Source organism: Oryctolagus cuniculus, chromosome 1, assembly GCF_964237555.1.
Source record: "Oryctolagus cuniculus chromosome 1, mOryCun1.1, whole genome shotgun sequence".
In the NCBI taxonomy this organism is placed as follows: Eukaryota; Metazoa; Chordata; class Mammalia; order Lagomorpha; family Leporidae; genus Oryctolagus; species Oryctolagus cuniculus.
In genome coordinates, this window is record NC_091432.1 from 50,431,855 (window position 1) to 50,576,033 (window position 144,179).

Here is a 144,179-nt window from a genome sequence, read left to right on the forward strand (position 1 = left end):
ATGTCCAATGTTTGTGCTTTGGAATGGAATTTCTTTGGCTGTGCCTGGCGATCCTCGTTACTTCATGTGGATCAGAAGTTCTGATTGTCTGCTGCCTGCCTTTGTAGGAGTTTCTGAGGTCCTTGGGAGAAACATGAAGAGCCGTCCTTAGTAATGAAAACCAAGCACCACTGTGTTACATCCAGCCATCCAGACCCTTACCGTGGCTACGTTGTGGGTGTGTTTTCCTTGGCACCATCCAGGAGCAGTTACTTTACAAATGCATGCAGGCGAGTGATACAGATCCTTGTAGAAGTGAGCCAGGGCTCTCAGGGGATATTGCAGAGCTGAAAGGTGCTATTTAACATGTGGGGCTGAGGAGTGCAGGTCAAACACTGATGCACAGAACTGGCTTTGGGAAACAGGTGTGAACTCGACAAAGATTGTCCCCAGTTCTCAATGACTGTCTCTTAGTTTTTTCCCTGCTCTCATCTTCTGGGTTTCTTACTGTCACATTTCAACCTGAATTGGCCCTTTCTAACTCTGCCTTGTCCCTCCTTGCTTTCCTCCATGAAAATTTATCTGACCCTTAGATTGTTGCTGTTTTCTTGGGCTAATCTGATAAGCATACCTGTGTGATTCGTATAGAAATGGGCCTTTGACTATTACACTAAGTCCTCTAAGAGGGATCTCCTTAGAGGTGATTCTTGAAACTTCAGGCATCCTGACAGTTAAAAAAGGTGAAGTGAAAGGTGCCAAAACAATGCTCACAAGACTGGGGTTTTGTACCAGCTCAGTCATTGATTATGTGACTTAGAGCAAACCATTGCACTTTCCAGATATCAGGTTCCTAATCTATAATATGGGGCTAGGAATCCTAAATGGACAGAGCTGTTATGAGTAACAGGTTATTATACATGAGAAAGTATCCTAAAAACTGCAAAAGTCTGCATAAGTATGAGACACCATGTCATTATCAACAATTACTTTGTGAATTTCATGCCATTGTAGCAGTTGATATAAGACCATTGTGACAAAGTGACAGACAATATGATGATGTTTCAAGTGCATCTCTGAAGGGCAACCTATTACTTTGTGTTTTGGCAGACTGTGGGCAATGCTACCGTAGACAGTGTAGAGATGGCTTTATATAAGGCTTTTAGCCAAGTGTGGGAGAGAGTAATGGTATGGTTGCATTGGTTCTTGGTTATTTGAACAATTCTACCAAAGTAGGAAGTACAACTACTGTATAACACTTTTTCTGGATGTTACCTTAAAATTATTTAATCCTCACAACCATCCTGGGAAAAGGAAATGAAAAGTCACTATGTGAGGACACAGGAACTTGGATAGGCTAATTCACATCAGCTCTGCAGTGCTCTTCCCAGCATGTTAGGAATCACCAGTGTTAGCTTGGAGGCTGGGCCCTCCAGGTGCTGAGTCTCCTGGGCCACCCTGGGCTTCTTCAGTTCATGACCATCTCACAGATGCAACAAAGGTCAGACAAGCAAGCACTGACATTTAGAAGGTAGGGTCAACAGTCAGCATAGAATCAGAGGGCCAGAACAGTGGGCCCGAAGGGCAAGATGCAATGGAACAAGAATGCAAAAATCTGTTATTTAGCCTTGAGAAATTAATTGTCCAATTGTAAGATGGAAAATGCTTGCTCATGTGTATGTGTGTTGATGGGGTGGGGGGAGGGGACAAAGAGGAAGTGCCCTAAACATTTTAGAGAAACAAAAGGTCAAAAGGAGCCAAAAGTGTGCTGTGATTACTAAAAAGGCAAAAAGGCTATCTTTTTCCATTGCTTATTGACAGGATCAAAGGGATTGATGCTGCACTGTTAGCTATACTACGCAAGCTCATATTAGCTGTACTGTATTCAGATCTAGACCATTGTTAAATGCTGCTGGCAGGCTGGAGATCATGCAGTGTTTGAGCAGACTGGAAAAGGGATCAGAAACCAAATAAAATGAAAAGATCAAGTGGTTACATTTATAAACAGCAGAAGCAAGGATATAGTTGATACCTTAAGGCAGACAAACACTTGTCACATGGAAGAAGGATTAGGGTCATTGTTCAGATGCCAGGACGGAGGCCTGCAAAGGAAAATATTAGGGTTGCAGAACTTGGCTCATATAGAAATGGATTTTCTATTTTTAAAATAATAAAGCTTACTTTGAAATGAAATAATATTTGCTTACTAGAGAATTGTTTATAACATACAAAAACAAAACTGTAAAGAATTTTAAAATTGTCCATGGCCCTAGAATCTGGAAATTACCCTTAACAATAGAATTGACTTCATAAGAAGCCACACTGTGCAAAACTGCATGAACTTTCCTTGGGGGTTATGGAATTTTGAAAAGATAGAACAGAAAATTTGAGGGAAATGCTGGTATTCTATTCTTTGTGATTCTATATAGAAAAAATGCAGGCTTTGCATACTCCCCAGAAAGCTTATATACATCTTTTACACAGAGACCTTCCATAGGTTGACCTGGGTCCAAGACAAGTAGTGAGCATTCCAGACCCTGGAATATGATGGAGGTGGTGAGAGAAGGAAAGGGTTACTTTGTGTCTTTCACAACATAGATGATGGTAGCTATCATCCCTGTTGACCTGACTAGATTATAAATATCCAAGTTCAGAATCCTATAGCATCCTTACTTAAGACCATCCCCCTCTTAGCATGAAAATACTGAGAATTCCAGAAGTCCTACCCTGACTAGACATGAGCACAGCACAATAGGGAATGGGTCCTGACACTCTAGGATGTAAATGTCATGGCCATACAGGAATGGCTGGAAGGTGTTAAGAGAGCTATGTCCAATGGCCACTTATGGGTCTGAAAAATGAATACCAGAGTTAGCATTTGAGTAGGGGCCACGATCAAAAACTAGCAGGAGCTAACACCATAACATAAAACAAGGACTTGAAGATGACATCAAAGAAAATCAGCTGGATTCCTGCTGAATGTTTGGCTAACATGCGACTGTTTGTTCCCTTCTTCTCGCAATAATTCCCTGTCTCGCAATGATACAACTTTCTACCAGGATCCCAAATTCTAGTACTAATCTATAAATAATAGATAAGAAATGGAAAACTGTGATTTAGAGCAAGGGTTGAAGAAAGGAGCCCTTGTAAGTAGAATTGGTTTCATATGGCATTCTAATGGCACAGGAAAGTATGTTCTCACCCTACTGGCTTGCTTAGTAGCAAGCAGGAGTCTGGCCTTTGATCAACCGAAGCTAGTCTGGGAGCTGGGAGGTGGTGGCTGCTAAACAGGCACCCCTTCCCTGCCCCCAACACAAGCCAGTGTCCACAGGGGAACTGCAGTAGTCTTGTGCTTTTCCCAATTAAAAATTTTCAAATAGTAGTTTATCTTACTAGTTCAAACTCAAAGGAAAACGAAGGGAAAGAAATTGAGAGGAGGTAAAGATTACCAAGGATCTTTTAAGTGTGCATCCGTATTTTCTTCTCTCAAGCCTTCTGTAAACGTGCTAACTCAGAAACTGCTCTAGAAGACACACCGTCACATGGTGTATTTGTGGTTGCATTGTTGTTCTACGTGTCTACTCATAGTCAGGTTGTGGTCCAAAGTCCTCATAAGTACATCACATTTTGCCTGTGATTTTCCAGCTGTTGACAGGAAAAGGTTCAGTAACTGGATGCCTACTGGAAGAGAAAATGATATTTACTGTGGTTTTCTAGTTCACAATGACCGTGGTTCCTATTGAAGGCTAAGAGAACACCCTCTGCCTTTGATGGTATCTGAGATGCACCCAGGCAGAGAATCAGGATTCTTAGAATCACTGACTTGGCTTTGCTCCTCGTTTCAAAAAGCAAAAGCCCTGAAATCTCAGATTGGGATGGGGCATTGAAGGTCATCCAGTATCCAGCCCCAGCCTCAGCCCCTGGCATGAAGAGGATTGCAGTAGAAAACAGAGGGACAAGGAGTCTGGCCAAATTGCAGTAGCTCCACAGAGAGGGATTTAATCCACTTCACTTAAATTTAATTTACGACTGCTTGGGATTGGTAACATTGTTGGTAATGGAAGCCTAAAATACGACTTAGTTTTTGATTCCAAATAATATCACTTTTCTTCATCCCACAGAACGGTGGGTTTATTTTTTGTTGTTGTTGACTTTGTTTTGATGGCTAAATGAAAACATGGATTTTTTTTTTTTTTTACATCAGCTGAGGTTTCAAAACACTACAGTTTTTACTAATGAAAAGATACCCTCAGTAAGGTAGAATACTTAGCAAGGCATTGTAAGCGGCCTGCCATTATAAAGGAGCACGTCTGGTTTGGCCCAAATCCTGCCTTTGTCTCCAGAGTTATTTTGCTGTAAATTTAGAACAGAAATGCCCTTTCTGGAATAAAAATGTAGCTTTGTTGGCTACAAGAGCATGTTTGCTGCTTCACAATTTTAGAATTAGACGATGGACTTATTTAGTAGACATCGGAGGCTAAAAAGCAAGAGCCCATAATTTAAAACATTCCACTCTACCACAGTCCAAGAAAAACATGGACCGGTGAACAAAACCAGCAGTATTGTAATAAGAAAACAACTAGGTGCATTTTTTCCAAAACCTAAAAACCAGGAATCTAAATGTATGAGTTACTGGCTAAAAATTCCGTTTTCATGTCTCAGTTTTGAGCTGGAAAAACAACCTAGCCCCGATAAACATCGTTTTAAAAAATGCACAAGTTCTCCGGCAGCCCGAGGTGTGGACAGCAGAATTGCATCCATCTTCATAGACTCAAGCGTGCTTTCCGTTGCCTGGAGGGATCCTGTGCTAAAAGGATTTTGCTTTGCAAAGATTCATAGACTTCCCAGTCAGGCCTGTGGGGATTTCTGAGGTTCCCTCCCCACAAGTTATTTGGCAATGCTGTTAAGGTATTTTATTTTTCTCCTAAACACTTTGAATATCTGTTCGAGGTCGGTGGAGTTTTCCAGGCCAAATGATGTGGTAACTCTTAGTAACGCAGGTGGGCTTAGCCGGGCTGAAAGGCAGGCAGGAAGGCTTGGCCTTGCTTTGGGAAGGGAGCTAGGATGACATACAGGCCCTTGTCCTGAGATGATTATTAGAAGGTGTACGTCAACCAACCAGGGGCACTAATGATGTTTTTATTTCAGTGTGTGTGTGTGTGTGCGCACACACGCACTTGTTGTGGCAGAGAAAGCCAGCATGAATTCCTGAAGACAGTCAAAATTGACCTGGAAACGACCAATGACAAACACAAATGTCTCCTTGTGCAAGGCAGGCTCCCTGAGATTTCACTCTTTGATGACCTAACTGGCCTTGGAGTTTTAGATGAGACCATACTCAGTGAAGGCCGAGGAGTTCTGCTTCTATCATAACGTAAGACTTGGGAATGCAAAAGCTTGAGTGAGATCAACTTGTGTGCGGAAGGTGTCAGACGACAAGAACCTTATGAGAAGATGATATTTCCAGAAGTAGAACTTTGGCTAGTTGATTCATGCGGTTGGCAGCGCAGGTGATAGGTGGGATGCCCGAGTGGGCGTGTCTATCTTCTAAGTCCAGGAATGTAGGAAAATGTCTGCCTATTGAGTCTGAACCTATCAGTGTCGAAGTTAGGATATTAAGGCAAACATAATATACATGGCACTCCCCGAATCCCAGAAAAACATCTCCAGATTAACAAAGGTTTTGACCTAAAAAGGGAAGGAAGTCTTACGTGTGTGGTGGCGATGAAGGGAAGGTATCCAGGTGGGCACGCACTGATGGGCTCTATTTAAACATAGGCCGTCTCTCCCAATTCTTGCCTCACTTCTCAGGGCATAAATTGGGCTTAGTTTTCTCCCCTCTTCATCTTTTTCTCTTATTCTTCTGTTGAAAGCAAAAAGGACCAGTCCTAATCATTTACTATTTAAATAAGGGAGGGTTTATTACTTTTCACTCGTTGTTATGACAAGAATGTTGTCCATGTTGGTGGTGGCTAAGTTCCCAGGTGCCCAGTTGGCTTTTCTGGCCTCCAGAGAATTCCGTTCCTGTCTCCACTGCCTACATGTCTGGAGGCTGGCCCCTGGAGCGCGGCCAGCAGTGAACCACAGACCAGGCCGGGAGGCACGCCGAGTCCTGTTCTTCCTGCCTTGGTGAGCCCCACCCCTTTCTTCATCACCCAGAAGTGAGTCCTGCATGCAGAGCAGCTCCTGTTCCTCCATCTGCCTGCTTCTCCAGCTGCCCCAAAGGGAGAGAAGGGGAGGAAGAACATCACAAGCCCGTCCAGCTTTGGGCTACAGCCTGCTGGTTCTACGCAGAATATGAGTCACGTAGGGTTGTGGAGGTACCGTGTTCCATCAGGACCTCACCTTTACTTCTTTTGTCTAGAGAAAAACCACAGGTGTCTTTCTGATCATTAACCAACCCAGCAGCGTCTAATGTGGGGTGGGGGTATGTTACCCTGGGAGCTTGAGTATTGTATGTCAACTATCTGGTGGTGTACGTGTGTGTAGCAAGGACTTGGAGCTGACTTGCTGGACCACGGCACAGAGCACCTTAGTAATCCTTGGCAAAGCTGTAGCAAGTTGCCCATGTCTGCAACCATTTATTAAACCCAGAAGTGAGGAAGCAGAAAGTCTTCCAGACAACAAATTGGAAAATAACCTTGTCTGACTGACATGACATCGCCCACCTCTCGACCTGCCCTCTCTCATAGGATCCATGTCACTCCTCCTGTGGGGAAATACCTGCTCTTCAGATCTGCATCTCCTAAGGGAACTGGAGTCTCTTTCCCACCTGCAGTGGGGCTCCTGTTTCCTTTTGTGAGGGCCCAGCTGTTTGTGAGATACCTGGAAACTCCTAGGTCATACTCCTTGCCTGCTTTTTTGAGACTTCTGTGTAACAACAGCTTCTCAAACATTCTTAGCAGATAAAGGCACACCCAGTAGTGAAGGCAGAACAGTTTTTTTATCTGAGGGAAGTCACTTCTCTCTGAGCCTGAAGGAGTTGGTCTGAGAGCATGGAAGCTCTTACAGACCAAGGAGCTCATAACCTGTTCTGCAAAGATGATTTATCTGGATGCCTAAATCAACTGACTTTATTTTTGCATTTCACTTTCCTACTTTTGCTATAAAGAATCAAGCTGTAGGACTGTCTCAGTAAAAGCTTTGTACACACAACCTCATTTACCCTAGTATGAACAGAGAGCATTAATTATTGCCAAGTGGCAGATAGGTAAACTGAGACTCAAAAGACTGAAGTGACTCAATCTGACTTATACATCTGGTAAGTAGCTAAACCTAGGTGCTGATATATTAATAGATACAGAAGATCTCAGAGATGGTTGAAAGTATGGCAAATGGACGGTTCACCGTGACTTACAATTACGCTATTAGCTATTGAGCTAATGTAAAGGCACTGACTTCCAGACCGTAAGCTTCATGAGGGCAAAGATCACAACTGACTCATCACTATAGCCTGGAGCCCAGCATAGTGCCCCAAACAAAACAGGTGTATAAATATGTGCTGAACTGATGAATGAGCAAGCGTGTTGTCCACTATAGCAATAAGTAAATTATTCTTTTGGAATGTAGTTAATCATTATTCTCATTTATAGTTCTTAGGCACTTTAGCTTTTCAAAGAGCTTTCTTTTTCTTAGTAAATTTTGCATGAGAAGGACAAAGTGAAAGTTAAGCACCCGGTGCTGGGAATACACATTGATTCCCTCACCCTGGTGTGAGACGATTAATTGTAAAGGAGACAAGCCTTACAAAACTGCCTCTGTAGCCTGTTTTCCTGGACCATATGTTCCAGGTTCTCTGGAACAGACCTGATTGCTGTACCTATTCCATTGTCCCCGTAAGGATATTCTCACTTGTCAACATTGTGTCCTGATTTTTCATTTAAAAAATATGGTCACCATATGCATGTTATAAAACTTGAGTCCCTGGACTAACCTCACCACAGTGCAGGTATTGCCAAATCTCACATCCTGCTCAATTTTCTACACGGGCTTCAAACAATGCCGATCTCATCCCTTTGTGTTGATCAGGAGCACCTATGTTGACAAGTCTATTTAAAGGAATAGCTTGATTTTCCAAAGAAAGGTGATTTTAGTGACTTATGAGAAAAATGTATTTTTCAAGCTACATTTTAAATATTTGTCTAATGTAGTCAAGTTAGTCTTTTTGTCCAATCTGAGTATTTTGTGGTTTTCCTAAAATAAAAGCTTTTTGTAGATTCTAATAGAAATCAACAGAATTTATAAAATAGGGCTTGAAGTTATATTGAATACATCATTTTACATATTTCTTGCATATGATGGACCACATCAAGTGTATATGTTTGTAAACTTGGTTATCTGATTCCAGAGACATCCTGTATCCATTTTTGAGACAGAATATGATATCAGAAGAGATGTGGTTTCTTGTGTAGGCACTGATAGCAATTTATTCTGTGACTCTGAGAAAACTCCTTCCAAACTCTGAACTCCCATTTACTATTTTTCTTTTGGTAAATTAAGTGACTTGTTCCAAGTCAGTGGTTCTCTTATTTTCCCCCTTGGAAACCTATGAGTCCCTTAGAGACCTACAGATGAGCTCTGACAAACTCTCTCCACTGTCCTAGCTTCAGCAGCTGGACATATGTCTGTTCCTTCTACCTTATGGACCACTGTGTAAAATATTGTTTGGAGAAAGATCGTTCCACAGTTAAAATGGTTTTATGTTATCTTTTTGTCTGTGCTTATGCTTCTACCCCATTTCTTCATTATAAAATCTCTCAAGGTGTATCAGGTTTACCTGGGCAGAGGAGAGGAGGCATGTATGCAAGAGGGATTAAGCATAAGAAATCTTGTCGCATAACCTGATGGAGAATTGAAGGCAATGTGTTATAAATGTTGTCAGACAGGGATACGGTGATGAACTATCATTGACAACCTTTTAGGTTTTGAAGGGGTGGGTATTTGTGGTTAAAGTTTCAGCTTGGGGGAGGATCTTTAGTTCTGAGCATTCATAGGAGAAGAGAGATGTTGAGTCATTAGTCATAGCACTAAAAGACCTGAAAATGCATCAGTTATGGAGACAAATATTCAGATCTGGTCTCCCAGGACATGAGCCAGGCTTTGATATGGTTATGTGCATGTAGGGAAAGCTCCAGAGAACTGGAGGAAACAGAACGCTCTGCACCTGAGATGATCAATTCTTGACTTTTCAAGTTGTAAGCAGTGGTGTCTTCAATCAAACCCAACCCCAGGGGTAAATTCTGACCAAGACTTGTAGAATATTTGTTAGACTCAGCCCTCTAGAGGACCTGGAATTTGCCTGGCTGCATCCAGCCTGTTAGTCAGTGGGTCTGGAGGTCTTTTGTGGCCCCATGTGCCCTGGGTCTTGCTGATTTCCCATTATTCCTGATATATGAATCTGTTCCCGTTGGATTTCTTATTGTTACAATGCCCACCCTGAATGGACTTCCTTTGACAGAAACTCTACCCTGATTCGTATTTGGTCTCACCACATTCATTTGAACATCTATAAACATCTATAAAGATCCTTTGGCTTTTCCCTTAGAGCAAGGTCAGCTCATTTTTCTTCCATCCCATCAGTATGTACTGCTGAGGTCCCAGCATGATTCGAGATAAGTCTTTCCAAGTTTATAACCATAGACTCCTCATGCTGAGATGCTCAGAAAGCACCAAGGTTTGGCTGGAATCTTAAAACCTTGTTCATTCTAGAACTTTGTAGGCCTAGAGAAGGGCTCTTTCACAAAGCAAAGCAGTCATGTGAAGGGGCACTGCAATGCAGCTCTGTTTCTGCCATGGAGGCTTGTCCAGAACACCCTGTTTGGTGGTTCCAGCAGCCTGTGAAGCTGCCCTGCACCCCGAGGGCCACTGTGGCCACCGGAGCTAGGAGTGAATTTAACTTTCCTTCATTTATTTTCTTTTGAGTTCTTGGCACCACACACTGTGAATCCATGGCGCGCTCTCTCTATTAGTATATCTCAGTCTTGCCCCTGTCGTGGCTCTTTTCCAGGAACTTTTGATCTTTCTCCAAGAACTAGAGGCATTTCCAGGAACTGAAGGCTATTTCAGAGGATAATTCGCCTGAAACAGTTCCCTGTGTCCTCTGCAGGAGGACTGGCCAGGATTCTGGCACCTTGAGGATAGTGCAACATCACCTTGCTCTCTCCCCTCTAAGACTCTGCCCCTTTGGAGTGGAAATCTCACCAGCAGAGCCCATGACAAGTTGGTTTATTTCCCCAGAATGCACCATAACAAATCGGCCTCCCCTAGGAGAGGTGGTGTGACCGCCTCATTATGTGCTCTGACCTTCAAGGCATACACCATCCCAGCCATGTCCCTCACCCCTGATCTCCCATCCACATGGTCCTGACAAGAGTGAAGTAGGAAAGTGTCTGAACACACAGTGTCACCACTGCACACAGGTTTGTGCTGTTCTCCAATTGGAGTCCCTGGGAATAGAGTTGACATCTCCTTCCCTATTCTATCCATCACAGCCTGACTGAGCTCAATGCTTAACACAAATTTAGGATTGATTGAATATGTGATAGCAGCTTAGACAGCTCATCTCAACCATTATTTCATGTGACCTTTCACAATATCCATGGGAGCCAGGAAAGGTTGACGGAGATTCTGAGACAGCTGTGTCTGTCTTTGTGCAACCCAGAACTGCTCCCTCTCCATGTAGCCTTTCCACTTGTTTTCTCCTGGTGTTCTCCCAACAGGTAACAAGATTGTCTACGTGCAGTTCAGGGCTCTTAAAAATACAAAAGTCACCAGATTTTCTTAAAGCTTAAGTTCAGATTTGGAAAAGTAAACTTAATGTTACATTCTATTGACTGAAATGAATCAATGACCAGTCCAGTTCTGTGAGGAAGGAGGGTATATCAGGACATGAACACTGGGAGGTATGATTGAAGACTACAATATGTGATCAACTTCTTGTATACAAGGTTATTAGCACTGTGCTACTTTCATAAATTCCTGACTGATGAGAAGAATGGCCAAGTAATTAAATTGGCAGCACAAGTCTCTCTCTCTCTCGGGTAATCCTAGAATTTAGCGGAAGAGACTAATGCTGCCCAAGAAAAGTCTCTTCAATTGTGGCGATGCTCTGGAGTCCTTCCAAGGGAGATGAAGTTGTCCCAGGTTAGCCTTACCACGTAGGAAGGCTGTTTTCCCTTTTGGCAGTATATTTGAATACATAGCAAGGGATGGCTTAGCAGCAAAATAGGATATGTCTAGGCCTCCAGTTAGCCCCAAAGCAATGTCTGATAAAGCTATATGGTTTATAAAAGGAGCAGTGGCATACAGTGAAGCAGACCTATTTGGTTTCTTGTATTATCATTTGGCAGCCGTGGGAGCTATAGTACCCACTTCAGAGTGGGAATTTAATAAACATTAAATTTTCTTTTGATCAGATGTTTGCATTATCATAAAAACAACAAACATTTATAGAGACTACACAATGAGTCAGGTTGTGTTTTAGTTGGCAGGAATGTTTTTACTTTATGGTTGGAGGATGTAGAGGGTGAAGGGGAGGGAGAATAGAGAATTACTCATCTATCTATTTGTAGCTTCTGGAAGCCAGATAGAAGGTGAAGTCACTCACTGTATTAAGGGAAACAGTAGGAGAAGGAGTCAGTTTCTCCTGTCTTGTAGGGTTTTCTGGTTCTTGTAACACCATCCATGAGGCACTGGGACATTTCCTTAAAACTCACATTCCACTCGTGTAAGTGTATGTCAACTCCTACTAGGAAAGGCTGACAGTATACATGAGCAGAAATAAGCCGTTGCTTTTGGAAATCACTGAGACTTTAGGTAGTTACCACGATCTTACTGGGTGAAAGCTGACTAATACAGAAATTGGTACCAGGAGTGGGGTGTTACCATAACAAAGCAAAACAAACAACCTAATTATGTGGCATTGACTTCAGAGTCAAGCAGCCAGTAGTGAGGAAACTATTATTGAAGCTGTCAACATAGTGACTCATGTTAGACAGTAACTAAACATTTGGTAAAATTATTTGCTGAGATATCTGGCCAAACAGCCTAATGAGGCTGTAGCTTTAGGTGAAGATGTTCAATGGAATGAGACCTATGACTTAGTTGTTCTAAGTAGTAGTGACCAGGTACTACATGAAATAGATAGGTTCAGAAGGACATTGCCAGTTTTGAAGCAGAAATTAAAAGGGAAACGAGATAATCTCGAACTCTTAGGAAATGTAGGGTGTAACTGACCTCCTTTATAACCTATAAGAATTAAGCTGAGAAATATGTTAAACATCAAAAACCAATTACGTTATATTCTAAAGGCAAAGTTCTATGTCCTTTATTAAAAATTTTAATTTACTAAGGTGATGACCAATAAATTATTTAAATTTGACAAAATATATCAGGGGAAGAAAGCTAATGGTTTTATTTCTCATTAAAATACGGTAACTTTGAAGCATCTTTGATTAATTCTAGAAAGAAAGACATGTCTTGAAAAGAATTGTGAAAACATTATGCTGAGTGATATAAGCCAATCCCAAAGGGACAAATACCACTTGTTCTCCCTGATAGATGACAACTAACTGAGCACCAAAAAGGAAACCTTTTAAAGTGAAATGAACACTATGAGAAACGGTGACTTGATCAGCCCTCACCCTGACTGTTGATGAGCAGCTTAATATGTTATCCCTCTTAGTATTTTTTTTTTGTTTGTTCTACTTAATACTTTTGGTTGAATACTGTAATCGATACACAATTCTTCTTAAGTGCTGAAACTTAACTGAAAAGTGATCGCTGTTAAATATAAGAGTGGGAATAAGAGAGGGAAGAGATGTGCAATTCGGGACATGCTCAAGCTGACTTACCTCAAACGGTAGAGTTAGAAACATACCAGGGGATTCCAATTCAATCCCATCAAGGTGGCATGTACCAATGCCATCTCACTAGTCCCAGTGATCAATTTCTGTTCACAATTGATCATAATGATAGGACTAAGAACCAAAGGGATCACATAAACAAGAATAGTGTCTGCAAATACTAGCTGATAGAATCAAAAAGGGAGAGAATGATCCAACATGGGAAGTGAGATACACAGCAGACCCATAGAATGGCAAATGTCCTAAACAGCACTCTGGCCTCAGAATCAGCCCTTAAGGCATGCGGATCCGGCTGAAAAGCCCATGAGAGTATTTCAGGCATGGAAAGCCAAGACACTCTGGCAAAAACAAAAACAAAAACAAAAACAAAAACGAAAACCTAAATGAAAGATCTCTGCAAGTGAGATCCTAGTGGAAAGAATGGGTCATCAAAGAAGGAAGTACCTTTCTCTGAAGGGAGGAGAGAACTTCCACTTTGACCATGGCCTTGTCTAAATATGATCAGAGTCGGTGAACTCAGGGGGCTTCCATAGCCTTGTCAGCTCATGACAAGAGCCTAGGATGATTACTGATGCCATAAACAAGAGTGTCAATTTGTTAAGTCAACAACAGGAGTCACTGTGCACTTACTCCTCATGTAGGATCTCTATCCTTAGTGTGCTCTACATTGAGATTTAATGCTATAACTAGTACTCAAACAGTATTTTTCACTTTATGTTTCTGTGTGGGAGCAAACTGTTGAAATCTTTACTCATTGTATGCTAAACCAATCTGCTGTATACAAAGAGAATCGAAAATGAATCTTGATGTGAATGGAAGGGGAGAGGGAGTGGGAAAGGGGAGGGTTGCGGGTGGGAGGGACGTTATGGGGGGGAAGCCATTGTAATCCATAAGCTGTACTTTGGAAATGTATATTCATTAAATAAAAGTTAAAAAAAAAAGAATTGCGAGTATGGCTATTGACATTTAAGGTTGGTTGGTGAAAAAGCAAATAAATATTTCAATAAAGTTTTGTTTCTGAAAGAGCCACCAGCTTGAATTAGACTGTGACTATTAAAGGCACCAAATAGCATTAGGGATCCTATTTTTCCACCACTCATTTTCCAGAGAGAGTATATTCTTTAATATTCTCTACAGGTGTGTTTAAAGAGGATAACAGAAAAAGACATCAAAATATAAGACCAAAAGCCATGGAAAGCAATGCCTTCATTCAGGGAGATGCCCTGGTATCCAATCAGAATATTCCCCTTCCCAGGGAAAGTAAAATTCATCCAGCCAGACTCACCATGGCCCAGTGACTACTGGATACTTTCTACCCTCCCACTCTTCTTTACAAATAGGAAATTTCATTGCAGGGATTTTGGCCCAAAACCAGTGTATGTTGAGATTGGGTGAAAAAGATACCTAGTTTTTGTTCGATTGTTTTTGTTGTGGTTCGTAGACCCCTGTATTGAGAGGTGCCACAATTTGATCATATTTGATACAGAGACTATTATAAGAACTTAGGCATTTGACTGAATGCAATATCCTATCAAACTATCAAACTTTTGGCCTTCTATCTTGGAGAACAGTTATATTTGTGGGTAGAGGGAAGAAAGCAAATATTCATGAATAAGACAATGGAACATTATATCATTGTTACCTACATTTGCTTTCTCTTTTCCACGAAGATCATATACCCTTGCCTCTTATGATGTGACATCTGGAGAACCTCTCGGGGAGGAATATGCTTCCTTGGCCCATTTTGGTTTAGTCATGTAATTTTTTTATTGATAAAATAGGAGTGAAATTTTCATGTTCCATGGATGAACAAAAGCCCATTTGACTATTGTATTAGTAGCCCTTTGGGGCCCAGGGTGATCTTATCCCAGGCTTCCTTGGATGTATCCCCTAGAGTTTCACCAAGGAGTGAGGGGTTCCATATATAGTTCAATGACAGTGGTACTATTGGAGTGGTATAAAACTGGATTTCAAGTATGTATTTATGTGTGTACTTGTATATATCTATCTAATATCAGCAAGTTTAACATAGAAAAGGATAATATAAAGAAGAAAAAAGATCTCATCATCCAATACTACTATATTTTTAAAAATTTTGTTTTTAAGTAATTTAAACTTACAGAAAATTTCAATAACAGGACAAATTATTTTATATACTCTTTTCTAAGATTCCCTGAATACTTTTATTTTATCTAGTATATTTTATTATTCTGGATATATCTACATACTAATCTAATCTTTTAATTTTTCTATACTTATTAATAATGAGTTGGAGACAAGATACCTTTTCATTCCCAAATCCTTAAAAAGCATTTTTAAAAAAGGATAATCTCTTATATCACTAAAGTTTATCGATATTAGGACATTTGTACAATGCTAGTATCTCATCTGAAGACCTTAATGAAATTCTCAAATTGTTCTAATGTCTTTTTATCCTTTTTAAAAGTTTTTAATAATATAAAGAGAACAGATTTCATAGGTATAGTTCTAAGATGATAAGCATACTTCCCTTACTCTTCCCTCCCTCCCTCAATCCCTCTCCTTCCTTTTCTTCTTTTTTTTCCCTTTGATTTTTGCAGGCCATAATTTCAATCCCTTCTGTAATCACAGGTTTAATGCACCACTAACCATATTAGTCAACAATTAAAATGTAGAAAGACCACAGTTCCACAGGAGTATAAACAAGGGCTCAAACAGCAATACTATCAAAAGATGTACATTTCATTCCTATGCAGTTTTATTTATATTTTATATTAACTGCCACACATCAGAGAAAACAATTAATATTTGTCCCTTTGGGACTGGCTTATTTTACTAAGCTTAATGGTTTCCAGTTGTATCACTTTTATTGCTAATGACAGGATTACATTCCTTTTTATGGTTCAGTAATATTCCATATTATATAAATATATTCCACAGTATTCCATATATATGTGTAGAGATATATATGTGTGTGTATATATATATATATATTACATTTTCTTTATCCAGCTATCAGTTGATGGACATATCGTAGCTATTGTGAATTGAGCTGTAATGAACATGGGGGTTACAGATAACTCTTTCATATGCTGATTTCATATCGATTGGGTAAATTCCCAGGGATGGAATGGATGGGTCATATGGTAGATCTATTTTTCAGATTTCTGAAAAATCTCCATGCTGTCTTTCATAATCATTGTAGTAGTTTACATTCCCACTAACAGTTTATTAGGGTACCTTTTTCTGAGCATCCTCGACAACATTTATTTTTTTTAACTTTTGGGTGAGAGCCATTCTAACTGGGGTGAGGTGAAATTTCATTTTGATTTTGATGGCTAATGGTCCTGAGTATTTTTTCATGTGTCTGTTGGCCATTTTAATTTCATCCTTTGAAAAATGCCTTTTCGCATCCTTTGCCCATCTCCTAACTGGATTTTGTTGTTGTTGTTGTTGTTGAATTTCTTGACTTTCTTGGGCTCTTTATAGATCCTGGATATTGATCCCTTATCAGTTGCCTAGTTTGCCAATATTTTTCCATTCTGTTGGTTACCTCTTCACTTTGCTGAGCATTTCCTTTGAGGTGTAGCAGTTTCTTAGCTTAATGTAATCCCATAATCTATTTTTGTTTTTATCATCTGTGCTTCTGGGGTATTTCCCAAGAAATATTTGCCTATGACAATGTCTAATAGCATATCCTTTAGTAATTTGATGGTATCAGGTCATAGATTTAGATCCTTGATCCATTTTGGGTTGATTTCTGTATATGGTGTAAGGTAGGGATCTTGTTTCATACTTCTACGTGGGTAGATCCAATTTTCCCAGCAGCATTTGTTGAAGAGACTGTACTTTCTAATAATAGCTTTTATGAAATCTCTTCAGGTGTTTTTAAAAAAATATTTATTTATTTGAAAGTCATATTTACAGAGAGAGAGAGAGAGACAGAGGGAGTGAGAAAGAGAGAATGATTTTAATCTGCTGGTTCAATTCCCAAATGGTTGTAATGGCTAAGGCTAGGCTGGACCAAAGCCAGGAGCCAGGAGTTGCTTTCAGGTCTCCCAGGTGGGTGACAGGGGCCTAAGTACTCAGGCCATCTTCCCAGGCCATTAGCAGGGAGTTGGATTGGAGCAGAGCAGCCAGAAATGAACCCATGCACATATGGGATGATGGCCTTGCAATGCCTCAATTCTGGTCCCATATCTTCAGCTTTATTTCATGATTTTGACACTCTTGAAAAGTACTGGATAGTTTCTGCATATTGCCCCTAAATTTGGGCATGATTTCATTTTTCATAATAGGATTCAATTTATCTATTTTTATAAACATCACAGAAGTAAAAATGTGTCTTCTCACAGTGTTGTATCAGCCTCAGGATATCAATTCATCCCATTACTAAGAATGTTAACTTTACTCATTCGGTTGAAGAGGTATTTTCGAATTTCTTTGTGTAAAGTTACTATCTTTTCCTTTGAAATTAATAAGTATTTTTAAAGAAAATACTTTGAGACTTAGTACACATTAAAAACTCACCTGCTAGTTTTACCAAAAATCGATAATCCTTGCTTGAATCATTTATCTAAATTTATCTCTGTTTATACATTTATTTGTTGACATTCTAAGATAAAGAACTTTTCTTTATCTCTAATTTTTTTACATTTTATTTTATTTTTTGACAGGCAGAGTGGACAGTGAGAGAGAGAGAGAGAGAGAGAAAGGTCTTCCTTTGCCGTTGGTTCACCCTCCAATGGCCGCCGCGGCCGGCGCACTGCGGCCGGCGCACCGCGCTGATCCGATGGCAGGAGCCAGGAGCCAGGTGCTTTTCCTGGTCTCCCATGGGGTGCAGGGCCCAAGCACCTGGGCCATCCTCCACTGCACTCCCTGGCCACAGCAGAGAGCTGGCCTGGAAGAGGGGCAACCGGGACAGAATCCGGTGCCCCGACCGGCACTAGAACCCGGTGTGCCGGCGCCGCTAGGCGGAGGATTAGCCTAGTGAGCCACGGCGCCGGCCTCTTTATCTCTAATTTTTATCTATCCATCTATCTGTCTGTCTGTCTATCTATCTATCTATCCATAGCTATCATCTATTTAGCTAATCTGAAATCTAGTTTTAAGCATGAGCTCATAGATTTTTACTTTTCTATGTGTTACAATTTATTGTTATTATTTATTCAGATTCTCACACTGTCCTAAATTTGGCCAGTGGGAGTTTCTTCATGTGAGTTTCATATCCTCTGACGTCTCCCTGTTGCCCTTCGAGTTCTACCCTACTGTTTGGGAGATTGCAAACTTCTGAGCACATCTTAGGCTTTCCCAGTTCCAACTCTGGCATCAGCCATTTCTTCAAGGATTCCTGATTCTTTTCAGTGGACCAAAGTATTTAAAAACTAGGTGTTTGTGATTGACGTTAAGGAGGTCATCATTTGGACATTTAATATTTAATTTAACATTGTGGTGTTTCTCTGCATTTTCACCTATGCAGTGTTTTCACCGACTTGAAATTGAGCCATGCTAAAATTTTCGTTCACAATCTTCCATTTAACGGCATGGCATGAATACTTTCCAGGTTATCCTAAGCCACTTTTTCATGTGATTAGATCATTTTTAACCAGTATATCACTGAAATATGAAGTTATTTGTAGCATACTATTGTGATTCACAATAAATGATAATGAATACTTTGATTTTTAAAGTATGTCCACAAGCAGTTTTTATTTTAATTCTCACAACAATCATGTTTGCTAGGCATTTTGGTGCCCTTTCGCATAGGAAGACCTCAGGACTGTGTGGCTTTAAGAGGCTCATGGGATGATGCCCAGGTCTTATGGTTGATGGATGCTGTTGTTGATCATTTGCTTATCAGTATGCATTTGTCTGCTTAACTTAATTCTAACTTCTTGATGGCAGAAACCATTTTTTTGATTAAAGATTTATTTTACTTATTTTAAAGACAGAGTTACAAAGAGAAGTAGAGCCAGAGAAAGAGAGAAAGAAAGATCTTCCATCCACTGGTTCACTCCCCAGATGACTGCAATGGCCAAAACTGAGCTGATCCAAAGCCAGGAGCCAGGAGCTTCTTCAGGGTCTCCCATGTGGGTGCAGGGGCCCAAGCACTTGGGCCATCTTCTACCGTTTTCCCAGGCCATAGCAGAGAGCTGGATTGGAAGTGGAGCAGGCAGGACATGAACCAGTGCCCATCTGTAATGCTGGCACTGCAGGCTGGGGCTTTAACCCACTGTGCCACAGCACTGGCCCCCAGAGACCATGTTTTAATGTGTGTTGTAGCCCCACGATTCCAGGACACCACTGGTGCTCAATAAAAGTTGATTACTAGGTTTAGGAAAGTGTTTTAGAAGTCTTCACTCCCCCAAAATTATTGGGAAGTTTTCCCACTAGAAGTTAGCATATCTCTCCCCTCTCTTTTGAGGACATTGGTGACCAGACTTCTTAATTGATGCTATTCTTTGTAGGGGATGTCATCAGCAAAGGAGGAAGAGAAGAGCAATCTGTTTGTATATGGAGGGGCAAATGCAATAAATTTTCCAGCTGCTCTCTATATCTCAGCAGCAAAACAAACCATCCCACACTGCCTTGTAGCTACAACGCAAGACAGAGGATACAGTTATAAACTACTCCAGGGTAGGAATCCTTATCTGCAGCAGATTATAGGCCCAGAGACCACATGGGGATAAATGTGTAATAAATGATATTGTTCCAATTAGGCCTGGTTCAGCTGAAAATTAAAAGCACAAAATAAAAATCCCTCCATCTTTAGCCACTTCCTTGCAGACATCCGGACCAAGAGGCTTTTGATGTGGATGTCTCCTTGAAGCTCCACTCGCTCTAATCACCCCTCTCCTGAGATTGCAAAGTTGCTTCCTTGTTCATCAGGGAGTCAGTCCCAACCACTTACTGAGTGTCCAAGGTGGCAGCTCTGTGCTGGGGACTTGGGCCAGGATGGACCTCAGTTGCAAAGAGGCTACCAACACGACTTGTGCACTGTGTCCATTTGGCAAGAAAGTGAATGACCAAGGGGCTTTGAAGAAAAAGTGGAAATAATAGGTTCTTATGCAGAAAAAGAGAATCCCTCTCCTCCTTGAGATCCCCTAACTTGGTCAATGGTTTCACCACCTTCCTGACTTCTTCCGCCTTGCTCTTCAATGTCTCAGCACCCACTCCTCCATAGTCCAGGCTCCTGTCAAGACGTGGTGCTGTCGTGCTTAGTGTTGCTCCACCTGCCTCCACTATCAGGGAATTTAGTTCATTCACTCCCCAGCAGTCATTCAGATGAGAAGTAGAACTGGCGTTTGAACACAGAACATACATACTGAGGCACATACCTTTGGAAGTTTGATGTGTGTTTTAATCTTACTTGGTTATCTAATTGAATGGCAACAAAGTCCTAGTAGAATTGAAGGTTGTAAGGAACATACTGAATGAAAAAGTGTATCATAAGCCACATTCCAGGCTTAAAGAAGAGGCCCCGTCCTCCAGTTCAGAGGCTGGGGTCATTTGCTGTTGGTAAATTTTCAATGTGAGTGAGGTGTGCCGGATCTTCACCAAGGGCCCCTCCAGGCCTTCCACTCATGTCTGTCCAGATCTGTTTCAGGAGGCTGGCCTATCTGGACTGCTTTGCTCAGGCTCTCTGGCCCTTTGCTGTGGCTGAACCTTGGCTGATGGGAAGCACGCGCAGGACGATGGAACGTGGGAGCACGCCCCTTCTTGGCTACAGCACTGCGGACAGCTGGATCCCTTTCTGAAGGCTGCAGCTCCTATTAGGTAAGCTTTTTTCTACAGCTCCAGGTCTGTCTCTATTCTCCCACAGCCACTCCTTTCACTTGCTCCTGAGGCCAAAGAGTGGTTGTGGCCCCCGCCCTTGCTAGCCCTGGGGTGCTGAGCCACCCCCTGTTGCTTTCCTTTAATCCTTCCCACACCTCTATAAATAGTCCTATTAAAGTCTCCTTTATTACCTGTTTGAATGTGTCATCTCTTTCCTGCCAGGACTGTAATTGATTTAGGGGGTGGATAAGTAACTTAGATCTGGTCACATGGAGTACAGATGCGTGGACAAAGATCACTTGTGGAGAGCTTGATTCTAATCAAATGCAAAGATTGAAAGCTTCAGTTATATAAAATAACAATATAACTGATGGTAATAGTTGCAAGCTTTGACTGTACTTGTACCATGTGCCAGCCACCATTCTAACCATTTACCATTTATCAAATCATTTAGCTTCACTACAACCTTGTAAGTTAAGTACTGCATTTACCGCTATTATATAGAAGAGCTGACCAAAGTTCAGAGAGGTTAAGAATCTTCAAGTTCCTGCATCTTCATGTGTGAATCAAAACCAGGCAGTCTTGTCCTGAGCCTGAGTTTTTAATTTCTGTACTGGAATTCTCCATGTGGACAGGAAGTTGGAGCCAATGGACTTATAATGAGAGTGCATTAACTTGCCAAAATTATAGAATCATCTGAACATAACTTCTGAAGAAAATATCCATACTGTTTGAAAGCTATTTTTAACTTTGGGATTTCTAACATAAACGCTAACACCCAGTAGTGTCATTTTTAGCAACCTGTAATTTATTTAGGCAGATGGAAATGGATATTGTTCCCAAGTTTGAATGTGAAAGACTATTTAGGCAGCACAGTGCTGTGAAATGGACTCAGAGTACTTGGGCCCCGCCATTCATTAGCTGGATGACCTTGAACGAGTCACTTGTTCTCCTGGGAGCTCAGTTTGCTCCGTTGTCTGCTGCATCTCTAGTCCTCCCCTCCTCTGATGGAATTGTGCATGCTCGCATGTCATCACCCTGAACATGACTGCCCCCAATATCAACAAGTATTTATTTACTGCATTTGGTTTAGAATACCCAAGCATACCTGTTTTTATAATATCTCAAACAACGAGATTGCTTTGCTTGTGTACTTACAGTGATTGGGATCTTGCTGCCTCCTCAGGGAGCCAGACTTCCAGGGCAGTTCAAACACCTGTAGGTAGTCCAGGCGGCATTCTAGCTGAGAAGGTGAATGAAGAAGAAGTGGTCGTTGGCAGTGATGGTTTAGGAGGGTAGGAAGTGACAGGCTGAAGGATGGAAACAAGGCGTTAGCATAAAGTTTCCAGGAGAACCCGCCCCCCTCCACCTTGAAATGAGCATTTGCTGCTGCAAGGGTTTTCAACTGCTGGGCTCCTTCTCCTCTGAACCTGCCTCTCCACCGTCCCTCCCTGTGTTGATGCTGTGCTCTCTGTCTACAAGGACCTCATGTGCCCAGTAAAATCTTCCGGGGCAGCTGAAGCCCTTGCTGGCCCAGGAATTCAACCAGCAGTAATACTCCTGGCTTGCGTGGTGTTCTGCTTGCACTTTGTTCATAGTGGTTGTGTTATCTGCTGTCATTATTGGTATACGTATGGGGTCTCCCTCACTATGTGGGGGCTCCTTGTGTTTGCTATACATGTGCATATCTAAGTGCATGGAACTGAGCCTTAGAAACTTTGCTATACTGATAAAGAGTCTAAAAACCCCATTTCTAAAATTTGGTACACACACACACACAAATTTTCCTCATATGTGCACATCTATGTGCTCATACACACTAGTGTGGCATTCTAAATAAATATATGGGCTGGCATGTGTATCAGTGGACCTCTGCAGTGAGGAAATCAGTTCTCAGTTTTAAAAAATATTGGGCGATGCCTTGGCAAACAGTGAAGACTAGGGATACACTTCCATCCATAACCCTGTGCACTTTGTATGGTGTTTTAAACCTATACCCATATTAACTACCAGACCCACTGCGGAGGCCATGCAGTATCAAAGGCAGCAGTCAAAATTGCCTGCTGCCTCAAATTCTGGTAATTGCTGGCTTCATATCCTGCCCCTGGCCCTAACTTGCTGCTCACCAGCCACTGCCCACGTGCCCACCTCCATGGTTGGAATGACAGCTATGTAAAAATGACCGTGCTTTAAATGGCAACTCTTAGTACTCTACAGAAATTGAAATTCATGCAAGTGAAGAAAACTTTGGAGCTTGTTGGGGGTCTCTAACCGGGAAGTAATATTTCACCTCATCAGCAGATATGAACCTCTGATTTATCTTTCTTGGCTGCACTCTGGGGAACGGGAGCCAGCGCCTGACAGCCTTATGACTGTGAGAGGCAGAAAAAAAGGGTGGAATGTTTGTGCAAATCTTGGTGGTACACCCAGCCCACACCTGGAAATTTATCTTTGCTTGATAAGCAAAGGATTTCTGTTGGAACAATATCCTTCTGGTTAACAGCGATCAATCTCGCTTTAAGGAATTGCAGAAAACCCACAAAGAAGAAATTTGCAAAGCCTGGAAAGAGAGAATAGCTCAGGGATCAAGGTGGGGACTGCTGACTCCCTGTCAGCAGCACCCGAGTTAGGAGGGGACGCCCCTCCGTGGACCAAGCACAGGCACCCCAGGTGGCGTCATGTATCTGGTGGGCAGAGATCAGGGTCAGACTTTGAGGTCTGAATGCAGAGTCTAGAGTGGTCTGGACTGTGGCACAGAGTCCCAGGGGAGAAGGCTTGGGTTAGAGATGGAATTATTGGTTTGGGTGATGATTCCCATTAGATGGTGAACACGCATGAGAAGGTAAGGACCGTGTGACTCAACCCACGTTGACATCCTTACAGCCTAGCCCTTGCCTGGCACGTGGCAGGCCCATCGTCTCCACACACCCGTTGGATGATGCTGGTCCCTAAGCCAGTCCTCACCTCCACCTCTGTCTGGTCCTCCACCTGTCCCAGTGACCCCCTCAGCCCCAGCCTGGCACCTTCTCCGCACTGTGCCCTCGCACCCTGCAGGAAGGACCTTGACCTTTCCCCGGCTCGTGGAGAGTGCAGTGAGCTGCTGATTGCAGGCTGGGCTTCCACACCGGGCCTCTCTGGGAGGCGCCTTAGAGAGGGCACGGGCTCTTGCTCTTGGCGCCACTTCATCTGCATCAGGACGTCATTTTCTCTAGCCCTCCAGTGCACGAAGAGGGATGGGTGCAGTGCAGGACTGTGCTTGCCGAGCCAGCCTGCAGCTCCTGGGAAGAGAGACAATGCAGTGGGCCTCTCCCTTCCCGCAGGCCCTCAGGTGTGGAATAAGAGGAGCTGACAGTCATCTGTTTATCAGGAGATTTTGTGCCTTTAAAGGAAGAGCTGAGTGGCACGTACACGGATCTCTGAAAGGCAGGAATCTGCAAGCCGTGCACAGCGCCAGCCCCAGCTGTGCTGTCCTCCAACAAGCTGGGTGCTCCGTTCCCGCCCCCAGGGAGGCCACTGACTGAAAAGGGGAAGCCCTTACCTAGGGATTCATTTTTCAAACAACCTCAGCCTTCCCACTTACGTCTTTGTGATCTGGCTGTTGGTGACTTCAAATTTAATAATAATAATAATAATAGTAATAGTGATTACAGCCAACATTTATTGTGGACTCACTGTGCCAAATGCTGTTCTTAGCCCTTTGTTGATTAACTCATTTCTTTCAACTTAGGAGGAGCACGATGATTAAACTGATTTTTAGGTGAGGAGGAGAGACACAGATCACAACTTGTCCAGTCACACAGCTACTATTTAATAGAATTGCTTGTGAACCCTGGGAGTCAGGGCCACATGATTAAATTATTCTATTCTTCCCTTTGCATGCATTTTTTACCAAAGATTTATTTATTTATTTTGAAAGTCAGAGTTAAAGAGAAGAAGAGACAGAGAGGGAGAGAGGTCATCCATCTGCTGGCTCTCTCCCTAGATGGCTGCCACAGCCAGTGCTGGGCCAGGCTGAAGCCACGGACTTCATCTGGGTTGCCCATCTGGCTGGGTGGCAGGAGCCCAAACACTTGGACCATCTTCTGCTGCTTTTCCCTGGCACATTATCAGGTAGCTTGATTGTAAGAGGAGCAGTTTGGGGCTCCAATTGGCATCCATATGGGATGCTGGTGATCCCTTTTGACAGAAGGGACTTCATTGGTCTTATTTAGAGAAGTCAGATTTTGGGGGACTTTGGTGTTTTGCTGGATGGCTGGTGCCTCAGAGAAGTCAGGCCTCAACATAAATGTGATGTGTCATATCTGAGAGCTTGGTTGGGTTCCTCTGATTGCTTCCTGCTGAAATGCCTGGAAGGCAGTGGATGATGGCCCAAGTGCGTGCGCACCTGCCACTCATGTGGGAGACCGGGATGAGGCTCCTGGCTCCTGGCTCCTGGCTTCTCCTAGCCTGGCCCTGGTTGTTGCACAGACATTTGGGGAGTGAACCAGCAGACAGAAGTTTCTCTCTCTCTCTCTCTCTCTCTCTCTCTCTCTCTCTCTCTGCCTTTCAAACAAATAAATCATAAAAGAAGAAGAAGAAGAGGGAGAAGGAGAAGGAGAAAGAGCAGGGGCAGCCTTCTTGGGCTGCTTGCTTATGTTGGCTGTAACAAACTTCTCTCATATTTCTTGAGGCCAAGTCCAAAACCAAGGTACTGACAGAGCCATGCACTCCCCAGAGGCTCTGCAGGCTGACTATGCTCGCTGCCTGTCTCCTAGCGTCTGTTGGCTGCAGGCCATCCTTGTTTGTGAATGCATCACTGCCCTCCCTGCCTTCGTCAGCTCATCCCTGTTTGCTCTGCACGTCTTCTCCTCTCAAATCTCTCTCTATCTCATCTTGTCTTGGATGTAAGGCCTAATGGTTCATCGAGGATGAGCTCCTCATTCAAGATCCTCAACTTATTCCATCTACAAAATTGCTTTTCCTGGATAAGGTAATATTTACCGGTTCTGGGGTTAGGACAAGGGTGTCACCATTCAACCTGCCGCATCACTCAAGCCAGAATAGACCCCACCACCCCTCCACCTCACTATCTTGTCTTCTTTCCTACCAGGCATCCACCACTATTTACAACTTTCTTATTTCTTTACGTATTTTCCCAGCTATGTTCTCAATCAGGGTGCCTCTGGCATTTTGAGCAGCGCAAATATTCACCATACAGAATGATTTTTCATTGCAAAGCAGTTGGCATTTCACAATCCTGGTCCAGCCTAAGTAGCAAAGTGGGTTTGAGGTGAGGAGGGAGAGTCTATGACAACGACTCACCCTCCCCCGCCACATACCTTGCACAAATATCCAATGGCCCCACTTGGCAGGCAGTACCAACTTGGGCTCAGCACCACCAGCATGTATGTTTGTTCTTTGTTGTCTGTCCTCTTTGGCACAAAGAAAAGTTCTGTGAGAGCAGGGACCTTGTGTGTCTTCCTCATTGCTCTATTCCCCGAGTTTCAAACAATGCCTGGTCCTGAGCAGGCACGCAGTATGTATTCTCTGAATGCGCACAGAAGACAGGCTTGCTCTCCTCTGTAAATGTGTGTCAGGTGTCTGCCTGTTTGCTGTGCCAGCCCACAAAGGGAAAGTTGCCTGGTTCAGGCCTCAATGATAATGCAAAAATAACAAGGCAGGTGTGTAGTTTCATCCCTGGGGTCTCTCACTTCCTCTTCTCTGCCCCAGTCCCTCCTCTCCTTGGCAGGCATGCGTGAGGACTCAGAGCCATTCCTTCATCCGTGGTCCTGGTCCCTGCCACAGGGCTCCTCCCTTGCAGTGTAACTACTGCTCCTGCAGCCCGCTGTATCTACTGTTCACCACCTCCTTGGCTTCCCTCTTAAGTCACTGCCACAAAGTTAGAGGGTGAGCTTCAGGCCAGGGGCCTGAGATCTTGCCATCTGCCTGGGAGCTGCTTCTCCTCCCTGGCTGACTGCTAAGGCCAGCTGCCACTTTTATTCACTCCCCGAGTGAATGCAAGTAAGTCGCTTGACCTCTGTGATTCTCAGAAACTGCGTCCATAAATCTGAGACGACACTTGACAGATGCACCAACAACCGTAGCCTCCGGAAGACAGTAGTGAATCATGAATGCTTGTTCCTTTGCCTTACCTTTTATAAGGAAAAGAAAGACTTGAAGGTTTACGAGGAGGGTTGGTTCCCACCTCTGTCTGGACAACAGGCCATCCTCAGTCTGCATTGGAGGGGGTGAGGGAGAATCTAGACCAGGCCAGCAGGTACATATACCTGTATGGGACCAGATTCGATTGGTGCAGAAAATGAGGCTGGCAGTGTTTTGTGACCAGGCAAAGGGACCTTGGAGAGATGAACTAGTGTTCATAAGGGTTTAGCACAATTTGAATCTTTGTATCTTTCAGTGATCCCAAATGTGACCTTGGGCAAGGTAAAATGGAGAAAATAAATCCCATGGCCAAGGTCAGGCAGCTGGGCAGGGTGGAGCCAGGAACTGGACTCGGCAGTAGCAGAAGTTCGGGGTTTTCCTAGCACACCACTCTGCCTTTCTTCAGAGTCTCTCAGGAACAATTGGTGCTGCGTGCCCCAGGGCTGACAAACAGCCAAGAACCGCTTCTGCTCTGCCCAGCCAGTGACTATCTGAAGGAATGCTCCAGATTTTTTAAATATATGTATTTGGAAGCAGAGGCACAAATGATGGAAGTCAGGATGTGCTCCCCAGGCTGTGTGTGCATTTGGCTATGATAATCAGTTGTACACACACATCAGCGCCATGACTGCCGCCGTCCACACACCGTTCCAGCTTGGGAAGTCAGGAGAAGCCTGGGCAGCCCCGGAAACATCAGCAAGGCTGGGGGAGGATGCAGCATGCAGGTAATCGAGAGGTGATTGTACAGGGATCACCGCCTCCATTTAGGTGTCAATTGTGTAATTTCCAGCTGTTCCTCCGCTCAACAGCTGGAGTTCAATATGCTCAGGGCTTATCTGCAGGCCCCCAGCCAGGGAGCTCAGTATTAAACTGGCTTCCAGGATCTGGGAAAAGCAGCTACTATTGCAGCAAACCACAGAGGAGAGGCCCCTTTTTTCCATCCACTTAAGCAATGAAGGCTCTTTGGGAACAATATTGGTGCTGCCTAAAAGTAGTTGATCTAAGGCAAAATGGAGCCAATGAGGGAATGCCCTAAGACAAAGATGCAAAGCGTACTAATCCCTTGGCACAGATGATTTCATTCTGTTCAATATTATTATTATTATTATTATTTCCATTTTCTACAAAAGAAGTTAAATAGTTTTTTCTATGTCAAACAAGACCTAGTTTACAGAGCTGATTGTTGAAGGCAAATCTGTTTGATGCTAGCATCTGAGTTATGTATCCCTGGTAACCAAAAGCAGTTCCTGGTCAGGACTCTGCTCTAATTTGGAAAAGCACTGCCCATCTGACCAGATTCCATCACTCAGAAAGTGAACCTAAGTGGACCAGGAGAGGAAGGAGGAGCCCCATGAAGCAGAGGTCCCAGAGGGCTGTGAGGGGCTTGGCTTGGCCTCATGCGGGAGCCTTGGCTGGACACCAAGAATGTACCCCCTGTGATGATAGCATCATCATCAGAGTAATCTGGAAGTAGAACATAGTGGCTTTCATCTTGCATCTCACCTTTGATTCATATTTCACTCTCTTTGTCCCTTTCCACAAAACCAAGCTGCACACTTTTCTCTCTTCTCCCATCCCTGATTATCTGGGGATAGTAAATACGTTGCCCCTCTGTGCGCACATGAGCCTATGGCAGGTGTTACTAATTAATCGTTAACAGTTTTTCCCAGAAAGTCCAGGAGCTGTCTTCGATTTCTTCCTAAACAAACTCTAGGGATTTTCTTTTTTTTATGATTTATTTATTTGAAAGTCAGAGTTACTGAGAGAGAGGGAGAGACATACACACACAGAGAGGAAGAGAGAAAGAGAGAGAGAAAGAGAATCTTCCATTCTCTGGTTCACTCCTCAAGTGGCCACAGTGTCCAGGGCTGAGGCAGTATGAAGCCAGGAACCAGGAGCTTCATCCGGGTTTCCCACATGGGTGGCAGGGGCCCAAGTCTTCTGCTGCTCTCCCAGGTACAATAGCAGGGAGCTGGACTGTGAGTGGAGCAGCCAAGACACAAACTGGTGCCATATGGGATGTTGGTGTCGCAGGTGGAGGCTTTACCAGCTATGCCACAATACCAGCCACAGGATTTACTTTTATAAGTTGTTGGCTTGTGAGCTGAAACCTAAAGGAATACCAGGCATATTCATTTACTTGTTCATTCACCAAATGTTTGCAAGGGTCCTACTTTGTTGTGGGTGCTGTGTTAATCACTAGGAACTCAGCAGCGAGTGAACAGAAATGCATATTCTTCAAACATATATGCAAGTGTCATTAAACAGTCAACTCAAGTTAAACGTGGTGAAACGGGAACCCAGAAAGTAGAAGAACTTGACCTTGGATCCCTGAATATAAGGCAGGCAAGGAGGGCTAATCTTTCTGGACTTAGGAAAACGGGCAAGGTTGTAAGCAATAAAAGAGATGGGCTTGGCCATGAAGCTTTGAGTTCATTCCTCAAGGAAGGTAAATCTGCCTGGTGGGCTAGAAGTGGACATAAGGCCATTTGGTTCCACTGATGGCTCTGCCACTAATTTGGTGAGCTCTTAGACCTGTCTGGGCCTCGCCTCGCTTTAGTTCATTGAACTGTCACTGAACTGTCACCATGGGCCTACCAGGGATGAAGCATTTAGAACACAGAATTGAAAGGATGCTCACAGTGAGAAGAGTGGTGGACTGGTGGCATAAATACGTTCTCAATCTCACATTTCTGTTCTGTACAAGAAGGTTGGATTAGCTGATATGTAAGGGCACTGTTTTTTTAAGATTTATTTATTTGAAAGTCAGAGTTAAACAGAGAGAGAAGGAGAGGCAGAGAGAGAGAGGCCTTCCATCCATGGTTCAATCCCCAGTTGGCTGCAATGGTCAGAGCTGTGCTGATCCAAAGCCAGGAGCCAGGAGTGTCTTCCTGGTCTCCCACATGGATGCAGGGGGCCAAGCACTAGAGCCATCTTCCACTGCTTTCCCAGGCCATAGCAGAGAGCTGGATCAGAACTGGAACAGCCAAGACTTGAGCCAGCACCCATATGGAATGCGGGCACTGCAGGCGGTGGCTTTACCCTCAATGCCACAGTGCCAGCCCCTGTAGTCACTTTGAACTTACATTTGGAGAAGCCATCTTGGGAACACAATTCCCCAGCATCAACCAGAGAACCAAGTCATTTTATATCCTAATGTGGCATTGCTGGATTGGGAAGGCTTGGTGGCCAGAGACTGCTTGCACAAGGTTAATTCAACCCCTAATCTCCATCTCTCACAACATTTCTCAGTATTCCAAGTACAGAGGAATTTGCTCAGTTTTGTCATAATCCTTGAGCCTATGATCTCTTGCTGGCCCACGCAGCATGTTACAGGGTCAAGCTGCTTGGATAGGTGGGAGAATGCAGGATCAGTGTATCCTTCTTGTCCTTTTCCCAAACCCCAGGACACCTGTGGGTCACCTATAGATGCTCCAACCCCTCCAAATCATGCCAGAAAGGGACACTGGTTCAAGTCCCAGCTGCCCCACTTCCAATCCAGCTCCCTACTAATATGCCTGGGAAAGCAGTGGAGGATGGCCTAAGTGTTTGGGCTCCTGCACTCATATGGGAGCCCCAGAAGTTGTTCTGGGATTCTGGCTTTGACCTGGCACAGTCCCAGTTGTTGCAGCCATTTGGGGAGTGAACCAGTGGATGGAGGATCTATCTCTGTAACTCTGCCTTTCAAATAAATAAATAAATCTTAAAAAAAAAAAGAAAAAGAAGATGTTGCCTTCATACTCTTCTGCCCCAGCTCAGAAAGATGTTTTCATCCCAGTGTGACTTGTGACTCCCTTCTCTGTATTCCCCTTGTTGCACACAGCATGCTGGTGTCTGCTGAAGTTTTATGTGATCCAACAAGGGCAAAAGTGGACCACTGTAAAAATTAGAAATGATAGCCGGCACCGTGGCTCACTAGGCTAATCCTCCGCCTAGCGGCGCCGGCACACCGGGTTCTAGTCCCGGTCGGGGCGCCGGATTCTGTCCCGGTTGCCCCTCTTCCAGGCCAGCCCTCTGCTGTGGCCAGGGAGTGCAGTGGAGGATGGCCCAGGTGCTTGGGCCCTGCACCCCATGGGAGACCAGGAAAAGCACCTGGCTCCTGGCTCCTGCCATCGGATCAGCGCGGTGCGCCGGCCGCAGCGCGCCAGCCGCGGCGGCCATTGGAGGGTGAACCAACGGCAAAGGAAGAGCTTTCTCTCTGTCTCTCTCTCTCACTGTCCACTCTGCCTGTCAAAAAAAAAAAAAAATTAGAAATGATTTTAATTTGTAGCATGGGAGGGCAACCACTGTGGAATAATACTAGCAACCGTGTTGTTCTCAATAATAATAATATCTGCTACGTGCTTGGAAGCTACAGGAGGCGGGAGCTCTCCTAGAAGCTTTCCACAGGTGAAAAGTGCTAGTCTTGTTGTTGAAAGTAGTACGTTATTGTTTGCACGATTGAGTTCAATGTGCACTTGCCACAGGTGTTCTCTCTGCTGGGATTCACATCTTCTGAAATCGTTGCCATTATTTACTTTACGAAAATGATGACATTGAGGCTCCAACAGGCCAAGTCACTTTCCCCAAATTACCCAGCCGGGGCTCGCCAGGTAGGACTACCCCGGAGGGACGCTGTCGCCAAGGCGCGTGCGCTGTTCAGATCTGGACACGTGATCAGAGGGGGTGGGAAGCAGAGGGGCATGCGAGTCAGAGACTCTGGATGGGAGATCGCCGCAGTGGCCATCTCCCAGGTTGGCAGAGAGGAACGCAGGAGCCACGTGTCACGCATCCAGCTTGGCACAGGGAAGCGACGGCTTCCTCCCCACACACGTGGCTAAGACACCCGAGTGGAATGTCCAGATCCTTTCTTTACTGAGTGATACGGCAATACTTCTACGCCAGCTTTGATGGGGCTTCGTTTTCAGTGGCTGTAGAAAAACCCCCCTTAGCCTTTTGCCTCAGTTAATCTCACATGTTGAGCATTGCGGCAGAGGTTACCATTCTACATGAATGAAAAATAAAAAGACTAATAGTGAGGCGGCAACCCCCCTGGCCCAACTTTTTAATACTGTAAGCTTTCTGTCTGAAAGATGTCATTTCTTTCAACGGCTTCAACTTTCTTCAAGGCAGAAAACCATCGAAGCTGCAGCGTAGCTGAACATCTGTCTTATCATGTGGGCAGATATTGGGATTAAATTAACTAGAAATGAATAGAATGATGTATGACAGGGTGCAGATGTCCCAGGCACAGTGTGATAATTTCATTGCAAAACTCTGTAATGAATTCCATACATTATGGAAGTACAAATGTACCACTTTAGGTAATTGTGATGAAAAGGTATAATGTGCAGTGCATAAACAGAGTGCGAGCCCAGCGGCATTTCTCCTCTGCTATTTCTCTTTAGTCATTTCAGAATGACTTTATTTGGCTTAATGTAAGCCTATTATTCTTATTAGAGCCTTACTTTTTTGGTTGGCCCCTCCAGCATTGATTGCCTGGTTGGGATAAGAAATATATGGAATAGAGGAATAGAATTTGGGTAGGTCACAGCGTTGGGCCTCCTGGAGAGTGAGCGTTGGAGGAAGCATTTAAAAACATATTTTATTGTGAGAATTTCAGAGCAGGGATTTCTCTGTCTCCCCTCCCGCTGCCCTCCCCTCAGTGGGCCAAGGAGATTGTTTCAGCATCCCCTTGCTAATGTGGGCACAGGGTGTGGGGTTGTACAATGGGGAAGACGTAGTCTTAAAGCCAGGACACAGAGGTTCTTCCTTGACTGTGCTCTTGAGTGCTTTGTGATCCTGTGTGAGTCACTTCACCTCTCTGAGCTGCTGTTTCCTCACTTAGAAAACACAGCTGCTACTTCCGTATCCTGGTGTTGCCATGGGCAACTGAGGGAGCTGGGACAGGTCCGGGAGGACAGGGACTGTGTCCGTCCTGTTTACTGTTTTATCCACAGCACCTAGCAAACTGATCACACAGAGCAGGTAACTTATAGGTCCCTTATTTTTAAGATTTTATTTATTTATTTGAGAGGTAGAGTTACAGACAGTGAGGGAGAGACAGAGAGAGAGAGGTCTTCCATCCGCTGGTTCACTCCCCAAATGGCCGCAACAGCCAGAGCCGTGCTGATCCAAAGCCAGGAACCAGGAGCTTCTTCTGGATCTCCCAGATGGATGCAGGGGCCCAAGCGCTTGAGCCATCTTCAGCTGCTTTCCGAGGCCATAGCAGAGAGCGGGGTCAGAAGTGGAGCAGCCAGAACTTGAACCAGCATCCAAATAGGATGCCAGCATCACAGGAAGTGGCTTTACCTGCTACGCCACAGCACCGGCCCCGATTTACAGTTCTTAATGCGTAAGTCAAATAAACGTACATTGGGCAAAGTGCACAGCAAAGAGCCTGGCACATAGGAGCTGTGTAGCTAATAATTCTGGAATTGCAGCTGGTTTGAAGGAGCTCACCTGCAGAGGCATTCAGTTTGCTTGTTGGTAACACGGTCACGACTGAGCAGCCCGCGGCACAATCAGAGTCACTGGTCAACCCCCAGAGAAGGTCTGTGGCTGTGCCAGTGTCCAGCAGAGGCACAGCCAGAGCTGCTTCCTGATGGCCAGGCTCAGCCTGCCGCTTTGCTGTGTAGGCTCCCTGGCTGGGATCAATGGCCCGACTGGTTCAGGCGTGCAGCGGAGGCCTGTCCTCTGCGGAGGAACAGCGTGCCTTCGCTGGCTTGTTTTCTACCCAGCAACGAGAGGACGGACGCCCCATGCAGTGCATGGCTGGCCCGCAGTCCTGCTTGCCAAGTGAGTGCGATTCCCATGGCCACAGCTGGGGCCAGCCCGTGCCCTGTTTTTCTCTCGATCCCACCGCTCGGTTCGCGCAGCTCCTCTCTTCTCCTTTAAGTCTCCTCTCCACCAATTATTGGGCGGGGTGACATCAGTGGAAAATGTGAGGAGATGGCAGCAGAGCCGAAACCTTAGCCTTCCTGGGGCAGCCAGAAAAGCCTGTTTTTAATGCTCTGATTGGTCCTTGATTTCCCCAGCCTGTTTGTACCATGTCATGCTTTCGGCACAGTTGAAACAGGATGCCTGGGGTGATCCGAGGGCGCTGAGGGCCTGGGTCCTCCTGCCCACTGGACAGAGGCTTCGCTGTGTGGTCTTTTTCTGAGCCAGGAACACTGTGGAACCAGCCCGGAGAAGTGCCGTGGACAACCCACGTGGCGGGGCAGCGGTGGGCCTGGGTTTGGTCCCACCTCATCCTCCTTGTTTTGCTGGGAGCTCCTTGCCCGTCTCCTCCCCCTGGAAGCTTCCGGGCTGCCTGCAGGGTCTGGATTGTCTTGGCCGCTTTGACGGCTTTGAAAGAAGCATTGAAGGTGCTAGTCTTATGCTGCTTATCAAATTTGAGCAAAAAAATGTTGACATCCCATTTTCCCAAGTGCTAGCTCAGCTCTTTTGTGTTCGGCTGCAAGAGAGGAACCAGCTGTGTGTGTCTAGCAGGGGAGAAAAACTCCACTGTGACTTCCCGGCCCGCCCTTTTCACCTGGTCCTGCCCGACCCAGGGGCACGGCGGGGCCGGCGGGTGGCGCCGAGGCCTCTGCGCCCCTGATGGCGCAGCCTGGTGGAAGCCTGGCAGAGGCCACCCAGTCATCGCTCCTGCTGCTGCCATGGCTTCAACCCTCACGGGAACGACAAAACACTGCCGCCGAGAAGTTGCAGCTCCGAATGGGGAGAGAGCTCCTCATTTGCTCACAATGAAAGACATATTTGGGATCATCTGGTCTTGCAAGCAGATGCCCAGTTTATCTCACTTTAAATCAACTCTTTCTGACTGGACCCTTTCCTGGATGAATTAATTGAGCGTGGCTAACACCAAAATGCTCTGGCGATTACGGAGCTCGGCAGAGGGGCGCTGTGGCAAGGCAGTCAGCTTGCGAGGAGGGTGGCGAGTTGTTTACTTCTGTTCTCCTAACAGAAGGAACAGGCAGGCTCAGCCCACTGGAAATAATTTTGAATAATCTCACTCTATTACTCGAAGCGAAATTGAGTCTGCTCAAGCTACTCTAGTGATCCGACATTTCAGCGAAACGGGGAAACTAATATCCAATTCATGCAGCATAAAATAAGTGACATAAGGAAAAGCAGGATGAAATCTGGAAGTTTTTAGTTTTCAATTTGTGCGGCTTGTCTTCTATTACCGGATCAACTCACTAATGCGGCTCGCATAGAGGCGCGGGGGAGGGGCCTTCATTAAGTTGCTGGTCATTAGTGGTAGTGGGCGTGTGCGTGTGTGTGTGTGCGTGTCTGCTGGCTATTGATGCCCGACATATCCCTGGTATCCATCACCCTGCAGAATCAAAACTGCAGAGAATTTCTCTAAGAAATGGAAGTTGAGCCCTGACTTACCAGCCGGAGCCTTCCTGGCCGAGGGGGGCAGCTGGCCTGGAATTCCGACTCGACCCTTTCGAAAATGCTCGCAGTGTGAGGGAGGGGGCTCATTAGCTCCCCTCACCCAGCAGCCCTGACAAGGTCTGGGTTTCCAGGAACAGGCTGTCTGCCTAGGGAGCCGAGCCAGGAGGAAGCCTCAGCCTCGTAACTCTCTCCTCCACCACGGCCCTCACGCCCTACCAATCGCAAGGTAATTGGTTCTGGCTCCAAATCTCTGTTGTCTCCTTTCCCTCTGAAGGTGCTCGTCCCACTCTTTCTCGTGATCCTAGCTGCTCTTTCGCCTCCCTGTGTATCCATGCTTTAAGCCACCCTCTTTCTGATTGTTCAGTCATCCTAGGCAGAGCTCTGATGTGTTTATTACTCTCTGCTCAAAAGCACTCAGTGGCTCCCTGGTGCCCAGTGACTAAAATCCAAATCCCATCATGCAAAACTCCACAGTTGGATCTCAGGCTTCCTTTGTCACTGGCCGCCCACATTCTTCTTCACTTATCCAGAGCATCAGTGAAGTGGAAGGAATTGTGATTTTTTTTTTTTTTTTTTTTTGCACATGCTGCAGTTTTGTATCTCTGTGTGGGCTCACACAGGTTCCTCTGCCTGCAGTGGCCTATCCATCTCTGAGTGTCCAGATCCTACTCAGCCTTCAGGATCTAGGCCAGATGCTTCCTCTTCCAGGAAGGCTTCCTTGAACCTCTCGGTGAAAGGCATGCCATCCTCCCCAGGCCCATTGTTGCCATAGCACAGGGCAGTGCATCAGGTCAGAAATGAAGTGCATGGACAAAGGGGTCAAATGTCTAAATGAGAGTTGTAGCTGTGGGGCCATGTGCATGCCAGTTAAATTCCTCCATGCCTCAGTTTTTCTTCTATGAAGCTGGGCTAATAGCATCTGCTTCTTAGAGAATTCCAGGGAATCCAAGCAACGTGCTTAAGCACAATGGTATTTGCAGTCTGAGAGTTCTTTTTCCTTGCTCTCCTTTCTGCTCTATAGCAAGCACCAGCATTTTAGGACCAGATCTATCATTCAGCTCGGCGTTTACTGAACATGGACTAAGTCACATCCGTTCTGGGTTTTGAGAATAAACAATGATAAAGAAGACACAAGGCCTGCCCTCACGGAGAACATGGCGACACGTTGGGTTAAAGGAACATGGGTGGGGCAGCATGGCCAGGCGGCTTCGCTCTCCATTCTGCATCTGGGCTCCTGACTGTGCCAGCTGCATGGCGTGGGCTCCCCATGCCTCACGTTTTTTTCACCTGTGAAAGGAGAGCAAACAGCACCCACCTTCGGGAGCTGGCTTGAAGGGTTACAGGGACTGAGAAGTAAATCACACCTAGAACAGGGCCTGACACGTCGAGAGAGATCAGAAACGGTTAGCTATTATCTTAGAGTCATTTGCGATCTGATTGATGCTTTGGCTTTGGGCGATTTCTTTCTTTGCCAGGGCGGTGAGCTTTTGTGCGGATAAAGGCATCGTGGTTAGGAGAGGCCACCGCAGCAGGGGCACGGGCGTCTCTGCTGTCTCTTGGGCAATGCGCTTTCAAGCAGGTCCGGCCTCGCCCTCAACCTGCCCAGAGACCCCGCTGTAGGAACATCCCCCACCCCAGCCAGCCTTCGCCTGGGATACAGGGGCCCCTCCCTTGTTCTGGGTGTGGAGAGGGCATGCCATTGGCCATGGCTTTGACTCAATCTCTTCAAGTTTCCTAGAGCCGAAGAGTCTGCTTCTGCCTTCCTGGGATTCTGTCCAAAACATTTCCACTCCAAGGGAAGCTTCTCTACCTCTGCCTGATGCAGAGACAGAGAGAGCTTACAGGACAGGGGAGGGTGGAACCTTGTCAGGCAGTTTTAAAGGGCATCCACTCTGGCCCCTGCTCCTGTAGCCTTGGCAATCAGTTCTAGGGAAACAGAACCCCCCCGCATAGTCTGCTACCTGCTTTCCTTTTTTTTTTTTTTTAAATTTATTTGACAGGTAGAGTTACATACAGTGAGAGAGAGACAGAGAGAAAGGTCTTCCTTCCGTTGGTTCACTCCCCAAATGGCCACTACGGCTGGCATGCTGCGCTGATCCGAAGCCAGGAGCCAGGTTCTTCTTCCTGGTCTCCCATGCAGGAAGGCTTGGAGGTACGAAGTCTAGCAAGCTGCCGCAAGAGAAGGCACATTTTTATTCCAGAAAAGGAGCCTTTGTGAGAGCAGAATGGGTTCAGGGCTCTGTGCTTCTGTGTGTGTGTGTGTGTGTGTGTATCTATACGTGCATACATGTGTGTGGGGTGTGTGTGGTTTGTGGGAGGAGAGGGCAAAGGTCAGCCAGTCACCTCAAGGCCAATGCATAATTGCACCTGCCTTGTTTCCCTAGCTCACCGGCACTCAGTGAGGCAAAGCTAAGGGTGTGGACTCCGAGACCAATCATGGCTCCCAAACCTGTGGTCTCCTCACATCTCTCCAGGGACCCCCCAAGACTCACTGGTGCTTGTTGAGGGGTATGTGGACTCTGTAACCCTGTTTGGGCCTTTATTACTCTCCTGAAGAGACTGACAAGAGCAAGACTATGATGCCTGAATGTTTGTCCCCGAGGAGGTGTGTAAGAATTTCCTCCCTCTTGTGTCCCAACTAAATTTTTTTCAAGCTTTCCAAAGGGGGACTTTGCTCTTTGCATAGTACATTTTTCAGCTGGTCTTGGGACTGCTGTGTGATTAGAGATCTTTGGAAAAAGTCTAAGTTCAAAGCCCACAGGCTCCTGAATGCTCTCTACATGACAAAGCAGCCCTTGTTTACCTGGGTCACCCTGCGGAGACCAGCATGGCTTTGGACAACCTCTCATGCCTGGAATCCTGGCCATGGATAGGTGGGAGCAGCTTCAAGGACTGGCAGTGCCCACCAGCCAGGGCAGCCCCACTGGCTGTGTCAACAGAGCAAGCATCTCCCTAAGCCAGACAGGACTCCCATCCTCTACACGGCCATACTGGGAGCCTGCATGGAATCAGGCAACCTTGCTTTCAAAGTCCAACTCCAAACTTCCCTAAGCATAAGACTGTCCAACTCGTTGAATCTCCCAAAGCCCTGCTTTTCTTAGTTACAGGAGGAAAATAATGAAATATCTTCCTTGTAGGACGGTTGTGGAAGTTGGAGATGACACATGCTAAGTGAATGTCTTGGTGTCTGGCAGATTGTGACAGTGACAACTGCAGCTGCCATTTTTTTTATTTGCTCACTAAGTGCCAGACACTGTAATAAGTTCTTTACATATTTTAGTAAGGACGGTTTTCACAGGCCACACGCTAGGTGAGTTCAATAAATGTAACACTGTGTATTTTTCTATAACTTTATTTGTATTTATTAATTATTTGCTTACAAAGCCTAACTTCAAGTCTCCGCTCTGGCTGATGGCAGGCAACCAGTTGTAGTCATCACCAGAGAATTTCAGCCACCTCAGTGTTTTCTCAGTTGCTTTGGGTTTAGGCTCAGTGAATTCAAACATTTTCCCTCCCTCTCCTTCCTCTTGGTGTGGCATTTACATTCTAGGGTTGACCGATTTCCTGGGCTGGGTGTGGATGGGGGAAAGGCCAAGGCTCTGGCCCAGTGCTGGTGTTTTGCCAGTGGTGGTAGCTGCGACATGTAGCTCCTGGTCTGCGATCATTGGCATCCTGCCCCCAGGCGGGCAGCCACTGCCATTTTCTGCCTGGCCCCCGGGTGCCTTGTCGCTCCTCTTTTCTTTTGTGACATTGTTCTCTCCTAATTCTAATGATGTTCTGTGAGTTACAGAAGGCTCCAGCTCTTTTCCAGTGTAATGCTGGGGCTGTGGAGACTCGTGGGTGGCTCGGGTTTGTCTCTGGAACCTCCGAGAGCCATGCCTGCTTCAGGGCCTCTATGAGCTGCTGTCTCACAGATGGACAGACAGAGGCACGGCCATGCATCCTTCCCTGGCATCCACAGCTCTCCTGACCGCTTTTTGCTTCTGCCTGGTACCTGAAGAAGGGAGGTGAGGGAGAGTGGAAGAACCACTTCTCACAGAGTCCTATTGCTTTCTCTCTGGTGCTCTGCCCCCCCCCCCCCCCCCCCCCCCCCCCCCGTGGAAGCTTTTATGAGGATGTGTGTGAAACCAGAAAAACTGGTTTTACTTGGTCATGTGTTCTCCTAAACATTTTCTGCCTTTTTCTGAAGAGAGAGCATTGAACTTCAAAGCCAAGAATGTGATGTCTTTGTACTCTGGCTACACCATTGCAGCTTTCCTAAAATAGTAGGAGGGTTGCTCTAACTGCACCCAATGAGTGAGGTTAGAGATGAACCAGCGAATGCAAGGTGGATGGAAAAGGAGAACACCTACCACCATTTCCCTGCACATACACTGATCTTACTGAATCATTCAATCAGATGGTGCAGTGTCTATTATTAACATCCTTTTACTTTAATGAAAGAGAAGTGAATTGGATGGCTGATCCAATCCATTCAGCCACTAAATATTTATAGAATGTCCACCCTGTGCCAAACACTGTTCTGAGTTTTGGAGAATTATAGCAATGGATAAAACAGACAAAACCCCTATCGTCATGGGGCTTGTATACAAGTGGGAAGGGGAGAGTAGAGAAGAAACAGTAAGGAAGAAGATCAGCAGGTAAACTGTGTGGTTTATCTCATGGTAATGCATTTAGGGACAAATCCAAGTTGTGGGAGGGAGTTGGGAAGGCTGAGAAGGATGTGGCTTTAAAGAATAGGCCTTATGTGAATGGAATGGGAGAGGGAGCGGGAGATGGGAGGGTTGCAGGTGGGAGGGAAGTTATGGGTGGGGGGAAAGCCATTGTAATCCATAAGCTGTACTTTGGAAATTTATATTTACTAAATAAAAGTAAAAAAAAAAAAAAAGAATAGGCCTTACAGAGATGAAGAGGCCCAGGTTGGAGGGAGGTGAGTCCCAGGGGGTGGGAAGAGCCAGATTGCGCTGGGAGTGTGCCTGGCTCAATAGCTAAAGGAAAGGGGACAGGACTGGAACTCAGTGAGAATGACTGCCAAGGCCGTATGCTCCACTACCATCTGATGCAGGTCTGATTATGACAGTCACCGTTGCTGTTGCCTTGACACCTAATACCCTTCCACTTTGTGAGTCTCGGCGGGTGGTTGAAAATGCTAGGTACTATTTTCTTAGCTCTCTCCATAACTACAGAATGGTTGCGTGCACCAGATGAAACCAATAGACACACCACCTGGGCTTCAGATTAGGCGCTAGTGATTCAAGGAGTGGGGAGCAGGAGGAGGAGTTTCTGTAACCCTGATGGTTGAAGAACAAGCATCAGTCACATCCTTCCACAGTGTGGGAGTGGTGTGGAGACTTTGTCCACAGCTGGTTATGGCGAGCGTGAGATGCAAGGTCAGGGCTGCGTGAGGCAGGGCTTGCATCTGCACTGCACCAGTTCCGTGATGTGACCTTGGGTGCCGTTCCCCACTGGACCACCTAGTCCTGGGGCGGCTCCCTGACACCTCACAGCCATTCATTGATAGCTATTGTCCATCTGTTTTCTCCTTCATAAGCAACATAGGTTTTATTTTTAGTTCCACAACAACAGAAATAACTAGATGATAGAATGTTTTTTCATCACTATACCCTATCCCCCACATTTAGAGTTTGCAATTTTTGTAAGGTTTGCATGATAAGAAATAGGAAATAGAACAGGTACCAACATGGAGTGAGTTTCTTTTTGGGCCGTGGAAAATAATAAAACAGCCTTCATATTTCAAAATTGAAGATGGAAGATGAGGCCGCTTGCTGTTTGGACATTGTCCGGCCTGTCTCAACTGCCCCAGTAGTTCTCAGGCTACTCCAACAAGGTCTCTGAGTAACTGAATGGAATTGTTCCTATTCATGCCTTCTGCCTTGTCTTCTGAGAGCAGTACGATGCCTAACACATCCTCAGAACATCTCACTTCACCTACAACAGAGCTTTTTATTCTCTAGGACACATTCACTAAAAGGAACTCCTTTAATTCAGAAAACGTTAAGCCATCTTCCTTGGACACATTACATTATCCTACTTTAAGTAAAGCTATAACACAATTCAAAGCTCTCTTATCTGATACTTTATTTCCCCTTTACAATTTTTTCTTCTGATATCGGTTTTTAAATGTAAGTTAATTATGGATAACATTTGAAGAATCAATAGTTTTAGAAATGCCTGGTCCAATTTAATTCTTTTCCCATTGTTGGTGGCTGCCAAGATTTAATTCTTGGTCTCACAGGGCTCAAAGGATGATAGTCAAATTATGAAAATTATCATGTTAATTGTGGTATGAAATTTGAAAAATCAAACAATGTTACCAAGTCAATTCTATAAGCCAGAAGTTTCTTATTCCTATCTCTCCAATTCCCCCTTCCCAGAGGCAACTCCACCCTAAAAAGCTAATCTTTTTTTTTTTTTTAATTTACTCCTATGTAAGTAATATGCACAGATTGCCAGGTAGGTAGGTAGGTAGGTAGGTAGGTAGAAAGGAAGGAAGGAAGGAAGGAAAGAAGGAAAGAAGGAAGGAAGGAAGGAAGGAAGGAAGGAAGGAAGGAAGGAAGGAAGGAAGGAAGGAAGGAAGGAAAGAAGGAAGAAATCTTCCATTTACTGGTTCACTCCCCACATGCCTGTGACAGCTGAGGCTGGGCCATTCCAAAGCTGGGAGTCAGGAACTCAGTCCCAGTCTCCCACGGGAAGCAGAGATCTAACAACCTGGGCCATCAGCTGCTGCCTCCTGTTGGTGTCCATTTCCAGGGAACTGGAATACCCAGGCACCCATGCTGATGGGGATGCAGGTGTCCCAAACAGTGCCTTAACCACTGTGTCAAACGCATACCCCAGACTGCCGCTTTCTGAGTGTACAATTTTGGCATGATTCAGAGTTCCTGAGAGGGAAGATGAGAATTTAGCCCTTTGCTCCCCTGACCCACTCACATTCTTCCCCTCCCCACCTCCTTCTAATTACAATACAGTAATATTATGATTGCGAGAGATAAATATTTAGTGTTTATATCATTATCCTTATGTAATGATTTTTACAGATGATTCATTTAGCAAACTGGTTATTTTTCCTTTCCCTTACAACATATAGTTTTTCTTAGAGTTAATATTTGTCATTTTTTCCTACTTGCTTTGTATTACATGTACAGGTCTGTAATTAAATTGCATAGCCTTTGCCAAATTTCTAAATCTCTTCTCAAGACTTATTTGCATTAAGCTTTCTCTCATTTTATCTCCAGGAGGTTCCTGATCTCTTTCAATTGCTCTTTGCCTTGTGCACAGCAAGCTTCCTGGTATCTGCTGTCACCATCCTCTTAGGGATTGCCTTAATCTCCCCCGGGTTGTTCTCCCTTTGATTTTACCCCACACCATCAGCTTACTCCAGTTGTGCCCTTATTGTGTTGGAGTGCATCCTCAGTGGCTTCCTGAGAGGGCTGAATGGGAGGGGGTAATTTCTTGTGGTTTTGCTGTTCTTATTTTACCCTCGCCTTTTATTAATCATTTGGGATTAGTATGCATGTTTAAGGCATTGGTCCATTGTCTTCTGGCCTCCAGATTGGTTCTGGTCTGAATTCAATCTGACTCGTGAGCCTTTGTGATGTGATTTTCCTTTGGAAACTTGTGGAACTTTTCCCAGGTCCTTATTATTTGGAAATTTCACCATCATATGCCTTGCTTCACTTCTTTAAAAATTTTTCTTAATCCATTGTCCTGGTCTTCTCTTTTATCAGATGTCTCATTTTCTTTAGTCCTTGTAACTTTTCTTGAATTATATTTTTGAAAGTTGGTTTTATTTCTTCAAATTTCTTAGAAATCATATTATTTTATTATTAGATTTCCTGACTTATATTTTAATTTATTTCTACTTTAATTTCAACTTTTTTCCTGTCTTTTTTTTACTTTCTGTGATATTTTTCTCATTTAATTCATCCTATGGTGATTTCATTTTTAATCATATTTTTAGTTTCTATTATCTCCTTGTTCTCCAAATACGCTGTTTCAATTTTTTTATGCATGACTATATTATTAATTTTCCAAGGATATGAGTGATTGGTATTTTTTAAAGATTTATTTATGTATTTGAAAGGCAGAGTTACAGAGAGAGAAAGAGAAAGAGAGAGAGAAAGAGAGAAATGTTCCATCCATTGTTTCAGGCCAAAACCTGGCCAAGCCCAGGAGTCAGGAGCTTCCTCTAGGTCTCACACATGGGCAGCAGCAACCCAAGTACTTGGGCCATCTTCTATTGCTTTCCCAGGCCATTAGCAGGGAGCTGGATCAAAAGTGGATCACCTCGTACTGGAACTGACACTCATATGGGATGCCTGTGGTACAGGTGGCAACTTAACTTGCTGCATCACCAGTCTCTATTTTTAAAGTTCTTTTCACATTCCTCCATGTTGCACCATTAAAAAGAAGAAGAAGAAGTACTATGCACTGGGGCTGGCATTGTGGCTCTGTGGGTTAAATCATGCCTGTAACACTGGCGTCCTATATGAATACCAGTTTGAGTCCTGGCTATTCTAGTTCTGATCCAGCTCCCTATGCCTGGGGAAGCAGCAGGAAATGGCCCAAGTACTTGGGCCCCTGCCACCCATGTGGGAAACTTGGATCAAGTTCCAGTCCCCTGGTTTCAACCTGGCCCAGTCCCAGCCATTGCAGCCACTTAGGGAATGAATCAGCGGATGAAAGACCTCTCTCTGTCTGTCTCTCTCTGTCTCTCTCGCTATCTCTCCCACTCTTTCTATAACTCTGCTTCACAAATAAATAAATAAATCTTAAAATACACACACACACACACACACACACAAAGCTACGCACCTCTCCTTAGAACTCTGGATTTCTGATAATCCTTGGTTATCTGAACATACTTCAGAATGAATTGAGGCTTTACACACATTTTGAGACTTGTCAGCTCTGAGCTTAAAGGCAGGGTGATGTGGCTGGACTTCTACCAAGAGAATCCTGCATGCCAATGCCTTAGGGTCTCTCCCTCTGTGTTTGTCAGATTCCTCAGAGAAGAGACTTTGGGTCTTTCCTGGAGTCGTCACCTGTATCTGTCAGCATTCTAGAGTCAAGGAGAAGATGATTCTGAAGTGCAGTTTCAGGAAGTTGCCTTTTACTAAATCCCCCTACTTTCCATATGGTATGTTAGTCTTCACAATGCCTACTGCCCTGCAGGCCAGGTCTCCTGTGGTGGAGCAGTGGTTCTCCAACTTCTCTTGGCAGGCTTCTTAAATTTCAGGTTGCTGATCCCACTCCTAAAGTTTCTGCTGCAGTAAGCCAGAGATACGGCCCCAGAATTCACGTGTCTGACTCCCCAGGTGATGCTGCAGCTGCTGGGCCTGGGATCAGACTGGGAGAACTGCTGTTTACAGAGTGGAACTGCAGCCTTCACTGGCTGTGCAGCAACAGTTGCTGAACTGTGAGACGTGGTAGGGGATCTGATTGTTAAACAGACTCAATCCAGTGCCCCTCATTCTACCCCATCTTCACCCCAGTTTCAAGGAGTCCTTAGCTACTGTGAATGTCTGAGCCTTTGGGAGTTTAGTGATATAAATTGGTTTACCTCTCGACTCTTCCCACTGCTGGTTTAAGTCAGTTTTGTCCAAATTACTCAGACTTTCCTCGTTGCATTTATGACTTCCAAACTTGGTTGCTATTTTCTTCTCTCCTGTTCTCTTTTTCTTTGCTAATGCATGGCTGTTAAAATCCCTTCACTTTCATTTTCATGAGATTCAGGGAGGGGTCAAACCATTATATTTAGTGAAATAAGCCAGTCCCAAAAAGACAAAGACCATATGTTTTTTCCTGATATGTGGTAACTAATAGAATACCAAAAATGTAATGTATAGAAGTGAAGTTGACATTTTGAGATTCAATGATTGTTTGCAGCCCTTTTCTCTATGTTGAGGAACAATGTTTTTTCTTCTTACCATTTGTTGGGCTCTGTATAAGGTTAATCTGAGTCTAAAAGTAAACTGAAAGTAGCTCATTGCAAAGATTAAGAGAAGGAGTAAGAGAGGGAGGAGGAGGAAGGGTGGGAGCATGGGTGGGAGGGAGGGCGGGGTGGGAAGGGCCACTGTGTTCCTGAATCTGTATATATGGGATACGTGAAATTCATTTACTTTAAATTAAAAAAAAAATTAAAACAAAAACAAAAACAAAGTGTGATGGGTATATCCAATTCTCTCTCTCTCTCTCTCTCTTTTTTTTTTTTTTCTGACAGGCAGAGTGGACAGTGAGAGAGAGACAGAGAGAAAGGTCTTCCTTTGCCGTTGGTTCACCCTCCAATGGCCGCCGCGGCCAGCGCGCTGCGGCCGGCGCACCGCGCTGATCTGATGGCAGGAGCCAGGTGCTTCTCCTGGTCTCCCATGGGGTGCAGGGCCCAAGGACCTGGGCCATCCTCCACTGCACTCCCTGGCCACAGCAGAGATCTGGCCTGGAAGATGGGCAACCGGGACAGAATCCGGCGCCCCGACCGGGACTAGAACCTGGTATGCCGGCGCTGCAAGGCGGAGGATTAGCCTAGTGAGCCGTGGCGCCGGCCCAATTCTCTCTCTTTAAACAAAAGTCTTTATATCTTTCTTCAAATTGTTCTATCAAATGTTGCTTCTCTTTTACTTACTCTCTTACTTTTACTGAGATCCCCAATTAGATGTATGTTGGAACCTCTGGTCTACCTCTATGTCTCATAACTGTTCTTTATATTAACTAATTTTCTCTTTCTACTGAGTTCTGGGTGAATTCTTTCTTGTCACCTTCTAGTTTGCTAATTCTCATTTCAGCTGTGTCTGATTCAGAATTTATTGATTATTTTAATTTAATGCCTTCCTTAATCAATTCTCTTTTTTAAAATTTATGTATTTGAGAGGTAGAGTTACAGACAGTGAGAGAGAGAGACGAAGAGAAAGGTCTTCCTTCTGTTGGTTCACCCCCCCAAATGGCCACTATGACTGGAGCTATGGCGATCCAAAGCCAGGAGCCAGGTGCTTCTTCCTGGTCTCCCATGAGGGTACAGGGCCCAACCACTTGGGCCATCTTCTACTGCTTTCCCAGGCCATAGCAGAGAGCTAGATTGGAAGAGAAGCAGCCAGGAGTAGAACGGGTACCCATATGGGATGCCGGCACTGCAGGAGGAAGATTAACTTAGTGTGCCATGGCGCCGGCCCTCTTAATCACTTCTAAGAATGGGAATTGATTCCTCATCATATATACTTATTGTTTATTTCTTGATTTTTTTGCTTCATCATTTATCACTATTTAATGAGATTTATTTCTTAGTTCTCTGAGAATTTGAAATACTTATACTTTAGTATTTTGGCAGACTGATTTAATAATTTTATGTGGAGGAAACAGATTATGATTTTTTTTGTCAGTGACTTTTATTAGCTTTGGATTTCTTTATGTGTTTTATACTTTTGGTCAGTAGGATCATTTGAAGTGGGAAGTTTTCTTTTTAGCTATTTTTCCTCTTGTTTTTCTTGGTGCTTTTCTCTTTATCTAGTGGTTTTCATGGCCACTTTCACCTGGCTCTATACCCCAGTCAAGAATTAGATGTCCCATCACATGGTGATGCTTTGTCCCCCTTGGACACATGAACACATCAGGCTATTGATGGATTCATCCAGCTTATTGGTTGCTGAGCCAGCAGTTTTCTTGTTTCTGTTCCCATTTGGGAGACTGTAATTGTTTATAATCCCCTGAGCTTCAGTGGTTGGGAACATTTCCGTTTTCTTTTCCAAACTAAGCAGAGTAGCTACAATGCAGCACATGTCTTTGTCTTATATTGATCCCTCCCTGTCCCCATTGCCCGCCTGGAACAGCCTGCTTCTGACATGGGCCCAACAGGCTCATGTGATCTGCCCGCTTGGCGCTTCACATTTCTGCTCTGATTCTGCTTCTGGTACACAGCTTTGCTGTGTAGCCTGCCTTTTTGCATTTCTATTTTTATCTCTGGCCTATTAAGGTCATTGGATGGGAGTCTACTTTCACCAGATGTCATGTATCCCTGTGGCTGGAGCTCATGTGATCTGCCCACATGAGGGGCATGCTTGGTCTCTAGCCCCCGTCTCTCCCTCACTAGTCCAGACCCTGGTGATCTGGGGAGCTGGCTCAGAGCAAGGTCAGCCCTATCCTTACCTCCCTTCCTGCCTCTGTCCCTCTTTCTCTCTCATCTCCTGGACAGCACGAATTCTTTTCTCCTCGAAGTCATACATTTTACAGGGATAGACTCTGTTCTTAAAGGGAAGTTGTAAAGCTGGGATGTACTGTCTGTCACAGGGTGAGGAACCCTGTCTGGCTTCTGAGGTCCAATATGTAGTATTTTGTTGCCCATCTAAAAATACAGTGGAGTTGTTATCAGTAATACAATGATGCTTTGGTCTTCATGCATCTGAGGGTTATGTCTATATCTCAGTTTATACTGAACTTGGATGACAGAGTTACGTGTTTGTCTCCTTAAAACCCTAATATTGTCCATATGTTTAGAGTGGAAAGGCCTTTACTGAAGCTTGCACTTAGAAATCAACTTTACTGGAAGTAATTTAATATCCCAATATGCTTTTATCTTAAATTGAATCTCATATTCTCTATCTTTCAGCTTATGATTTAGTTTGTTAATTTTGGGGAATTATTGATATATACATGTAAACATATATGGTATGAAAATATATCTACATGTTATACACCAAAAGGTTAGTGGAAAATGAAATTACAAGAGACATTTATGAATATTTTATTGTAAGCAAAACTTGAAATTTCTGTATAGTTTTTTCCAAAGCTATGCATCTCCTATTAACTATTTGACTCCCTGTGTGTATGGATTTTTTATTTTTTTAATTTATTTAATTTATTTTTAAAGGTATATAGATGTTTAAAATTTTTGCAGCAAAATAAACTTGTTTTAATTCCACTTCCATGAACTTGTTGGAGTCCCCTCATATACATATATGTTAAATGTATACTATATAAAATACTGTATTACATGTCCATTACAATGACAACAAAAAGAACCTTGGATGTTTTAACACCAATGAACTTCTTTCACTTTATGTTATTGTCCTATATTTAGTTATATTTTTCAAATTAGTTGTTTTTATAATTGCCTAGTTAGCTTTGCTTATTTGGATTTACCTAGATGCTCACCAATTTCTTTCATTAGCATTCACTTTTGCAATGCAATCTCTCCTTATTCAATGTTCTTCTTCTTGAAATAGAGTGCTTAATACTTTTTAAAAATGAAGGTCTATTAGTGATAATTCTCTTTTCTTTGTGTGTCTAGAAATGTCTTTGCCCTCAATCCTATGACTGAAGAGTGTCATTTAGCTGGGTATCAAATTCTACACTGACACTTATTTCTCTCTCAGGACTTTGGAGATATTATTCTGCTATATTCTGTTTTCTCCTGTTTCTGTGAGAAGTAAAATTGTCTTTTTGGAATTCTAGAGTTTCATCATAATGTGTCTCCTCCAGTCACTGATCTTTTCCCATGCTGTATAATGGGGTCATTTAGCTCATCTACAGAGAATGTTAAAAACTAATGGCTAAATTTTTTTCTATTACTATATTTTTATTCTCTAAATTTCTTGTTTTCCTTAATGTCTCTCTCTTGTCTCATATATGCTATTTGGTTTTGTATGCTTTTAGTATGACAGATGATTATTTTACAATAACTTTCTGGTCTTTATGCTGTTCAATTTGCTTCATACCATAGCCCTGTTGTTTATTTAACCTGCTAACTTTATCAAGGTAGATTTTTTTCACATTGCATTAGTTAGGAGTTTCACTGTGAGTTACATAAATTAGTTAGTTTCACTGTGAGTTATATAAATAAGGAAAATAATGACATAAATAATAGAAGTTAATTTATCTTAAAGAAAAGTGCTTATGTGATATGATAACGCCACAGCTGTCCTTATGGTCCAAGATGGAGCACCAGTCATTGCATCCATAGACAAGTCACAGGATGGACAACAAATGAAAGACAGCACAAAGGGCACATGCCAGCTGTCTGTGGAGGGAATTTACTGGGAGCTCCTATACAACACTTCTTTGTATCTCCTATTCTCTAGAACATAATTACATAGCTACCCCACCAGCTGTCAGGAGCTTTGATAACTTCTGGGTTCTAAACAAGGGAGGATGGGGAGGGTCAAAATTATTTTTTACATTTTAATTTATTTATTAGAGAAAGAGAAAGAGAGAATGAATCTTCCATCTGTTGTTTCACCCTGTAAGTGCCCAGAGCAGGGCCGGACCAAAGCCAGGAGCCAGTAACTTAATCCAATTCTTTTACTTGGGTTGAAGAAGATCAGGTACTTGTGCTATCAACTTCTACCTCCCAGGATGTGCATTAGTGGGAAGTAGAGTGGACAGAACTTGAGCCAGGCACTACTATAGGATACTGTACTTGGATACATCCCAAGCAGTGAATTAACCATTATGCTGCATGCCTGAGCCATGGAAATTCTTGAGATGAGTAACAAGTTATCTTTGCCTCACTCAAATGTTTTATAATGTTGAATTATATACAGATCTTTAGTGGGTGAGGCATTATATGTAGAATTCCTAGGCCAATTGGCTTAAAGGCTTCTTCCTTTAGAAAGATGTCTTCCACCTCCCAGGTGCACCAGATAGCTCCTTTGGAATCTATTTTTTTAAGATTTATTTATTTGAGAGGCAGAGTTTACAGAGAGAAAGAGAGACAGAGAGAACCATCCACTGGTTCCCTCCTCATACGACCACAATGGCTGGAAATGGCTTGATCTGAAGACAGAAGCTAGGAGCCAGGAGCCAGGAGCTTCTTCTGGATTTCCCACACGGGTGCAGGGACCCAAGCACTTGGACCACCTTCTGCTGCTTTTCCCAAGCCATTAGCAAGAAGTTGAAGGAAGCTGGGTTGTAAGAGGAGCAGCCAGGGCTGAAACCAGCACTCATATGGGATGCCAGCACTCAGACAGCAGTGTGACTACTACACCACAATGCTGACCCTGGGATCTATTTTTTGTTAATTCCTTTGTTTTGGGGGAGACAGAGACATAGAACAACATACGTAGTGTAAGTTTTAACTCCAGGGGCTGGCAGTGTGGGGTAGCATGTAAAGCTGCCACTTGTGATACAGTCATCCCATATGGGCACTGGTTCAAGTCCTGGCTGCACAGGTTCTGATCCAGATCCCTGATAATGACCTAGAAAGACAGCAGAGGATGGTCCAAGTTCTTGGGCCCCTGTACCCACATGGGAGACAAGGAAGAAGCTCCTGGCTCCTGGCTTCAGTCTGGCCCAGCCTTGGCAGTTGTGGCCATTTGAGGAGTGAACCAGCGGATGGAAGATCTCTCTGTCTCTTTCTCTCTCTCTGTAACTCTGCCTTTTGAACAAATAAAATGAATCTTAAAAAAAATTAACTCCAAACCAGTGTGAGATATTTCCTTAAAGATATGTGTTCTTGGAGAAGATTTTATTTTACCCTCTTGAAGTCACTCATTCATGATAGACAAGCATCCTTGCACATGAAGAGGTGACTGGGGAGACTGTTCTTTTATGTGCTGCAATCCCTTGAGTGTCCTGGCTTTATGGAGGGGTCTTTGTTCAAGTGTGAAACTGTGCAGGCCCAGGGGAGGTCATTTGTTCCAGTGCAGCATGACATTCAAGCTTTTAGGTCAAGGATGCTGGCACCCACGTCCTCTTTCCCACTGCCCTACCTACTTCCCAGGGCAGTTCCAGGGTCAGAGTTTCCTTTTATTTTAATTCCTCTGGGGATTTCCTTTGATTTTCTTTTTTCAAATTTATTTGAGAAGCAGAAAGAGAGAAAGAGAGAGAGAGAGAGAGAAAGGAATTCCTACCTACTGGTTTACTCTCCAAATTCACGTAAGTGCTGCCTGGAGCTAAACTCGGGAGCCAGGGATGGAATCCAGGTCTCCCAGGTGGATGGCAGGATCCCAGTTACTTGAGTTGTCACCACTGCTCCCCTGATCTGCATTAGCAGGGAAATGGAGTCACGAGCAGGAGCTGGAAACTGCACCAAGCACTTTGATGAGGGGCCAAGTGCCTGCTCCAGAGTTCTCCTACTTTTTATTACTTTTTGTTTGCCGGTTCTTTCAAGCATTTCTAGGGATTTTGTAACAGGAGGATTTCAGATTGCTGTTCTACCTGTTGAAGGATATTTCCCTCAATATCCTTTTTAAAAAAAAAAAAAAAAACTCCTCTCACGCTTTTAATTTACTTCTATTAGCCCAAATTTATTTCTGTTGCTCACCATTGAGAGCAACGCATTTTGGAATTTGTCTCCTTGGGCCTGAGCCTGATTCTGGATGGTCCCTGAAGTCTGATGTCTTGTTAGAGGGCTCCAGGTAGACCCCCAGACTCCTGCCGCCATGCCCCTTCCAGAGCGGTTCATGAAGGGTAACATATTCAAACCAGTTCAGCTCTTCCCCCATGAAGTTACTACTGCCATGTGAAGGCTGCAGAAGTCCAGCTATGGCATTCTCCCTCCTCAAACCAGCAGCTTAGGGTTTTCAGAAAAGTAACAAAGATCACTCTCGCTCCTTCTGGGAGGCTGAAATTCATCCCGCTGATACCAATTGTACTGAATTATCAGAATCTGGCTGCAAGGCTTTGCAGCTTGAGAATGAAGACATATTTATTCCATCAGGGAAGAGAAGACCCCAAACCTGGACCAGGGGCTCCCCCAGTAAGCTCTGATCTGTCAGAGAGTCAGCAAGAAGGTACGAGGGAGAAAGCAGGGCAGAGAATGCATGCACTGTGGTTCTGAGTCTCTCAGTCAACTAAGTCTGGGCTCCCTCTGCTCTGCCTCTTAGCATAGGTTTCCTTACCAAGGAGATGGTGATAGGGTTGTTGGCCATGCCTAACGCATGGTGTTGCAAGGACCAGGCACATCTCGGATATTATACAGATTTAGGAGAGAGACAATGTTGTTATCTGAACTTCTGGAATGAAGGAACTGAGGCTCAGAGGAGTGAAGTGAATTCTTGGAGGTCACCCCGCCAGTCAAGGGCTCAGCTGGGGCTTAGCTCTGAAGCTCCGGGCCGCAGAGTTCCTCCCTGGTCTACAATGCAACCACTGGCAAATAAAAACACAAGAAGGAAAGGAAAAGTCTGCGAGCACCTCCTCTCTGCCAGTCAATTTCTGTACAGTATATCATCTACTCCCCAAACAACGGTCAAAGGTTAGAGGTTAGTTTTCTTATAGTAGTACCCCTCCATTTGTGGGAACTATGTTCCAAGACCCCCAGTGGGTGCCTGAGGTTGCAGATAATCCCCAACCCTATATAAACATTTGATGCTGCAACATGCTCTGATAACCAAGATGGCACTCGGACAAGCGGTGTACACCATACAGATAAGGTGGACAAAGGGCTCATGACATCCTGGGCGGGAAACAGTCGGACGGCATGAGATTTCGTCCATGCTGTGCAGAATGGCACACCATTTAAAACTTCAGAATTTCTGGAATTTTGCATTTCATGGTTTCAGACCCTGGTTGCCTAAGGAGCTCTGAAACTAGAGAAAACAGATAAGGAGGGACTATTGTATTTTACAGATGAGAAAATCAGCAATCAGAGAGTGCCACGATGTACCCAAGGTGGCATCGTAAATTCCAAGCCAGGAGTTGAACCTGGCATTGTCTGATTGCAAAGCCTGTGTTCTTTCTCTCAGTTGCTTGTTACGATACTCTCCAGATAGTAGCACGCTCCCCTAAAATCCTTATGGATTTAGAAGAGGTTCAAATCAATTAGTTCACACTTTGCTGCTGAGATGCCTTTGTGCCAAAGGTGAGCAAGGTGCTCCTGGTTTTATGCATTCAAACCCAATGAGGCCTCTTTCCCTACTTCTTGCATGACAGCCCAGAATTGAGAACTGCAGTGCATATGGTGTTTGCAAAATGCTAGTTGTGTATGGGTGTTTAAACTTTAGTTTTGCATCTTTTAATTTATTTATGCAAGCAAGCCGCCTTTCATGAATTTTAATCTGCACTGCCTTAAAGAAGTGCTTTCCAAATGGGACAGCATTTGTGATCACCACTAAGCCATTCTAACTGCTTGCAGGCCTGGGGAGAGAGGCAGTGGAGAATATTAGCAAGCTCTGCACTGTCCCTGTGTCATCCCAGGCATTGTGGCGTAAAATGTGCTTCGTGTCTAGGAGAAAAAAAAAAAAGGAAAAACAACACTGTGACTCGGGTCTTTGGTTATTTTTAATGCTGAGCGGCAGAACCACAGGGAATATTATGAGTTCCAAGATTCTGACGGGAGGGACTTGCCGCTGAAGTGCTTTCTTCAGGAGAGAGAGAAAGAGAGAGAGAGAGACAGACACTGGTACAAGTCTTTATTCATTTATTTATCGTGCAATTCCCTAAAAAAGAAAACACTTCTCTGGTGCAGGGGAAATTGCTTCAATGGATAGATTGCATTTAAATAATTTAAGTATAAAATTACTCGAACAGGCCGACTGATATTTCGCAAACGAAACAGTCACAGTCACTTAGGAGTGCTGCTAAGCCCATGATTCCGTGTAGAGATGAGGTTCGAGTGGAGCCTCTGCTGGGCTTGGGAGAGGGCTCCATTCTGCCCCCTGGCTGTCTCAGATGCAGCTGATTTCTGGCCAGGTCCTGCAAGAAGACCCACAAGTAGGGGATGGATCTTTTAGACCCCAGAGCTCTGGAAAACAGAGAAATGGTTCACAACTTTTAGGTTCTAATTTTTTCACCAAATGAAATGAAGGCGCTGGTGCTCAGAAGACTTCTGTCTTGTCTGGATGAACCTACAGCCCAGCCTCCACAGCCTTGGAGTTCCTCATCTGTCCGACGGGATGATACTGGCCTCACAGGGCTCTCCAGGGCTGAATTAGGTCCCTGAGAACCCAGACCAGCGCCTGGGCAGGTAATGGCTCATGGCAGTCTATTCCCAGTAGGTTCTCGTACGTGTCTGGGAGGCAGTTCCAACAGTGATGCCTTCTTGTCGAGGGAGAGGCTCTCCATTCTTAGGAAGACTTCAGCCACACTAATGATGGCCACAGCTGTCTGTCGCCTGCATAGCTGTTCACAACCATGCAAAATTATGTCACACTGAGGTTTCCCTTCTCCTGTGCAGATGGCACTTCTCCAACTTTGACCACAGAAGGGCCTGACCAATGACAGTCTGTGGGCCAGCGCATTCACAAAGTGCTCTACGCTGCGGAACCCTCTTGGAGATTTACCAGGCACCCTGGCGTGCATGCCAATGTCTCTGAAAAGTCTTGCAGATAAAAGATCTTTAAATCCAGTTTAACTCACCATGCATTCGTCTTAAGGAGAACCTCCCCCACTTTGTCCTCACCCCAAATACACATTGTTATCCTTTAGAAAAGGACTTACTGAAGCTAACTTAGGGAAACTCTGCCCCTAACGTATTTCTTTACCTTTTACCTGAATTTCTTGCCTTCTGTGTTCTTTTCCTCTGCACACTCCACAGACCTGCTTCTGAGGGTTGCAGGGTCTCCTATTTACTATTGACTAATTAAGGAAGCAGCTGCACCAAGTGCTGGGTGTAAGGTCCATCAAGCATCATCCATACCCTTCAAGTCGCAGGGTCAACACAGGGAACAGACACGCGGCTGGGAAGGGTTACTGCCGTCAGCCTGGTGGGATTCATACGTGCAAAGTAATGGGGAGGATGGGGCTGGGAATACAAGGAGAGCCCTGACAAGCAGCCTGGCAATGTCAGACAAGGTCTCCTGGAGGAGAAGCCGTTGTGCTAGGGGGAGTTTGACTTCGAGGTATTTAGAGGAAGCCGCGGGCGAGGGTAGGGGCTGCCGTCTCTCAGCAGCCCCAGTGTTTACTTTGAAGAGAAAATGTCTGCTTTGTAGGCAAATGTTTTCAGCATGGAAATGATCATTGCAATTGCTGTGGTTGTCACAAATGTTTCATCAGAGCCGATAAAGCAGCTGAGTGTTGGCAAAATCGATGAAAACATCTTGAGAAGTGTTCTCTGCCTACTTAGCCGTCTGTGGCTCATCTGGTGTTAGGGAGGAGGGGAAGGAGGCGGTGAGCTGAGGCCACACATGAGATTCTGAGAGGCAGGATGGTGCGGTGGCTGGGCGTGCAGGTTTGGAGCCAGATTGCCTTGACTGGAACCGGCTGGCACGCTGGGGAGCTCTGTCACCTGGCACAGGTTACCTAACTTCTCTGCCTCTCTGTTTCCTCACTTGGAAATTGTGGATATCAACAGTACAGGCTAAAAATCCTGTATCCAAATGTTTGGCTCAAGAAATGTTTCAAGTTTCAGGGATTTTCAGCTTTTGGGATATTTGCGTAGACTTTACTGGTTGAGCAGCTCTGAAAATCTGAAATCTGAAATGCGCCGAAATCCAAAACTTTTTGGATTTAACACTCATAAAATTTTGGTTTGGGGAACATTCTGGATTTTGGACTTTCGGATTAAGGATGCTCAACCTGTACTGACTTCATGATGAAGTAGTTAAACAAGTCACCATATGTCAAGTGCTTTGGGCGCTTAATATATATCAATTAATGTCATAATCCAATATGCCCATGTCTCTCAACTTACAAAGAGGCTTCATAATGCACCATTCATTCAGCAAGCATCTACCGAACACTTTTCTTGTGCCAGACCCTGTTCTCAGGGCAAGGGACTCAGTGGTAAATGAGACAGGCCAGGCAACCGTTATGTTGGAGCTCTCTTTCCAACATAGACATGTTAACCAAATACATAAGAACCATTCCCATCATAATAAATATTATAAGGAACATACTCAGAGTAATGGGCAGAAGACTGTAGTGAAGTCATACATTGTCCACTATACTCAGATGGGAACAGCGAAAATGTATTTTATTTAAATTTCTCAACTCTGTTGTTACTCATGTATTTTCCCACGGTTGGTATAGAAATGAATTCACTTTCTTAGCCCAATCTGTAATTTTAGTGCCATAGAGGAATCTCAAGAACCTCTGAGGATTTTGCTTCCCTACTGTGGCTGCAGATCCAGGTGACATCCAGGAACATGGGGGAGGGAAATGTTTCTAATGGGACTTTCTGCTGTTGTAAGGGCAGTGATCCTTGGGCCCAGGAGGCATTCTTGGACTATCCTCTAGCTTCCCTGATCTGAAATAATGCCTTCCTCCACGTGCTGGCTCTTGTCCCATTTGTGTGTGTGTGTGTCTGTGTGGTTTGTTTCCTTAACTGTGCTTTCTCTGTGTCGGGTTAATCTGGTCCTGGTAGCCCACTCTGGCTAACTGATCTTCCTCTCACCTCTCAGTACCAGAAACTCATCAGAAGCTCTGGATATGCCAGGGTATCACCAGCTCTGGCCTCCGTTTTGCATCCTCAGTTGGGAGTCATCTATACTTTTATAATGGTGGGCTCCACAGTAGGTCCCAGGTCTTTAACGTGTTGAAAACAGAAACACATGAACCTAGAATTGTATGTCTAGTGAAAGCTTTCCTTCAACAGTGAAGGCTAAACAAAACCTGAGTTAACCCATCCCCCGATACATTTTCCTGTCAAGAACATTAAAGAGAAATTGTTCAGGAGGAAGGGAAATGATGTCAGAACTTGGGTCTACATAAAGAAGTGGAGACTATCAGAGAAGGGATAAATGAAGGCCCACTGAGTAGCAATCGAAGAGGTGAATAAGCCCTGCTATGCACATGCCAGGTCCTCCTCTCACTCCAATCCCCTTTTCAAAGAAACGCAGCCACCCCTGGGTCCGAGCCACAGCAAGGTGCAGGCGAAGAGTGAGTCTTTCCTACCACATTCAACAGAAACACCATCTCCACCCATCGAGTCATCCCTTGGGTAGACGGTACCTTTATCCTTTGCAGGGCTCCATAATAGGATTTAGTGCTGGAAGCAGCGGAGTGAGAGGAGCGCTGGGAATACACCTGGCAAGGTTTCTGCACTCCCTTTATTACCGCGGAGCCCTTCAGTGTCCATTGACCTATGGGCGCTTTCTAGAAGCGGACCTACAGTGCAAGTGCTTTATTTGGGAGGTAGAAAATACACATGGAGAGGTGGGAAGGAAAAGTAAACCCATGCAGTGGGAAGCGGGAGCTTCTTCCTGTAGGAATTCTCTGGGCCAAGGAGCAAACCCATCTCAGAATTTTCCCACCCGAAGCGGGAGGGAGCTGGGGTAACTCCACACCTACGCCTGAGGGTCCTCCTGCGGGTACTCCATGCGGACACCAGGCGGCATTTCTTTATGTAGTTTTGGGGGGTAGGGAGTTCTCAATCCGGAGATTCAAAGACTGGAGTTGAAAGCAAGCTATGGCATAGGGGAAGACGGGCGAGATGTGCGGAGGAGCACTTTTAGCATCTGCTGCAGACCCCCTGCCTCAGAACAAGGTTTTGAAACTCATAAAACAAAATACATAGGATTACAACGAAAACCAATTATATTGAAATTCAGTTCTATCCACAGACCCTTTGGGGGAGTCCCAGGTTAAGAAGCCCTGCTAGGGTTTCTTTTCAATGTACACTTATAAGGTTTTATGACCTAAGAGCGTGGATTGTGTTACTGTGCCAGGAGGTGGCTGAGGAAAGCGCTATACTCGAAGCAGAAACAATTTCAGAGGCAAAATGCGCTCGCCCAACCTGACAATCCCCTGTAGCTCAGGGACTCTAAATGAAGCCGCTGGGTTCTCTTGCCCTCCTTTTATTTGTTACCATGTTTGTTTTGCTTTGTTTATGTTTCTGCATTTTTAATATGTTAGCCCCCAAAGCACTCTGGGGCATCAGTCTGCTCACACGGGCCTGGCAGCAGCTCTGCCCACCCCCTGCCCCCAGCTCTTTCTGAGGAGCTCCATTTTTCACGCTTTGTGTCTGGAGCATGAGGGTCCCATGCAGCCACAGAGGGCCAGACAGAGTCCATCATGTGGCTGCAGGGCACCAACAGGTGGCTGTGCGCTGGGTGCTGGAGCAGCCGCCCTGCTGGGTGCTGCATGCCACGGAGACACTATCCCACCTCCTAATGTGACTCTGTGGCTCTGTTACTCACAGCTAAATTACAGTATTATGACTTCATTGTTGAGTCCCAATTCTCCTAATTATAGCCTAGAGATCTATTATTTGATTTGGTAACACCAAGTGCTTCTTTTCTAAATCATGTAATCTCTTGTAGCTTATTAATGTCAGGTTTGCGCACACGCAGGGACTTGGTTGTTTGCCAGGCAGAATCAAATTTTCAAATTTTCGCTGTGTTATGTTACAGGGCTTTGCTTGTTACAATCTAATTATATTGGCACTGAAATACCGAAAACCAATTTATATTAGAAAGCACTTTAACTCTTTCTTTGGAGTGAATTTACATGCATAAGTGCCTGCCACACTATTGGTCTTTTTTGTCTTTCTACTGGGAAATTCTTTCTGGGAAAGAGGTAAAACGAACAGTCCCTTTCTATTAAGACGTCTGCTGGTCATGGAAAAGAACTGAATGTGGCCATTCTTGAACCTGTTTGAAGCATGAAGAAGTGAGCACGCCCCTTCCACCCCCTACATGCTCCCTGTAGGGAATGCCACTTGCTTTAGGCACCCAGAAGCCCCTGTGTGGGTGGGGGTCCCCTCTGGAACCATCCTCAACAGCATCCCTTGGACTTGGACAGTGTTACCTCTTCCCCTGCTCCCCAAGTCCCCATCAGATCCATTCTGCTAGGCTCTGTTTTCGTAGGGGATCAGTAAATCCATTGGCCTGAAGATTAGGAGAGATCTGCTGCTTCTAGAAGTTGCTCTTGGCAGGGGAGCGGCCATCCTCATCCTCACTGGCCACCTCAGGAGAATCCTGTGCAGTTGAGTCTGACCTTAAGGGCATTTGTCTCTCCAGCCTGCCAGTCTTACTAGCAAGGACCACAGTCCCTCGTCCGACTGCTGTACCCAGGAAGCACCACCCTCGAAAAGGAGCCCTGCCTCCCTCCTGGCCCTTCTTTTCTCTTCTGCCACCTGGCCCCTTTCTTGATCTTTGATCTTCCTGGTAGCACACCTTGACCCTGCTGACTTGCTGCAGGTAGAGAGGACGGGGGCAGTGCTGCGCTCGTGTAGAAAGGAGCTCACCAAACACGGCATCTTGATGGAATGGAAATCCTTACAATCAGATGAATCCGATGGGAAGCCTAGGGCCTCATCTCTCTCCTGTGCATCTAGAGCAGGTCATACAGTCTCCCCAAACCTCAGTTTCTGTCATCTCTATGATGAGTGTGTTACACCTCTCATAGGTTGTTTCTAGGAGTAAATGGGACACTGTGTTTAGAGCATCTATCAGAGAAGCAGGGAACACGTTAGCTCCTGAAAGACCTTCCTCTTGACCTTGCCCTGCAGGCCTGTGTGGCTGCAGAGAGCAATCTCTTTCCAGCTGAGGACACTTTCTCTGTACTCTGCTGGAGTCCTTTGGCCCTGCCCAGCACTGCCGCAGCATAACTGACATTTGTGAGCGACACACTTCATTTGGCTGGGCTGTACACGTCTAGTACCCCAGAGACACAACGAAGTTAGTTTAGTCCTCATACCCATGATGCATGTGCTATGGCTGCAACGGGTTGAGATTCAGCCATTGACATTTCCTAGGCAGAATTAAGACCAGTGATCAAGACCATAACTTGTCTCCAAGGCCTCATTTTTTGTTATGAATATTTCAAGCACCCTGAAATGTGCTGCAAACACTAAGGCAATACCTGCATTCCTAATAGCTGTATCACACTTGACAGTGTGTGGAGTTTGCTTCTGCTCTTTTGCTTTGGGTAGTCTATGCTCCTGTATACTCTTAGATCCATTTCTGATCCCACCTTTCTCAGAGAGGACCCACCCTTCTGTATCTGTTTGTTTTGTCATTCTTATGCAACTTTAAATCATTTGGAACATGTCAGTATAACAGACATAAGTAGCTCATTTTATAAATGATATCCTATTAAGAAAATAAGATCAAGTGGACTTTGCTACTTCAATTCTGTTAGCCTCAGTTCGCTTCACAGACTTGACTTGCTCTGGGTAAAGTACTGGGCACAGTACTTAGCAAATGGTAGGTACTCAATAAATTCTTGCTGTTATTAGGATGGGGTTGAATTTCATACTCAGTTTCAAAGTTCTTGGTGCGTGCCTCCTTGTCCCCTTACTTAACGTTTAACTGAAACACTTTTAATATGCACTAAGAGAGAGAGATGAGCCCAGTATATCTCTATGGCCCACAGCTGGACTCCAGTGTTCCAAGCTGTCCATACTGTCTTTTAATCCAAGTTAACTTCTCGAGATGCACAGAAATACTTGCAACAGCCGGCACTTGGTCCCTGCTATCTGCCAGGTTGTTGGATGTAGCACAGGTACATCGCCATCCCTGGAGGAAATGAAGATTTCTTATCTCAAGCAGATGATTTTGTTACAAAGCTTAGAGCAACCAGAAATTCCACAACCTTTTTTCAGATTACAAAATAATGCAAAACCAAGTGGCAGGAAAGCCATCTGATATTCTGATCTTAGCCCCCTGTCCTAAGGACCCTATGGTCTTTTTCTCTCCAACTCACTTCCCCCTAGACATGTAAGAGACAGCTTCTGAAGGCTCCAGGAAGGCCCTGCCCCCAAATCTCTTCTCCTAATTTTTCCTGTCTCATGGAAAGACGCCAGCATTCACCCATCCAGAAACCTGTGAGTGAGGGTCAATTCCTCCTCCTTCATCCTCACCCCCCAGATCAAACCCCTCAGCTTGTAATATGCTTCCTGTGCCTGAACGCCCCTTTCCACTCGCATGCACTCCAGCTCATCCTGGGCACCAGCGCCTCTTAAAAGGCGGTGGGGACCTCCTCTGAATGAGTCTCCCTGTTTCTCTTGTTGCCCTCAACCCCAACTCATCTACTCACAATGGAGTGACCAGTACAATATACTCAAACCCCTCTAAGAGATCCCAGTGCACACAGAATGAAATTGAACTTCTCTGTCACTCTGAGCCTTCCCCTTGCTCACTCAGTCACTCCAGCCACACAGGGTTTTCCCCAGTTTCTCTTTCCTACTTGAGGGCATTTGCACATGCTGTCCCCTATTCTTCAAGAATTTTGGTGGTTGGCTCCTTCTCATCCTTTTTTTTTTTTTTTAATTTATTTGACAGGTAGAGTTATAGATAGTGAGAGAGAGAGAGAGAGAGAGAGAGAGACAGAGAGAAAGATCTTCCTTACTTTGGTTCACCCCCTAAATGGCCGCTATGGCCAGAGCTGTGCCAATCCGAAGCCAGGAGCCAGGAGCTTCTTCCAGGTCTCCCACACGGGTACAGGGGCCCAAGCACTTGGGACATTCTCCACTGCCCTCTCGGGCCACAGCAGAGAGCTGGACTGGAAGAGGAGCAACCGGGACTAGAACCCGGCGCCCATATGGGATGCCGGTGCTGCAGGCAGAGGATTAACCAAGTGAGCCACGGCACTGGCCCCCATCCTTTACATCTCAAATAAAATACTGCTTCCTTAGACAGAACTTCCTCTCCATCTATTTAACCAGGCATACCCCTTCACCACCACCACCATTTATTCTCCTTTTCTTTGTTTGCTTTCTTTCTTATTATGTCCAGGTGACCACCAAGCTTCCAGTGCCAAACTCGGTGCCCAGCACCTAGGAGAAGATGATTAAATAGCTATTGAATAAAGGATCGGATGAGTCCCGGGAAATGTACATCCTGTGCTTCAGAATGGGGTAGAATGGGTGTGTTCTAGGTCTCTGGACTTCTTCACTCCCATTTTTCCTTCCTCGCTCCAACCGCATGCACCTGCTCCGCTCTCCGCAAGGGTGCAGGATGTGGACTCATCCTCTGCCCCTGAGCAGGAAGTCACGCAGCTGTCACAGCTTGGTGCAGCTGTGCCTCCGCAGCTCCAGCCAGCTTTCTCTGCTGGCCCCTGAGCTGGCGACTCAGGCCTTGCCTGAACCAAACGACCCATCCTCCAGAGCACCTTTCCCAGCCCTTTCTCAGAGGGGGTTTCCATGTGGTGCCAGCACGCGCCACCTGTCCAGCGGGCCGGTGGCAGGAGGGGGTCCATCTGCATGGCCATGGCAAGAGTCACTCCTATTTGCCTATGTGAGATCCTGTCAGAGCAGCCACCGAGTCACAGAATGGGACAGGTGGATGGGAAACAAACAAGAGCACCCCAAAGCAGAGAGATGTGTTGGCCAGGTACACGCTGCTCTGTGGAAAAGCACCCTCTAGGAATGACCACAGAATAAATACTGCACACCCGCCACAGCCCAGAGACAGACTATGCAGAGCTGATCTGCAGACTGAGGTAGCGATCTAATTGCCTAGCAAGTCATCGATCAAATTTATGGAATTAGCTGATCCCTTTTTGTTCCTTCCTGTAGAATTTTCTCCACAGTATTGATGAGGTGAGAGGCTGCCTGATCTACATGTGAGTACCAAAGAAGCTTCCTGGGAAGCAGAACACGATGGCCTCTCTCTCCTCTGTGGGTCTGTATAATAGGCAAGAAACCCTAGGGCTGGAAAGGTGCCCTCTGTGCAAAAAGCCCAGCCAAAAAGCACGGAGCAAGAGACACCCGGGTGCCCACTGCCCTGGAACAAAGCCCACGAGACACATCTCATAAGCTCCTCCCTGGCTTTTCTCACTCAGAGAACCGTCCCTGTTTCCTCCTCACTGTTGCAACTCTTCCCAAAGTGCTCCCTCTGCCTAGAATCCTCCCCTGCCCGCTTCCCATTTCTGCTTGTGGAAATTGAACCCATCCTTCATGCCTCAAAGAAAAATCATGATCCACCTAGTCACGAGGACAATACTGTGCTTCTAGCTCCCTGCTGATGTAGACCCTAGGCTGGCAGTGGTGATGACTCAAGTAATTGGGTTCCTGCCCTTCTCATAGGAGACTTGAACTGAGTTCCTGGCTCCCAGCTTCAGCCCTTGTGGGCACCTGGGAGGTGAACCAGTGAATGGGAACTCTCTCTACAGATTTGATTCTTTCTCTGTATAACTTTCTGCCTTTCAAAGAAATAAATATCTTTTTAGAAGTGTCCCAATTGAACAACAGGTCACTATATGATGACCCCATGAGTCATGATCTTTTATAATCCTCTCCTCTTGGATGCAGGCAGAACCTGTGACTTGCTTCTGCCCAATAGAATATGGCAAAGGTGATGGGGTAGTCACTCGTGGTTATGTAGGACTCAATCTTAGCAGACTACAGAGAGAAGCTAGGGGCTGACACTGTGGCATAGCAGGTAAAGCCACTGCCTGTGCAACATCCTATATGGGTGCCAGTTGGAGTCCTGGCTGCTGCACTTCTGATCCAGCTCTCTGCTAATGGCCTGGGAAAAGCAGCAGAACATGGTCCTAGTGTTTGGGCTCCTGCTGCCCATGTGGGAGACCCAGATGAAGCTCCTGGTTCCTGGCTTTGGCCTGGCTTAACCCTGGCCATTGCAACCAACTGGGGAGTGAATCAGCAGATAGAAGATCCTTCTCTCTGTCTCTGCCTCTCCTTCTCTCTAACTCTGTCTTTCAAATAAATAAATAAATCTGAGAGAGAGAGAGAGAGAGAGAGAGAGAGAGAACACTTTCCAGGCCTTGAAGGAGCGATCTGGTCTGATATGAATTCCCCAGGGAACGGACCTTGGGAGCTGTGGGGTAGACTGTCTTCCAGAACAAGGGACTGAAATTCGCAGGCAGCCCAGTGAGCAGGAAGAGAACCCTGAGCCCTAGAGGGGGGTCCATCCTGGCTGACACTTGACTGCCGCCTCGTGAGAGCCTGAGCACAGGACCCAGGTGAGCCAGCCTGCATGCCTGACCATGCACTGGGTGAGAGAACAGACAGGTGTGGCTCTAAGTCACCAAGTTGTAGCTACATGTTATGCAACAGGAAGAATTTCTAAGATGGCTACTCTGAAGATAGCACTAACCAAGAGCTCAAATGGTCCTAGTTCTCCAAACCACTGGCATTTTCGTTAAGCCTAGGGACACAGCGCATTGCTCTCTCTAGCTCACCTAATCTCCCAGAGCATGGGCTCCTCTGCAGGTGGCACACGGGGGCAGCCCAGCATGGGGCTTAAGTGAGAAGAGTCAGTGCCTGAGTTGGAATCCCAGGTTTATCACAGACTAGCTCCGTGACCTTCAGAAAATAATTTACCTTCTCAGGGCCTCGATTTCTTCAATTGCAAAATAGAGGTCCACAATAGTGCTTTCCTAAGATAAGATTGTTGCCAGGATAAATTTGAGTTAGCATAGAGGTGCTTACAACCATTGCAGAGCGCTGTGTAAGTTCATTATCAGTTGTGTTTTTTGTTTCATTTATCACGTAGTCGAATCTTCTATTTAATCCTCACTTGCAGATGAAGATATTGACAAAGACATCGAGTAACTTGCTCAAAATTACAGAGCTAGTAAGTATCAGAGAGACTGAATCAAACCCACCCTTGCTGTCTTCCACACTGCTCAGACCTACATATTTTTTGTGGATATACATTTTAGAAAAAAACAAAGAGAATTTTCCCCAGATTTCAAGTTTGGCTAATATTCAGGGCCTGGGGTGTGGGTAGGTTTCTGGAAGCGCAGGAGCAAACAGTTTAGAGAGCTCAGTGGGTATGGTGAGCCATGAACAAGCTGAGCGACAGGTCACCTTGCTGACAAACAGCAAGGGACTTGTAGACATTTTCAGGCTGCTAAAAACTAGGTGTTTACATAAGCACAGGTCATTGGGATCCATAGATAATTTCCTACCTGCTCATTTTTAATGCGCTTGTGAGTGCTCTGAAGAAGTTCATTAATTGTAAGTGTCTGTAAGCTTATTGTGTTGTAAACCAAGCCTGACAGCACAATTGATGCCCATCAAAGAAAGGGGCCTCTCAGAGCTGAGAAGGAGCAGGCAGGGTCATTGACAAGACTGCCGGGAGACCCAGCCCTTCTCCGAGTGAGTTCCATGTCCCTGTCCTTAGGTAACCCGCAGGGCAGAGCGAGAGGCGGTGATGAGGGTGATTCTAACCACATTTGTCATGGTGGTGTGACAGGGTCAGGCACGAAGGCCCAGTAATCGGCCAGTGCGTGAAGGCCGTGGTCTAACAAGACGGCCATCTATTTACGGGTCTCTGCTCGGCGGCCCGCGCGCTCCTTTTCTGCACTGGCGGATTCCACGCGTCTTTCCAGATAAGTCAGCCTCCTGGACCCCGTCTCTGACTTCAAGAGAAGCGGCCCCTCTTGTGTGTACCGGGCGGTCCCTGGCGCATTTTCCCAGGTTGTGCAGGTATCTGAAATGCCTCGCCTTCCCGCCACGCCCGCATGGGTACAGCCCGCACAAGCTCTTTAAGGATGCGCTACAGACAGCAACCCCGGGAGCGGCGTGGAGCCCCGCTCCACTGCTCCACGTCCTTCGGCGCTGCCGCTTCGGCCACGAGGCTTGTCCCTTTCCGCTTCCCGGCCCTCCAGAGGGAACCCCTACTCTCTTGCTTCACTGACAACGAATCTAAAGTCCCAGGAGCCCAGCCTCTGACCCCGGGCGGCTTTTCAAACATGCATTCCTTTTATTTGATTTGTCAACAAAGATGATTCTGTAGGGGAGATTGCCTTACTAAACTACAAGAAGGCCCTTGCATTTATTTTGCTGCACGTTCAGACATCCCCCTTATCCATGGGCACACAGCCCAAGTACCCCAGTGCACGCCTGAAACCCTAGCTAGTACCAACCACATACTATTGTTTTTTTTGATTAGGTATATACCTATGATAAAGTTTAACCTCTTCATTAGGCCTATGATGAGATTAACACCAAATAATAAAACAATTAGAATGATATAATGTTGCAACTCTGCATATCTTACTATATGTTCAGCTTTTCAGTTATAGGAAATGCTCTCAGCTTCTCTTTGGCATAACCGAATTGCCGGCATCTCTGCTCACTACTTTTTGTACTTTGGGACTATTAAGTCAAGTGAGAGGTAGTTGAACACAAACACTGCCATACCATGGCGGTCTATCTAAAACTCATGACAGCGACTAAACGACTAAAGGGTAGGTAGCATATACAACATGGACACACGGGACAAATTTCTTTTTCAGGGTGGAGCAAGAGAGATTTCATCATGTGACTCAGAGTGGTGCATAATTTAACATTTATAAATTAAGCCTTATTTCTGGAATTTGTCACCAATATCTTCAAACTGTAGTTTAACAAGGACAACTGACACTGTGAAGATCAAAACCACAGTTAAGGGGGGAACCAGCTATATTCCTGTGTAATATCCTTCTGTAGTAAACATGGGACTCCAATAGGGCAATGCACCCATGTGTTACACTTAGTAGACACCACTGTATGCCTTAGTACATGCTAAATTGTTGCAACAAATAGAACCAACCATCATAAAGTCTCAAACACAGTGCAGTTTTATTTTTCACTCATTTGGTGATCCAAAGTGAATGTTCAGTGTTCTCTCCTCTTTTCAGAAACTCCGGGATCCTGGCTCCTTCCATATGGAGACTCCTTTTTCTTGTAGGATATTACCCCAGTGTACATCAACATGGCAGAACCAGAAAGCACATGAGTGGGCCATTGGGAGGTTTGATTGCTCAGCCCTGAAAATGGCAAGCACAATACTTCCACTCATATTTTACTGACTAAAACGTAGTCACATCGTCATGCCTAACTGCAGAATAGACTGGGAAATGCTTTTTGCTGTGGATTTTAGTGAAGGGCAAGTAGTCTGTGGCGCATCAGTCTAAGTTAGCTCCCTCCCTGGTTTCCTCGCCCTTGGACGCTCCAGAGGGTAGCTCAGCCCCGTGTGGGGTTGTGCACAGTCCCTCCCTCATGTGTCCTCCATGTTACTAAAGAGTTCCATGTTACCAGGTGTTTTTTTTTTTTAATATTAAAGTATTAAGATATGTTCCCTTTGTTCCCATAATGATTTTGTAGATATGTTCCCAAAAATATTATGCAAATTCCATGTATGAGTCCTTGTATTTGTGCCACACAGTACCCCAACCTTGCCAGTGCAACTCGAGTGCTCCCACCAAGCTCTGCCTCATGGTATGCAGATACACCATTGGCATCCATTGTCCTGCACATTAGTTTCAATAAACTCATGTGTCAAAACATAGCACACAGCAAATGGTCATTCCCCTGGCTCATTGATTTTTCCTCTGCCCCAACTGCTTGGACATTATTCCGGCAGGCAGCAAGAAGGTCTCTTGAAGATGCTATTTCATATTCTGCTGGGCAATGCCTCTGATGGTTGAGAGCTGTCTCTAAGTAGGGTTTCCTCTCTAAGTGGGCCAGTGGATGGTGTGAGTGTTTAGCCAAACCTTTTTCAGAGTTCAGGGAGCAGTGCTTCTGCAAATGCAGTAGGAAATCCCTTCCGTTATCTCTCTAGGAGAGAGCTCCTGAACATAGCTGGCATTTGTTTTTGGTTAATTATGCACATTATGAGATTAACATATTAAAAATCCTTTATCTGCCTTTCAATTACTGTCAAACTAGCCCAAGAAAGTTAACAAACAACAAGGCTGAGCAGAAGAGAAATACTTTATTTTTATGTTTGATTTAAAATACATTCAAGTGAATTTCATAAATGCCCATCTAAAATGACTTTAAATTACTCCTTAAATTCATGTAACAAGAAGTAAAGACAAAATTCTGGGTCAGTTTCTCTGCAATTCCTTGGCATCCCGTTCATGATCACAAAATGGCTGTTGCAGCACCACACCTCACATCCTCATAAAACAGTGTGTAAAACAGGAAGTAAGGGACAGACTTTTCCTTGGAGTTCTCTGTCTCTTTTTATCAGGAATGCTCTCTGTACATTTTCTCTAGCACAATGCTCCTTAAGCTTTATTATTTATTTATAGACAAATCACTGCCTAATGGGGATAGTATGACTGGCCCTGAATTAGAATGATGCATTTCCTGGAGCTAAGTGCATTGCCCCAAATTTTGTCTGTTAACTGTAAAAAAGTTTAGATTATACTAGAAAGAAGCAGCAAGGATTATTGTAGGGTAAGCAATCAATGGCATCTCAAACATTCCGTAAGGAGTTTCTTGCCTTTTCAGTGTGCAAAAATAGATTAAAATAAAATAGTGTTCCTGAGCAGTGCCACTCGCAAAAATAGCCGTCATAAAACCATGATTTAATATTATAATCTCACCTTCCCTTGAAGCGTTTTCTTACTGCTTGACAACGACGACAATGACTGAGTGCTTACTATGCAGCCAGCACTATATTAAGTAATTTGTGTGAATTATCTGATTGAAGATGTGACACAGACAAGAGGAGGCTGGGACCAAGGGCCCCTCATTTTGCAGAGAAAGGTATCGAATCTTACAATGGTTGGTTGAATGCTTGTACTCACGCTCAAGGAGCTAAGAAATGATAGCAGCTGGATCTGAGCTTCGCATCTTTGGCTCCAGGGTCTCAGCCCTGAACCAGAGTGCCCGTCGGCCTTGTGCCCTAGATTGCCGTGTGCTCCTCATATATGTGCTCACAGGGATGATATAGCAAGACTTGGAAGAATGTGTCCCTGCTAGACATGCTACAACAAGATCAAACCCAGGTATCTAACATGATTTTGGGTTTCTGGGAAGTTTGATGAAATTTTTTTTTTTGCACTCATTTGATGTTATTTCCTTCAACCAGACATTCTTGATAAATTTTCTCTCTCCCATGAATTCTGCCCTTTTTTGTGATTTGTTTTGTATTTTGCAAATCTTTTGGTCCTAATACACTCATGCTTTGGTCAGAAACCATTTTGAAGGAAGAAAGGAATGGGAAAAAATTTATGGTCATATAATATACATGCTGAAGGTTAAGGGGTACAAAATACTGAGGGCTAGGATTTATTTTGAAATGCATCAAAAAATAAGCTGCAGGCCAGCTACTGGGTGTAGCGGTGAAGACATCTACATTAGAGCACCTGGCTTTGAGTCCTGGCCCCACTCCAGAGCCCAGCTTCCTGCTAAAGCACACCCTTGAAGGCAGTGGGTGATAGCGCAAGTCCTTCGGTCCTCGCCACCCTTGTAGGGGACCTGGACGGAGTCCCTGGGCAGCACTGGCCACTGCTGCTGTGGGCACTGGGGAGTGAACAAGCAGATGGGAGATCTCTGTCTGCTTTTTCCTCTTTCTGTCTCTCTTCCTTTCAAATAAATAAGATAAACATAAAAAAATTGAAAATAAGTTAAATCTATTCATGGATGGAGAAACGGAGATAAACATGATAAAGCAAGTACTGTGAAACATTATAGAATCTCAGTGTGGGTATGTGGATATTCACCGTGCAATCCCTCTGACTTTTCTGCCTTGGAAATTTTCATCTTAAGAAAAATGGGAACTATGTCAATAAAACCCATTTGTATAAAAGAGCAATTCCTGACTATAGCATTTAGTTATGTTAGTACTAGCTCCACCATTCCCCAAACCACATAGTCCACATAACCACTCATCAATATCTTCCCTCTCTCCCTCCCTCTCTCTCTCTCCCCCCATCTCTTCCTCTCTCATCTCTCTCTCTTCTTTCATCTCTCTTCTCTCTCACTGTGTTTTAGAGGCCCAGAGTTCCTACAAACTTATCTTTTATAGTTCCAAGTGGGAAGATCTCTGGGAAACCAACACAAGATGTCTTTCTAGAGGCTAAGCAAATCTGCCCTTCCTCTCCCCTCCCTTCCTCCCTCTTCCCTCTCCCCCTCCTCCTTCCTCCCCTCCTCTTTCCTGCTTTCTTCCCACCCAAATCCTGTCTCTCTTCCTTTCCTTTGTTCATTCCCTCCATTTCTGCTCCCCTGCCACTGTGTGCCAGCACTGTGTGGGTGACAAGTGATCACTAAGAGGAATCGAATATGGAGGCACTTGCTCAAGGAGATAGTGGTTAACTAAAGACCAATGAATCGTAAATAAAAGTAGGACCTTCTGAAGGCTACATACAGAAGGGAGCCCAGGACAATTTCTCAGAGGAAATTGGATTTTGAAATCGTAAGGCTTTCCCCAGGTAGACAAGGAAGCAAGAGTATTTCAGGTGAAGACAGCACTATGTGCCAATAAGCAGAGGTGTGATCCAAATGTCGGTAGTTCAGGAGATCTGGAGTTTAGCTTGCCAAGGGTGGAAGGGAAGAGGTGAGCGAGGCTGAATAATGGACAGTCTTGGATACCAAGCTAAGGAACTGGGGCTTAATGCTGCAGGAAACGAGGTGCCACTGGGAGATTCATTTAGGGAACTGCATGGAAGGTAGAGCTGGGACTGCAGCAGCAGTTCCGGTGAGAGGGAGGTGAGGGTGGCTGAGCACAGCCTGCTGCTGCAGGTGGAAGCTAAGAGGTGAATTCAAGGAAAAAACTGAGAGACGACTAAGGCAGGGAGCACCTGATGCCTGAATGCTTGTGGTGGTATGGGACATCCAGGATGGCTCGGGCTTCTGCCTGAAGGCAGTGGGTTCGGTGGTGGTGGGGGTGGAGGTGGTGGAGGTGGTGGTGGTGGTATCTCCATTGTCTAGGGTGGAGGTCCCAGGTGGGGCCTCCCTGTGGAGCGGGCAGCACAGGGAAGTGCCCGTCTCCTTGGCACATGCTCGTTTCCCTCTCTGTGGAGTCTTCAGCCCAACCACTGCCTGCCGAAGCGCTAGATTTCGCCCTCGTGTTGTTTCCTGTTTTCCAGGAAAGTGGGTCTGTTCCCTTCCTCCTGTTTGGTCAGAGCCTGCTGGGAAGAAGCATATGGCGTCAGCAGTGCTTTCCTGGCCATCTGGAGCACAGGTTGCCGTGGGCCCAGCTGTGTCTCCTGGATCCTGGCTTCACACCCTTGTCTGCTGTCTCTAAGAAACAGACCCTGTGCTGCAACACTTTATTAAGAAATTAAAATTGTTTCTGAAGACCTCAAAGCAGGAAAATGAAATTGTTTTCAGCTTTGATTGCGGTCATAATGAAATAGCTATGGGTTGGGGTGGGGGGAAGCAGGGACCGTGTTATTCTTGGCTAGATGAGGAGCAAAAACACTTTTTTTACAGTTTACCATAAAGGCAGTGATGGAATTTTTCACAAGGCAAACACAATCAAGGACTCGGGAAAGATGAGGGTGTCTATATTTGTTCTTCCTTGGCCATGGCTCACAGTGGGATGTTTGATCTCAGCACGCTGGTAGCTGGCATCTGAAGTTGGACATAGCTCTACTATGCCCCATGCCCCTTTGCTGTACCTCACTGCCAGCTTCCTTGTTGATGCTGGTGTCTGGGGGCTGAAGGGGGTTCAGCTGACATATTGGGCACGGGCCACAAACACCAAGCATATGCAGAACATTCTCGTGTGGCCACATCACTTGCTCATCACAAAAACTCTGCACAAAGTGAGCAGTGATCTCTCTTGTTCTCCAAATGGGAAAACAGCAACATCTCACGTCACATACCTGGTGAGCTTAATGAACTTTAGGGTTTTTTGTTTTTGTTTTTGTTTTTTTTTTTTTTTTTTTTTTTTTTTTTTTTTTTTTTTTGACAGGCAGAGTGGACAGTGAGAGAGAGAAACAGAGAGAAAGGTCTTCCTTTGCTGTTGGTTCACCCTCCAATGGCCGCCACAGCTGGCGCTCTGTGGCCGGTGCACCGTGCTGATCCGATGGCAGGAGCCAGATGCTTCTCCTGGTCTCCCATGGGGTGCAGGGCCCAAGGACCTGGGCCATCCTCCACTGCACTCCCTGGCCACAGCGGAGAGCTGGACTGGAAGAGGGGCAACCGGGACAGAATCCGGAGCCCTGACCGGGACTAGAACCCGGTGTACCGGCGCCGCTAGGTGGAGGATTAGCCTAGTGAGCCGCAGCGCCGGCCGAATTTTAGGTTTTACGTAGAGTCTTGTTGGAAGTTGTTACCCCTAACCCAGGTATTTTCTTCTCCTCCAGGGACTCAGGCACCCACAAGTGGCACTGTCAGGTGGAAACAATGCAAGGCTTAGTGACCAAGTCCTGTGATCTTGGGAAAGTCTATCTGAGATGATTGAACTCTGAGTATTCTCATTGGCACAATGGGGAGAAACAAATCCCATCTAGATGGCTGGATTTTGTAGGGGTAACTGTTAGAATGTATATGAAGCAGCTTTTAAATAGTAAGGATGTGAGGTAGGCATTTAATCCAGCAGTTACCACACTGGTTAAGATGGCTCCATCCTACATGGGGGTATCTGTGTTCGGTTCCCAGCTCCAGTTCCTGATTCCAGCATCCTGCTAATGCACACCCTGGAAGGCAGCACTGATGGCTCAGCTAATTGGGTTCCTGCCATCCACATGGTGGACTGGAGTGGAGTTCCTGTCTCTTTGGTTTGGCCCTGACCTAGTCCCAGCTGCTGTGGAGATTTGAGGGAGTAAACTACCATATGGGAGCGCGCTCTCTCTCTCTCTCTCTCACTCTCGCTCTCTCTCTCTCTCTTCCCCTAATAAATAAATGAAAATTGAAACAAAAAATTAAGGGCTCAAAATTAGTTCCTTGGCAAAGTTTTTGTTAGCTCCTAGAAAGATATATCTTAACTCTTGTCAAGAGAATAAAAATAAGAGTTAAAAATGAAAAAGGCAACTTTTATGTGACATGCTGGCACAGGCAGTGGGGAGCATTTGGACCCATTGGCCTTGGTGTCACCAGACAAACTCCTCTGTGTTAGAAGCCACCACTTACTGTATGTGTTGGGCCCATTTCCCTTTCAGCCTGGGCTTCTCCCTATGCCTATGCCTATGCCTAGAGCCAGGAATCAGCAGAGGCACTTCTTTCTCTTCCATCCTGAAACAACAGGCCATTGGCTCTATTTCAAAGTTGACATATAAATATATATATGTGTGTGTATATATATATATATATCAATCATTAATTCCCAGGAGTATTTGCCTCCCAAATGACCCAAAAGGTTTTGAAGAAAGGTTGAATTTTCAAACCCCTGAGTATGCAAAATAACATCTTTGAGTTGGGATCTCCAGTCTATTGCTTTCTAAGTGTGCGTATGAGGACCCAAGCCAGCCTTTGAACCTGATTTTGGGAACGATGGCCCTATGCACGCAACACCATACTTGGCTCTGTTCCCACTTACTCCTGACTAATCACTCTGGTGACCCATCTTTGAAGCCAGGAAAGGATTAAGGAAACATTGCCTCTAACACCCAGCCTGGTTCTGAACTACAGACCTGAGTTACTGTCCAGTGGGGTGCCTCTCCTTTTAGATCTCTTTAAGTCTAAAATTTTAAAGGCCTGGCCTTCAGACTTTATTGGCATAAAGCATTTGGGTTCTTTGATTTTCCAATAACAAATAAACCAGACATTAGTGTAAGAACTGCTGAAATCTCAAAAATCTACACCCAATTTATCACAAATCTCTTTATGTGTTCAGACACTTTGGATACACATTAAAGATTTCAGCCCATGTTTATGATTTTGAATACTGCCTTAGCTTTTGACAAATGCATCAATAATGGGCATAGGAATGGGCAGTGACCCGTGTTGGCTGAAGCCCCAACTCTTGGCCTCTCTTGGCAATAACTCCTGATGCTTATGAGGAATCAAAGTGAGTTATATGAATAGGCACAGGTTCTTGCTCACCCACAGAATATGCTCATGTAGCCTGTGAACTCAGAAGCAAAATTATTCTTAGCATCACCATGAGAAGATAAAGGCAATCCTCCTCTGTTAAACAGTAGAGGGAGGATTTGTGCCCTGGTGATTCTCGGGGAAGTTGATCACGGGAGGTCACATCAGGGAAGTCTGGACGCTCACTTCCTCTCAACATGCCCTATCTTGAGTCTAGCCTGGATCCAGCATTCCCTATGGCAGCATCTGTCCTGCATCACCTGTGGGTAGGCAGTGAGTAAAGGACATTCAGAGGTTGGAGCAGAAGAAGAGAAGCAGCAGCTACATGAAAGACAGACCTCATCACCTTCACAGACGACCTTCGGAGGAGAACTATGACAATATAACAGGATCGTTGGCACAGCCAAGTACACGCAGGCCAGAGAGATCAAGGGACAGAGGGGAGACCAACCATACCGCGTCAGAAGGGCTGCAGAGCCCAGTGTTGTCTAGTGCGTAAGGAAAGATGACATGGGGCTAGTAAGAGCTGTTGTCAGAACTAAAGATGAAGCTTAGGAAGACTTGCTCCTCATGGTTGGAGAAACCAGAACTAGAAAGCTACAAGGGGTAGCCAATGTTGTGGAACAGTGGGTTAAACCTCTGCCTGCTGTGCCAGCATCCAATATCAGAGCACCTGTTGGGGTCCTGGCTGCTCTGCTTCCATCTGGTTCTCTGCTAATTTTCCAGCAAAAAATGGCCCAACTGCTTGGGCCCCTGCCACCCACATAGGACATCCAAATAGAGTTCCTGGTTCTTGGCATTTGCCTGGCCCAACCCTGGGCACTGTGGCCATTTGGGGAGTGAACAAGTAGATGAAAGATCAATTTCTGTCTCATATTTTCTCTGTCACTCTGCCTTTCAAATACATAAAACAAATATTTAAAAAATAAAAGAGGCTGGTGCCATGGCTCAATAGGCTAATCCTCCGCCTGTGGCGCTGGCACACCGGGTTCTAGTCCCGGTCGGGGCGCTGGATTCTGTCCCGGTTGCCCCTCTTCCAGTCCAGCTCTCTGCTGTGGCCCAGGAGTGCAGTGGAGGATGGCCCAGGTCCTTGGGCCCTGCCCCCGCATGGGAGACCAGGAGAAGCACCTGGCTCCTGGCTTCGGATCAGCGTGGTGCGCCGGCCACAGCGGCCATTGGAGGGTGAACCAACGGTAAAGGAAGACCTTTCTCTCTGTCTGTCTCTCTCACTGTCCACTCTGACTGTCAAATAAATAAATAAGTAAAAGAGAGCTACAAAGTAAAATATCCTCACACTTTAGTATCCCAACAATAAAAAGAGGGAGAGATGGAATACATCAATTGCTGAGCATCCATCGTAAGCCAGAGTCTGTAGGGAGACGTTTTGTAATTTTTAGTCATCGTGTCTCATGCTTGCCCTAAAACTCTACATGAACAGGAAACTGAGTCTGGAGGTAATGGAACTTAGCTGATCAAGCAGAGCTCATGTGGAGCAAGGGACAGGCTTGTATCTGAACTTCGACTTCACACTACCCCTGTTGAGATCAGTGATGAAACAGAATCTGTATGACCTTATTTTGGGGGATTGAGGAGGGATCCCTTGCATGGATTAGGGCTCATATCAGCTGCTTTCTGAGGTCTCTTTCCATTCTGAGGAACTCTGATCATAGTCCTGGTGGCCCTAAGAAGCCTGGCTGGAGTGCTGAAGACTGGAGGGAAAGAGGAGGAAGAACGTTTTGTGGGAAAGTCATCTGCTTAGCAGAGTGAAATGAATGACAAACGGCTTCCCCTGGGACTGATTCCCTCCAACTGTACCCACCAATAAAATGCTTCACAAAGAAACCTGACAATTTAGTTGTTAATTCAAAACATCCTTTCCAAACTGCCTGTAACTACATCCTAATTGTTGCAAGTCTGTGGTTTATAAAAAAAAATAAGAAAGAAAAAGAAAAGAAAGGAAGGAAGGAAAGGAAAATCACATTAAGTACAAATGTGTATTTCTTCTGCAATAGTTCACTCTATTCTTACATTCAAGTTTCTCTAAAATCTTTCATATTACCATTGCATTCTTACTCTATGCACTAAACATTTCTTTCTATAAGAGGTCTAATGTTGTTTCAAGAATTCAGAGGTTTCCCACTCTCTCCTAAGAGGTAACTTGGTGGTGGAAGCAGTCTGGGTTCTGAAGCATAGGGCCTGAGTTAAGTCCAGGGAGGGGCCAGCAACTAGCTGGCTACTCAAGCTACCTGTTTGACCCTTCTGGACTTTGGTTTCCTCAGATGCAAACTATATAATACCTACATTGCAATTTTGTTGCAATGTTCAATAAGATCAAGTCTAAGATTTTAAGATTTTTTTGATGCTTGTTCTTTTCTGGATCCAGGAGCTTGGCCTATGAGACATTATTTTAGCTCCTGGGACAGTTACATCTTCATTAATTTATCATCCTTTTATCTATCACCCATCTATCCATCTGCCTACCTCTCTCTATTCATTTAACACATGTTAACTGAGTTGCTGCTGCATACCAGATAGCAACTCAGAAGAAAGCAGCATAGTTATGCATAAAATAGGGTACGAACAAACTCCTTCTGTCCAGAAAGAGGGACAAAGACATTTTATATAAAGGTGTAATGAAGTGGCTATCGTAGACCTCTTAAACTAGAGAGAAAATGTATTCAGATGACTGTGTTCTTCTAGTCATCTATAAGGAGCAATGGAGAATATAATGAAAATTTTAATTGCCAGTCTTTCTGCAGTGAGAATAAGAGATGGCCTTGGGAAGGAGAAGAGAGAAACATTCTCCAGACGTGGGGAGTCTCCGGGGCTGCCACAGGGAGAATGGCCTCAACTCTGGTGGTGTCAACTCTGTGATGCATGGGGCAGGCTGGCTGAGTGGAGTCCCTGAACCTCCATTTCTTTCCCTTTCTTGGGCCAGGAACAGTAGCTGTGACAGATGGTTTGTTTCCAAACTGCTTGCTTTGACAAGCACTAGTACAGGGAACTGAGACTTATCCTTCGACTTGGGCAAAGTGTATACCAATCTAACAATCAAGGTGGGGGCATGCTTTTTCTTGTACACAGTTACCATTAATGGCAGGCACTCTGACATAATGTGAGCACATTGGCAAAATGGTGTTCATGCATGCAAAAGATGATCATAGCAAGTTGCATGGTTAAAATGATGAGAAAGGGATGATAGAGTTGTCAGAATTCCAGCCAATCATGCTGGATTTAGTTTCAGACATAGCAAGAGGCTAAAGGACTATGGGAAATAGAAATGTGAGATGTGGCTTTGCAGTGAGGATCTGGGGGACAGGATGCCTCTATCATGTCCTGGGTTGCAATATGAATTACATTTGTCGGGGAAGATGGGGACCTGATGCTCTTCCAGTTATGCTCCCACTGTCTTAGGAGCATGTTGAAGAATGTTATTCTCTTCACTGGCTGAGATGGAAAGATGCTGGTCATTTTTTTAATCACATATTATTCTATATGTCTTTAGATAGCCCTTCCTATTCACAGGTAGTGGCATATACTCATACAAATGCAAACACACAATTTTGAGGGCTTGATATCAGATTTAATTTCACACTACAACATTTGCTTCTGTGTAATTAGGGAAACCATTTGTGTTTCACTTATTATATGTCACACACACCACCGATATATCTAAGGTTCTTTTTGTGGAAATCATCAGAAGAGCTCACTAAAATGAGCTTAAGTGATAAGGAAAAACATTGGTTTCCAAGTGATATCTTGGAAGATGCCAAGATCCAAGATATCACCAAGACCCAGTTCTTTCCATCTTCTCTTTTCCTCCTTCCATAGTTTAGCTTCATCTCAAAGCTGACTCAATGGTCATGAGACATCCACCAATATCACTTTGGTCAATCTACTTCCATGGTCCATGTCCAGAGAATCTCTTCCTTAACTAGCAGATAATCTTGGTTACAGATTGGACCAATTTAATCCTGGTGCTCATCCCTGAACAGTTACAGAGGCAAGAAGGCAGAACTGTGCTGCTTGGCTGAGATATGCAGGACTCACTGGCCCATTCTGGCTTCCTTCCCTTCCCTGCCCCCACTTCCCCATCCTTTTCCTCAGTTTCTCAAGATATGATTCTTGGGGGAATCCAATCTAAAGCAGCATCTTCCCCCACCACCCAACTCAGCTATGAAAATCCCCAACTATCCTTACTGTACCTAAGGAAGTACCATGGATATAACAGGTGCTTCATAGGTGTCAGATGGATCCATGAATCCCAACCTAGGGCTGTGGTGATCACATAGAACAAGACTTTGTCACTTGTAGGTGCAAAGAGCCTTGTCCTCCACTCATTTCAACATTTCTTTCGATGCAGCATAATTTAAACAGAGATTGGCCTGTGTTTCTAAACCTTAGGAGATCATTCACCTTGAAGCTTCAGGTGACATTATAGTCACAAGATGTTCCTATGGAAGGCAGACTCACAGAGATTTCATAGATGAGATTCCACATACCAGTATAATAACTTCTGTAATATTCTTCCAATTTCAATCCATTCCCAATACCACAACAGCTCACATCCTGAAATAAAAGTTGGAAAGTAGATGGAGAGTGACATCTGATCCCTGCTCTGCCATTCTAAGAGGTATTGCTTCACCAATTAGGCAATTTGGATTCAAACTATTTCTAATATTTCTAGACTGCCTACCATAGAATATAAACCAAATTCCTTAGGGGGTGATAAAATATTGTCCGTGAGAAAAACAGAGGATTTAATAGACCCATTCTAAAACAATCAACAGGGGAACAGAATTTAAGGAAGTAATGTCTTGTTCCTGATTGGAGATTAAGAAAGAAGTGAAGTAAATAGGTTTTAGCCTCTGCTTTTAGAACAGCTTGCAATTCTGCTTGAATCTTGGGTTTTTATGTGACTAATATTTGGCCTAAAATGTCTCAGAAACTAAAGAATAAAGGCATATGTTTGTGTGTGTACATGTTCGTGTGTGTACAGAAGAAATAAAAAGTATTTTGATAGTACCTGTAACTAATCTAGGTGTCAAAGGGGGTCCATGTAGGACAGAAAGATTTAGCAAAAAGAAGATGGAAGAAAAGTAATTCTACTTGTGTTACAATAAGCAAGCTTTATTTGAGGCATAAATTGAAAAAAACTAATTTTTAAGTAACAACTTCTTGTTGAGTATACTTGACATACAATAAGCTCACATACTTGAAATATATAATTATAACCTTTGACATATGTATACATTCATAATAGCATTGCTAAAATCAAGAAAATGGACCTACTTGGGGTAGGCATTGTGGTATAGCAAGTTAAGCTTTTGTCTGGGACACCTGCATCTCATATCAGAGAGCCTAGGATCCACTTCCACCTCTGCCTCTGTTTCTGATCCAGTTTCCTGCTAATGCACCTGGGAGGTGGTAGATGATGGCTCAAGTACTGAGTCTCTGCCATTCATGTAGGAGACACAGATGGAGTTCTTGGCTCCAGGCTTCAACTTGGCCAAGCCTCAGCTGCTGTGGGCATTTGGGGAGTAAACCAATGGAAGGAAGATCATTCTCTTTGTCTCTTTCTCACTCTGGCACTCTGACTTTCGCAGAAATAAAAATAAACAAACACTGATTATGTGTTTGGATGGGTGTCTAATGTACCTACAATTCTTCCCCCAAATCTCCTCATGTTTCTTTGTAATCCTTAGAAATCAATTTAATTCTTACTTCTTATTCTCTTCTTATTCTTTTTTTTTTTTAGATTTTATTTATTTATTTGAGAGGTAGAGTTACAGACAGTGAGACGGAGAGACAGAGAGAAAGGTCTTCCTTCTGTCAGTTCACTTCCCAAATGGCCACAACAGCTGGATCTGAACTGATCCAAAGCCAAGAGCCAGGAGCTTCCTCCAGGCCTCCCATGTAGGTTCAGGGGCCCAAGAACTTGGGCCATCCTCTACTGCTTTCCCAGGCCACAGCAGAGAGCTGGATCGGAGGAGGAGCAGCTGGGACTTGAACTGGCGCCCATATGGGATGCTGGCGCTTCAGGCCAGGGCTTTAACCCACTGTGCCACAGCGCTGGCTCCTATCAGGCACTTTAAATCTCAACAACATAGTCTCAGTGTGTGTTTGATGGCCCTCTTCCATGTTATAGTGAAATCTTGAAATCAGGTTTGTAGTTACAACTTTTCTCCTTCCCATCCCTTGGGTCTGCTATAGTGGCAGCAGGGACATGAGCAGGCAATATTCTTGCTGACTCAGTGCTTTTTCTCTTCTCTCCCCTCTTGCTTTGTCTACCTCCAGGACTGGAGCATGATGACTGAGAAAAGAGAAGCCCCAGGTTCTCATGTGAGTGGTCCTGGTCAGTGAGGGTACTGCACTGGCTCTCCTTGCTGGAGGCTTTGGTGTTCAGTACTCCCTTCTAGCCAGCTGTTTACTCTGTTTCCACACCTGCCCTTGGGGGTGCTCTCAGTTGATGTCTTCAGCTCTCCAGGTCCTTTTCCAAAAGATACAGGATGACTCCAAGCAGGCTGTCTCTCATGTGGGCCCACATGTGTTCTAACTTTTATGGCCCCTTGAGATTTGAGTGGTCATTCCAAATCTAGCGATCTCCCATTTGTTCTTCTACCCAACCAGCCAGCTGTCCACATTATCTGACACTCCAGATTTCTTGGACCTGACCAAGCCACCAAGTGCCTTCACTCCAGGGGTAACATATAAAGACTCCACTGTGGTCTTTTTGAGGTTCCCTGCATTTGATTTGAGATAAAGCTAGGAGTAGCTCCCAGTTTTCTCTCTTAAGGAGCTGCAACCCAAAACGCAGACTGTTCTACCACATTCCTTTCTAATCTCCATCTCAGCTCATTTTTATCTTTGTTGTGAATGAAAGTTAAAAGTTACAAAGTCAAGATTTTGTTTGTCCTTTGCAAATCCTGCTTCTTGGCTTCTTACCTCACTTTGGATTAGAGTTTATATATTATCTTCAGTTAAAATTAAGAGAGGAAGAATCCCATTTGAACATTCTTTTTCATAAATTTCACGTCTTGGCAGCTGAATGATGCAGAGGAAATGCGAAAAATTATGTTTTTTCGCAGGCCTATGTTCCTGGTTTTTCGTTGTATTCTTTTAAGATGGTAAGGAGGTGTGGGATATAAACTACTCTCACCATGAATCTCAGGCCAGAGAATCACACAGTAACACCCCTTTCCTCTCTCCTTGCCAGTTATGCTTCAAGATGTAACAGATCATCATATGTTGACTTTTAGCAACATGGACCCAATAAATATTAATAAATTAAGTGTTTAAAAACACAGAAAGAATAATCAGTGTGTATATTTCCAAATGAAAGAATGTTCACTAGTCCCTGATTGATTCACCTTTGTACCTTCCTAAGCCCCTAACACAGGGCCTAGTATGTAATAATGGTTTATACAAACGTCGTTGACTTTGTAGCAAACACCTCCACCTGTGTTGCCGTCTAAGTAAAAGCTCCATAGACTACATGTATGGTGGCCATTAAGGATGAACTGCATTTCCAAGTGTGTCCTGCCCTCGGGTTCTGGGTTAGTTTGCCAATGAGAGGATACATGGATTTGGGAAAGTGTGAGCCATGCAGTCTTCCTTTTCAGAGAAAGTTATGGCAGTCAGCCACAGCCGACTTCTGGATCTCCTCTCTACCCCTGCATGTTTGCTGTGGGCCAACAACCTCCCCACTCTGGTTCAACAGGATTCACTCCAATGAGCGTTTTCTTGATCCTCGCAGATGACCTTCATTCCCTCAACTTTTCCCACATGTGAGTAAATCCTAATTTCTGTATTTCAATCCCTTGTTCCCCTGAAGTCTTGGAGACTGTATTTTCTGGACTATGCTGATATACGGGCTTACTGTGCCAGGCCATCAAGAACTTCAAGGGTTCTTGACTAGAAGGGTTGCATCATAAAAGGATTATTTAAGGAAATTGCGTATAGGGAAGCCAGGAACCTATCCAACAGATGATGGTCACAACTGCCACATTTTCCAGGTCATCCTGCTTTGAAGATGTCACCAAGGTGGGGCTCTGATGATCTGAAGCAGAGACAGTTACCTGGGGCTAGCTCTGCTGGCATGCCCCTCTCCGTGAGCTCAGTTTGCATGTCTGTGTGGACTGGGAGCACATGACAAGACAGCAGCACAGCTCTCTTTGTTCACACCTGGCACTGTTCTATGATGCGCCAGGGAAAGAGCTAGAAGGAGAGGCAGAGCACCTGGCTTCGTCAACGGTGGGAACCTGAGCAAATCACTCCCCATTCTGGGCTTTGATGTCCTCGTCTGTTCAGTGGTCACGGAAAGCAATTATTCCAGGGGTGATGTTTATGTCTAACATTCAGAATCCATGGATCTACTGACAGCCATTTGATTTCCTTGGCTTGAAATGTCCCTGTAATCACTTCTTGGCCTTTTGGCTAAGATCAAGTGAAATGTCCCTGTAGGCCAGGTCTGGGACCAGGTCAGCAAAGGCTAAGCCAGGCCTGGAAGCTGTAAACTCTCTCCTGGACCTGCAGCAGCTGATTTATGGGCATGACCTTGTTCTGGGACAGACCTGGGGGTATCCAGGGAGGTGAGAACCCACAGGCACTAGAGAAGCAAACAACTGTGCCCACAAAGGCAGGGGCCAGAGCGGACTTGGCCATCGCAGCTGCTGACAGACAGACAAATGGAGGGACACGCCTTGCTCTTGCCTCTACCCTTCTCTTGCAAGGCCTACTGCCACCTCTCTCCGTGTGATGATTGGGTTAAGAATTAGCCTCCATGCAGATTTATGGTGCCTAGAAGCTTCCCATGTTTTCCTGGGAAAGATTCCTTCTTCAAGGAGGTGTCCTCTTTCGCTTGTCCCAAAGCTCTAGGTCTAAGCCACACACAAATCTTGATTTCATCAGGCGTTCTCTGCTCTCCCAGCTGCTCCCACGTTCCCTCTGAAGACACGCACCCTTCCCTAGAAGTTTTATTGTTTCCCCCGCTGCTTCATTTTCTCATGAGTTCCTTCCTGGGGAGCTGGGACTCAGCCAACCTTTTCTTGTGGGAAAGAGACCCCTGCTCCCAGAAGAAAGCCCCCTTCTGCCTTCATTAGATCTCCTGTTGCATTAAAAAAAGAAAGACAATAAAACTCTTCCTCTTGGAGCTTTTTATAGATTTTCTCATTAAGAGAATTAAGAGCAATCAAAGCCAAATCCATAGCTGCTTCGCTTTAGACAAGTCATCTTGAAGCCCTATGCTACTCAAGTCAAATATGGTTGTTGACTGTCAGCAGTGAATTCCCAAGGTAGGTTGGCGGCATCTTCGCTGCAGTGCAGCCAGAGGGAAAGAGAACACCAGGTTGTGGTACTCTGGGATGCACCTTTCTACCCAACAGCACTCTCCTCCTGGCCTTAAGAGCCTCCACTCGCTTTGGACTGGGTGTCTGTACAGGGCCTGCACAGCTGGAAAACATCCAGACTCAACACATTCAAGTAGTGAGCTCTCCACTCACGGGAAGGTTTGCATGGAGGATCACTGCTCCTCTCCTGGCCGAAAAACTGACTGTATGACTGCAAAATGCTCTTATACTTGGAATCCCCAGGGCTCATTTGTCTTGGTTTCAGAACATCAGCTCCATCAACAAAGGCTCTTGTTGGTAATACAACGGTCCCCATAGCAGGGCACCGAGGTGAGCCCAGGGGAAATATCTCATCAGATCCTTTGCAGCCAAACCAGAGCTTCTCAGTACATTGATAGGAGTTGAATAATAGGCCATTCGCCATGCAATTGGCTCATTGTAGTTTTTCACTTTATGCTGAAAATAACTTATGGTAACATTAGCTTGATGACTGTGAGACATTAAATTATATTGAATTATGCAGTGATCCGAGAGTCATAAGAACTTAATTACTTTTCTCTTTCTCTATATGCTCTGGGGGAAAGCAGTTTCCTTTTCTTGGTCTCAGTTTCCTTATCTGTGAAAATCTAGGATTGGTCTGTGTCTGCATTCTCAAAAATGGTTCCAGGGAACTTAATTCCATTACACATTTCACATGAAATGATTTTGTGATAATTATATTCTTTAGAAAATGATAATGCTGATGTACCTGTGAAGTGGTCCAAATAGATATGCAATGAAGACATCTATTTATCTTCATTTAAATTTGTGTTTCTGGAATATCTTTGAGCACCCAAGTCATTTTGTACCAGTCTACATCTTTATCACCCTAGAAATGCTCCTCCGCACACACCTGGGTAATAGCCAACCAAATAATCTCTTAGATAATCCCCACAATCCCCATGGTAGAGAATTTCCAACAAAATCTTTATTGTGATGTCTTGAGCAAGACCCATGCTATCGATAATTCTGATTTTCTTCCCTGATTGGTGTTCCTACGAGCTCTCCATGCACTCCTTCCTCTGCCTCCAACAATGTCCAGGGTTTTGTTGACTGCCTACTATAGCCTTGTCATATCAATTGCAGTTCTAATTTGTGTTTTGCATCCCTCAGGTCCGGGTTAGGTGCTTGTTTCATGTCTTTCACTTTCCTGATCATGTCTACACTAGACTAAAAGCTCCAGGACAACTGGGACCAAGCATGTGGTGCTCTCCATTCTACCTCCTGTGTCTAAGAAAGTATTTGAAATGTAGGAGACCCTCAGGAAGTGTTTATTGAATGGTAAGGCACAAATGAAATGACTTGAGGAATTGCTCCCTTAGTTCAAATGAGGGAAGAGATATTCTCTCTTATGGGAAAGGAGGAAACTGATTTATTCCAGTGAGGAAGTTGTAGATAGGAAGATGTCAGAGTTCAAGACAGAACTGGCTGCCTGTGTTGGAGAGAGCTTCCCATGACTCAGCATAATCACCATAAACATCAAGGAGCCATCACCAGTGGGAATCGCGGATTAAATGACTTTGTCATTCCCTTCTAATGCTAAGAATCTAGGATTTAATTCTTCTTTAATCAGATTTGTGTAGTTCCTATACACCTATAAAATGAGACCTCTTTTGTTATATATCTTTGGATTTGAGAACTACAATTAAACTTAAACAATAATTAATTTACTAGCAATCCATTACATTAATAATAGCAGTCTAATGCATTAATAAAAATGCAGCTTGCATGTGGGAGTCAAGCAACAATTAAGTAATCTTACATAGCTCTTACAAAATCTTTTCAAGAGAGATTATATTTTTAAAGTGTAGGATACAATATTAATTTCACAATATACAGAATTAAACAAACAATATAGAACACTATGATGGTAACCTGGATCCATGCAGAAGAAAAAAGATGGGAAGAAAATACACACAATGCAAGATACTTGGGTAAGGAATATGGGATCAGAAGTAGTTTGTTTTTTAATTTGCTTCTTCCAAATTCTTTTCCAATACGTTATAAGGTTTTTAATTGTAGAATGTTTAAAGATTTATTTTATTTATTTAAAGGGCAAAGTTAGGGGGAGAGACACACAGAGAGAGAGAGAGAGAGAGAGAGATCTTCCATCTGCTGGTTCACTCCTCAGATAGCCACAACAGCCAGAGCTGTGCCAGGCCAAATCCAGGAGCCAGGAGCTTCATCCAGGTCTCCCAGTGGGTGCAGGGGCCCAGGCACTTGGGCCATCCTCCACTGCTTTCCCAGGCCATTAACAGGGAGCTGCAATGGAAGTGGAGCAGCTGGGACTTCGTCTGGCGCCCATATTGGATACCGGTGTCAAAAGCAGCAGTTTTCCCCTCCATGCCACAGCACCAGCCCCCTTAATTGTCAATTTTTTGAAGATAAAAATAAAACTAGAAACAACAGAGAATATGCTCTTTGGCACTGCAAAGATTATTTTGACTTTCTTCCAGCTGAGGTTTGGGAGCCTTGCTCCAAGTTGACTGGCCTCTGAGGATAATTCTGGCCTCACTCTTCTTGCCCAGCTGTTTTGAAGTGTTCTTTACAAAAAGAAGGAGTGACAGCAGTCGGCCCAAACTCAAACACTTTGTTTAGTTATTGATGACCCCCAAAACCCTAACGCAGAGACCTGGTGGATATTGAAAAGTTAGGAATTTTCGCCTTCATCTGCCTTCATTTTCTCATTTTCTGGTTTGGTTGCTTTTTTTTTTTTTTTAATTTCCAGAGGCTGCAGAAGGCGGAGAGGGGTGGCAGTTAGCCCGGGTCAGCAACCTTCTTTCTTTGTCCTAAGATAAATCCCAAAAGCTATTACCAGGAAAAAAGAAGGGGAAAAATAGTCTCTGTTTGGCTTTTTGCTGCCGTGGTCATAAACAGCAGTCTGAGATCACGGGTGTTGTGGGTGCACAGGGCTTAATCTCCGCCAGGTTTTCTCTCCATAAACATCCTTTCAGCTGTCCTGGCCCAAGACATCTTTTCCCTTGCGAGGCTGAAGCATGGCTTTCAATGGAGCGACCTGGTGCTTTGCTCCCAATGGACCCAACTACTGATTCTGACTCCGCACGCCTGACAAGCCTGATCTCACTCATGCTCCAGCTCTTTGGACCCACAGCGGTCCCCAGCCTGGTGGTTAAGTCTAATTCAGTGCAACAGAGAGGCCTGCCTCTGTAGAAGGACCACGACTTTGGGGAGTCAGAACAATTTCAGTTACCTAACTTCCAGGAGCCTTCCTTTCTCCTCTGGTAACACAATAAAACCATCCCTGCCTGAGGACCGTTTTGCAGATTGCACAAGGAATCAGGGGCAAAGTGCCTGATAGAGTAAACCGGGGTTCCTGTTCCTGTTCCTATGGTTGCAAACGACATCTCAGAACCACGGTTTCCCAGTACTGTGAAGTAGAATTAGTTCTAAAGAAACCAGGATGGGGAAGGTTCTGGGACCCAGGTGTTGTGCAGAAAATGTGAAGGAACTGGGCACAATGAGTGTAGAGAAGATCAGGGAGTTATAACAACTGGCTCCAAATCTGTGATTCATTCAAATTTGGAAGAAGGAATTGATATGTTCTGTGTTTATTTTTCCCCGGTGACTGGATAAATATTTGTTGGATGCTGTCTATGTGCCAGACTTTGCTTATCACTGAAGATAGATGAAGGAACAAGAGATTTCCTGCCCTCTTTCAGTTTTTAATCGAGTTGAAAAAACAAACATTGAGTGAGTGATTCTAAGTGTAATTTGGTAATAAAGGGTGGGGGTGAAGGCAATGTCCAGGCACTGTGTGGTTCCAGAATCTGGAAACTGCAGGGTGATTGGTTTCAACACAATAACCAAAAGAAAGGTAAGCAGTGGAATTGCATTGGGCAGTTTGTGTACTGTATCAACTTCCTGTTGAGAGGCTGAGTGATAACTGAAACCCAGGCCTTTTGCTCCTGAAATCATGCACCCACAGGGCTGCATCTATTGAGAAGTGGCACCTTTCCTTTCTCTAATTTTTCTAATTTGCACGGAGGCATCATCTAATTCAGTAACAGTCCTGATCCGAAGTCTCCAGATAATGATACAAGCAGTATCTAGGCTCAAGATATTGCTGCACATTGTTTGATTTTTGTCTCATTTTCAGTTTGAGTTAGTGATCAGATGATAAAGTTCAGAAGATTTCACATAGAATTTCCAGAATTCATGTTGGATTCAGATTTCCAGGTCCTACAGAAATAAAGACAGTCTGTGTTCTTACAAGAAGAAAATTAGCTGGAGGTGAGCTGCTTCCTTCGAGAACTAAAGAAACCACCAACCCCAATTCCAATCATTTTCTCTAGTACTTTCCCCATCCGTGGATCTCATACACTTGATTTTAATACCCCTGTTTTCTTTACGTATCCAGCACTGCATGGAACGGGCTGTCCATTGAGGCAGTGGACTCCATCCTGGGTGCTGTTCCAATGGCAAGGGCAGAAGTGCAGTCTGCAGTCAGAGGTGGTATGCAGGAGCCTCTTACACCAGAAATAAGATTTGATTGAGCTTTAGGTTCTTGTAGGCACATGGCATTGGATGAAGGTTGGCCCTTGGTCTCATATTACAGTCATTATGTCAGTGGCATCCAAGTATATGGATGAAAATAAGAGCTTTCCTATATATATTTGTTCACATGATCACATCAACAATCTGAATATTCAACAAACTTTTAAGGGATTCCTGATGTGGATCCAGTGCTGTATTATGTGACATAAGAGAATTACAAACTTATTTTGTTTTGGATTTATTATTCAGTCTACCAAGTGACAGAATGGTTAACCAGCTAACTGTCATGGGCAGAACTACATCCTCCTAAAATGCACATATTGAAATTCTCACCCCACCTCCAACCCCTGCCCAGGGAACTCAAACAGTGACAGTATTTGGAGACAGAGCCTTTAAAGAGGTAACAAGTTAACATGGAGTCTTTAACTGGATTCTCATCCAGTATAACTAATGCCTTTATAAGAAGAAGTGAAGGGCGGGCACCATGGCATAGTGGATAAAGCAGTCACCTATGACGCTGGCATACCACATGGGCACCAGTTCATGTCCAGGCTGCCCCACTTTCAATCCAATGGTCAGGGAAAAGCAGCAGAAGATGCCCCAATTGTTTGGGCCCTTGCCACCTGGGTGGGAAAACTGGATGAAGTTCCTGGTTCCTGGCTTTGTCCTGACCCCATGTTGGCCATTGCAATCATATGAGGAGTGAAACAGAGGAGGTAAGATCTCTCTATCTCTCTTGCTTTCTCTATAACTCTGACTTTCAAAATAAAAATAAATAAATAAATAAATCTTTTTAAAAAGAAGAATAATAGATTAGGACACAGAGAGACCACCAAGTGAAGACATAGCAAAAAGGTAGCCACCCCAAGCCAAACAGAATCTTCAAAAAGAGAAAAAAAGCTGGACATTCAATGCTTTCATGCTGGATTTCTAGTCTTCAGAACTAGGAGAAAATAGTTCTCTGTTGCTTTTAAGCTACCCAGCGTGCAGTGTCTTGTTATAACACCCCTAGCAAACTAATATACTCACAAGCCCACCAACAAGCTAACTAATACAAATCAAAGAGCCAATCCAACAGGAGGGAAAGCTTGCATGTTAACTTTTCCACCAACAACCACAGTGGGTTTTATGGTGAGAGCTGGAGCGCATTACCGCCCTGTTGGCAGCCCCCCAACGGCCTTTTCTTTTACCGGAAGAAAATCTAAGCTCTGTTCTGCAAAGGCCTCGTGAGGTCCAGCCTCTACCCAATCATCACCTTGCTTTGTGCCACCTTCTTCCTTGAGCCACATGGCTACCTTCACCTTTGTGTTCCCCCTGGTGAGCTGAACACCGTGGTCTTTTCTGACTCAGCTCTTGGTGTACTCTGCTCTTTCTACCGGGGACTCTCTTCCCCTCTGCTTGTTCAAAAGCTTTCCTCATCTCTCCCAGCCAAGGATGGAGGAATGGGGAGTTAAAGGAAGACGAGGGAGGAACCTCTGTTTTCTGAGCTTCAGCAGCAGGTAAGGAAGGCACTCTGCTCAGTGCTGTGCATCCATTAGTAAATAAAGAGTGTCCTGGGGTGGAGATCATTAACCTCATTTGAAAAATGAAGCCCATCCAGTGAAGTCACTAGGCTAAGTAAGAACAAAGGATGGGGTTGATTCTGTATCCTTCTGACTGGAGAGCCCCACCTCTTCCTGTTGCCCACAGTGTCCCATCTCCCCCTGGAGGAGATGGAGCTGGGTTTTGCTGGCCTGTTTCGGAAGTCTTACAACTTTGGAGTTTTTTCTTCAAGTTATACAGGCTCTCTATAGACTTTTCTTTTGGTTGCAATTGACCACTGCAATCCTCATTGTCTATTTCTCTCTGCTGAACTTACAGTGTTTTTAGAAATCTGTTCCTTCTATTTAAGCTGGACATCTTCAGAAGTGCTTGTGTTTGAGCTAGGCTGGGTTGTAAAAGAGACTGAGCAGGGGAAATGAGAGAGGCAAGGAGAAGGCGCAAAGCTGTGGTGACTGAAGCACTATGAAGTCAGCAGGGTGTGAACAGCTGGGAGCTGGAAGCCCTGGATTCACTGCCCCAGCTTCACTTACAGAGCCATGTAAGGTCGCGTTGTCACCCTGAACTTGAGCTGGAGAAGAGGAATAGGAGTAATGCTTATCTTCTGGGGGTACTCTGCAGAAAACTGGGAGTCTTACAAATTATAAGATAGTATCAAGATGAGAGGTATTGACAATATTATTGTTTTGTAAAAAAGTGTTCAGGATGAAATGAACCTGAACTCAAGTTCATGGAATAGAGACCAGGACTAAGGAATGTGGCTTGATCATGGTGTTGCCTCCGTGGCCATAGAAATTCTGCTTTATCCTAGCTGAGGGTCAGTGCCTTGGGAAGTCCTAGCTCACGAGCACAGCTGTATTCCCTAAGCAGTAAGTGATGACCACAGTCTAGCAATGATTAGCATTGAGACTGGAAGTGAGCATCCCCTCCAGAACACGATGCTGGGATACAGAAATTCTGCTCTATTTCCCAATGGGAGGGGTCGGAAAGAACGGAAAAGCTGTTGAGCCAAAACTAAATAAGCTAGGGTTTAAAGAAGGCTTGGGTAACCAGTGCGCTAAATGGGAAACCAAGGCCAAAGTCCTATGAGATGGACAGCACCCTGTGTGGATGCTGCTGTGTGCCGCTCTCTTGCCATTGTAGTGCAGAACACGGTGCTCAGTGGCTGAGGATGCTGGGCCTTCAGGTGTTGCTGAGATCCCCTTGCTGAAGGTCCACATTCGCGGACCCACTGCAGGAGTATATGGGCCTGGCCATTTCAGTCCCACCAAATAAACCTCCTCACAGCTCCCAGTGCATTGACAAGTGCTGTGCTGGGCCAGCACCACAGCTGTGTCTCTCCTTCTGCTCAGTCCTACCTTCTTCCCCTCTGTTTCACCAGCGTTGACTCCCAAGGCCCTGTTCAGTAAATGTTAGGGATGATGGGCTTTGTCTCAGAGTCTGCTTTCCTGGGAACTCCATCTGCAATAAAGTTCCACTGAGGTCTACATAAAGGTATGGCTTGGTCAGAGAGTAGAGTAGATAGAGTTCCTCTCAAGAAAATAGAATAGCAGGTCTAGGGTGATGTAACTCATTCCAAACCTTGTGGCCTGTCCCACGTGTCATTATCAGGGTTGGTTGGGGACCAGGCAACACTGGATGTGAATTATAAGTAAATACATAAAAGCAAGGCTCAGAAGACGAGGACAGAAAGCACCAAATTCACATATATTCACTGTCTCACTCTGCTCAAACTCTCAGGTACAGTAATTATGCCAACTCAGACCAGAAGACTGGATAGTGCCAGTATCAAAGACTAGGGCTTCTTTTTTTTATTGTTTATGTATTGTTATGTGTTTATTGTGGGGGGAAGGCATGGGGATTTCTGGTTCACTCTCCGTATGCCCTCAACAACCAGAGCTGGGATAGGCCAAAGCCAATAGCTTGGAACTCATTTTGGGTTTCCCACATGGATGACAGGGACCCAAATACTTGGGTGATGATCTGCTGCCTTCCAGGGTGCCACATAGCAGCAAGTTGGATCAGAAGTGGAAATAGAACTTGAACCCAGGTATTCTGATACTGTACTAACATCTGTTCCAAAACCAAGACTATTGAGCGCAGAGAATATGGTGCAAATTTTCCTTATGAATTTTCAGGAGGTGGTAGATAAAGTCCTAAGTTGATGGAGCTGAGATAGCAACAAATACCATTTTGGATCCTTCTTTTCCTAGTTAATAGCAACTAACCTCATTAATAAATGAGACACTGTGCTCAGCATATACCATAGATTATCTCATTTAATCCTCACAACAATTGTATTTGTTAGGTACTCTTCTTAACTCCACTGTAGATTCTATGGTTGAGTGTGTGTGTCCTTCCAAAATGTATATGTTGGAACTTAGCCCCAAGGTGATATTCTGAGAGGTGGGACCTTTGGGAACCCTGTGGGTAGGTCACAAGAATGGAGCCCTCATGGATGGGATTAGTGCCCTTGTAAAGGGGCTAAGGGAACTATTTAGTTCCTTCTAGCCCTTCAGCCAGGTAAGGACTTTATGCCTGCTCCCTCTGGAAGACACAGCTACAAGGTGTCATCATTGAAGCAGACAGCAAGCCCTTACCAGATATCGAATCTGCTGGTTTCTTGTGTACTCCTCAATCCTCTGACTATAAGAAAATAAATGCCTCTTGTTTATAAATTACCCAGACCAGGTGTTTTGTTATAGATGCAAGAACAAACTAAATAAATGGTGAAAAAAATCAAGCTCATAGAAGGCAAAGCAAAGATTCACTCTTCAAGTGCTGTTTTGCTTGTATGGGGTGTGTCCCACAAGAGCCTTCCACAAATTTCATCTTGGTGGGAGTTTCTTTTTGTGCTTATGCCTTGCAGCTGGATAATGGAGTTGTCACTGGCATTGGATTACCCTAGGCGACAGAGACATGGCTTCCTTGGCTTTTGGCGCCAAGGGCTATTATCCTGCTTGTCCACAAAGAGAAAGCATTTGTCCCTTACAAGCGATAGCAGTGTAAGTCAAGGCTCTTATCACAGGCAGGGAGGAGTGCATAAGGTAAGATACGTTGAGTAGGGTTGTCTATGATTACAAGAAATATTTATTAATAAAAAAGTTAATGAATGGATGAATTTACTGAGGTTTAAATCAGTCAGAGGATATGCAATATATGTGTTTATGTGTAAAGTATTGGTCAACCCCTGTTGTTTCTGCAAATTGTGAGAGGATTCGAGCTACAAGGCTAATATCAAGGCAATTTTTGATTTGAGTTCTCCTCTGACAGCATTTGTTTGTTTATCTGACAAATTTTTGAATGGCTAATCTGTCAAGTGCAGCTCTAGATGATTGGAATATAGCAGTGAGTGAGACACACAGAAATTCTGTACTCAGAAAATTGTATTCTAGTGTGTATGTGGAGCAGACTAGAGGCTGACAATAAAAAGAGATAATTTAGGGTAAATGTTAGGTAAATTTAGGGTATCTTAGAGAAGCTGGAACTGTCCAGAGAAAATGAAAACAGAAGTGAGAATCAGGGAGACAGCGTGGCGTGTTTCTGTATTCCTAGGGTGGTCAGAGAGGGCTCACTGAGAAGCTGCTGGAGCAGGGACTTGAAGAAGGGGAGGATGTGTACCACACAGGCACCTGGGAAAGGTGTCCCAGGCAGACAGAACAGCCAGTGCTTAGGCCCTGAGGTGGGAACATGCAGAGAACATTCTAGTAAGGGAACCAGGGGCTGAGGGGAAGAGACCTGGAAAAGCCGCAAAAAGCTGATGCTGTGGTTTGGACATGGTTTGTCTCCTCTGAAACCCATGTTGGAGTCTAATCCCCACTGTGAACTTTTAAAAGTGTAGAAGCAGTCAGTACTGCAACTCACTAGGCTAATCGTCTGTCTGCGGTGCCGGCACCCTGGGTTCTAGTTCCAGTTGGGGTGCTGGTTTCTGTCCCGGTTGCCCCTCTTCCAGTCCAGCTCTCTGCTGTGGCCCGGGAAGGCAGTGGAAGATGGCCCAAGTACTTGGGCCCTGCACCCGCATGGGAGATGGGGAGGAGGCACCTGGCTCCTGGCTTCGGATCAGCGCAGCGCGCCAGCCGCAGCGGCCATTTTGGGGGTGAACAAACAGAAAGGAAAACCTTTCTCTCTGTCTCTCTTTCTCACTGTCTAACTCTGCCTGTCAAAAAAAAAAAAAGTGTAGAAACTGAATCCACCAATGGTGTTTAGAGGTGGGGTTTTGGGGAGGTGACTAGAGTTAGGTAAGGTCACCAGGGTGAAGCCCCCATTACTGACTTCTGGTGGCTTCGTAAGAAGAGAGAAAAGAGGATATGTTACAAATGCTCTCCCTGAATCTCACCACATGATGCCCTGGGACTCTGCCGAGAAGGAGGCCATCATCTGATGGAGCCCCCTGACCTTGACCTCCAGAACTGTAAGCCAAAATAAACCCCTTTTCTCCATAACTTGCCCAACGCAGCTGCTGTACTAACAGCAGAAAACAAAGACAGGGAAGGAGGGCAGCTTCATGTGGACTTCATGACCACTGTGAGGGCTTTGGGTTTTCACCCAAGTGCTCCGAAGCCCAAGAAGGGTGTGATAATGGTGAGTGGTGTGATGCCATGCTTGAGAAGGGCCCCTTTGGCTGTCGTGTTGAGGCAGATGGCAGGAGTGCATGGCTCACAGGCACCACTGCCCACCGCGGGGCTGCTCCCCATCAGACACGAGGGCCCTGCTCCTTGGCTGTGTCAGTGCTGTATTCTCGTGGGAGCCATGTTTCTCTGCAGGCTTGGGCTCTATGGGAATGGTCTGTCCTGCTTCCTACCTTCTGGAGGTGGCCAGAGTCCACCACACAGAAGCAATTTTGCTTGGTTGGTCCTTGTCCTCTGCGGACTCCGAATGAGAAATCTTCTCATTTTTATGTATTTATTTATTTGAGGGCAGAGAGAGTGCCCAGTCACTAGTTCACTCCCACAGTGCCTTCAACTGCTAGTGCAGGCCAGACTGAAGCTGGGAACCAGAAACTCAATGCTGACCTCCCACATAGGTGGCAATGACCCAAACAGGGCATGAATTAGCAGGAAGCTGGAATCAGGAATGGAACTGGGACCTGAACTCCGATATACAATCCAGGTATGTGAACTGCTAGGCCCTCATGTTTATTTTAATGTCAAACACCTCACAAAGTGTTTTTACACAACCAGAACTTCATTATATGCTTGCTAAGTGAACGAATGAATGCATTTGTCTAATGGGTGAGCAATATAGGAATCAGTCTATTATGAAACAAAGTTCTAACAACCATTTGTCCAGCAATGGAAGAGGCTCCCTCCCGAGCTGGAGGAGAGATCCAAGCAGAGGCTAGATAACCATTTGGCAGGGCTCTGAATAACAATACCAAAAGAGGTGAAATAGATTTCCTGGAACTTTACTGAATTTGAATGGTATGGTATAAATATGACACTTTGCCTGTTGGGGCTGGGAATATCCTGTCTGGTAGTAGGCATCTAAGCATAATATTTATTGGCCACTCTTCCTACTATAATTCAGACTATTTAAGAAAGCTAGTACAACAAAAGGGATGAAGATAAATATATGATTGGAAAACCTGGTATGGAACTCTAGCCCAATCAGCTTCTCAATTCTGCCCCCCTCACCCTAAACTAAACTTCTGGGCCCAGGTCTGATGATGGACAATCTCCGAGCTCCCTGGTGGAGACTGAGAAGAGTGAACTTCGGAGCATAGACCTGCAAGCACTGACAACCGTCCTCATCTCACCAGCCCCTAGGGGACCACTCAGTGGGCTGGGGGAGTAGACTAGGAATGAAAGGTGAACATAAAGAATGAGGAAGCAAGACACTGTGCCCAAATTTTTAGTTCACTAGACAGTACAGTAAGGTCTGAGATGGGGTTGTTTGCCTTGAGGTGCTTGAATCCTGGGAAGGGTTAATATGCAAGAGCTGTTGTTCCGTGGGGAGAGAGAATGAATCCTACAATTGAAGCTTTTACTTTAAGACACAATAAAAGACACTGACATGCTGTGTAAGCATTGTTCCTGGCTGCAGTTATTCCAATTATTTTTTATGTTTTCTCCTTAAATGAGAAACATATCAGACACTAACTCAAACACGGAGATACCTATTTATGCTTCAGAACAAACAGTTTAAGGGCATTATATACAGATGTCTAAATATTTAGAAAGTGTCTGTTTATGGGAGCAAAATGAAAAGTACCTGTTTTCATTTGAAGAATTTTATGTGAAATTTGCATGTAAAAACAGGCAGCCCCAGTGGCAAAGGGGTGGCTGAGACAAGACGCTTGTGCGGGTGTGGAGGGGGGCACTGACCCGGAGTGGAAGGAATTGGTAAATTCAGGTGGGGGTGGTACCTCTCTGTAGGCCAGAGCATAAAACAATGCCTTGAAGACATCAGAGAATTCTAATGACCTAAAATGGCCTTCCGAGCTCACGACTTTATCTTCTTATTAGACAGTCTTAGCCTTCAAGGGATATTTAAAGAAAAATAGGATTCTGGCTGTTTTGGAGGAGTGTAGTAAACTAGGGGATTATTAGACTACCTTAGGGGTTCTCTGGGCCCACTCAAAGCTGGGGCATCATGGGAGCTTAGATGGAAGAGCTGAGAGAGAGTTGAATACTTTGCCTGATGTGGAGACATGTTTTAGCTCAATTTCTAAGAGAATATAATATGTGAAGATACCGTGTATGGCTTGGGGAGGTAGTGAGGTCCCTGTGGCCTGAGGTATGCTAAAATAGGACAGCCTGTTATCAGAGGTGTTTGAGGAGAGTGACTGGGTTGCAGTATATCTCTGGCCCTTTCAGTTCTCAAGATTCTGAGATTAGAAGATGTAGGCTAGGCCAAAAGGCTTTCTCCTTATTTGCTAAGATCTCCTGGCAGCCAGCTGGCTCCCTGAGGTGGGGGCTGCCCAGCACCCAGCTGGCTCTGTGTGGCACTAAGGAGCCCAGAGCTGTTTCTTTAGCACAAGCTGAGTGCTGCCTGTGCTCTCTGCCTCGTGGCATCGCCCCGAAGGCCTGTCTGGTCTCGGGTTGAAAGGCCTACACTCCTTCTGATGGACGCTTCATCTTGCTTGAATTGAAGCAGGTCTCCAAGCTTTATCCTCTTCTCCAGATCTTGTAGGGGATGTTCCCAGAAGAATCATTTGCTCCAGGATCCTGGGAGATCCCCCTGCAACCCAGGGGAGGGTGCCGGATTTCTGGATTGCCTTCTTTTCTCTGTCCCATCCCAAAATTCCGCAATGAGGCATGACTGCTCACCATGGCGCTACCAGTGGTGGGTCAGTGTTGTACTCCACCAAAGCCCCCTTTGTTCGATTTCCATCACAGCATGATGCTATAGTATGTACTGGGGGTTGCAAGGGACGCAGCTGAACTAGATGCAGGCGATAAAAGCAGAGTTTCTCCTGCTCAAACAGGGAAAGTGCCAGTGATGCAGATTTTTCTAGTCACGATTGAGTTGAGATTCAAAGTTGACCATGGAGTTCACTATGAACACTCAGAATATCTTTCCAGGGTGTATATAGTGAAGCCGTAACTTGAGGGTCACAAAACTCACCAGTGAGGACATTCCTTACCATGGGCAAATTAATGCATGGTAGCCTATGCCGGAAGGGATGAGCCAAAATTGAGAATATAGGAAAAGAGTGGGAGTGTGGGTACTGGCAGTCGGTAATGGGAAAGGAGGCCTTGAGCTGAGATAGAAATTTTTAGGATCTGCAAGAAGAGCTGATAAGATAGGGTGGAGTATAAGAGAAAGGCAAATGTGAGGTTTTGTGTGCATTCTGTTGTTACCTTATATGAAAGTTGAGTTTTGGAGTTAGGCATTCGTTCTCTCACTTTCTCATTCAATATATTGGCAGTGGTGCATATAAGACAGGCCCTACTTATTCTAGATATTCTGGAATAAAGTCCCTACTCTCGAGAAGTGGGATGTTCAGTGGCAGCTGCACTCACCAAATCTGATGGGGATTTTATATTCAATTGTCAAAGACTGAAATGACCGACATCAAGAGCAGGCCCCAGAGCAAGTTAACTTCAGTAACTGGGGAGGGGGCTACCAAGAAAGACTCGTACCCACCCTTTAAAGGAAACAAGTGACTGGGGAGGCCTGTCCAGGACTTAGAGGACCAAACAGGCCAGTCTTGTACCAGGGAGAACTGAGCAAGAAGGCTCAGTTCAAAATGTGAGTCCTCTGAAAGTATGTTCACTACTGGGGGTAAGGGGAAAGGGCACACGGAAGCCTAGTGGTTACTGCAAGCCACCCGCATGCTAGACCAATGGGAAGAGGAGCCGGGAAAAACAGTGGAATCCTGAACTCAGTGCTGGGGAAATGACTCACAGATGCGACGATTAAACAGAGTGAATCAACACTAAGCCCCATTGGACCGGGTTCTGAAGATGCTTAAGGACTTCCTTTCCTGATCAGATTTGGTTTGGAACTGGAGCAGGGCCCAGCCTGCAGGTGGGTGCAGCATCAGCCCCAGCTGTGGGCTCCTCTGACCTCTTTTTCTCTCTACCAGGAAACCGGCTACTTATCTGTCAAGTGATGTTTGTAGGAAGATTGAATTCCACTAACATTTATTTTGTGCTCTTCCTCACACCCAGACGCAAGAGATAAAAGAGATAGCTTCTTCCCTGAGAGAGGCGATGGCTGGTCGGGGGCAGGCAGCAGCTGCAGTGCAACAGAGCAGAATCTTACAGTGGATGTGGGTGAATAACGAGGCACACACATAGGGAGGAGAGCACAAATTTGCTGGTGAGTGGGTATCCAACCAATACTGAATGCATTACGAATGTATCAGTATCAGTAGCTGGTTGTTGCTCTTGATTTATTTGGAGAAGGATGAGAGGCATCAGGACGAGGTGGAATTTGACAATTTGATCCTGACCTTGAATGATGAGTATGTGAAGAAGAAACTTACAGATAGAGGGAACTTCAAAAGGACAGCAGTAGAAAACTGTAAGGCCATTTGGGCTTAGGTGAATCTGGTATGGTTAGAAAGAGATGAGACTAGAGGGGGTAGGTGAAGTCATAGGTGCAAGAGACCCTGAGCACAGCGTGAACCAGCTCACACTGTGTAACAAGTAACCGTAGCATCTCAGCACATAAAACACACACACACACACACACACACACACAGAGTAAGCCTGGCTTCCTAGCACATACATCTGCAAGTAGCTGGGATGGCTCTGTGGGAGAGTTGGGATCAACTCCACATCTGCTCTGCTCATTCCACTGTAGGCCCAGGTTGGAAGCTAACATTTATCTGGGCTGTGTTCTTGTCATGGAGGAGGTCCGAAGCTCCTGGAGGAACAATAGAAACACACATGCACCTCGGACCCTAGCCTCAGAACAGAAACACTTGTTGCTTCAACCAAAGCAGGCCATGTGGTCATGCTCAACATGAGTAGGGTAAAAAGAGTAGTTTTCCCATTGGAGGTGGTAGAAGGAGTTGGTTAATCATTGTTTAACAGGTCTCTAGTCTTCCATAAATATTACGCAGTTTTGTTTTGGTTTGATTTTGGACAATATGGAGCCTGTTGCTTGTTTCTCGTTTTAGGTGTGATGGTCTATTTTAGCGAGTGTCCAGGAACACTTGCCATAACGCAGAGGGATACTTTATTCACCCCGGGATGCAGTGTGCTCCACGTGGTTCACACGCTGGGATTTCTGACGGGAGGAGACTTTGATTCACCTATCTCTGAAGGTCCCTGGCTCCCAGTGACTGCACTCTCAGCATAGTCAGTGCTCAGGACGCTTGCTGAATGGGTGGATGACTTCATATTGTCCTCAAGGGGTGGTCAACGCTTACTGGGAAATGCTCATTTCTCTGCTTCTCTTGGCAGTGTAAGGCAAGAGCAGGGTAAGGAGAGAACAGACATGACTCACTCAAGGTTTAATAAAAATGCCAAGCATAGAAACCAACAGTGATACAAGCAGGAGGCCCACACTCCAGCTGATATAGTCAAGAAGCTACTTGATAATGAGAGCCAGACTTTGAATTATGGGACTTCTTCCAGGTAACTGTCAACATGAAAGAGCTATATGGAGTTCTAACGGTAACAAGTGATGTATATTGAGTGCCTCCCATGTGCCTGACACAATCTTGCAATGTTTTATATACCATTTGATTTCATGGAACTTTCTCTTTGACTAGTGTTCCTTGACAAGAACAACAGTCTGTTTGCATTGTACTGGAGTCGCATTGTCACATTAGCTCAGTGTCAAACAAGGACAGAAGAGACTAACACAATGGCATCCCGGTCAGCATAGCTGATGAAGTTAGAACGAGCGAGGAACTGCAGAAGGAAGGCTGAGAAGCACGGCAAATAGTTGCAGTGCTCGAACCAAAAAACATGGCCAGGTCAGTGGGTAGCAAAGAGCAGGGAGACAGGAATGAAACCAGAAGACAGGCTGATCCCTCTCACCCACCTTTGGTTCTGAATTCCACTGACATTCTGGTGAGGGGGGACTTAGGTCCCAGGAGTCCTGCTGCTAATGTCTGCATTTCCAGATGTTCAAGAGTAGGCATGTAGTTTACGTCTGGTGTCTCAGAGAAGAGCACAGTGCTTGGCTCATAGTGCAAAGACAGTGTCTTTCACATCTCTGAAGCCTGGCCTCTCCTGGGGCCGAGAGAGGCTTGAGAAAATTCACCAGCCTCTCCCTCAAGTGTCCTTAGACAGTGGGCCTTCTTGTCTCTCTCTAAAAGACTTCTCGGTGGTGGGAGCACCAGCACTTCAAGGAGGCTCATGGAAACAACCCCTCAGTTCCCTCCTCCAATAGGACAGCATAACCTTTTCTCAGCCATGTACCTGCCCCTCACATGGTCTTAGGTCCTGGTCTCCAGAAACCAGCCAGATGGCAAGAGACGATTGTGTAAGGCTAGAGAGAATGAGGGCCCCTCATGGAGTCCCCAGCAGGAAGGAGACCTGGAAGGAAAGTACAGAGCCTGCCCTATGTCTTGGGTCAACCAAGTGCCATTTCTGACTTTGAATCAGTCCCTTCTATGATTGGCCTAGCGTCTCTACCCTCCCTAATTCATGGAGCTTAGCTTTGGAACTCAGAGCAGGGGTGACGCCAGCAGCATGTCAGCGTAGGTAGCTCTGCAATTTCTCCTCTCCTGGGCATGCACCAGCTACACATGGGTCAGTTCTCTCTGAGAGAAATCTAGAATCGTAAGGGGAGCAGGAAGGGCCTTTCAAGATTGTCCAGTCCAGAGGCTTTCAAACTGGATTCCCAGGACTTCCTTGGAGTTTTGAGGGTCAGCTGCCCTCAGGATGGGGATCAAATGGCCTGAGATCCCTGAGTCCACTTCAAGCAGAGCAGTTGTTGCTTTGAGTATTGGGCTTCTAGTTATAAATTAAAAAAGAAAAAAAAAAAAAACACAGTGAGGCTCTGATGCTAAAAGGCGAAGACTGAAAAATCGCTGGGCTAGTCTAACCCTCCCACTCTGAAGATGAGAAAAATTAAGAGGTGGGACGGGCAAGAAAATGACTCACAGGGGTCTAATGAGTCAATCACCGAGCTTTCAGAAGGGAAGGGTCCTGGGTCTCCTGTGATTGGAGACGCAGGCTCATGCTCATTTCCTTGGCAGATCAATCAAGGTGTCCCCCTCCTTGCTCTTAGAAGAGTCAGGCTCCTGCCAACAAGATCTTCCACACCATGCAAAACACAAAGGATCAAAGTGGAAAAACAAATGCTAATGCTCCCAACCCTGCTGCCCACCTACTGGGCCCAGGAGGTTCAAAGCCTCAGGTCCTGGGAGGGAAAGTCCAGCCCCGCCTCCTATCACCTGGGCTCCCCATGGCTTTTCCTCCCCACTCCCCAGCGCCAACTCCTCCTTCCATGTGACTTTCCAGAGCCTTGAGGGTCTCCAGACTCATTTGGACCAAAAGGGTCCCAGAAGGCATCCTGGGGACTATGTGAGTGCTTGGAGCTAACTGCCGTGGACCACTCTTCCATGTGTTCAAAACCTGTTTACAAAATATAGGCAGAGAGTGGGACTGCAAAGTGCACACACTTGAAGCTGCTGAAGAATTGCGTGAAAGTGCTCTCTGTGTTTTTCGGCGGCAAACCACTCCAGTTTTCTGGGTCTCAGCTTTCCACTTATAGCAATGAGCAGCTGGAGGAGTATTTCTAAGGTCCTTATCAGCTGACAAATGCTTGTTCTTTTCTATTCTCTCAAGGCAGTCTTTGAACAGAGTTTTCCCGCAAGGAAAGCACTTCAGAGAGGAAAATATGTCAGGTATGTGTTTGCCCTGGTTATCTTCAGGACAGTTCCCAGAGCCAGAAATTGTAAAGGATGCGATGGCAAAGGCAGAGGCAGGCAGTGGGGATTTGCCGCGGTATTTGAAGAGTGAAAAGGACCACTGTGCAGGAAGCCGGGCTCTGGGCCCCACAGGGAAGCCAAGGAGGCCAGTGACAGTTTGATCTACTTGGGGGGGGGGGCAGCCCGCTGAATGTCCCAGCCCTGAACTGCTGGCCCCATTGGGCTCCAGTGGGATTTGAATAGGGCTGCACCCCAAGATGAAGCAGCAGTGGGTGCAAAGTGGAAATTAAATAGCGCCCATGCCCTGTGCCCTTTTGCTTCTGGAATGTGTGCTTTGAGCATTCTCTTTGAATGCTAGTAAGAAATGCAGGTGAGTATGCCACCATGCTGTCATTCTGAAGAGCCTGCCCCAGGCAGGGCTGAGGCACAGTGGCACACACGTGGAATGGGTTGTTTACCTTGATCTCCGACCTGATTAGTAAATCCTGTGTGATACTGAATTTATGCGATATTCCAAGTGTTGGCCAAAACTCCAGGATTTTTTTTCCTTGGGATGTTGGAGCGGGAGAGTAGCAGCATCAGAGACCCTCAAGAAGAATTCTTTGTGCCATCATTCGTATGATCATTTACTTTGTGACTTCTCCTTAGATAAGTCTGAGGAGCCTAAACAGCAGGTCTGCTGGGGTGTGGTGCTGTTAGAAGGGGCTACGCTGCTCCAGGGTTATCAACTGCTGTCAAGAATTCAGTGAGAAAAAAGGGGTTGGTGAACTGTCCTGATCAAGTCCAAGACCAATGCCAACTCCCCACTGCCTTCTGCTGGGGGTTGGGCGGTTGGCACACATGGGCTCTGGTCAAACTTTTCACAGTTCTTTAAACAGGTGTCAATTGAAATAATCCTAATCCAGTTGGAGAATTAAAGTTCAAGTTTATTCAGCCAGTCCAACTGACAATTAAACCCAGAGACAACCAACCAATTGCCCGAGTTGGCTTTCCCAGCAAGGCTGAGTTGGGTTACAGGTTTTATGCTTTTCTTACAGGGTAAGGTCTGGCTTTGAATCGGATTTAAACAATACAGATTTTTGTGTGGTTATCAATCACATTGAAAATTGAAGAACACCTGTTAATAGTTAAGGGATGTGATGACTGACTAAAGGGGGTACCTCTCTTCCCAGTCCGGATGTTTTCTACATGCGGACAGAGGCAAGCAGTGGCCATGAAGACGGGGAGCCCACTCCTTCCTACCGTACAGTACCTGTGTCCTCAGTCAGGGTTGATGCTTCCTGGGGCAGGGCTGATGTTCACTGAAAGGTCAGGTTACCTGGGAACTAGCTGCAGGGCATCTTCCCAGCACAGCCCGGGGCCAGCTGCCTGAGGCCTGGACAGTCGCCATTGTGTTTAGTCCACACAGGAAAGGAATGGTGGCACCAGCAAATCAGATCCTCCTAGCTTTGGCCAGAATCCCTTCAGCCATCTCCTCGGAGGGGGCTACCTCTTCCTGAAGTTGTAGTTTTCAGATCCTTAGAGGTGATCTCACTCTGGATTGCTTCTGCTGCTAAGCGTAACACCAGCAGTTGCAGTCTCCCTAGCTCTTCTCTACAGTTGTCCTTTTGAAATGTTGTCTTCCCAAACAAGACCTCCCCAGTCTTAAGCCGGCTGTTTTCGAAGAAGGGATCAAGTCCAATTTATCTTTGCCTTCCCAGTGCCTAAGAGTGTCTGCCACATAATGACTCCTTATAAATGCATGTTAAAAAAAATTGAATGACTAAATAAAAAATGAATGTGAAAAGTCCTGGGGCTGGTGCTTTGGTGTAGTGGGTAGGCTGCCGCCTGCAGTGCCGGCACCCCATATGGGTACTGGTTCGAGTCCCAGCTGCTCCACTTCTGATCGCGCTCTCTGCTATGGCTTGAGAAAGCAGTAGAAGATGGTCCAAGTGCTTGGGCCCCTGCACCCATGTGGGAGACCCAGAGGAAGTCCTGGCTCCTGGCTTCAGATCAGCGCAGCTCTGACCGTTGCCGCCAATTGGGAAGCGAACCAGCAGATGGAAGACCTCTCCCTCTCTGCCTCTCCTCCTCTCTCTGTGTAACTCTTTCAAATAAATAGATAAATCTTTTAAAAAACAAATCCTTCCAGTCCCCTGCTCCCTGAAGGCATCGCTAAATTATGCTGCCTCCCCGACTCTTTATGGAGTGTTTACTCTGCACTCCTGTTATAGGTGATAACGCATTAGACTTCTGATCAGCTAGGGTGTCAGAAAACCCTGAGATGGGGGAAATATTGTGGTGCAGTGGGCTAAGCCACCCCTTGCAATGCCGGCATCTCATATCAGAGCTGGCTTGAGGCCTGGCTGCTCTGCTTCTAATCCAGCTCCCTGCCAATGTGTCTGAGAAGGCAGCAGAAGATGACTCAAGGTGCGGGAGACCTGGATGAAGATCTTGATTCCTGGCTTTGGCCTGGCCCAGCCCTGGCTGTTGCAGACATTTGGGTAGTAAGCTGAAGATCTCTCTCTCTCGCTGACTCATCTTCTCTCTCTCTGTCGCTTTGCCTTTCCAATAAGTAAAATAAATCTCAGAAAGAAAGGAAAATCCTGAAATAACAGTGGCTTAATCAGAAAAGAAATTTCTTTGTTTCCCATGTGAAAGTTTGGAATAAAAAGCCAGTGTTTATAGGTGTTACACAGTTTTTTTTTTATTTTCGTTTTTAAGATTTATTTATTTATTTATTTATTTGAAAGGCGGAGTTATAGAGAGGCAGAGAGAGAGAGAGAGAGAGAGAGAAGTCTTCCATCGGCTGGTTCACTTCCCAAATGGCCACAATGGCCACAGCTGGGCTGATCCAAAGCCAAGAGCCAGGAGCTTCCTCCAGGTCTCCTACGTGGGCGCAGGGGCCCAAGCACTTGGGCCATTTTCTACTGCTTTTCCAGGCCATAGCACAGAGCTGGATGGGAAGTGGAGCAGTCAGGATTCGAACCTGGCTTTACTCACTACACCACAGTGCTGGCCCCCTGCACAGTTGATTTCTCTCCTGCTCTGGAAGGTCTCCACTGCTATAAGTCATTTATGCCCCAATATGGTTCTTCCAGCTCCAGCCATCAGATCTGTGTTCCATCTTGCAGGGAGGAAGAAAGGATGTCAAAGAGGTAATTATCTCCCTCTATGGATAATGGTTAGAGTTGCATAAACTTGATTTCTAGGCAAATTCTAATCATTAGAACTGAGTCACATGGCCATACCTGGCTGCAAAGGAAGTTGGGAAATGTAGTCTTTCTCCTGAGTGGCCACTTAAAATGTGACAGTTATATTACTATAGAAGAATGGTGATGAAGAACAATACAGATGTTTGCATAGGAGCCATTTAAGCCTTCTTGTTTCTTGGTAAAGAGAGTCCAGATGGAATCAGTAACTTGGAGAGTTCAGTAGGGTGGCTGGGAAGAAGAGATTAGAGAGAGACAAGGCTGGAGGCAAGGAGATGAGGAAGATAGGAACTAGGGAAGCAGAAGAGGGATGGAAAGGAGGATGCAAAATGGGTACAGCAGTTTGGTGGTAAAATAAGTGATGCCTAGTGAGTGACTGAAGGGTGAGGGCAAGGACAGAATCTAGCTGGGGCCCTTAGAAAAGGGGCTATCAGTGACCGGCTGTGGAGGTCCAGGGAGGTCTCACTGAGTGGGGCAGAGATGGAAACTGGGGCCAATGACTTCCACCTCGGACCCTTGAACTGCTGGGCACCCGTGGCAAGGAAGCTGTCGGGGTAGCGGAGGGGTTGATCGGCAGGAAGGAATGGCAGCAGGTCCACCTGGAAGGAAACAGCAGAGTGGACAGGAAGCACATTTGCTGATGGGGATGCCATCAGCTCTCTGGCCTCTCCATGGTCCTGTGGTCACTGCCCTGTCCCACGAGCCCCGGGGCCACAGAGGCTGTCGACCAATTCTCTGAAGACTCTCAGACAGAAGCGATTTCCAATTCTGTCTAATTAAAAGGAGTGTTGCAGTTTGCGTCTGGAGCCCTGCTGCAGCTTGAGGAGGGGTGAGGAGGGGGTTTCCCAAATTCACAGCCAAACCCCTAGGCGGCAGCCCGACTCTGGAGGGAGGGGAGGGGTAGCCACGTGCCAGCTGGCTGTGCCAAGTGAGGGAGCCGCACGCCTGGGGTTCTGCCATGTGTTTGTTTATTTGATTTGGCTGACATAGAACACACACACACAGACGCACAGCCTCGGGGCCTGCGTGCCGAGCTCATGCTCCATCCTCCACTAAAATCAGAAACAGTGCGGGGAACAGAAGGAAGCCGAGCTCACAGAACACGACCAGGTAGCAGTTCGTCCATTCAGCCATGCATTTAAGCAAGTGAACGCCAGGCGCTGTGGAAGGCACTAGGGACTGGAAGGGAACATATCGTGGTCTGCAGGAGCCCAAAGGCAGGGTGTGCAACAGAGACAAATAAGGAAGCTGTTTTAGTACAAAGTGAGCGCTTTGCGATTCGATCACAGAACATCTTCCACCCGTGGTTTTCTAGCTTAGGATCTGACAGAGGCCTGCCTCCCTCATGGCTAAGCCGTCTTTCCTGGTTCCAACCGTCACACCCATGCTCAAGTTCAGGGGCCTCCCAGCAGCCCCCGGTAACTCATGTCTCCTGAACTTTGCACACTCCGTTTCTCCCGTCTGGTGAGTTCTTCCCTCTGTTCTGCCCACTTCCCGTCCGGCCTTGGAGGTCCTGTGTGGCCGTCTCCAATGACCAGCCTCTGGTCCTCAGCACACTTCCCGAAGCCTTTAGTGCTGGCCCCACACAGCTGCCGGAGTTCACCTGCCCGTGTCCTCTGTGGCCTGGGAGCAACTTGAGCAGAGGTACATCTTGTCCACCTCTCCATCCTGGCAGGAAATCAATGCCTGGCACCAGAGCACTCTTTCTAAGTGCATGTCCAAGCAAACAGAAATAATTTAGTGCCACTATGGAGAGTCTCAATGTGCTGTTATTAAAATACACTTGCATTCTGCTGTCAGACTCCACTGTGATTCAAAGCCAGAGTCTGGCACCTGGAACTAGACACCTTCCTGCCTCAGCCTCAGTTTGCTTATTCCTCTGTGTAAGCTGGTAATAGTCCATGACTATGATTAGGACAAAATGCTTTCCTTCGTGTTCACCTGCCTTTCTTAAAGTGCATGGAGCATTTGTTTATTCCTTGTGTTGTTAGCATTGCCGTAAGAAGACAAGGCCACACTCTGGTAGGTAAGGACAGTATGCAGTGGGCAAGAGGGATGGCTGAGACCAAATGCTGGAGCAGTGACCCGTCTGGGTATCCCAAGGCACCCATTTCCAGTAACGACCTCTGCTCCTGCATGCATTTCTCCCAAATCTAGCTTTCCCGACTACTGTCAGTGAAGATGCCTGGCTGTCTCTCCTGAACTGCTCTTGGTGGGCAGCATCGCAAAGTGGCTAAGAGCAGGGACTGTGGAAGTAGGTGCAATAGGTCCAAATCCTGCCTCTGCTGGACACAAAACTTATGCCCCTCTCAAATTCCCTTAGCTAGCTCCTTCTCTCCTCCCCCTCTCTCGCTCTCTCTCCCTCGCTCGCTCTCACTCATTCTTGCTCTCACTTTAGCTCATCCTCTCTCTCTGTTGCAGCTCTCTGCCACTTCTGGATCTGGGTGGAAAGTTACAATGCAGGTATGGAATCTGGTTTCCTGAATGCACTTCCCCTCAGATCAGGGAAACAAAGAATCCTGCCTTGGGCCCCAAACTTTGGAGGGCTCTGCTCTGGCCCACCTGCGGCACTCTCCTTAATGTGAGGGATTTGAGGAGCCAACGGGATGTATTAACCTAGTCTCGTCCTCTCCTTGTAGACCATGCTTGAGCATGTGGCCCCCGCAAGTCCCAGCTAAACAACCTTGAGTCTGCTTCTAGGGAACAGAGTGGCGTGTCTTCCCTGCCAGGGGCCCCACTGCCGGCATGCACACAGGGAGGCCTCAGTGTGACCCACAATTGACAGTTGGAGACGTTGCAAACAGAGCTTGCTTCCTTCATGGGGACTTGTGAAACTGCTCGTGGGGTAGACCCAAGATGAAGATGAGAAGCATAGAGGAAGAAACCATAGACTGGGACCAGAGGGCTCTACCTACCCAACTGCTGTGGCACAGAATTCTGAATTCTAAACCCTGATGTGGTCTTTCAGGCCATTACAAGGGTATGTTCGACAAGACAGAGGTGAGGAAACATTTTCTTTTTGGGTTTTTTTCTTGATGTGTAACTTTCCAATACTGCAAAACATGGTATGTGGACCTCTGTATTAGCTTGGGCCGGCATAAGAAACTGTTGCGGGTTGTGTGGCTCAAACTGGTATCTGTTTCTCATACATCAGGAAGCTAAGAAGTGCAAGGTCGGCCGGCGCTGCGGCTCACTAGGCTAATCCTCTGCCTTGCGGCGCTGGCACACTGGGTTCTAGTCCCGGTCAGGGCGCCGGATTCTGTCCCAGTTGCCCCTCTTCCAGGCCAGCTCTCTGCTGCAGCCCGGGAGTGCAGTGGAGGATGGCCCAGGTACTTGGGCCCTGCACCCCATGGGAGACCAGGATAAGTACCTGGCTCCTGCCATCGGATCAGCGCGGTGGCCGGCCGCAGCGCGCTGGCCGCGGCGGCCATTGGAGGGTGAACCAACGGCAAAGGAATACCTTTCTCTCTGTCTCTCTCTCTCACTGTCCACTCTGCCTGTCAAAAAAAAAAAAAAAAAAAAGTGCAAGGTCAAGGAGCCAGTTGGTTCATTCTCTGGCCACGGCTCTTCTTGTCTTTAGCTGACCTTCCTGCTGTGCCCTCACAAGGCCAAAGACACTCTCTTCCTGCAGGGTCCCGAATTCCCTCACGAAGGCTTCCCTCCCATGGTCTAATTACCGCTAAAGGCTCAACCTCCAAAAACCATCTCCCTGGGGGTTAGGACTTTCCACACATGAATTCTGGGGTTCATCACCCAGTCTGCAGCTGCCTCCCTTTGTGCTCTGCTGCAGGTTCTAAGCGTGCCAGGGTCTAGCCTGGGACAGTGCCACCTGGAAGTGCAGGAGAGTTAGGTCTGCTGCGTGTGCCTTGACCAGTGAGAAAAGGGAACGAGAGGGAGAAGGGCACACACATATCTTATCCCTAGTCCCCTTTGTGGACGGCTCTAAGAAGCAGTTTCTTCTTCCAAGTGATCGGGGGAAGTTCGTGCTGGAGTTTCCATGCGGAGCAAGCCTCCGTGTCTCAAGGTGGCACATGGTGAAGCGGCAGGCAGCAGGCACGGCCCCCATCTCAGTTTTTCTCCTGCACTCACCCCTCACCCTTCTCAAGGTCCAGGTTCTGCTGCACCTGAACGCCAGCTCTTGAACCTTAATCTTGAACTTTGGCTTCTAGAGGACTCAGAGCTGGAGAAAGCGCCTCTGCCTCTCCTTGCCCGCGACTTGGAGGCGGGTTATCCGTCTCTCCCCGCCTCAGCTCTCTAAGAGCAGGCTAAGTGATGGCAGCTCCCACACAGAGTCCTTGTGAAGACTGACTTAGCAGCGTACATCAATGTACTGCCCTGTAAGCCTTAGCTTTCATTATCGCTCTGTCCTCGGGCACGCTGTACTAGTTTGCTCGCGCTGTGTAACAAGGTACCACAGATGGTGTGAGTCGAACAACAGAAAGTTCTTTCCCCCTAACTCTGGGGCATTCAGAAGCTGAAGCCCAAGGTGAAGGTGCTGGCAGGGTTCGTCTCTTCGGAGTCTCTTGCCTCAGCACGGCACAGGGCCCCTTCTCTGCATTCATCCCCTGTGTCTCTCAATGGTCAAGTCCCCGCTTCTTAAAAATGCATCCACTGGATTGGATTAGGGCCCACCCTGACAGCATCCGCTTAACTTGATCAATCACCTCTTTTTAAAGGCCCTATCTCCAAATATTCTGAGTCGCTGGAGGTGAGGGCTTCACGTTGGGTTTGGAGGGAAAAACATTTAAATTTTGGAGGAGCAGGCCATAACAGACATTCACAATACTGCTTTATTGTAGACTGAGCACCTTGTCCAGATTTATGTGGGATTTTCCTAGTTTTAGCCTGGAAATTCGTACACTCCAGGAAATCCCCGAGTCCTTGGCAAGCTGGGAAGACTGCTCACTCCAGCTCTTCCTGAAGATTTACCCGTCTTCCACAATATCTAAGGACAAGAGGTATGAACCCAGTACAGATGGTCCTTTCTTTCTTTCTCTCCCTTTTTTTTTTTTTGACAAGCAGAGTGGATAGTGAGAGAGAGAGAGAGAGAGAGAGAAAGGTCTTCCTTTGCCGTTGGTTCACCCTTCAATGGCCGCCGCGGCTAGCGCACTGCGGCCGGCACACCGCGCTGATCCGATGGCAGGAGCCAGGTACTTCTCCTGGTCTCCCATGGGGTGCAGGGCCCAAGTACCTGGGCCATCCTCCACTGCACTCCCGGGCTGCAGCAGAGAGCTGGCCTGGAAGAGGGGCAACTGGGACAGAATCCGGCGCCCTGACCGGGACTAGAACCCGGTGTGCCGGTGCTGCTAGGTGGAGGATTAGCCTATTGAGACACGGCGCTGGCCCAGATGGTCCTTATTTAATGATATTTTTGTCCTGATGGTGCAAATATGAAACGTATGAAGTAGAAACAATGCTTTTAATTTTGATCTTTTCCCTGGCTAGCTTGTAGGATTCTTTCTCATGATGCTGGGGTACAGCTGAGAGCCACAGCCGCCAGTCAGCCATGTGGCTGACACTAATGTGCTGCATTGCTCAGCTATAATGCTGAGTAGGTTACACATATGACATGCATTTTTTTTTTTACTTAGAATATTTTCAATTAGATGAGCCTGTCAGGATGTAACCCCATCGTAAGTACAGGAGTATCTGCATGTATTTAGAATTTGATACTTTCTAGTAAACTATGACATGCACTAACTTGTGTAATGCTCATTTCAGCCTTGTGAGACAGGTGGGGCAGGAAAGAATAACCCGGCTGCCTCCCGTGGGACACAGGCTTAGGAAGATTCAACTTTGGCTTGCTGGTCCTGTTTATCTTCCTCTTGGTTCTTTCATCATGAGGTGCTTCTGAGACCAACAGCCAGGCAGTCATAGGTTGTACTGCAGACCATCCCTGGCCAGGTGCCTGGGAAAGAGGTGAGTAACCAGGGTGTACCACAGAGGGAGTCCTGCAATTTCTCTGTATCGATTTGTGCTGAAGAAATTACTCAGACAATCACACCTGCACTGCTTGGGTGAGGGGGATAGCTGGGCCACAGGCTGGGCCTGCCAACAAATGCCCCTGGCTGGAAACCAGGGAGGGTAGGAGGGAAGCCGGAGAGAGGCAGGCACTGTTTGATGATCTGCTCTGAAAGGCAAGGAAGGAGGCCATTGATTAGTGAGCTTTGTTTGATCTGCTCGAGGATCAAAGGGACAAACACCATGTACAAAGATGAAAGTTGACCTGGAAACCTTGTGTCCCAGCCCCATGCTCTCGGCCCATGGGTCAGAGTGGGGGACTCTCATAGGAACCAGGACAGCATTGCAATTCCACCTCTTCCTCAGCCTGACCCCCATCCCCTACCCTGACACACTGCCTTTAAGGAGAACGTGCTCTTACTCCACGGGCCCTCTCTGGGAGGTAAGGAGAGATGGAGAACATACAGAGTCCAGGGAGTCAGCCTCACTTCCGGTAAAGAGCAGGGGAAGTCAGTAGATAATATCTGATGAATTCTGTGATCAGGCTGAGCTTGGGGAACCAAAGAGGGACCGCTGAGACACCCTTACACCTATCCTGGGGAGACACAGAGGAAGATAGCTTAGCTTATGCCTCAATGATTACATTTGTTGAAGTAGAAGTTTTCTGGTTTTCTTTTGGGAGAAGGGAGAGGAGAAGCAGGTGCACAATGCCAAAGAGGTGACACAATAGGGGCCAGCTGATGCCAGCTGTGTTTCTGATCTGTGCTAGCACCTGCAGTATCCTGTTTAATTCTAAATGTATCAAATGAGGGGGCCCTTGGCTTATTCCACGTTAAAATAAAATTAAGCTCATGAAAAATTTAGTAACTTGCCTGAGGTCCCACAGTTGGCCGGATGTCAACCCCAAACTGCCTATCTGCAAATCTGGCTTCTCACCAGTAGAGGCATGGCTGTGGTCATGTCCTTGTTTTAGAAATTTCCCTCTGATCCCTGGGGTAGACTGGAAGAGCTGGAAGTAGAAATGAAGAGACCAGTTAGGACTTTACTAGAGTAGCTTCAAGTAGCTGGTTTAATCTCCCAAGCCACAGGATCAGGTTGCAAAAATGAAGTTTATTTTCTATAAACTTGAACCCAAGTCCACTGTTGACAGAAGTTCAGTCTTAGTTCAGGAATGTCTCCCCGTTTTCCTTCTCCCCACGGAAGCATACAAGCTCTGCATGCCAGAGGGGTTGTAGAAGAGTATCAAGCAGTGTGGTAGGAAAAGGCGGGGAGTTGGAGAAGGGTGGCACTGGCTGTCATTGAGTCGTGCTTTGACGTCCAGATCCCAAGAAGCCTCTAGTCAATAGTTCACATGGGTTGTGTTCACCTTCTAGATAATAAGGGCTAGCTTCTGCCTTTTCAAGATTCACCAGCCATTCTCTGTGAAAGACTCAATGAGTCTGAGTCAGATCCTGTGCCTGCATGTCCCAGGCAACTACATCTAAACTTTCGGTTCCTTCCTGCTGAGTAACAGGTGTATTCTGGGAAGTTGCCATCATCCCAGGCTGAAGTGAGCGAATGGGAAATGAGCCCTTCTTATTCTGAGATCCAGAACTACAGGGGGGAACCAAAGAGGGACCACCCCTCTTTCTACCCTTGACTCAGTGTAGGCAAGCAGAGCTGACCCCCTCTCTGAGACACACACAGGTACCCACTGTGTTAATTTCCTCTCTGACTGACTGCCAATTCTTCCAGCTCTGTTATACTTTATGCTCTCAGTAAGTATTCTTTCTAGCCTGTTGTTTAGCTTAGGATTTTGGCTATTAAACCAATAATTAACTTACTTGTTTCTATTTGCATTTCTGTTCTAACTCTTTCTCTGAGGCCACAGATGCACATGCTTTGTGGTTTAGTTTTAATGGGGAATGTATAGAAACATACGTTTTAATGAGGATGTGGAGAAATAATGATGGAAATAAAAGTACTGATGTGAATGTTTCAAATTATTGTTCTGTAGTACAGGAAATTTGAGGGTCAGGATTATGACAGTGCAATAGAGGAAGACAATGAGGGTGTGAATTAGAGAGATCATCAAGACAGATTATCCAAGTATTGGTGACCGGTTCAACATGGAGGATAAGGGAGGAGTGATTTCTGTGTCTTTGTGTCATTGAGTCCCTCATGTGTTTGATCGGTTGGTTATCTGGAATCAGCCACCATGTACCAGAACGGGTTGTGCTGGGCTGCACTGTATAGTTAAATAGAAAGTATGAATGAATTGTGGACTTGCCCTATATCTGGTCCCCATAGATATTTATTTAGTCCTCTGACTTTTTCTGAAATGAATAGATCCCAAATCCTGTTGGAGAATCGTATGAAAATCAAGATGGCTTCATCCAGAGTCCATTTCTAGAACCTTAGATGACTCTAATGATGGGAGGAGGGGATGCAAAATAATGACGCCCATCCGAGCCACTGCATGCCCAATCCTCCAGTAGGAATGCTGCTCATTTGGCGCTGGTGAGAGCCTGGATGAAGAAAAATCAGACCCAAGCAAAGCAAGAACTTGTTATGGAAAGACTCTTATGTTGAAAGGGTGTGCATAATGAAGAGATTGATTTGCCTGGGAAAAAAATCCAGATTCCCCACATCTGGATCTTTATTGGTATCCCAAAGGAACAAACTCCAAGGAGACTTGCCACTGAGGTCAATGTCAAGGCCAATGAAAGTCAGGAAGATGTGGAGAGGAGCATGCAAGATAACCATACCTTGCATGTCAACCACACCATGCATGTCTGGGGCCAAGGGTTATTTTTGTTTTTAAGATTTTATTTATTCATTTGAGAGGTAGAGTTATAGACAGAGAGAGGGAGAGACAGAGAGAAAGTCTTCCATCTGCTGGTTCACTCCCCAAATGGCCTCAATGGCTGGACCTGAGCCAATCCAGAGCTAGGAGCCAGGAGTTTCTTCTGGGTCTCCTATGTGGGTGCAAAGGCCAAAGCACTTGGGCCATCTTCCACTGCTTTCCCAGGCCATAAGCAGAGAGCTAGATTGGAAGAGGAGCAGCTGGTGCACATATGTGATGCCGATGAGACAGGTGGAGGCTTAGCCTTCTATGCCACAATGCCGATCTCTGGGGCCAAGTTTTGCTTAAATTGTTGAGAGCAGACATGGATCTTATCAGCCTTCATACCTTTAGAGGGGACCCTGGGTTGCCACAGTGGCAAAAAAAAAAAAAAAAAATTCAGATCAGAAACCTCATCTCCCACCACCAAGGACTAGTAATGGGAGAAGTAGAAATTAAGAGGTGTGTGTGTGGGGGGGGGTACTTTGTGTGGCTGTGTGAGTATGTGCATGTTTGTGTGAAACCCCCATCAGGTGTTCTTCTTAGGGACAGGCCAACGTGATACAATGGAGAAGAAGATGCAGAGCACTCCCCCCCACCCAGGCAGAGGCCTAAAGGGAGTCTGTCTTCCGCATGACAGGATTTATGCCCTCACCATTATCTCTGCTTTCAGAACATTTTTGATTGCTTTAAGCCTGAATCCCCGTGCTAGTGCCTGGTAGTACTTGACTAATAAATGCTAGTTTTTGAAACCTTCTTTGGTTCCAGAATTTATAGGGGATATTTTCTTCCTGTTGCATGACTTCCTTTTCTGACATTATTTGTCCAGTGGAAGCATTGACACATGGATTGAAGAGAAGATCTGAAATCAATGGGCAGCAAGCACATGAGCCATTGTTTTGCAAAGATAATATCTTGGGGGCCCGATGCCTATGTTCCAAGAAGTCTAGAGATGTTTGGGGAGGCTCTATCAAGGACTGCTCATGGAATCTGGGAATTTTATATGACTTACTGACTTATCTTCCTTCAAGACTGATATTAGAAATTATAAGCTTTTGTGTGGATATGGCACACATGGCTATTTAAAAGTATATTTGAGTTTGGCATAGTATATTATTAACCTGTAACAAAATCTCCTTGAAGAAGGTAGTAGTTGGGGTAGAATTATCTCCATTTAACGAAGAACTCTGAAGGCTGTAAAGGAATAATGTTGCCTGCTGGAGGCCACATCATTAGTCTCATTCATTTATCCATCCACTCATTCTAACTAATAGTGCATGCCTAGCTCAGTATGTGTCAGTCTCTGGGCTATGTAGTCATTACACGGAAATAAACAAGATAAACAAGTGGACTCATGGAGGAGATGGACATATAAAAGATCATCATAAACCAAGTAATTTAATCAACACTATTTATGGAAAGCCCACTAGTGCCTGGTACTAAGGATATGGCAACATGAATGAACGTTAAAATCTATGTTTTTGTGCTGTGAAGACACAGACAATAAAATGGTATTTAATATGTCAGATGGTGAAGAAAAGGGGACTAAGAATGGCAGGTATGGGGCTGGGCATTTTTTATGAGGGCTGGACAGGCTTCTCAGATATGATAGCATTTAGGAGGGAGTCACACGAAGTAATGAAGTTCCAGGAGTCTAGGAAGCAGGGCAATCAAAGCAAGGGCTCAGAGGCAGGATCACACAAGGTGTGTTCAGGGAGTGATGGGAAGGGAAGTGGGGCTGGGGAAAGATGGCTGAGGGAGGAGGTGAGATGAAGGCACAGGGAACCATGGTCCAGGCCATGAGACATGCAGTTCCAGTAGACATAGGGAGGAATTCTGAAGGTTTTCTTAATACGTAGAGCCACTGACAGGGTTTGTTTTTCCAAGTATATACTTATTTGAGAAGCAGAAAGACAGATGGAGACAGAGAAGCAGAGAGAGATAGAGCTCTCACCTGCTGGTTCACTCTCCAAACACCCATAATTACCAGGGAAAGGTTGGGGGCGAAACCAGGGGCCAAGAACCCAATCCAGGTTTCACACATGGGTGGTAGGGAGCCAATTACTTGAGCCATCCTTTCTGCTTTCCAGGGCACACATCAGCAGGAAGCTGATGGAGCCAGAGAGGGGTATTGAACCCTGATACTCTACTGTGGGATGCGGTGCTTAACCAGCACCTAAACCATTAGACCAAACTCCTATCCTCCTGGAGATTTTTGAGCAAACAGGTGAAAGAACTGAGCTATGTTTCGACAGGATCACCCTTATTACTGTGTTGAGAATCAGCTGTGGAGGTCGAGGGGAGGAAGTAGGATGGTCAGGTTGGAAACTATCACAAAGGGGCGAGAGGAGAGAGAGCAAGGCCTGTACTAGCATGGGCGCCTGGGAGGGGATCAGATCTGGGACATATTTTTAATAAATTTGCTGGTGTTGGGTATGGTCTGGGAGAAAAAAAAATGAGGATGATACAAGAATGTGGGCACACCAAGGAAAGACACAGCCGATGGTCAAGTTCGCCGAGAGACAGCAAATCCTTGAGATCCAAGTGCAGGAGATTTACTGGGAAGTGCTCAGCGGCAGCAGCTGTGAGGGAAGCTGCAGGAGGGAGACGCTGTGCTGTGATGCACTCATGATGGAGGCCTCAGGAGACCCATGTGGAGCTCGGGGGCTGGGACAATCCTGGATGTATTATCGTCCCACGTAGGCAAAGGGGCCAGACCTTCAAATCCTCTCATTAACCCATCAAGGGAAGCACGCTGTCCTCAGAGAGGGGCATCACCGTGGGTGAGGGGGTTTCCTTTTCCGGGAGTGATTCATCGAGATTCCTCTGGGATCGGTCGGTAGTCAACACTCCCAGAGCCTGGGGAGGGAGGGCCTGGGTCCTGAAGGGGTGCCTGGTGGCTCAGGACACTGTCTCCACTCCCACGTAGTCGGCAAGGGTCGGGGAGGACTTCTCAGAGGCGATGCTACCTGGGCTGGCTGTCAAGGACTCCATGCTGCTCTACTAAGTCTTGTGCTTTTGATCATGAAGGAGAAAGTACTTAAAAAAGACGCAGACTCGAGTACCAAAAAGTGCTCTAATTATGCACTTTGGTTAAATCTTAAACTAAACTGAACTTTGATATTAATTGCCTTATAAACTATAGTGTTTTCATCTCCCCAAATTATAATAAATCCTTTTGATGTACAGCTAGACCAATATATTTTTAAAAATCTATTGATTCAAACCATGTAACTGTTTTCTGAGGCAAGATTGATATTCCAATTGGTTCAAATGTCTGGCAACTGAATAATCCTCAATGATAATCATTCTAACATGCTGATTTTTTAATATCTCTTTTTGGCAGCAAGTCCCTTCCAAGGGCCAACATAAATCCTGTTTGGTACAATTGTGGACATTTCCTTTAGAATTTTCTATGGAGGAGTGGCAAGTGGCTGGCATTAGGATCAGTGTAATAGGTTATTCCTGCACTTAAATCCTGTTTATGAGGATGATTCTTGCCCTTCTGAGAGGAAAATATCAGACTCATGCCCTGAAAACTGGAAGACTATATCATAAAAATTACATATCCAGTGAATGAGTAGGCATGTGTGCATGTGTATGGTCACGTAGTTACATCTTTATGTACATATAGGGTTATGCATACATGTGCACACATACATGAGGGAGATGTGTATATGAATCCTTGTGTTTGTATAAGAATCCGCGTTGTGGGGGTATGCTTACAATGCGTATACATCAGCACAGGTGATGCAGGTAAGTCTAAATATCTAGGTTTATGTATGCTTGCACGTGCGTGTGTGTATGTGTGAGCGTGAGTGTGCATGCTTTCCAGCTTTGTGAGATAGTCAGATCTTGTGGTTCCATGGTAGGAATACAAATGCCGTGGGCAGATTTCTCGCCTGCAGCAACTTGACTTTAGTGATCCAGCTCCACACATTTTCCTGAGGGGCCGCCCTAGTTCTTTCCTCTCTTCCCACCGGGGGTCAAGGCCCACAGGGGCCTCAGGCAGCTTCCTGGCCTTTGGAGCTGCTGCTCTGATGTCTGCTCCAGGAGTCTTGGCTGTGGCAGTCTTGTCATGTTGGACTGTGCTGTCACTGCCAAAGTGACAATTGATGATCAAAACTGGGGCTGCCCAGAAACCCAACTTCTGCACAGGGCCCTTTGATCTGCCCAGCCTTGGAGTAGAGCAGGGCCTGGCACCGGTGCCTTTGATGGGGACTGGCCAATGAGGGGGGCTGCGAGCTGTGGGCCCTACCCAAACTCTGCAGCCTTTGATGCCCACCCTGTCCTGCAAGGGGCAGCTACAGAAGCAAGCAGGTTGAGGTAGGAGCCAGCTACAGTATAACCGGGACTCAGCCTCAGAGGAAAATCAACATCTGGGTGCTTGGCCTAGTGACACCTGCATCTCGGGGGTGCAGAAGCCAATTCTTGGGAACACTGCTCTTACTACACCCATTTACTAATTCTGCTAGGATTTATGGAGCACTGACAGAGTCAGCAGAGAAAGATGTCACAGGCCCAGCCTGTTGAGTCAGAATGCTTTAATTAAATGTGGCCGTTTATTAGTTGTTCCCACGTGGGCAAGTTAAGTAACTTGCATGGACCCTCTGGATATCCATTTTCTCATCAGTTATGGGATTGTTATCAGGACCAGTAAGGATAGTGCAAAAGAGAGCTCCTGATACCTACTGTGCCTTTGCAAATGCTATCTGTTATTGCAGGGAGGTTGCATGGTTGAGAGGTAAAGTCGCATGAACTCTGCAGTCTTATGATGCCATTTCAAATCCCAGCCCCAGATCTTGGCCCCATCATTTTCTAGTTAGTTCAACATACAGAGTCATTGTGAATATTAAATGAGCTAATACATATATAAAGTGCTTAGAATAATGTCTGGCACAGAAAGAATTTTCAATAGAAGTTAGTCTTTTAATTTTTTAAGATTTATTTATTTGAAAGTCAGAGTTACAGAGAGAGGGAGAGAGAGGGAGAGAGAGAGAGAGAAAGACAGAGACAGAGACAGAGAGAGATTTTACATCCCCTGGTTCACTCCCCAGATAGGTAGCTGCAAGTGCCATGGCTGGGCCAGCTCCATCTGGGTTTCCTACATGGGTGGCAGGAACCCAAGCACTTGGGCCATCTTCACCTGGTTTTCCCAGGCCATTAGCAGGGAGCTGCATCAGAAGTGGAGCAGCAAGAACATAAACCAGTGCCCATACGGGAGGCTGGCATTGCAGGTGGTAGCTTTACCCAATATGCCACAACACTGGCTCCGGATGGTCCCAAAGTTAGTCTTTTATAATGATAAAGACATGGTACAAGGGCCAGCCTGAGCAAGGGGCAATGAAGTTCTTTGCCTGCTTCTGGAATGAATTTGAACTCTTCAATATTTTTAGTTACTTATTTGTGTTCCAAAGACAGCACAGCTACTCACTTGATTTTTTAACTGTTACTCTCTGACTCCCAAATCCCAGATTCAATCATGTCATTTTTCTGCCTAAATTCCTTTAGTGGATTGTGCTATCCAGAGAATATTTTCTACCACCTACTTTGGCATTCAAGGTTCTCCCCGATCTGTCCTCTGCTCATCCACTCCATGTCTTAACTCGTAACCAACTTTCTTCCCACCTTTCACATGCCCAGGCACACTGGGCTCTTTGCAGGCTCTTAGATAGTTTCTGTGCTTGTCACTCTGTGCCTGGAATGCCCTTCCCTGCATTGTCTGCCTGGAAACACTCTTTTTTTAAGAGCTCAGATCTTCCAGACTAAAGCCTTTTGTGCCCATTTCCCCAACGGTAGTGAGCCATTGCCTCTTTCATGCCCCCTCCCTGATCTCAGCACTTGCCTTGGCTCCTGCGACATACAGGACATTTCCTGGTCCATTCTCCTTCTTGATGGTGAGTTCCTTGAAGGGGACTAGGAACTACCCCATACTGGACCACCAGGACAGAGCATAGTGCCTGGCATGTTGGAAAACACTCAATAAACTTCTGCTGAGCTGATGAATTCCATCTATCCCAGCTTTCAGGTTCCCTGACCCTTACAACCTTTCTCTTTGGTGTCCCAGCTGACTCGTGAAGTTTGATACTACCTGCCTTAAGCCACCCCTTCTTACTTCAATGCATACTACCATCCATCCACCCAGCCTTCCAATATGCAAACTGTAGAATCATCTTTGAATCCATTGCTCCTAGTCCCTACGCACATCCCAAACCATCATGAGGACTTTTTGATTTGACACCTTAAGTGTTTCTTTTGTTTCCTTCTCTTCATTTGCATCCCCACTTCCACTCTATGGATAATGCATATGGAAATCTTACTATATTCTTCCAGGTTTTGACGATTTTCCCATCATTTCCAGGATAGCACCAAACTCCTTGGCAGCACTTACAAGGCCCTCCAGAATTTGTCCCTCACCACTCTCCACTCTTGTGTCTCCACTCAGTGCTCTTGCCACTTCTGACAACTCATTGTTCCAGAATATGCCAACCTATACCCACCACTAGCTCACTGGACTGTTGTTCCTGGACTGCTTGGAACTCCCTCCCCCATATCCTCTTCGAAAATATGCCTCCTTACCCTTGAAATTCAGCACAAACGCTGCCTTGTGACATTTGCCACAGAAACTACCTCCACACTGAGTCAGTCATTCCTTCCTGGTTATGCTCACGTCATTTGATAAGTGGCTGGTTATGCTCTATTGCATCTATTTATTCTTCAAAAGGAGGATATCGCCCTGTCTAGACTATGAGCACAATCATATGAGCTTAGTAATCCTGCCTGAAACTGAGGTTCTTTTTAAAGAACAATTATTTATTTGAAAGAATGACAGAGAGAAAGGAAGAGGAAGAGAGACAGAGACAGAAACAGAGACAGAGAGAGGTCATCTATCTGTTGGGTCATTCCCCAAATGCCTGTGACAGTCAGGGCTAGACCAGACTGAATCTAGGAGCCAGGAACTCCATCCCGGTCTTCCCTGTGGGTGTCAGAAACTTAAGCTCTTGTGCCATCATCTGCTGACACCCAGGCACATTAGCCAGAAACTGGGTTGGAAGCATAGAGAAGCCAAGACTCTTGAGCCAGGCAATCCAATACAGGTTGTAGGTGTCCCAAGGAGTGGTGTAACCTGCTGCACCACAGCACCCACTCCCCAGGTTCTCCATCTGTAGAATTGGGACAGCCATAGCCATATATTCCTCACAGGTCATGGCAAAGATGAAGTGATACAGTGTGTAACAAGGGTATGGGCTTATAAAAGACATTTGGTGAAAGTGATGCCTGATGTGAGAATTCTGAAGATGAGAGATCAGAGAGCTCACACACACTTCCAGTCAAGTTCACAGCAGCTTAACAGTGCTTTCAAGAAAGCTTAGTGAAACGGTTCCACCAATTTCTCCAGCTCTCTACAGCTGCATGGCTTCGGGTTTGCTGCCTGGTCTCTTGGTGTCTCAGCTTCCTCGTTTGAAACACGTCAATAGTAATACCACATTTATCTCACAAGGTTGTTGTAAGAATTACGTGATAGGTTGCATCATAGATCTTTGTGTCATTATTGATGGATAGACACCATAAAATAGCTAGATCCATGCTTTATAAGTAAATGATTGGTGCCTTAATGGGGATGCTTAAAGAAATGGGTATTTAAAGAGATGGAAACTTGGAAATTCAAAGCCAATGACAGGAATGATTGCAAATAGCTACAAGGTAAGTCGTGAAATACCAGCAAGGGTGGAAAACTCAACTCCCACTCAATTTGCAGACTTGAAAACAGGTGGGTGGAGTGTTTAACCCATCAGATAGCACAAAGCTAGAAAAGGTTAGGAAGACTTTTGTAGTAATGCCCAAAGAGTAATAGTCTTCTCCCCTTGTCCTATAATTAGGGGTGAGGCCCTATTTCTGTTTTCTAGCCTAAAGGCCCCAAGCTCCACCCCACCCAGGGTGGGCAAAGAACTGTGGTGGTGCTTGGGCTGAAGATCCTCTGCTGACCGCCAGTCTTCCCAGCTCTTAGCCAGGCAGCCTCGTGGGGATGCTGAACTCAGGAGTCACATTAACAGCTTCACCACTTGCTGGCTCTGACCTGCGGGGTGAGTTACTTAGCCTGTTTCTATCTCTGCTTTCCTGCCTATAAAGTAGACAGCCTCCAAAGCTGTCTTATAAGGATTGCCATGAAGAGTACATTAGGCAATGCATATAAAGAGCAGCATTTAATATTTAGTAAGTGTCCAATAAATGCTAGCTCTTTTCATTAGCCATCTGCAGGTCATCTCATCCACTCTCTCCTGGGACCAATGGAAAACTTTCTGGTTCGAGATGCCTCTCCCCTTGGCAAGTGGCCATGGTGTCCTGAATGCTTTGTTAATGCCAGCACTTTCACTGGGCCGTGGCTCACAGGAGAACGATGTCCAGATTCCCCTTTCTGGTATCCAAACATTCCAAATCAGCCCTCAGCTTTATCTTCAGTAACCTCTCTTCACATACCTGACGCCTCATCCCAACTATGCTTTTCAAATGGTTCTCCCAGCTCTACACTGTCTTGTTCCTGGGCCTGCTCTCATCCCATTCCCCCAGTCCATCAGGCCCCTTCTTTTTATTCTGCCTTTCTCAACGTCACCACTTCTAGGAGGCCCCTCTGGAGTTTTCCAGTGACATAGAACTCTTCCTTCCTTTTCCCCTTCTACTTTCTTTAGGCATGTAATTCAATCCCCTTTCCTATCCTGGCCAGGCCATACTTGCTGAACAAGATCCCTTAGGAAAAAGCTCTCACCTTGTTTATTGCTAGATCCCTTGCATAGGTCCTGGTATGTGATAGGTCTTGACATGTGGCATTTTCCTCCTGTATTATGTATGTATCCAGGAGAATCGCTGAGCTCTAATTTTTTCTGTTTTGGGAAAGATAAAGCTGAAAGGCACAGGAAAGCCACCTAGCTGGTGCCAGTGCTTAAAGCTTGGTTTCTTCTTAGGCAAGCCTGATATAAGGACTTAGTTCTAGGGGTTATAAGGAAAAAAATCCAGTAAGTGGGAACTGGGGAGAAAGAGTCATTTAATACAAGGATAAATGATTGAGGTGGCCTCTTTGGGCCTCAGGGACGATATTGCACTGCAGGCTTCTGAGTGGTGTCTGGCACAGCTCCAGGGATGACTCATCGGAAGGAAAGGAGGCTGGAGAATTGGTCTCCTGGCTCCCATACTGCCTTGGTTGAGACTTGCTGCCTTGAGGTCTCAAGCGCCTTTGCATGCTAGGCTCTGTATGGAAATCCAAGGGACTTCTATTGGAGCTGGCCAGGACCCTGGGTCAGAAAGTGAAAAGGCATGCAAGGTACATGGCCCGTGCTTGAGGGGAGACCTGGCCAGTTTGAGGTGAGTGTGAGGTTGTCTGTCCATTGCAGCTGCAGCTGGAGTCAGAGGTGGGCTTACAGGAGGTGACACGGAACACTGCTTAGAAACAGACTATAGGGAAAAGTGTATTGCGTTATTGGAGGGTGTTCCCAAGGAAAAAGTAATTATAAAAGAGTAAGAAAAGTGTAATTGGACAGAGGCAGAAGTTGAAGGATAATGAACTTGCAACAGGACCCTAGCAATCCCAGAAGGATCCAGAAGGATCTCTGGAGCTGGTCTGGTCCTTAGAATATGTTTCAAATCAGGCAGGGTACTCCCACCTTGCTTCCTCACATCAATCCGTCATTGAATGTGTCTTGTGCCAGGGAGACAGTAGACTCGGTTTTTCTTCTGCAGATGGTATTTCCAGGAGAACATGTCAGCAGAAGCCATCAGCATGAGATCTGCTTCAGCAGCTGTAAGAATGAGCACGTTAGTTATGAATCAGGCACCTAACTGGTGCCTACAGCACCCACTATAGACACAGAAGCCATCTCCAGAGTCTATAAACTTTATTTTGAAGATTTTATATATTTATTTATTTGAATGGCAAAGTTACAGAGAGGGAGAGGGAGGGACAGAGAGAGAGGCCTTCCATCCACTGGTTCGCTCCCCAGGTGGCCACAACCGCTGGAGCTACTCGAAGCCAGGAGCGGGTACAGGAGCCCAAGCACTTGAGCCAGCTTCCAGTGCTTTCCCAGGCCATTAGCAGGGAGCTGGATCAGAAGTGGAGCAGCCAGCACTTGAGCTTGTGCCCATTTGGGATGCTGGTGCCACAGCTGGGAGCTTAACCTACTCTGCCACAGTATGGGGCCCTCAACAAAGTCTTCAAAATGTTTTTAGCTTCACTTTTTAAAATGCTTAATGCAGTAGGCTCGGTGGAGATAATCCTAGTCATCACTACATTTTTAATTTACTTCTCTCATTTCTTGCCTCTGCCACCCATTCTAGATTCCTCTTACCCCTGGCAGACATTTCAGCCCCTCAGGGCCTCTTGCCCACTTGGTGATACAGACTTTCCTCTCTCAGAGGTCTGAACCTTTAGTAGCCTTGCGCTTGCTAGACCTTGGGTGCTGTAATTCTTGATTTGCCTTTTGCCCTGGGCATAGAAAAGCCAAGAGACTTCCTGTGAATCTTCTGAGCCTGAGCAAATTCCTGCCTGCTTTCCTTCACAGCAGCTACCCTATGCCCCTCTAGTAAAATAACTCATCCCTTTACCTGCATCTGTAGCCCATGGTGCCCTGGTGGTGGTCTTGGTTTTAGGTTTGGTGGAATGCTTATTTTGTCCCCTGTGGAAATGCTCTTTCTCTGGGAGCTAGGACCATCAAGGCAGCAGAAACTAAGGTTGTACACACAAATTATCCAGGCGGGGCACACTTGGTTCCTTGACGCTTTATTGAGGACTGTCGTAGGCTCAATCGTGGCCCTCAAAGATCCCAAGTTCCCTTCTCTAGAATCTGCAAATATTACCAGAAATGCAAAGTATCTTTGCAGATGTGACTGGGTTAAGGATCTTGAGATGGAGAGATTACTCTGGATTATCCATGGGGCCTCCGTGCAATCACAAGTGTCCCTACAAGTGAAAAGACAGAAGAAGTGAAGGTAATGAGAAGACGATGACAGAGAACGGCATGATGTGGCAACAAGCCAAGGAGTGCTGGCAGCCGCTGGGGGAGGCAGGAAACAGACCAACTGCCAGAGTGTCTGGAGGATACATGGCTCTGCCAACACCTTCATGAAATCGTGCTGATTTCAGACTTTGGACACCAGAACTATGAAAAAACAAGTTCCTATTATTGGAAGTCGTCAAATTTGTGGCAAGTTTTGACAGCCGTCACAGAAACCAATACAGGGACACAGCATATCCTATCACTGTTTGCTCTGTGCTTGTACCATATCTTAGAAAACAACAACTTACCCCTTTCAGGATTTTGCCCCATACCGGTGTCCAGATGAGTTTTTATTTATTTACTTATTCAGAGAAAGAGAGAGACAGACAAACAGTGCTCCTGTCTACTGTTCACTCTGCAAATGTCGGCAACGTGTCAGGATGAGTACGGAAATAAGACAATTCGGAACCCAGTCTAGGTCTCACTCTATTGGCAGGTACTCAGCCACGTGAGCCATCACCTGCTGCCTCCCAGAAAGCTGGAGTTGGGAGCACAGCTGAGACTGGGACCCTACACTGTGGTGTGGGATGCAAGAGTCCCAAGCTGTGTCTTCATTGCTAGACCAGACACTTACAACTCCCTCCCCTCCCCGCCCCGCCCCAATCCCCTCCTCCTTCCACAACTGAGTGTTTACTCCATGATTCCTGCAGACTGGCATTCTCTGACTCATCACTAATGCTTATCAGAAAGCAGATATTTATAGTCATTTTGGCACCAGCATTCCTGAACCCACCAGATCTACGGCAAGGACTGGTGTGAGTTTTCTTAAGGTGCCCCTTCCACAGGGCTCCGAGCAGCCTTGCTTGGCTACAGGTAGACAAAAGGTAAAGGAGCCTTGAGCCAGAATCTACCTCCCATTTAGTTGATTTTCTCCGCACAATGCTCAAATCAAATGGGTTTCTGATTGTTTGGATATAGAAACAGGCCCGAGGGGAGCTGCATTCGTTCTAGAAGTTTACCCTTTGCATATGTTCTATTTTCTACCCAGGTGCCATGCTGAATTCAGAAGTAAAGCATCTTAGTCTCAGCACGCTCTTTTTTTTCCTCTTTCCTTCTTTCTTCCCCCACCTCCCATGTGGAAAGATCATCATAGCTTAAATCTTCCTCTACAAAACAAAACGTGTCCATTTTTCTCCTAGCCCACAGAGCCGGGGCCTGCCTTCCTCTGTAGCACAGAGCACACGTCTCCTTTGGCAAGGAAGAGAAAGAAAGGCTATTGAGCACTTCTTTTCCCCATCTGTTTGATACACAAAAAAAGCATGTTTGTTTTTGTTCATAGATTTAAAGCTCAAAATGGGCCAGGACTGTAAATAAAACATGTGATCTCATTTGAAAAATTTATTACAAGGAATTTTGTTTATGATTTCATGTTCTCCAGTAATAATTAATTGGAGGTCTTCTATGGTCCCTGCAGACCAACAATCATTCAGACCGTATGAAAGGATGATCCAACACAGCCTCTCTTCCATCTCTAATCCATGGCCAAAGGAACCGCCTCTGGTTCTGCTACTGCTTTAGCCCACATTGGGGAAGTTAAATTTATAATAAGACTGGCCTGTTACCGTGTTGACTAAGCCTGTCTGTGGTGCCAATGTTAGAGCATCGTTTCGGGAATTCCTCAGGTGAGGAAACTATCTCTGTCTGTTCCAAGACCTCAGAACCATGCTGTGAAGGGGAGGTACTCAAACAGTTTGCCCTAACAAAGGGAGCGCCCGTGTATGCTCACATCCGTGTGCACACAAAGAATGACATAAATAGGCCCAGTCACACCAGTGGCACTAATGCATGCTTAAGGAGGATATTCCACATGTTGGACACAATGCTAAGAGCTCTTCATGTGGAACATCTCAGCCTCACAGCTGCTGGTTTAGTCAGGTCAGGCTGGATCATGGTGCGATAACAAACACTCCCCGGAGCTCTGCGTGTTATACCGCGAAGCTTATTTCTCCTATGAGCTGCCCATCCATGGTGATCTGGTGGGGACCCTGTTCCACACTGTCCTCACTCTGGGGCCCAGACACCCAGTATCTGTAACATGGCCTTTGTGGGCAACAAAAAGAATGTTCTAGAAGATCTCAAGTCAGTGCTTAAAGAATACACATGACTTCTGCTAACCAGAAACTCCCAAGGCTGCACCATTCTTTGGGAGCTGGTCTTAGTGTTGTTCCTGGGTGGGGAGGGGCTGTCTTTGGGGTTAGCTCTCCACGTGAAATGGTCTGAGCCCTGCCATGATGGATCTAGAGGCAGAAACAGTGCTATGCCTGATACCCTTTCTTTCCCAGCTGATTTCTTGACCTCTCATTCTTGCTGTGAGCCCAAGGGCTGCTGGAGCTGCATCTGGCAGAGTCCTCCCTGCCTAAGAATGATTGAAAGGTTTTTAATGAAGGGACCTTTGCACAGGAGTGCACAGGGTTAAAGCAACTAATAAGAGATCAGACTGTCCTGTAGGAAGCAACTGGGGGATGCTGGTGCCAGGCCTCTCTCTAAAGGGGCGAGGTGAGAGAGCAGAACTGTGGCTGCGGGTGGGCTCCTGACAGGCGGTGAGACATTTCAGGCGAGGCATTTCAAGCCAGGCATATGGGAAGAGGAAGAGGAAGCTGGGGGAGCAAGCACCCTGACTGCTCTCTCCTGCTATGCGCTAGTCTACTGATGAAGTCTCCCATGCACTGAGCTCTCCAAAGGGCAAGGGCCATGTGCATATGCACCTGTGAAACCCATCTTCCCATGGTACAGAGCACGATAGAGCAGCATGCAGAGGGGCAAAATTACCCAGCACGTAGCTGCTCTGGGCTTCTGGTCTTGAGGTCCCCGACGAACTTGGCGACCCTCGCTGCCACCACCATGCCTGTGGTCACTCATGCCTGGGACAGCAGCTATGAGATCTGTTGATTGCTCATCCCATCTAGTCATTTGTTAAAAAATCTTGTGGGCACCGATTGTAAGTCAGGCTTTGTTTTAGATTCTTGGGATCCAGTGGCGAATGGAGCCAGGTGCCTGTCTCATGGAGCTTGCATTCTTGTAAAGAAAACTGACAACAAACAAATTTACTAAGAGCTGTGTCAGAGAATTGCAGCTAGGAAAATGAAACAGAGGAACAGGCTAAGAGTATTGGGGTGTGGGGTGGGGTGGGGGCGGCATTTGGCATAGTGGATAAGATGTTGCTTGCAACACCTGCACCCATTTTGGAGTGCCTGGGTTCAAATTCCAGCTGCATTTCTGATTCCAGCTTCCTGCTAATGTTCAACCTGGGAGCAGCCAATGAGGACTTTAGCATCTGAGTGACTGTGGCCTGGCCCAGCCCTGGCTCTTGTGGGCATTTGGGGGTAAGCCAGCAGATGAAGGATCTCTCTCTCTCTTCTTTTGAGAGCTCGGGAAGGAGTAGTACCTACCTTAAATAGATCAGCATAGGCTTCCTGGAGGAGGTGTCATCTTGAAGTTCCTTGATGGACAGGGACATTGAATAGGCAGAAGCGAGCAGGGACAGTGTGACAGGTGGAGGTAGAGGAAAACCAGGGGAGAGGACTCGCAGAGGTGACAAAGCCTTAGCCTTAACAGGAGTGTCAGTGGGAGAGCTAATGAGGCTTGCAGGCTGCCAGCACGGATTCCCCATGTGCTTTGCATCATCCTTCAGCCAGTAGGCAGCAAAATGTACTGAGATACAGGTTGGTTTAGTAGCAGAGTCAGGCCCATTGAAAATTTCTCACTGCTCATAACTGGCTGTGTAACTTTATGCAAGTTTCTTGGCTTCCTTACTTTCAGTCGACTCATCATTAATGTGGAGAGAAACACCTAACTGGCAAGATTATTGCAGTGTTTAACTGTGGGGCATTTTGCACCTTGTTTGGCACATAGTAGGTTCTAAATGACTATTCTCATTATGGGCCTAAGAAATGAATAATAAAAGCAAGAATCTGGACAGAGGTCAGCCCTGAAGTTGATTTTCATGGTCGTTAAAAGCACAGACTAAGGAGTCAGGTTGCTGGCATTCAAACCTAGGCTTCTCTCTCTTCCAGCTTAATGAACTGATGTAAAACAGTAAATAAGCTCCTTGGGCCTCAGTTGCTGTTTTTAATCTGTAAAATAGAGTGTGTGTATAGCTATCATGGCCTGTTAGGAGTCAATACAATGCTCAAGAGCTTAGCTTGATGCCCAGTGCAGGAAAGCAGAGCTGGAGTGTCTTTACTGTGGGAATCACATTGTCAACTCAAGCCCATCTCCACACTACTCTGATTCCCATCTGCACCAGGAAATAGCTCCCAGCCAGGGCCAGCAGGCTCTGGCTCTCAGTCATGAGATGTAAGAAGGAAACCATTGTATGTGTAGGAGAAAAGAGGGGGATGGGAGAAGGGGGCAAACGTGGTCCCCAGCCAATGCCTGTTCATGTTTCTTATCCAGTTTGAAACTGCAGGGCTCTTTTTGTTTTCACTTTTGTTAAGTTTTGAGATTTTTTTACATCGTCTGAACACAGTTCTTTTGTCAGTTATATGATTTTCAAATATTTTCTTCCTATATGAGGTTTCTCTTCATTTTCATAGCTATCTTTCACAGAGAAAAAATGTTAAGCTTGATGAAATGCAATTTATCAATATTCCTTTTATATGAATAATGTTTAGTGTCCTATCTAAAATCACATGATCAACACAAGATCACACAGATTTCCCCTATGTTTTCTTCTAAAAGTATAATTTTTTTATATTTTTAGTATATTGGCCATCAAGTTATTCCAATACCATTTGCTTAAAGACTATTTTTTTCCATTGTACCTCTGCACCTTTGTCAAAAAACAAATTAGCCACGTTGGTATGATTCTGTTTCTCTATTTGAGTTAATCAACATTTGAGTCTGTTCCTTCATCTACACTACATTATCTTGATTACTGTTGGCTTATAGTAAGTCTCAAAACCAGGTAGTATTATTTCTCCAAGTCTATTCTTCCCAGAATTGTTCTGGCAGTTCTAGGTTCTTTCAGTTTCCATATGTATTTTACATATAGCTTGTTTATTTTTAGAAAAAAGTCCTTCTGGAATTTTGGTTAGAATTACATTAATTATATAACCATTTGGGGACAATTGTCATCTTTACCATGTCAAGTTTTTCCAATCCATGAACTTGGTATGCTTCTCCATTTACTAAGTTTTTCTTTGATTTTTGTCATCAGTGCAGCATGTTGTTTTTTTTTTTTTTTTTTAAGATTTATTTATTTATTTGAGAGGTAGAGACAGAGAGAGAGGGAGAGACAGAGAGAAAAGCTTTCCATCCACTAGTTCACTCCCCAGATGGCTGCAACAGCTAGAGTTGGGCTGATCCAAAGCTAGGAGCCAGGACCTTCTTTTGGGTCTCCCACATGGGTGCAGGGGCCCAAGCACTTGGGCCATCTTCTACTGCTTTCCCAGGCCATAGTAGAGCTGGATTGGAAGTGGAGCAGTTGGGACATGAACCAGTACCCATATGGGATGCTGGTAGTGCAGGCAGAGACTTAACTCACTGTGCCACAGAGCCAGCCCCCAGCATTGTGGTTGTAATCACAGATATTATACACATTGTTAGATGTATACCTAAGTATTCTGTTTTTGAGCAGTTACAAGTGTTATTTTCATTTTGATTTCTAACTTTTCATCACCAGTGCATAGAAATTTTATTGATTTTTGTCTGTTTACCTTGTATATTGTGAATTATCAAACTAATTTATTAGTTCTAAAATACTAGGAGATCTTTTCCTTTTTCTGTTTTCTTTCTTTTTTCTGTATATTCATATGTATTTTCAATATTTTCAACATAAACGATAATATCACCTATGAGTAGAGTAGCTTTATTTCTTCTTTGGCAAACTAGATCCCTTTTATTGCCTTAACTCACAGGCTAGGTCTTCCAAAATGATATTAAATAGGAATAGTGAGAGTACACATCCTTTCTTTGTTTCCAATCATAGTCTGTCAGCATTAAACATGATGCTACTTATAGGTTCTTTGTAATCACCTTCTATCAGATTGAGGGAATTTCTCTTCATACTCAGTTTGCGAAAAATTTTTCTTTAAAATTGTGGTTAGATGTTTAATCTAATCAATTCGATAGATTTTATACTTTTTTTCTTTAGAACATTAATACGTAATATGCTTGATTTTTGAATATTGAACAAGTCCTACATTCCCAGTGTAAGCTTTCACTGATCATGGTTTAAATATTTCATTTGGGTTGAATTTGCTAATCTTATACTGAGAATTCTTGCATTTATATTCATGAAGACTGTGGGTTTTGAGTTCCTTTTCTTATACTAGGGTGATGTGGGCTCGATAAAAACACACCGTAAGTTTTCCCTCCTCTTCTATTTTCTGGAGGAGAGCATGTAGAATTCATGATATCACTTCTTTAAATGTTTTCTAGAGTTGTCAGTGAAATCATGTATGCTTGAAGGTTTTTTTCCAAAGGCTTTTAAGTATGGATTCATGCTTTTTAGTAGCTATAAGACTATTTAAATAATCTATATCATCTTATGTGAGCTTTGGTCATTACGAATTTAAAGGAAGTAGTGCATTGCATCTAACTTGACAAATTCATATGGGTAAAGTTGTAGAGTACCTTCATTAACCATTCAATGACCGTCATGATATCTCTTTCACTCATAATATTGGTAATTTATAGTATTTTATCTTCTTTTCTTTGTTGGTATTACTAGTGGTATATTAATTTTATTGATTTTTTCAAATACTGGTTTTGATTTCATAGAAAGCCTTTAATATTTTCTGATTTCAATTTTATTGATTTCTGTTTTCATCTTCATAATTTTTTCTTCTGCTTGCTTTGGGCTTATTTTATTCTTTTTCTAGCTTCATAGTGTGAAATCTTAGCTTGCTGATTTGAGATCTTTTCTTTGATAATATGTGTGTCTAATGCTATAAATATCTCTCTAAGCATGTTTTAGCTGTATCTCACAAATTTTGATTTGTCGTGTTTTACAATTCAAAATATTTTCTAATTTTTCTTGAGACTTTCTATGACCCATAGATTATTTTAAATTATGTTAATTTTCAGGTATGTAGAGATTCTCATTGATCTTCTTATTTTTTAAAATTTTATTTACATTTTGATCAGAGAACACATTTTGTATAATTATAAAGCTTTTAAGTTTGATTTGTAAAGGTTTGCTTCATGACCCAGGATATAGTCCGTCTTTATAAGTGACCCTTGTGCATTTGAAATTTATGTTTTAAAGAAATAATATTGCTTCTGCTGTGAGTGGAGTGTCCTATAAATGTCAATTAGATCTAGCTGGTCAGTGATGTCACTGAGCCTGCTGATTTTCTGTCTTCTTATTCTATTAATTACCTAGAGAAAAGTGTTAACAAGTCTAATTATCAATTTGTCTACGTTTTCAGTTCAATCCATTTTTGATCCATATATTTTGAAGCATAAAATTTTGAATCATTATGCCCACTTTGTCAATTTGTCTTTTATCATAGCTTTTGTAATTTTCTGTATCTTTTGTAATTCTCTTTACATTGAATCTACTTTATAGTATTATAACCACTCCAACTCTCTCATGTCAGTATTAGCATGGTATATCTTCCCCTATATTTTTACTTCTAATTTTCCTATACCACTATTTAAGCATATGGATTATGTTCTTTTTAATTTTTTATTCATTCTGTCAATCTCTGATTTTTAACTGGTATGTTTAAACAATTTGCATATAATTACTGATATGTATTCATTTAGGCCTACCATATTGTTATTTGTTTTCTCCTTCACCTCCCTTTTATTTCCTCTGATTTTCCTTTCTTTGATTGCTTGAATTTCTTTTGTTGCTCCAACTTGATTTATATAGTGTATTTTGACTCTGTATCTTTTAATATTTTTACTCAGTAGTTATTGAAAATTAAAATCTGCATACCCATCCCTTTAGAGTCCACTCAGGGTCAGTGTTCCCCACTTGGTGGAATGTAGAAGCTTTACCGTGTACTGATTCCGTACCTGCCCACTCTGTGTTGTACTTATATGGAGTCTATCTACGTATATTGAAAACCGCCTTAGACGCTTTTATGTCAGTGGCTTTCACATATTTAAAATAATTCAAGTGAGGAACAGTAGTTTATCATATAGAACTAGCTATTCATTATTACTGTTGATCTTCCTTTATTTGTGATGTTCCAGGTCTCCCTTTGGTATTATTTACCTGCTAGACAAAGAATTTCCTGTATCAGTTCTTTTAAGGGAGGTCTTCTAAGAGCAAAATCGCAGGTTTTTTTTTTTTTTTTTTCACAGATAAGAATGTATTATCCCATGTTCCTTTCTTAAGGAGACTATCAGTAGCTATAGAATTCCAAATTTTCAGTCTCTTTATTTCAGAAATGTAAAAATGTTGTTTGAGGTTAGGACTCTTGGTATTATGTCATGTATAGCTAGGGCATTGTTTGTATTTGTTAATTTACTCTTTTGCCTGTTTTTCAGATTGAGTAGTTTTTATTGATTTATCTTTAAGTCTTCCTCTTTGTACTATTGAGCTCATTTAATGAGATTTCTTGGTTAATGTATTATTAAATTCTAAAACATCCATTTGTTTCTTATTTGTGTCTTGTACTCTTTTCCAGAGAGTTTCTTTCTTCTCACTGTTTCAAGATTACCCACCTTTGGGACCGGCACTGTGGCACAGTGTGTAAAGCCTCTGCCTTCAGTGCCAGTATCCCATACACGTGCCAGTTCGAGACCCGGCTGCTCCACTTTTGATCCACCTCTCTGCTTTGGCTTGGAAACGCAGTGGAAGATGGCCCAAGTGCTTGGGCCCCTGTGTGGGAGACCCGGAAGAAGCTCCTGGCTCCTGGCTTCGGATTGGCTCAGCTCCAGCTGTTATGGCCAATTGAGGAGTGAACCAGCAGATGAAAGATCTCTCTCTCTGCCTCTCTTTCTCTCTGTGTGTGTAACTCTGACTTTCAAATAAATAAATAAATCTTTTAAAAAAAAGATTATCCACTCTTACATCATCTTGTAATATTTAGGTAATGGCTGCTTCTTTCTTTTTTGTAAAGATTTATTTATTTATTTGAAAGTCAGAGTTATACAGAGAGAGAAGGAGTGGCAAAGAGAGAGAGAGAGAGAGAGGTCTTCCATTCACTGATTCACTACCCAAATGTCTGCAACAGCTAGAGTTGCACCGATCAGAAGCCAGGAGCCAGGAGCTTCCTCCGGGTCTCTCATGTGGGTGCAGGGGCCCCAGGACTCAGGCCATCTTCTACTGCTTTCCCAGGCCACAGCAGAGAGCTGAATCAGAAGTGGAGCAGCCGAGACTCAAACTGTTATCCATATGGGATACTCACTGTGCCACAGTGCCGGCCTCAATGGCTGCTTTCTAAAAAAAAAAAAAAAAAAAAAAGTTTATTTATTTATTTGAAAGGCATAGTTACAGAGAGAGAAAGGAGGAGGAGACAGAGAGATCTTCCATCTGCTGTTTCACTCCCCAAACTGCGAGAGCTGAGCCAATCTGAAGCCAGGAGCCAGGAGCTTCTTCCGGGTCTCCCACACGGGTGCAGGGGCCCAAGGACTTGGGCCATCTTCTACTGCTTTCCCAGGCCATAGCAGAGAGCTGGATTGGAAGTGGTGCTAATATGGGATACTGGCACTGGAAGCGGCAGCTTTACCCGCTATGCCACAGCACCAGCACCAGTAATGGCTGCTTTAAAGTTTTTGTCTGATCGTTTCAACATCTGTGTCATCTCAATGACTTGTTATTTGTCTATTGACTGTGTATGCCTGCATGAGTTTAATTTTCCCAGTTATTCACATGTTAGGTTATTTTGGATATTGTATCCTGCCCATTTTGAAAACTGTGATATTAGACTCAGGTCTTAAGCCATAGAGAACATTTTTACTTTCGTTTTAGCAGGGAATCAACCTGTTTAGGAACCATTACAAGTTCCTAACAGTGTTCTGTGAGTTTGGGGTCAATATGAACTCTTCTTTCAGAGATCATGCAATGCTATTTGGATCTGTCCTGTGTGTGGACCACCCAGCAGCCTGTCTGTCCTTGAGTGGCAATCTGTCCTGTAGCCTGGTTCTGAACATCTCAGGTATTCTTTTTATGGCCAGACTGTGGTTGGTGGAGCCGACTCCTAGTTGGAATTGACCAGAGTGCCTCTGTTTTGTGCTGGAGAACAGTGGACAAGAGCAACCTCTGTGAGAGCAGTGCTACTGCCTGGCTAGCACAGCGGAGCCAGGCCCACGTGAGTGCTGATTCCAGGTTCACGTTTTCACGGCTGGCCAAGTCAGCCTGCCTCCTCTGCCTCCCCACGATTCCCATTAGGCACGAGGAACCCACTAGATGGCATGAGTGCTGTCAAGTGCCTTGTCTAGTCTCAACCCATTGCAACAGCTCTTGCGAATGAATCTGACCAGGTAGAGGCGGACTAGTTTGCTAGCACTGCAGGACCGGCCTTACTGCATGACTTGCAAAGCCCTTTGGGGGCATCTTCCCATTTATAAAAAGAGGTGATAGACTCAACCTCTGTAGTGAAGCCTCAGTGGGAGTCTCACACAAAGCCAAAACATATTATCCACAAAATATTACTTAAGGCTGAGGAAGAACTGGGGAGATAGGATAGGGAAAGAAAGAGACGTGTGTATGTGTGTGTGTGTGTGTGTGCGGTCCCTGTCTTGACCAATGTGTTGATGGTATCATAGAGCAATAATTGGTGTGGACTGAGCACTATTCCTCTAGTTCCTGAATAATAATAATCATAATATATACTTACTGGAACCGGTTCTCTGGCATAGTGGGTAAGGCTCTACCCGCAGTGCCAGCATCCCATATGGGTGCCGGTTCAAGTCCCTAGCTGCTCCACTTCTGAGCCAGCTCTCTGCTATGGTCTGGGAAAGCAGTAGAAGATGGCGCAAGTCCTTGGACCCCTGCACCCATGTGGGAGACCCAGAGGAGGTTCCTGGTTCCTGGCTTTGGATTGGTCTAGCTCCAGCTGTTGTAGCCATTTGGGGAGTAAACCAGCAGATGGAAGACCTCTCTCTGTCTCTGCCTCTGCCTCTCCATAACTGCCCTTCAAATAAATAAATCTTTTTTAAAAAAAATATATATACTTAGAAATTATTGGATACAGAAGTGTCAGAAATACCTGTAATCTGCACCTACATCAGACATCACTAATCAAACATGATACTCTTCCATCTTGAGCCTATTCATAGTCTCAGAATCCTCAACCTAAACATCAGAGATGGGGCTGAGAATGAACTTGTCAACCTGGATCCGGACCAATACTCCAGCAAGAGAGATGCAAAGCTGGGGTCAGAATGTAAGTTTTGTGATTCCTAGTCTATTGCTCTTTTACATGCATCACATTGTCTTTCTGTCCCTAAAAATCATAAATATTGGTGAAAATCCCACATATTTGTCACACTTTATGGCTTCCAGAGAAATTGAAGACAGTTTCCATCTGCTTTTATAAAAGACTTGTGGAGAAGACAAGGGAGCCCTAACCCAAATAGTGAAAACACCTGAGTTTGGTTTTGGTCCCAAAACGATCACTTGAGCATTGAGAATACAGAACCTGATAAGAGATGACTTCCATGTGCTGTACCCTGTCTTACATAACTTGCATGGCTCACACTGAACTTAATTTTCCATGTGTTGATCTGTGCTTGGATACGTAAGTGCACGGGTGTACCCCGAGTGTGGATTGCTTTGCATGTGTAGCATGACCATGACTCTGGCTCAGCACGGTACATGAGGTGCTATGATGCCATGTTAACACACATGTTCTATACACAGGCCTATGTGTATACTTGCCAGGAGCATATGAGGCCACATGTGTTGGTGTTTACACACATAAGTGCATTGATTTGACCCACAGTGAGTGCTTGTCTGCAAAGCTACCAGTATAGGAAGTGTTGAGGCAAACGACACCATGTTGCTTCTTGGCTGATTCCCCAGCCCTCATTAACACAGACAATTGCTCCACGTCCTCCCTATCCCAGTGGCTGGATGTCTGTCAGTTAGAAGCTGAAACTCCTGACGGTATCCCAGGGATGCACACGCCTGTCCCTGTCAGTCTTGGGTTTGCCTCAAGGTCAAGGATATCCCCCAGGATCAGCAGTGGGAAATTCACACAGTCAGTCCCACATCTGAGCTGTCTCTTCTGCAAGGCGTCTTGGTGCCTCTGCTATCTGCCAAGCTCCTGTGCCTATCTCAGCCCCTGCCCCCGACTATTAACAGACTGTGCAACAGGACTTCCGGCCCAGAGAAGGCCAGGCTTGCCCTGAAGCGTGGGCCCTGTGGCAGATGGAGATGTGTCCCCAGCGATAGGCATTCCTTGCTTTGGAGGGGCTGAGGAGGAACGATTTCATCCAAGAGGGCCTTCCCTCCCCCCTTAAAATCCAGTGTCTAACAGATAATTAAACCTCAATATCTGTTGAATAAATTATGAACTCACTGACTGTATAGATGACATGAACTGAGATAAAACACCAGGCCTGACTCTACTGTATAACTCCCCTGCATTTCTGGGGTTGCTCCTCTGACTGCCCCCACTTACCCCAAAAGGCTCCAGGAGCTAGGACAGGTGAAGTGTGGCCTGCAGCATGTTTTCCCAGACCCTTACCAGCCTTAGCACCTAGGGCCAGGTTTTCTTTTGTGCCTGTTGCCTGCCTCTGTTGGAATTCCCAGCAACACTGGGTTTGGTACCCAGGGCCTTTCCGCCCCACTGCTCTACCGGCTAGTACTGCACCTTCGCCCTTCCTCTCCCCTGCGTCCTGCGGGTGGGTGGCTTCCCTCTGGGATGTCTGGCCCAGAGTGGAGTTGGAGCCTCCCCCTTCTGGCTGGGACTGTGACACTTCATTGATCACTCACTCCTGGTGAAAGTCTAGTTTCAGCTCCACTTCCCCTTGGCGTAGGGTTTTCTGGGCCTGCTGCAGTCTGGGCTCAGGGCAAGGAGAGCACTGGAAGGCGACTTCAGATGGCCCCAGGGCACCTCAGCACTTCTCAGCCCCCAGACAAAAGCTATTAGACATCACAGCCACATCCGTACCCTGCCACGTTCCCGGCATAAAGGGCCGGCTAAATACCTCTGCAAAGTGCGTATTGTGCTGCGTCTTGCACCGCCTTCCCGGCCATCCCTGCACTATCAAATCTTTCTAGGGCCCTTTGTTGTCAAACCAAATATAGCGCTACATTGTCTGGCCTTCCACCCATTCTGGCTGGATAAAGGGGCCCGGTCCCCAGACTGGGGGCGCACAGGCTCCGGGCAGCCTCCTCAATGCTATCTCACCGTCACAGCCCACGCCGGGAGCCTGCAGCTCCTCCACCCACCCGCTCTGCTCCCTGGCCGGTGGCTGCGCCATTGATACGGTGTGTGTATTCTTTCCCACAGGTTCCCACGAGCATGTCACTAACCATTTCCTGGGCCTTATCGCCGGGAGGAAAAAAAGGAGCGCCTTTGAAAAGTGGAAACAAAACATCAGGCCCCATTGTTGTGTGACTTCCCCGCGAGCAATCTGGGCTCTCCATCACTCGACACGCAGAGACTACAAACACGGCATAACACAGATACTCCAATCGGTAATTTAACCAGGACTCTCATTGTTCTGTATCTGCCATCTCTGCTCTGCGTGTCTGTGCCTTTTAAATCATCCTTTTCATTTTCCTCTCTCTTGACTCGGAGCAAAAGGCAAAAGCCTCTGATGGTTGCAGTTAACAGAGCTGACCGAGTCAGTTTGCAAACTTAGGTGTGCCTGTCTGTTCACTGGAGTGCCCTGTGGAGCGAGCCTTGGTCCCCAAGCGCTTTCTGCCCCTTTGCACCCCCTTCGCCTGCACATCACTTTTCTCTTTTAGCCTTCGTCTTTCTTCCTTTCTGTCCCAGCCTCTTCCTCTCTGATTCATTGGTTAACTCTCGCTGTCCACCTGAAAGGTCAGGTACCATGGCCATTTCTTGTAATGAACGAAGAGGAGGAGGGACTTGAGGCTATTGTTTCTCAGAGACACACAGTTCTGGACTGTTGTAGCCAAGGAAACCTCAGAGCTGACCAAGTCAAACTCCTGATTTTTTCTGGAAGAAGACAGAGTAGAGACTGACTCTGAGAGCGAAGGCACTGGCCCAGTGCAACACCCAGGGTTAGAAGCCGGGTCTATTCCTCTCCCTCACCATTGCCAGGAAGTTCTGTGTCCCAGCTGTCCGTGTCCCAGCTATGTCACAAGATGTTTCTGCAATGTCTCTCAAGATTAATGACACGTCCCTACATTAGGTGTCCATCTGGGATGGGGCCCTAAAAGTGATCTGACCATTTTAGGGACCTCCAAGAAGCATTTCCTAGCATAGCACGAAGTAACTAAGCACAGACTCTGTAAAGAGAAAGCCCAGACTAGAATCTTGGCTGCACCACTTAAGAGCTGTGTGATCTTGGGTCACTCCCTAAATGCCTCTGTGTCTCAGATTCCTCATTTGCAAAATGGTCACAAAAGTAGATCCTGCTTCCTAGAGTCTTCAAGAATTAGCATGAGTTCATTTATATATGGTGGCGGGCATATAGAAAGCAAGCACTTTGTGAATGTTAACTACTGAAGAAGGCCTAGGCAGAAGGTTGTGTTAAGATTTTTTTTTTTTTTAAATATCCAACACACTGTCATTTTGTTAACTTGCCAGAATGGAGTTCTTGGGGCTTTTCCGGTAGAGTTCTACAACACACACCCCTAGTTAATTCCTGAAGCTGGGACTCCAGCTCATCACGGCAGTGATTCACCTCCACTTGATAAACACCCCGCCATCCATGTAATAGTGTAAACGGCACACATGCTACATGCCACTGTGTGTGGTCCTTGCCCCTGGGCAGCTGGTGGTCTGGTGCTAGAGACAACAATCACACTAATAAAAACCCAACCAGTGGTCGGCGCTGTGGCGCAGTGGGTTAATCCTCCACCTGCGGCGCTGGCATCCCATATGGGCAACGGTTCCAGTCCCAGCTGCTCTACTTCCAATCCCAGTTCTCTGCTTGGGAGAGCAGTAGAGGATGACCCAAAGGCTTGGGTCCTTGCAACCGCGTGGGAGACCCAGAAGAAGCTCCTGGCTCCCGGCTTTGGATCAGCACAGCTCCGGCTGCTGTGGCCATTTGGGGAGTGAACTAGCACACGAAAGACTTTTCTCTCTGTCTCTCCCTTTCATTGTCTGTAACTCTACCTCTCAAATAAATAAATAAAATCTTAAAAAAAAAAAAAAACACCTTACCACCAGCCATGAAATGAAGGAAAAGTACAGAATGGTGTGAATAAAAGTAATATTAGGGAGCTAAATCTAAGTTGGGATCTTAAAGAGGGTATTTCTGAGAAAATGACACTTGGTCTGAGTTTTTTTTTTTTTTAAAGAATTATTTTATTTATTTGAAAGACAGTTACAGAGAGAAGTAGAGCCAGAGAGAGAGGTCTTCCATTCCACTGGTTCACTCCCGGAATGACCGCAATGGCCAGAGCTCAGCTGATCCAAAGCCAGGAGCAAGGAGATTCTTCCGGTTCTCCCATGTGGGGGCTGCGGCCCAAGGACTTGGGCCATGTTCTACTGCTTTCCCAGGTCACAGCAGAGAGCTAGATTGGAAGTGGCACAGCTGGAATTTGGACCCCCACCCATATGGGATGCTGGCACTACAGGCTGGGGCTTTAACCCACTGTGCTACAGCGCTGGCCTCTGGTCTGAGTTTTAAAAGGATGAAGAGGGTGGGTGTTTGGCCAAGCTGTTAGGATACCCATGTCTCATACCTGGGTTCGAATCTTGACTGTGGTTTCTGACTCCAACTTCTATTAGCTTAGACCTTGGGAAGCAGCAGTGATAACTCAAGTAGTTGAATTCCTGCCTCCCACATGGGAGACTTGGACTGAGTGTCTAGCTCCTGGCTTTGACCTGGTCCAGCCCCAGCTGTTGTGGGCATTAGAGGAGAAAAACAGTGCATGGGGATTTTCACTGCCTGTCTCTTTAATAACAATAATAACAATAACAAAATGGGTGACAGATGGTGGCCAGTGGCCAAGAAGGCTGGCATGACAGGTACAGAGAGAAGGAGGAAGGCTCCCAGGCCTGCAGAGGGTGCATTGAGCAGTCAAGGCTGCATGCGAGTTTGACATTTCCCACCCCAAAGGCAAAGTTCCTAATAGGTTCAGAGCAGGTCCTTTGGCTTCTGGGTAGAGAATGGATGGAATGGGACTGTTAGGAGGCCAGCAAAGGAGCTATTTTTCTAGTTTAGGGGAGAGAACAAGAGCTTGAACCAAAATGGTGTCTATGGAAATGGAGACAAGAGCTCAAGTGGTATCTGGAGTGCAACATGAGCATCTGGGCTTGTGGAGACATCATCTACCACTAAAGTGGAGGCTGGAGGAAGCTCCGGATTGAGCACTCCCATCCTGTTGGGATGCTATGGAGTAGGCAGCAGAGTATTTGGATCTGGAGCTCAGAGTAGCAGTCAGACTAGAGATGTGCATTTGGGCATTAACAACTTTTTAATGTGTTGTGTATGCGTGCATGCACAAATGAATCAAGTGCTATGCTAAGATTTGTACCCAGATTGGTCTGACAGATGAGTGAATATTTTACATAGATCAGTCACCTTCCAGTAAGCTGAATTCAATAAAAATGGTGCCTCTTCCAGGATTGATGACTGTCAAGTCCAGGGGGAAAGGTGAGGACTGCTAGATCCAAAGAGCAGCCTGAATTCTCAGGAGAATCCTCGAGATCAGTCAGAACTTGAGAGTCCCTAAAGTCAGAGATTGCGGTGGAAGATCTGGGGGTGCACAGGAAAAGGCTGGAGTTCAAAGGATATCGGAATCCCTCATACCCCAAACTGTACCAGACCCCAAACTCTCCTGGGGCAACATTTATAAGATTGTTTTGAGGTCATTCTTCAGGAGAGACTCAGGCTGGGAATCACTAAACAGCAAGAACAGACAATCTCCAAATCTCAGTGACTTCACAAAGTCCCATGCGGACCATGCAGTGTGGCACTTTTCCAACAGTGACTTAGGTATTGGGGCTGCTTCCACCTTTCAGCTCTAATACCTGGATGGTCTATACCTCTTGCACTGAGGAAGGGCAAGAGAGTGTGGGGACTTTGACCTGTTCTCAACAGCTTTAGTAGTGACAGAAATTATCTCCACTCCCAGACTGTAGATCTCACATGTAGCCCCAACCTAGCTGCAAAGGAGGCCAGGCAATGGAGTGGGAGTACAGAGGGCTTTGGCCAGGGTTAATCATCTCTAGCCACTTAGCAAATGTTTATACTGTCTCTTCTTGAAGGGAGCACTGAAGTGGAAATAAGTTTGGAAGACCAGGTAGGAAATGATTAGAGAGGGTCATGATGGGGATGAAGGAGTTGTTGCAGGGAACCTAGTCCAGCCATATTGTTCTTTGCCTTGGGCTCTAAAAGTTGGGATGCAAAGACTCTTCTTGGAACCTTGTCTATGTCTAGGCATATGAAATCCATTTTCTCTTGTTCTCTACATATGCTACTCATTGGAAAACATTGCTGCTGCTTTGATTTGAAGGGGAGATTAAGGATGGTTACTAAATCACAGTCTGAGGTGACTGTTAGTACCCAGGAGTTATATGGAGGTGATGTCGTGAGGGTGGAACAAGATTGTGTGTCTTGATTGAGCAGCATCCCAAAAAGTCCACATGAACAGAATTCCCTCAGGGGCCCCATTTAAGGGACCAAAACCCTCTCAAGCCAGTGTCATTGTCTGAGACTGTCTAAGAGTTTCTGTATCCATCCAGCATAGCGATCTTATCAAAGCAGATTAAAAATGAGAATGGGCCCATAAAACATGCATTATGGTCTCTCATAGCCTCATAAAACCAGATAAATGCTCTGCTTCAGAGAACCCTAGATTGAGTTTACACCTCTCTCCCTCCCCATAATGGAATTATCAACAGAAGATAATTGAAGTTGAAAAAAGAAGTCAGTAACTTATAAAGTTCACCTCAGTGGATTGATTGACCTCTTGGACTGCCTGGAGGAAAAGCAGATCATGCCAGAGGGCACCCAGCTTTCCTTGACCCCAAAGAGCTGCTCCATGTTTCCCACAGACTTTGAGCAAAGACATAGGAAGAAATGTGATAGATTCCTCTGCCTTTCTGTGTGGTACCATTCCCCTTCCCCTCTTCCCATTGAAACTCAAGCCGAAGTGTTGCAATGCATTTAGGTAACAGGCTTGGCACGAATCCACCTCCAGGATTTTTAGGCACGTTCCTGAAAAGTAGTCTTGACTTGGAAAGGGGAGATTTGAAGACACTGGGACTGAGGGGATTGAACAATGAGTCTCCTTCTTGGCGTGTTCTGATTCTGGCCACACTTCTGCCTGTGTGGCTGTACCTCAGTCCTTGAATCAGTACTGCATCCTCGGCAGATGGAGACTGTCTACAGGATTCTTGGTGATGGGAATCCTACTGGGCTCAACCACTGGGGTCTCCTCCCAGCCTACCCACCCTCAGAAGCTCACTTTCTAAGAGACTTAGCTTCTTCCTGGTATTTAAAAATATCCTTGCATCAACTGCCTCTGTCCCAAGTGTCTTTCAAGCCCCACTATCCAACCACAACCACAGTCTCCAGGTTGGTTCTGCATCCTATAGCACCGCATGCAGACACTGATTTGCTCCCAATTGCATGTTTTTGTCATTGTTGTTTGCACTTCTGCATCCTGCGATGCAGAGGGCAGCTTTGACTTACCAGATCCAGCGCCTCACACAAGGCATGGCACATAGCATGTGATCAAGAAATATATGTGAAATGAATAAAGGTCCATAATTGTGTTTGCTTGGTCCACGTCTAAGCAGGAGAGGACTTCTCCAATGTGTTGTGACTGTTTCCCCACAAACCACAGAGGGAGGCGCACTGATTCCATGACCTCCTGGGAGGGGCTCTAAAACACAACTGAGACAGAATAAATGTCTGGCTGTTCTGTTTTGACTGGTGACAAGAGTTGCAAGCTGATTAATACATTTAAAGTGGTGATCAATTTGTCTTATTCACATCCTCTTATCCTGATTGTAATGAGTAGATCTTTTAACATAATGAAAACTGCATATTTCACTCAAATTCACAGTTTTGCATTCCAGAGGAGATGAAATGCTGTTCTTTATTTAACGTTAAAATGAGGTGTAAGCTCTTGTCTTGGGAGACCAGAGAAGGTGACAGTCTGTCTCTTTCCTTGAAGTCCAAAAGTGTGGCATTGCCTAAGACCTTGGAATTTGACCATGAAAATGGGATTCTAAAACTGCAGTGGGACAGTATCTGTTCAGTCACCTTGTCTGTGTCTTGCCTGGTTTATTTGGAGGCCCAACAATCAGCATCGACTGGAGGTCCCATGGCTTTTGCTTGATACCTATTGATAGAGCTCATCACTGTCAATTTTAATGTTCAACACCTCCAAGTATAAAAATAATTCATACATTGGTCCCAAACTGACTTCTCTCTCTTATTTTTTAAATATTTATTTGAAAGGCTGAGAGATAGACAGGCAAAGATTTCCCAACTGCTGGTTTATTCCCCCAAATGCATAGATCTGGGCCAGGCCAAAACCAGGAGCTGAGAACTTGTCCAAGCCTCCCATGTGGGTGACAAGGACCAACTGCTTGAACCACGACCTGCTGCTGGATCAGGAGCAGAACAAGGATTCGAATCTCAGCATTTCAGTATGGGATGCAGGTGTCGCAAACAGCATCTTAATCCTTAGTCAAGCACCTGCCCCTTCCTGTTGGTTCTATTTCTAAGAGGAGGGGAGGGGAGGAGGGAGGAAGGGAGGAAGAAGGGAGGAAGGGAAGAGAAAGAAGAGAGAAAGCATGTTGAAGGCTACCTGCCCTGGTTTGCAGT

At 45.4% G+C, this 144,179-nt stretch overlaps 1 long non-coding RNA gene across 1 annotated transcript; it reads right to left on the reverse strand.

Moving 5' to 3' along the window:
- Positions 1–32,718: 32,718 nt before the first annotated feature.
- Positions 32,719–33,625, reverse strand: LOC138847043 (uncharacterized). The gene is made up of 2 exons (XR_011384659.1): positions 33,177–33,625; positions 32,719–32,924 (listed from the first exon to the last, which is right to left on the reverse strand). It is a non-coding gene; the product is annotated as an uncharacterized lncRNA (long non-coding RNA).
- Positions 33,626–144,179: the final 110,554 nt, after the last annotated feature.